Genomic DNA, 144,179 nt, shown 5'->3' on the forward strand with positions numbered 1-144,179 from the left:
TTTAACATCACCATATTAATCTCTAACAAAGATCTCAATTAAGGTTGCTGGCAGACACTTAGAAAGGAAAGCAGATGTTAGTAAGAGCAAACATTAAAACAAGCTCTTGATCTATAAAATGAGGGATTAGACAAAAATGTGATAGTTCCTAATCTATTTTTATGTCACAGACCCCTTGGGAAGCCTATGGACCCCCTCTCCAAATGTTTTTAAAGATAGAAACTAAAATGCATAAGATAAAAAGGAAGCCAAAGATGAGTGAAAATGATTTATTTATTTATTTGTTTTTACATTCAAGTTCAAAGGATTCCCTCCCCAAATCTATCATTCCAGGTTAAAAATCCTTGTAAGTTGCCCTCTATGGCCTTTCCAACTCTAAACTGTACAAATCAACCTTCAAAGTTGTTACCTTGAGAGGCTATGTATTTGTCCCATACATGTTGCCATTTAAAAAAAACACTTTCATATCTCTTGGCCCTATCTCCAAAGACCATTTGACCTCAAACAATATTACCAAGCTCAATTAACCACTTTTTATTTAGTTCATTAAGCATTTATTAAGCACCTACTGTGTCCTAGGTACACTGTACAAGGCGCTGGGGTAACAAAAGACAAAAGGGACACAAAACCCCTCCTTTCAAAGAGCTAACATTCTCCTGGGGGGAAATAGCATATACTGTACATGATAGACACAAAATATACAGAGTAAATACAAAGCAGTTTCTGGGGGAGGGGATGCTATGCAATCAAAATTGAGCCCAACTAACCTGTATGGAGTTGAAAGATCAAGTGGTGCTAAGGATTCCTTGAGATGAAAGCAAGGATGACGTTCCAGGCATAGGGAACAAAAATTAAAGTTATCTCAATTGATCCTAACAACCAACTCTGTTAAGTAGATACTTATAGGTTGGATGACTCGCCTGTCATTACATAGTATCAGCTTTAATTGGAATCCGGATCTTCCCTGACTCCAAACCCAAAGCTCTTTGTTCTGCCAAGACATTATGTGGGGTCCTCCTTTCAGTGTGCATTACTGAAAGTGAGTGAGACTATTCCTCAGGCTTTATCCTTTAATTTTTTTTTTTTTTCTTTGAGGGAGAGGAAATTTTCAAGTTATTTAAGACAGGAGGTTTTGGGTTTTTTTTTCTTTAATTGTTAAGGGAGAGAGAAGATAGAGGGAAAGCATTCAGAACTGAAAATAAAATGGAGTTTTTAAAAAGTTAAAATTAAAAGTTGCCAGATATTCAAAAGAATGGGTCCCAAGCCTTTCAAATTATTCCACATTACTTGTGGATTCCATGACCAATTCCACAACTCATGCAGAATAGTTTTCCTAGTTATTATTCCAAGAATTCTAGAAATATAATTTTTTAAATCCCCAAAACTTTAGTAATGGAATTAAGTATAGTTTCCTATGACTACTTTGGAATGACATTCATGTGTCTACAAATTCTATTGTATGCCTTTTTTTTTTTTTTAATTGGTCACTTTATTTTGGATTAGATAAATATCCATTCTCCTCAAGGTTATGCTTCTGTTATTTGAGGGTATATATCACAATGATCTCCTGGTCTCTTATCACTTCTCTTTTTACCAGCTGTAATTAATTTACTAGCAATAATTCATTGCACATAAAAGACATCTAATAAATGTTTGTGGAACCAAATTTTAGAAAAGATAGATTTCATAAACTTATAAATTGCCCTAAAAATAAAGGAGTATACCACAAGTGATCATGATGTCCCCTATAGCTGAAGGGCTTCAAGCAGATCTAAATAACCACTTGTCATGGACATTGTGGGGAATATTTCTCCTTAGATATGAGTAGTTCCCTTCCAGCTCCAAATTCTGATTTTTTTTCCCTCTCCAATTGAATTTTATAGTAAATAACAGCTATCTTCTGGGATTAAATGGATTTAAGGCTATCATTTAAGAAAAACCTTTTGACAATGATTAATGATGCTAGAATGGATAACAGAAAATGAGCTCCAAACAAAGATCATGTTTCTATCTGGTCCAAATTTGACTTTAGGTTTATTATTCAATTCTGCTTTAGGCTAAATTTTACATTAATGGGCTAATACTAATTTTCTGCATATTCTTCCTGGCATCCATCATTGTAGGTTACTCCTGTTTCTGTACAAGCAATATATTTTAATATAAGCTTTACTTTTAATGTTAATATACTCAAAAAAGGAAAAACTATTCATAAAAATCATATGTGAAGGAGCATTCATTTTGTTTAGCATGCAATACTCATGAAAACTTTTTTTCCACCCAGGCAATCACAGCCTTACTAAAAAAATCCAAGGGAGTTGTTGCAAACACATAAGGTCTGGTGACTTTACCTAAATTTAATAGGTTAATAAATATTAAAAGTGGGATTTTGATCATGTATTCAGAAGTTCAGCTCTCTGCATTATGCTGTATTATCCCCGAACTATATATCAGGAAAACTGGGATGAAATGCTTTGTACACCAACAACTTCATTTCACACTTAAAAATCTGCTGCAATTTATAATCCTCCCAATCAAGTTATCAATATTTGATGGCTGGATATTTATGCGATCTTTTTAGCTATCAAGGAAAATTTTTAACTATTATAATCCACTATATGTAAAATCTTTTAGAATCTGTTTTTCATCTCCATTTAACATCTTCATTTTCCTCCATTCCCTCTTCTGAATTAGATCAATATGTTGGTAAATTCTATTTAGTATATTTTGAGCTTAAGGTATCTAGAGGAAATTCTAGTGAAAATGTTTAGAAATCAGAAATGTGCTATTATAAAGGTCAGGGAAGAATTCTAGGGTAGAGATAGAGGGTTGGAATTATCCAAATTGGAGGTATAGAGTGAAACCATAGAAGTGAAAGAAGCTGTCATAGAAAGGTATAAAGAGATTAGGTGGAACCTTTATAAATATTCACAGTAGTATGGAGAAAAGAGTCACCAATCCAGGAGTCAGATGAGAGCCGGTAGTCAAGAGAGGAGTTGGAAAGTGAAATGGTCCACTGCAGTTCAAACAAGAGTGGAAATTGGGAAAAGGCCATTGTATTTCATGTCTGACAGCCCCAAGAGGCATAACTGGAGCAGTGGAGGTGATAATCCTATTGCCCTGGTCATCCCACATCTAAAGTGTCTTCAGGTCTGGGTGGGTGGTACTCTTAGACTTGTTCTCTTTGACACTGGAGAGCAAGACTAAGAAAGGTTGAGCAAGACATCACCTGAGAGAATATCCTAAAGAGAAATTAAAACTATGGTGGTTGAGTTTTTCTAGTGGAAGTTTCTTGGAAGTGTAGCAGGGATTTCTAGTTATGAATTGGATTTGATTTTTAGATCGTTGTGATTCTTGACACTCTCAAGATTTTACTCTGGACCTCCTACTTCCAATGACAAGCTATTTCTCTTCCTTCTTCTCCCCCAAACTATAAATATTCACAAAGATTCAAGGTTTTCTCCTTTACACAAACTTCCACAAAACCTATTTGTGGTCCAGGGTTAAAACTACTTGTTCCAAATGTCCAACAACCTATGCAAAGCATTTCTAATTTGATTCTCATTTTTTAACTCAAAACACAAGATACCTAAATCCAAATACGTGTTTTCTTTAAAAATCAGTTTCTATTCACAACTTGCCTATAATTGAAGCTTAAAAGAATAAAAATAATTTTCCTTACTTCTCCCTCTCCCACAACCAGTTACCAAGTTTGGTCCCATTTAACTTTTTTTCCATTTTAGTCATTACATCATAGATGGATTACTCCCCACTCATTTAATATGTTTTCTCCATGTTACTTTTCATCTGAGCAAGGCATTATTAAATTGATCTTACAACATGTCACATTATTGATTACTCAGAAAACAGTCATTTCTTCCCACCTACCTAATCAACTGATTAAATAAAATAAAAATTAAAACTTACACATACACAGTGCTTTTATAGTTACAAATTCTTTTAATGTAATCACATTTAATCTATAACCTTTATGAGAAAACAGATTCAGGGAGGCTAAACTTTTTGCCTAAAGTCGCAAGGCTTCTATAAGTGATTTCATTCTAGGCCCATCTCCAATGTTTTTTGGCACTACTTAAAAGCATTTACCAATCTGGGCTCACTCTTTCCATCCTATGTGTCTTTCATACTCCCCCACATCTTCATTCTCCTGCAGTAAGGCTGAGCTTTGTTCCTAGTGCTTTGAACACATTATGCTAATTCCTGCCTCTGTGATTCCATCTTTTCTGTTGACTGTCTTTTGTGAAGTACTGCTTACCCAACTTCTGTGCCTAGCTTAGGATGGCCCTAATGCCTAGACTATCACCTGCTACCTCTTCCTGCAAAGGAATTTTTACCTATGCTCTAAGGAGCCTGTCTTGAGAAATTGCCAATGGCCTTTCCCCTTTTTTGACCTAACACAAGATTTTGCTTGCTCATTTCTTAGGCCTTTGTCTAATTTCATGATAACTTTACTAATCTCCAAATGTTCTTACTGAATACTAGCAGAGCAACTGTTTTTATACACAATAGACACTTAGTAATATATATACATATATATATATATATATGTATATATATTACTATGTATTACTTTTTTTTTTTTTTTTAATTTAACCCTGACTTCATCTCCCTTCTTACCTAGGTAAATCCTATCTTTCAAGGCTTGAGCCCCATTTCTTTTATGAAGTCTTTATCCATCTAGCCTTCAGAGTTCTGTCTCCAAACTTCTATGGCATTCATAATCTCATAATCTATCTCACACAATTTCAGTTGTTAGCCACATCTCCAAAAGTAAACTGCTTGAGGACAAGAAATATTCTTATACTTTTATGCACCATGGTGGGCATATCATAGGCACTAAAATACTGATATTCTGACAACCAGAAGCATTTTATTCATATGCTAGGCAGCTACTGGTGACTAAGAAATTTTATTTCTACCATATGCAACTATCTTTATTTCAATTCCATCCTTTAATTGATTCCAGTTAGAATGAAATACATCTCAATGTAATCCTAACATTACCTTTCCTAGGTTCTAAAAATTCCTATTTGTAAAACGCTGTTTGTACTGTAATGACAGTGGTTCTGCTGAATTGATTTTTAAATAATATGGTTAGAAACAAGTAATCAATATCTCACCAGAGATTTAAGTTGGCCTGGAGGTCCTCCCCTAGGGATGCCGATCTTTAGTCTTGTTTTACGTCTCTATAGTAAGTAACCTATTGGAGACAAGGTTTAAGACAGAAGAAAACAGAGCCAGTACTAATAACTAGAGAAATACCAATTCGCTTAGCATCTTTAGCACTTCTTTTGTAATATTATTTTTACCTCTCTATAGCTCTTTTTCTCTAGATACATTTCTATATATAAGTACTTCTATTTATATAAAATCTGGTTTTTTCCATGTTGAAATCCTCCTTTGCTGATGATCCCAACAACCCACAAGAGAAACAGGAAGGACAATATGAACATCTGGATTTCAGCCTCAGAGAAGATATAGTACTTCATTTTTTATTTCCTTTGCCAATATGGCACTTTAATGCTGAAGTTATGCTCTTCTGTTATCACTCTTTTAAAAAAAACAAACCCAACAACACTGGAACAGAGAAATCAGAAACTCGAATTGTGATGCTGTTACTTACATCAACTTTCAAAGCCTAACTGTGGATAAATCCTGCCTATCTCACTTGGTTATCAAGAAGATCAAATTCATGTAAAAACCATGCTATACATTGTAAAGCACCACATATGTGTAAGTGATTTATACAAGGAAATAATGCTATCAACAGTTTATTAAATCTGTGAATTCTTCCTTCCCTCTTTTAACTCCCAAAATGGAATTAAAACAACTAGGTGTCTTTATATCTTTTTGATAGTCGCATCACTGCCATCCTTACTTAAATGACAACAAATCGTAAAGGCAGGTAGATTTTTAGTTTAATTCATTCTAAAAGTATGAAGTAGTTTTTGAACAAATGTGTAATTAGGAAAGATTAAAAAGTATGTCCAATCAGCACATATAATCACTTTAAAATAGATTTGGACCTACTCACATTTTCTGATTTTTTAAAAAACAATCTCACCTTTAATAGGATATGTTGTCATTTTTTAAATACTAGAATTCAAACTTATCATAAAGAAATGGAATGGCAAAAGCACAGAGCTGATACCTATTGAATTGATAACTAATAGAAATGAAGGCAAAATCTCTAGGTAACAACCAAGGATTTCTATTGCAGATAGCAAAGAATTAGCTCTTTTCTAAACCAGTTTCTATTATCTGCTTGAGCAAAGTTTTATAACAATGTACATCATAGGGCAAATGCCACAGTAACCATAATTACTTTGTTTCCATTACCTCTAAACATCAAAAATATCGCCAGAGACCAAACAAAGCACAAAATAAATTTCATTTCTATATTTCAGTAAAACCTACTTGAATACACTTTGAAACAAGAGTACAACAAAATATAATATACTTCAAATGTTGAATATACAAACTATTATAGTTCAATTCTGAACACTGGTACTTTCCCTCCTTTAAGTTGAACTAAAAAAAAAAAAAAGAAAGAAAGAAAGAAAGAAAAAGAAAAGAAAGAAATACAGGTTTAAAACTACCTGACAAAAATTCATGCTGAGCGTGAACTTTCTAGTGAAAGAGTAGAGCCGAGACTGAAATGTATGCACAGATGCCAAGGCTGGGTGAGTGGCACAGGCATGTGTCAGCAAAGGCCAAAGCCAGCTGCTACTATGTCCACAATTAAGAAAGCGACAGACTTAAAACTACCATACAAAATATGTTACATGTAAATTCTATAACAATACTGTGCTAGGTACAAGATTTTTAAAATTTTTCTTTTAATAAAAAAAGCTTTACACAAACAAGCCATTAGCTTATTTCAAGAAAGAAAACTGAAAATCAGTCTAAGGCTTTTGTTTTAAATCAGCTTAAGCTATATGATACAAAAATTCCACTAGGTCTCTTTTCTTCGTTATCCTCTTTCAGAAGCTTTTGGATCCATTCTTCAATTCACATTCTAAAATACCTATATTAGCAGAGTCTTCACATAGCACCAGTTAAGTGAGTACTGTGTTCACACAGTAATAATTGCTGGTATGCATAAAAAAATGCATCAAAATTTGCTATTTGTAACAATGAGACCATCCTTCCCTATTCCCCCCTCTCCTAACTTAAAAGATCACCTCTTACAGAATTCTTTTTAGTGTTCCAAGTCTTAGTGTAACTTGATAATGTAGTGAACAGCTTGGTCCCTTTTTTATTTTATATGTTGCTGTAAGAGGCAGTTTTCTGTCAGCATCTCAATGTATACAGTTCATGTCCCACTTAAACATGGGATAAAGGTAATTTATTTCCAGTAAGTCTCTGATTGCTTTCTCATATGCATTAAAAATGTTGTCAAGTCTCCCTGCATGCTCTTGATGCTGTCCCATCCCTGTCTGTGCTTCCTCTGCCTGGCAGTTGGATGCTGCCTCACTTCTCACATGTTACTGTGCCTTCTGGTCTCACTGTTAGTGGAAGAGCAATGGTGGAGGGAGCACTGACCACCACCACATGGGTTACAGCCTTACTTCCATCTGCTGGCTTTTCTTCCTGTACCAGCTGCAAAGTCTTCACTTCAGGCTCCTGCTTTACAACCACAGCATCTGATTTAACCTCTGGCCCCTTGATCACCGCACTGATGACTCGGGGGGGCGTGTGGCTGGACGCCTGCTGGGCAGGCACTGAGAGTCTCATTACAGGTGTCCCATGGGCTATGGACACCGGGGTGAGGGCTCTTACAGCCAATGGAGTCCCAACTATGTTAATACTGCCTGATCCAGTCAGGCCCGACTTTGTCTGCAGCTGACACTGTGCAAGTTGTGTGGCTGGGATGGTGATGATTTTGGCAGGCTGCATTGTGATTTTGTCTCCATTTTCGGTAGATGCTGGCATCACTGTAGGGATTGTCTGAATTACCACCTTTGGAGTGGTTGCTGTTGTAGGGCTGGTGCTGGTTATTAAAGATGAACCTGCATTGACCGATTGAACTGCCACTGTTGAAATTTTCTGTCCCAAAGAGGTCATGACAACAGGCACTTGCATCGCCACACGAACTGTCCTGTTAAATCCAAAAAGAGAGAGAGAGAGAGAGAAAACTTATTATCTTGCATGTTAAAGGAAATGCAAATAACAACTAATGCCCTCAGGGTCCATAAGTCACATGTTTTTTGGTAATTCCTGTCTGAAATACAGTTAATTCTGGTTTTTCTCTTAGTTATCTTATAAATGCTATGACTATAAAACATGAGAAACAAAGTAAGCTAAAATTATCATTAATAGTTAAACAATATAAACCAATTCGTGTTAGCTGAGAAGCATGTTAAAAGTAAAACACATTTTTATTACAATGAGAACCTCAGGACGCTTGCACACAAAACCAATGCTGCCATTTATCCCACTGTGAGGTTGGTATTCTCAAGATCCCAGAGTGCCAAGAGAGGGCAGTGTAATAACAGCTCTTACCTTGGGGCAGATGTTGCTGAAACAGAGGTGGTGGAAGAAGGAGATCTTGAAGCCTCATGCCCAGGGGATGTGATGTTCACAACTCTGGCTACAGCTTTTTCAGCTCTGGTACAGTTTAAAGGAGAGGAATTCTTTCCACGTACAGAAGCTGCTGCTTTCAGGAGATTTTCGGCAGTTAATGAAACTCTTTCCAATGATTTTTCATCAGTAGTTGCTGTTAAGTCTTCATTACAAGCATCACTTTTGTCATCATCTATGACAACTATATTTTTTGGCATCTCTTTGAATTGATATACAAGCCTCTGTCCTTCTACCTTCGCAAGAATCCCCCTTTGGTAGTAGTATCTGTAAGAATAAAGCATCAAATGATATGATTTTGTTAAATATTTTATATACATCATTTTGTGGTAATAACAAACAATATAAATATTATAGCAAATTATGTTTACATTTCATGCTCATAATAAATAGGGAATTTATCATATTAATTACACTATGAAACTAGTTATGTTCGGAAACACTCTTAAACCAAGACAGTAACTGGTTTTATTTTCGGGTCCTATCAAACTGCACAGTTTCAACCTGAACACTATGTGTCTGTAGGATTTCCCCCTCCCTCCACCTCTACATAGCATCTTGAATAGGTGTGAAAAGCCCAGGAAAATAAAAGGGGAGGAGTAAGGAGTGTGTCATTTAGCTGAGAAATGATTTCCTCACTCCTTGAGACTCCCCACCCCACAATTTTCCCCCATATCTGGAAAAATTTTAAAATGTTTCATTGTGCATTATTTAATGTATATAAATTACAAATAAAATGTTTCAGATAAGGTGTTCATGTATTACTACTATGTGGCTTTTATGTTCCCAAAATTACTTTAAAAATATGCAATTGCATACTTTTGAAGTATTCAAATAGCAAAGTTTTTATAAAAAAAAAAATGATATCCACAGTATCCAATCGTTACAATTCCTATATAATAAGGAAAAGCAGTACAGTACAACTCCCAAATGCAAAAGCAAGATGAATTTCTGCCTCCAGGGATGCTGCCATTTTCACAAGAGAAAGAAGGGTTCAGTGCCTTCTTTGCTTGTGGACTTTGTTGACTTTTGATCTAGTAGTTGGTAGGTAGGTTCCTGTCCTCCTGCCTAGGCCTCAAAGGACTGGGAGTGGAGTGGATACTGGCAGTAGCATTCATTAATTCCTGTAGAGATCAGAAACAAGGAGCTTATTGCCTTGCTTGCTCAAAAAGCTCAGGACAGAGAAGAATAAGAACAAAATCTAAAGGTCTTAGAAAGAATTTATTTGACTCCTTTTAGCCTTAGAGTGAAATTCACAAAAGAAGGTGAAAGTGTTTCAAATAATAGTAAATTCGCTACTTGGTTGCATATCAAGCAGATTTTTCATAAATGATACACATACCATTACATTCCTACTACTCTAACAAACCATCTACTCAATCCCTTTAGCAGTGAAATGCAGCTGGAAACTGTTTTAAGTGAACTCAAAGGACTATTACTAAGCTATGACAACTAACTGCTAAACACTATTTCTATTCTCCCTGCTGCCATCCCTCCCTTATCCCAATCTGGACTCCTACAAAATGATTAGACCAGTTGATACACATAAACAACAACAAAACCTCACAACTTTCAATAAAATAGACATTTCTCCAAATACTATAAAGATTCTGGACAAAATATTTTAAAATAAATTCAATTAGCAATTCAATAAGTTACTGTTCTCTGAGTTAAGCATTTTAAAATTGTAATGTGGAAAACAACAAATGAAATTGCATATAATGGTGTCCTAAACCAACAAAGGAACTTAAAATTACATTTCCCCAATAAGTTACCCTCAAACAACCCACCACCAACAGCAACCAAAAAACATCATATACAAGTATTCCACTGCTTAAAAATTTCTGGAAATGTTATACTCTCAATTCTTGGGTTCATCCAAAAAAAAAAAAAAACCACATAAAATAACGTAATGTTAACATTACTGATATTCAAAGGAGACACCTGCACAACAACTGAGCCTAAGTTAACATTTGTTTTGATATTGTTGATTTAAACTCACCAATTACTGAGATTTTCTTTATTTTAAAAAGTGTTTTTTTTATTATAGAGCTAAGGAACAAAGAGAATGCTGCTTCGCTTCATTGCTGTCCAGTAGTTCAGAGGGTATGTTTGTATGGTTTTGTTTTTTTTTACCTCAAGGCCCTTCCCATAGTTTCATAGTTCATGTCTGGCTTGTTCTTGTGCTTTCCCCATAGCTTGGATACAGCTTTGGAATCCACAAGCTTGAATATTCCCTTTTCTCTCTGCGTCCATTTAATATATCGAGGACAGGTATTTTTGTCCTGAAGGAGATCTAAAAGGAACTCCCACAAATACGTTGTGTTACCTTTAAAGACAAACATAAAAAGCAATTTAGGCATGCATACACTTAGAATAGCAAAATAGTAATTTCCACTGTGTCGAATAACTTGCAACATTATTACTTAATTTGTATACTTAAGCAACAAAAGAATAACTGTATACACTGAAGTTCAATTAAGAAATAAACATCACATTTGTTTATGTTGTCTCAAAGCCTATATTACAGACCAGCAACATAACTAGCTAAAAATCTTAAATTCTGAATTTATCCCATATCTAGAATTTCATCATTCTAGGAAACTTCTTGTGATGCAGATAAACAATATCTGCAACTTGTTGTCTGAGACTCCAAAAAGCTAAATCATCGCAGAGAGTATAAGCCAGATTCCATGGCTATCCCAATCATACCCATGTCACCACGCTGCCTCTAGGATTCAGTACTGCCCATAATCAACGACATGACACCCACCAAGACGTAGCACCTTTCAACAGTGTAACTATATCTGTACTGGCTAGCTCATATGTGGGACTCAACAAGCGGGACACAGGAGAGAAAGTCCTACAGCCGCTGGAATCAGGTGTAAGTAGGCTCACCTGCTTACTTCCAGAATGACCCAGGACACTTATTTAAACTATCAGACTATCAGGGCCTTAGTTTCCTTATTTATAGAATGAGATTGGACTGCAAGGCCAGTCTTGTACAATTCTAAATTCCATGGCCCCATGAAAGGCCAAAGTCCAAACTTATATTAACTTCTGCCAGCCTTCAATTTTGTAGAGATAAGCAATCATGTAATGAAATTACAGAAGTTCTAGATCACTAATTAAGTATTAGATAGCTACTTTACCAAAAAAAAAAAAAAAAAAAAAATTTCCTGAAAATATTTATTTCAACATTATTCTTTTTTCATAAAAATTTAAGTTCCAAATTATTTTTCCTTCCCTCCTTTTCCATCCTATCCCCACTCCCCAAGATGGCAAGAAATCTGATATAGGTTAAATACACATGCCATCCAAATATATATTTTTAATATCAACACATGGATAATAAGAGCGAAGCTTACCTCTCATTTTAAAATTTTTTATCAATTCCCTCTGGTCAGGTAACTATTCAAAAAAGGCCTTTGAAAATAGCTTCTTCTGAAAGGTCTTCCAGACAAGCAGCTACCTATCAAAAACCTGCTTCAAAGTACGACTTGAAATCTTTCAGGAAGGTAGGGTTATATAGCTCCTGAAGTTTACCATGTTGTACAAATAATTACTATAATGCTAAAATTAAAGGCAATCTAAAATTCTTTCAAGAAGCACAAGACAAATTATATTTCATAGAACTGTAAGAATTTGGAGAAGGCCAACAGCATCTAGGTTCAGTACCAATAAATATGTTGAGCCCCTGAGGAGGCCATCAGGCTGCACTGGGGAGGGATAAACAGACTCAGGTCAGGAATGGAACATGTTAAAAATCTCATGCCAATTGGCAAAGGGATCATGACCATAGGCATGTAGTGGGAGAACCAGTCTCCCCTTCAGAAAAATGTTTTTTATAACTCTATTTAAATGTCTAGTCTCAAAATTAGCAATAACAGAATCATGAGAATCCTTCCATTAAGAGTGTATAAAAGAAATTAGCTGGTTTAGGGAAGGGATTTCAAGCAGGCAGGGATGATAAGCTTTAAACTAGATGGTTAGTTTCTAAATAATTGAGAGTTCACTAAGTGAAAGAAGTTAGTTATTAGCTAAATGCCCAATTTCTCAAAATAACATTTTCTCTAATTTCCATTACTTTCAAATATTTTTCTTTTTTCTTTGCTTAGGCAATTAGGGTTAAATGACTTGCCCAAGGTCACACGGCTAGGAAGTATTGTGTTTTGAGGCCAGATTTGAATTCAGGTGCTCCTAACTTCAGGGCAAACATTGCAACTCAAATTAAAAGACACTGAATCCAACAATTACATCCAACAATTATTAAAAATAGTGATGCTGACAATTTTTAAATCATACTTTAGTTTTTGTTTTTATTGTTGTTTTTTAAACAATGATGACTCATGTAAAAGAATGCGCTAAAAGACTTCAATCAAACACATGTAAAAAGGGGGAAAGGGGCTAATTATATGGAGAAAGTGTAAGATGAAGGACAGACAACCCATGTGGACTATAGAAAATACTAAAAGCTTTACACAATGCAGTGTATTGATACAAACAAGAATCACATAAAATGAGAAACCAGAGAGGTTGCAATCTGCATCAAGAGAAATAATTACATCAATAAGATTACAAATCAACATGACGAATAAAATATACCTTGAAAATCTCTAAATCTTTCACGTGGGAAAAGTAATATTGCAATAGTCTTAATAATCAATACTTTGCCAGATTCTGTACTCTGACCTCAAAGAGACAATTCCAAGCAAGAGAAAAATCTATTGAGAATTGTTTTTGTTTATTTAAAATGTGAATAGATTATCTCTAAAGCTAAAGTATCTAGTATATATAGCTTAGTGTCAGTTTTGGTCAGCACTATCTCAGGATACCTTTTAATAGATAAATCTCCTGGAAATTTTAAATTAGCCTGAATAAAATTTTCCCACTAAGTGAAATTTTACATTCTGAGAAAAACAAGCCTTTGAAGCATGTTCTGCTACTGTCTTTAACAGTAGCTTCAAAATATAGCCTACAAATTAATAGAAAAGAAAATATAATATTCAGTACTGCCACATGCATCTATGTATAAAGTATACTTTTTCCCCAAAAAAGTACAGTCAATAAACTTTCTACACACACACACAGTTACCTTTGCCTTCTCTAGGTTTTTTCTTGATGCCTAACTCAGGTGACCCATTGGAAATAGCTGGTTGTTGGGTCTTTGGTTTACGGCCAACTGTAAAAAATAAAAATTTTAAATAAAATTATACAGTGGAAATAGGGAATATAAACAGTGGAAATATAGCTACTAGACTTCCTTGAAACAGATGTTAATTTGATGATTAATGAAATCTAGACGTTATTTAGTAAAGAGTTTTGCAAGTTTTTACATTATATTTTAAAAGCAATTTTAGATTATTACAATTTGGCAGTAATCACACTTTAGGTAATTACTGTTACAGTGAGAATTTCTTTACTAACTTCTATTTGAAAAGCAGTAGACAAGAATCCAACAATAAGTCAAAAAATACTTAATTGCAAACTTTTTTGATTGATCAGAAAACAGTCTTTACCTAACCATATCTTCTCATTTCATGTGGAGTTTTTCATAATCTAATAAAAAAAATAAAATAAACTCCATATGTAATGAAAAGACACTATCATTCTGAAATTTTCTCTTTTGACATAAAAAGCAAACCTGATTTTCTGAGCCAGTTTTTAATTACAGAGATGAATTTTCCCATTCAAAAAGCCCACAATTTAAAGTTGAAAGGGACCCTGTCCTACCTTTTGCAGATGAGGACACCAAGAGCCCCACAGTGATTTGCCCGGGGTTACAGAGGTCTGTATGGGACAGGGCTAAGATCTGAACCTGGGTCTTGACTCTAAATCTGGCGTTCTTTCCACCCTTTCCTCCTGATGTTCTTCATCTTCCACATGGTGGTAGATCCCTTTTGAAGTTAACAGTTGTATAAATGGGCTGGATTCTTTCAATTCTGCTCAGCCATTTACTCAGAAGGCCTTACTGAAAGCTCCCTGAATGTGTATATATAGCAGAGTCACCATAAGTACACTGAGGTAGTTTAAATCCTATTATAGGCAATACAGCTTTAATAAAGGATTTTTAATAATACAGTAAGGTTTGTACTCTAATAAACTCTAGAGAACTGGGATTTTTACCTTGTTACAAGGAATTATAACTCTCCCCTAAAATCCTGAAAAATAATGGAATGGGCAAAGCAGTAAGCTTCCTAATACAACAAGTGTACAAGCAAAAGCTGCACAACTTTTGTCCGGGACAATAATTCTCAAACACCAAGTATTTTATAGTTATAAAGTCCTATCTGGAGATAGGCATATTCTACCTATAGTATCAAGAGACACTCTACTTGGAATATGAAGACCTGAATTCAGATCCCAGCTTCTCTGAGTTCCAGTGTCCCCCATCTACAAAATGAGGAAGCTGGACATGGTATATTTCCAACTCTTTCCAAGGTTTTCCCAACTCTAACTTTCTATTCTCCATTCTGGTAAATTGTTAAGTAAAATTTTGTCACAATGACCTCAGAAACACATCTTTTATAATAGTGGAATAGTTACAATTATTGTACACTTGCTGTATGTTTCAACTTTGCAAATAAGAACTGTAATTTTCAATAATTTTTTTTCATCACATCAAAATCCTATCTCGAACAACATAGAGCTGCTGGAATTTATCACTGAATATGACCTACATGCATTTGAAAATACAAAAATGTCCCAAAGATAATTAAAATAGTATTAAATAATTGGAGTTATCCACTACTTATCACCACACACTTATGACAGATTATAGGAATGAAAAATCTTTCGATTAACTTCTGGTTGACATTCTCACCCCCTCTGCTTACTTAAACTTTCTGCTGACATTATTGTTATCTTTGTTCTTTGTTACTTATTTATCTTTGTTACTTACTTATTTATACTTTGTTACTTACTTATCTTTGTTACTACCTTGTAATTTGAAAGGAATTAGAATGAAGGCCTCTTTTATTCATTAAACTAATTTTCCTGAAGGGGTAGCTACTGAGAGCTGGACTCAAAGCCAAGAAGGTTTGAGGTTCAAGTCCTTCTTCTTACACATTCTGGCTGCACGACTTTTAACCAAGTCCCTTCAAACCTTCCATTTTCCAGGAAACTAGGCTCTGGAGATCTGTCATCCTACAGTGGTAGAGGGCGCTCTTCACCCAGGAGTTCAAATTGCTAATCCTGTCCTTATCCCAAAAAAAGATTTAAATATAAAAGTCAACAAACTTCTTAGTTTGTACCTGTCTTGAGAGACATTCCTATCTATCTGCAGCATAGAACAAGTGTGTGAGTAAGGTCAATAAGTCATATCCTAAGTCACAATAGGCTTGAAGTGTTCTGTCAAGGACACTTTGATTCTTGAGATCTGACAAATTCATATTTAAATACATATACTCAAACATACTGCAAAATGAAATATTTTATATTGAAAATGAAAAATTTTAGAAAAGAGAAAACAAGTCCAGGGAAGTTAACTTTTCCCAAGGTCACTTAGGGAATTATCAAAGGTGAGTTTTGAAACCAGATTCTCCAACTCCAGAGCCAGAGCCCTTTCTTCAGAATCATGCTAATCTGCTCTTCATCATTTTTGTTTCCTCAATCCATGTCTCCTCTTCAGTACCAAGAGGCATATTAGATAATGTGTTTTTTAGATTTAATTTTGTTTTTTTTTTAGAGATCACCTCTGTAATTAAACAACTCTGGTAAGTATTAACAGATGGATAACCTGGTATATTTTCAAGTGTGTGTTTTTGTGTGTATGTGTGTATATTCAAAACATAAAATGATGTTTCTTCAAATTACTTGAGAAAAGTCCATTGATTTTTTACTAATTTATAAGTAACTTATTTATATTATTCTTGCAATTAACAAGATTAACTTCTTTAATCTAGGAATTTCCAGTCTGTTAAATTCAAGCACAGGGTATACATTCCCCTAATATAAAGGCTTTCTTGGAAGCAAAAAAACAAAAACAAAAACAAAAAATTTAATTTCTGTCTCATCATATTTTTATCTAATCTTCAACCCAGATTCTCTATAAACTCCAAATATTTTCAAATGATACCAAGAATTCCAGTAATGGGGAAAGGAAAACAGGCAATATCCTATTACAATCCATGTTTATTTATAAAGATAAGTGCTACAAATCAGATGCTTATATTTTATTTGTTGTTATTAATTATGTTTATATTGAGTTTTTATATTATTTATATTTACAAAGATTCTTACTGATTCAAATACTTCAGTCTAAAAATAGTAAGAACCAATTTGAACTAGAAATCACTACTGCCTCACCATCAATCAAAATGATGCACTTTTGTAAAGAAGTGGTTTCGTTTTTATAGGTTTCAAATTCTTTTTTCTGAAGAAAAATACTAAAAATAAACTGTTAAAAAAATAACCTGCAATTTTAATAAAAATCTACCTTTCTTCTTTTTCATTGGTTCATGGATATCTGGTGAGGTTGGAACAGGAGATGTATCCATAGGTTCAGACTCCTCCGTTGACACTTCCACTACAGTCTCTGTGATAACATCTGGTCTCATAGCAGCATGGATAAACTCTGGAGTAGACACACGAGGAGGAACAAAGACTTCCACTATAAAAAAGAAAAAGTTGGAAAAGTTACATTTTTATCTCCTTCCCAATAAGTTTTCTGACATAGGCCTATTAAATTATGACTCAACTTGGCAATAATCTTAGTGAGCAGTAAGATATAAAAGACCAGACCATTTTTCATGCCCTTGGTCCATCTGTGGTTCTCACTCTAAAAACTCTGGAAGTAAAATAAGTATGGACTGGAAGGCATAATCGTGTACTACAAAAACTGCCTTTATTTAGTGTTTCTCTGACCCCCCCAAAAAATATAACATTTGATCATTGGTCATATGTAACTTTAAATTTCATACAAACTATATTTCATAGAATTCTAATATAGAACATATTTTCATGCAAAACTTAGATAACAGCAATCCTTGAAATAGCCTTTATCCTTGAAGAATCAAAACACACTCCTTTTTAACTACAAAATCTGGAACCCAAGGCCATATTTGAGAAGATGAAAAATAAAGAGCAGCATCCTTTAAAGGGAAAAGTTGTCACAAAAAATAAATCTCCACCCCAAGGCACAGCATGGTCAAAGAAAGGGACAGGCCTAGTTTCAACACTTGATGATGGAAGATTTTGATGATAAACCTATAAACTTTATGGGCAGCTAAGTGGAACACTGGACAGATGCCATGTCTGGACTCAAGAAAACTCATTATGTTGAGTCAAATATTAGCATCTGAAGCTTACTGTTGTGAGAAAACAACAACAAAAATCACTGTTAAGCATAAATGTATGAACATCTATAAATCAGTGTTTTGACCAACTAATCTGTGATTAGTGAATATAATAATCCATTTATACTTTTATCTTTTTATATTCAATTTTCTTAAAAACAGAAACTCTCATATATAATTAACAATATTCATCTCAATAACAGTTCACATACCAGGACTTGTTGCATCCCTCAAGCAGGTTGGAGACTCCATATGAAGCAAGGCTTCAGCAGCTTCAATGGTCTTATCTGTGCAGTGGACATTACTACTGTGAACTGATGCTTCAACTACAAAGAACAAAAAAAACAAAAAAAAACCTCCCTTAAAGTCATTTCAAGTACATAATTATTTTAATGTATAAAAAATACTCACTCTAGATAAAAAGTCTAAACATCAATAAAATGATTAGTATACATTAATCTTGAGTTCAAGCTTCAGAAGTTTCAAAGCAATCAGCATATCTAAGTTTCCTAAAATGGATGTTAAGGAGAAAAAAAGGAGGAGGGAGGGGAGATCTGAATTCTGAAAATCTTGAAATTTGAACTCATGTCAATTTTAAATCAGAACTAATGCTGCAGATTAACTATTCTATGAGGTGCAAAGTATTCAGATCAATGTGCCATGTCTACTAAATATAATGTCTCTTAAAGCCAAACACAACTCTAACTCTAATCCCATGCAAAATAATGAAGTTGTTCTATTTATTAGCCAATAGAAATAAACCCAAATTTCCCTATCTATGTGTGATGATGCCATTTATATACCCTTCTGGTCATGAACGACAAAATTATCTAGATTCAACACCTAATTTAGAGGCATCTTATCAACAAAAATTCCACTGAAGATGGAAAAATCAACCCTAGGATTAAAAATATTCCACCCCATTAGGTCAAATCATTGCCATACCATCTATTGCAACCTTTCCCTTCCTCCTAAGAGATCTTTCTGAACATGCCTCAGGATAGGAATTCCCTTTATTCCTGTGGAGATATCCCATTTGCTTTGTGGGAAATGGATGAATCCAAGCTTCATAATTACATTAAAATAAAACTTTTCATACACTGATGAGTCCTTAATCATAAACACAATTAACATAGTAAAAAGTTTACTACTTACTATCAGATACAGGAAATTCACCTTTTATGAACTACTATCCAATTTTTACAAAATTACATTGGGGATAGGGAATAGGTACTGAAAACATGTGCCTTTATATGTAAAAAACAATTTCTATCCAATTTTTAAGTTAAAAGAAAAACACCTTGGTCCATCTGGAATTTTAAATGCTTCTAACTAATCCTGCTACTTTCTTTTTATCAACTCCAATTTTTTGGATAACATTTTTAAATTCAGTGACCCTTATAACCACCTGTTGCACATCATCTACACTCTCACCAAGGTAGCTGTGCCTCTGCAGTTGCTCTTTCCATTTATGGAAATCTGCTCAAAGCTCAATCGTTCCAGAGAGGCAGCCAACATCTGAGTAAATCTATCTTTAGGTGACCCTGCTTACTCTATCTGAGGCTTCACTAAATTAAAGAGGATTCAATTAGTACTTCTATTAACTTTAAAAAGCCTATTCACAAACAAAATAAAATCTTTAGGCCACAGGTCACCTAAAAGAATATAATAACAGACCTATCCAATATCAATTTTAATGCTAAGGGAAAGTTAAGGGAAATTCTATATTCTAAAATCCCCCCAAAAAACTTTTATCTAAATAAAACAGCAGTAACTTTTCACCTACTCAAATCATGACATACACTCATTCTAGTAATTTTAGACTGTTTAAAAAAGAAGCAATTATAAAAACAAATTCCTTACACAATCATTTTATTAGGAGACAGGTATTTTAAAGTACCCAAAATATGTATTTTGAAGTGAGGGAAAAATTTACATGTGAATTCTGTTTTATAAAGTTAAGAAAGGGAGAGAATATTGTATAAATATGCTCCCTAAACCACAATTATATTGCCCTTGATTCTTATTTGGATTAAGGTTAACATGCAAAAACCAAAGTTCACTTAACCTCAAGTTCATTAAGACCCTGGCATACTCTTTTAAAACTAATTTTCTATTCCTCACACATAAACTCCAAAAAACTAAGCAGACAAAAGTAAAGCTAATCAAAATACTTTACTCCAAAAACTTGAGTACATATTATCCAAAGATTTTGTTCTCAAGATCAAACATTTTCCCCTAGTCAAAAAATAATGTGAATTTGGCTAGAACTTGAATATACATATACATTAGACAGGAAATGTTCAACAAAGCTTGTATATTAAAACATTCATTTTTCACTCATAATCATTAACATAACATTAACATAACGGAAATACTTCACGTTATGAAGTCAGGTTATGTTCAAAAAATTGAAATATGCAAATGACAACGCATATAAATGCAAACAACACAACTGAATGGCAGGAATATTTAGAAACTGGAAAAATGCATAGCCCCAATAATTTTTCAAATGCATGTCATTTGTTATGTACTTTCAGTACTTAAATACTTTTTGAATAAAAATTTCTGACACCCTCAAAAATATAAAATTCACTTAATTAAAATCGTTTAACTATTTATTTAAACAATCTAGGAGCCAAATGTAAATTCGGGGGGGGGGGAACTTAAAGAGTTCCTGAGTACAAACATTCAGCCAGGCATTTTGATACACAAATTGTCCCAGCTTTTTCCTGTTCCTGCATTCAGCACTTTAATAGCCACTTTGTAAGTATATTTTAGATTGCCTTCAAACCATTTGTTCCCATATCAATAAGTTTATGGCAATAATGCTGACTATGATCAAACAGAGGACACAAGGTACATGCTCAGTCTATTTAATCTCATAAAATCGGGGAGACCCCCTGCACTGCCATTTATCTATGTTTCCTACAAAGTAATCATAATGAAATGACAAATTTCAAATATGCCTTTATGGAATATTTGGAAAGAGATGTTCCTAAATATTTTAAAGTCAAAGGATAATTGTGGGAGGTCTAAATCAGCATGTGTGTAAGTAGCCAGGAAATACATTAATATGAGTGAAGGAAAAAGGAGAGATGAGAATAAAACAGTACAAAAAAGGGAAAGGTTGACATTTTCAATGGTAGGAGTAATCCAACTCATACCAATAAAAACACTAAGGACTACTTAACTACTTCAAATTCTCTCCATCCCAAGTTTAGAATCATAAATTTAGTGCTGGAAGAAAGCTCAAAAGTTCATTTGGTTTAACTTCCTTCATTTTACAACTCAGAAACCTGAAGCCCAGAAACATTAAGTAAATTAGTCTGAATCCTACAGAATGTAAGTGGAAAAGCCCAGGTCCTCTTTTATCTACAAAAACATGGCTTTTAAATTACAAGAGTCAGTTCTACTATGTATAAGGGAAGCAGAAGGATATATATGTATAAATGTGTGTAAGGAAAGGCATCAATAAAGAAAACGTAAAAACCTACCAACTAATTCAAATGGAATATCTAGATAACTGATTGATCACCAAAGAAACAAAAATGAAATATTCTAAAAATATGTAAGAATTACTTTGATATTTATCAACCATGGGTGTTTTATCCATAGCAGTAGTTCAATAAATATCATTAAGTTTGAACTTACAGTATGATCATAATGGTGTGCTATATTTTTTACAAAATACTCAAGTCAAAAATCAAATTTTATCTTTCTTTTAAAAACTTGATTTATTAGTCATTATTTTTTAGAAACATGTCTGAAAGTCTCCCGCTAAAAACCTATGATTACCATGGCATAAGAAATCTCCAGTGAGGGAAATTTCCCCTATCAACAAAGGCTGGCTCCTGTACAGAGCTAAAGATAAAGGCTAGAATTCAGGCAACTCTTTTTAGTCTCTCCTAGTTGTTGCTATTGCCAATACTCCAAAGGGCCAGATGGAACAGGGACAGAACAAGGAACAGGTTTGAGGGAGCAGAAATGGGAAAGTTTTATTAACAAAAAAAAAGTTGCTTATGTCCCTATGTATTTTCTATTGCATACCCATGTTCCATTTCTTTCTAGTCCAACAGAGTTATATGGTAGATTATTCCAAGCGCTCGCGCACGCGCGCTCTCTCTCTCTCTCTCACTCACTCAACAGCTGTCAGAAAACACCAAACTTGGTCATTCAGTCTGACAAGAGGCATACTTAAAGGAAGAGCAATAATCTAGTTTATAACAATGTTGTTGGAGCAAAACTAAAAGCTTATTTACAGGGCAATGAAAAGAGTGAAAAAAAATTTCACTAATTACTGTGCCTCTAACCAACAAAAGAATAAACATTACAAGGTCATCATTCAACAGCAATCCCTTATTTACAATAGTTTAGCCTTTAATGCCCTGAAGCAACTATCAAAATAGTAGATTGAAAAGTTAAATACTATAGTCAATCTTCAAAATCAGTTTTTGCTCAGCAAATAAAAATTGAGTAATTGTTTTCCTCTTTAATATGTTAAGCCCATTTCAAGATTATGATTACTATGTTTGAATCAGAGTAATAATTAAAATTCATTAAAATGTGGATGAATATAAAGAACAGGGTTTCAGAGAGAAATATTAGATTTGAGACCAAAGGACTCTCACTCCCAACTCCACTGCTTGCTTGCTACTTTGCACCTGCATGTTACTGAAGGACTGAAAAACCAGAGAGAGTTAGTTAGCTTTGCTTATCATTTTTTGCTCCGGACACCAGAGTGGTTTTTTTGTGCTTTTTCCTAAAGCCAATGTGATTTTATCTCAGATTTTAGATAGCTCCAGGTGAAGAACTTCCTCTACCAAGGTTTTTACTGATTATAGTTTTTGAGTTGCCTAAGGATGAGGAGTTGTTAGACCACTGATAAGTGTCAAAGATGAAACTTCAACGCTCAAAGTCCTGACTCTCTGAAGCCAGCTATCTATATCCACTTTAACAAGCTGCTACATTTAGGAATTATAGTATCCAATTTTTGAAAAAGAAACAAAATTTTTCAACAAGAAACATCTTTCCCATAAATATCCATTTGCAGCTTTCCCAATATTTGAGTTATATGTAACACAGGCTAAGTGCAATTTAAATTATTAATAAAGATAATTTAGATATTTCCTCCTCACCCTACCCCCCAAAATAACTTGCAACTTAAAAAAAGATTTTAGTCCAAGAAAGCATGATTGGCTAATCTATTCTAATCTGAGTTACACTGTTACTACTTTCTTCTTTACTTCACTAGATACAAGATTACTGAAGGGCAAATTATTAAATACATTCATGAAGTAAAATTTTAAGATCAATGTCATTTCCTCTTGTTTTACACCAACATTTTCCCAAATATTTCCTACAAATCTGTCTATTTTTTTAACCTAAATTTATTCTCTCTACTAGACCATACTGGTAACAGTCTAGGCCTGAATGTAAACCAGCTTTTACAGAGGAAAGACTTAATTAAGAGAACTAAAAGATTCTCACTTAAGCCACTTGCTAGCTATATTACCATAGACAGTCACTTAACTAGAATCTTAGGGATAAAACTACCTACAGCAGGGGATTACAGTAAGGCATATGCTTTGAAAATCTTCAAATACTAATTAATACATTTACTATAATTAAATTATTTTAAAGAGCTGTATAAGAAAGTCTAACCAGATGAATAGCCCAGTATTTTAAAGGTTCAGATTTCCATATTCTAAAGATAAATGCGCCAAATTAAGATATTTGTTTTAATAAAAAGAACACAGGTACCCTGGCATATAGTGGTAATATTCTGGTCCTCCTCCAAAAAGCTTCTTTAATCAACACCAATAGAATTCCTTCTCCATCCAAACCCCTAATACACTCTGGCAATTACTGTATTTGCCTGCACCACTTTTTAAAAATCTTGTGTAAGTCCATCACCTCCATTTTTGGACTGCTAAAAGCATCAAGGGCAGAATATGTCTGTTGGCTCTCTCTCCATAGAATAAAAGATCATTTTTAATATTTTCTCTATTTTCTAGGAAATAACAGGCACAAGACCTGTGATTTCATTGGTATGGGGAATACTAAGTGAGGAAACTGACTGCAGGCCAGAACCTTCTGTTGCTCTTTTCTCCCTCTGTTTGATAAGCAAAATTAAAACAAAGTGATTCTCAGAATCACAAGATAAATCAAGATTAAAACAAGAATGTGGAATTGTGGTCTTAAATCTGAGCTGGGCCACCATGCCTTTTCAAAATTTAATTCACTAAATTTATGTAATTAACCTTGAGCAAATTAGTAAACCTGTCTCAAGTTTCTTCTTAAAATAGGAAGCATAAAGTGATCTAACTCACTCAGATTACAAGAAGCAATCATTAAGGAAATAATTTGAAAAATCATTTCACATAATCCCTTTCTTTGTAAACTATTACAATCCTGAAAAGCAATTATAATGCTTTTACTTAATACAGTCAAATACAATAGAGCTACTTCTTTCCCCTCCTACTGAAAACGTCTTTTGTGATTTCAAACTTATTAGACCCAATGCTCAGCATTTTCCACCACCCCTTCCATTCCAAACAAAACAGATACAAGCCAAATTTGGCCACCTGTTTCATTCCCCAAAGCTTGTGAAGACAAACTTTTACTAGTTTTAGAAACTCAGTTTATGGCAACTTGTCCTTCCTACCTTCCCAATCTAGTAAGGTGCAACTTCTGCAAAAAATTAATATTGGAATTTAAAAAGTTTCACACACAAAGAGATAACATTCTCATACCTAAAATTTTAAAATATTACACTACCACCGGGAACTTAAAGTTAAAACACACACACACACACACACACACACACACACTCTACCACACTGAACATTTAAAAAAACTATGTGGCTGGCAGACAAAGAAATGAATGGTTAGCAATGTGACTTGACATTTACTAAGACCTGGGACACTTCCCCAGTAAAGCTAAAAAATGTTTTTTCTAGAACTTAATCAACAATCTTACTAAACTTCCCTCAAGGTTATATCACTGTCCATAATCAGTATTCACCTCTCCAGATGCTTAAAAACAACCTAATAGTGGTTCTTGAAAGCTTTGAAAAGTGCCATAAATCTTACTACCATGTTATTTCGGAGGATCAGATTCAATGCTTTGAGGAACCTCAGGTCACGGAGCCCACGTTCTTCCTCTTGCCAAGGAAACTGAGGCAAGGAGGAGTTGGGAGGCATGGCCAAGGTCAGCGGTCCGGCCGAGAGCAAGCCCCACAGCTCCTCCAAACCAGAACTCTCCAAGGCACCGCCAATCAGAGGTGTCCGTGCCGAATTTCGTCTGGCTAAGGCTGAAACCCACACATGGACGTGTACTTGGGGATCTACAGGAACATCAAGAACTTAGCAGTGTGCTTAAATGAAGCATTCTGTTTTATTTCCTTTGACCATTAATACCAGGAAGAAAACCTGGAGCAAGATCTCAGTTACACTAGTGTCGTGTGTACCTTTCTAATCTTCCTAATCAACTGAGATACTTAATAGGATTGGGAAGGTTGGAGATTAATGCTTCCCCAATCCTAGAGTAGCAGGTACGAACTACGGAAAGCCCACGGGCTCGGATCCCCCAGCACGAAGCCCCAGGGCCGGTGTGGGCGTTATTGGAGCTTTTCTCTCCAACTGAAGTCCGTGCCCTTCCGCTGCAGCAGCGGTGCAGCACATCCCCCACCCTTGCGGCCACTTCCGTGTTTACACTCCTCTTCCCTCCAATTCCATGCGTACATTGTCAGCTTTACTCCCGCCCAATCTCCATTGGTCCAGGGCTGGCCAGAAGACCCGCCCCCAGAAATCAACGTTCTTATTTGGAACATCCCCGAGAGGGGATTGGAACGGAAGCCTTGTCAATCTCACCGATTCTGTCCTCTCTGCTGCGCTTCCGCTATGGTGGGAGGTTTGGGGGGGAGGGGAAAGGGGGCGACACCGTGCTGAGACTTCCCCAGGGCCGAGGCTGCCTCCTGCCCGCCCGCCAACCCTGCTGGTGCCCACTCTGAGGCTACTCACGTTCAAAATAAGGCAAAGTGTGCCCTTTGAGGCGTCCCCGCCCCATTGCTCCAGACATCCCCCCACCTCCCACGGCACAAATAGCCCCCCAGTGCTCGCGAGGGGAGGGGGCTGCGTTCGGTTTTCTCCTGCCCTTCAAGTGGCAGGGTTGGGTTCAGAGTCTCGGGCCCGGACAGGGGCAGCCCGTTCGTTTGCCTCCCTCCCACCGTGACCCTGGCGGGACCGTTACTCCTGAAAGTGCACCAGGTGCGAGGGGGCGGGGAGCTGTTTTGGCGGGTACCCTCGGCCGCTTCGCTGCTTTTCCACAGGAGGCGCGGGGAGGGGGCACCAAAGGGGGGGGGCGCCGAGCCCCAGCGCCCCCTCCCCCGGGCCAGCCGCGGCCTCTCCGGCCAGACAGCGTGGCAGCGCAGCCGAGACAACAGCCGCGCTCGCCGCCTCGCTCTCTCGCCCACTTCCTGGTTCCTCAGCAACTGAGGCGAAGCGCAAACTCTCCCGCCCGGAGTGGCCAACTTGAGCGCGGCGCACGTTCTCTTGCACCGGCTGCCGGCGCCGGGCCCGGGAGGCAGCGGCGCTGCTGCCGGGGGCGGCCCCGGAGCCCCGGCTTTCGGGGCCGGGCAGGTTATTTGCCAAGGTGATCACTTCCTGATTCGTCGCCTCCATTACTTCATTCAGTGCTCCCTCTCCAGCCCGACCTCCCAGCGCCTCCCCGCTACTGCCTGCACCGACCGCCGTCGCCGCGGGAGAGCCGCCTCCCGCCCCTTTCACACGCCGCCGCTGCCTGCACCCGTGCACACTAGCACAAGTTGCCCGGTCCTTACCGGCCCGGATGAGCAGATCCAGCTGGTTGGTGGGCCCCTCATGCAGAGAAGTCGCCATGTTTATCCCGGGGCTGGAGCTGCTGCTGCTGCTTCACATTGACTTAACGCTGGGAGCAGCGGCGGCGGCGGGGGAGGAGGCGGAACCAGCAGTCAGAAGCGCACACGCACACACACTTGCACACACACATACATACACACACACAGGGATCCTTGCGCGTCCTCCCCACAGGAAGCCGCGGAACCGGCCCAGCTCCCAGGCGTCCGCCCGGCGAGAAAGCCCAGCACCTAACGGTAGGGGCTGCAGCGGCGGCTCGACTCGCAACGCGATCCTTCCGCCCTGCAGCCCAGACAGGAAGTCCCCGACATTCGCGCACGGCCGCTCCACCACCCGCAGCCGGGGGAGGAGACTTTGACACCTGAGGCTAAGGAATCTCTCCCGGGCCGGGGACAGTTACGGGGCCGCCCAGATGGGACGAGGCTCCGAGAACTGCCTCTAACTGCCCAGGTCCCGTAGGGCGGGGAGCACTCTCCCTCCAGCCTCGGCGCTTCCTGAAGCCGGGGAAGGGACGAGCCTGCTGGACCTGGTCTGGCATCACCGTGCCGCCTCCTGCAGGTGATGAAAACGGGAAGCCAGCGTGGGCATGCCCACCAAATCACCGTCCCACAACTTTGTCGGGAAGGAAAAGTGCTTCTCCTCAAAAAACTCCTCTCCGCTAGTTTAAAGAAAAAACTGTCTGGAATTTAATGTGGAGGAGACAGCGACACTGACCAATATGTCACGAATGAAACCATTCCCCAACCTGTCCGAATCTAAGGCCTTTCTAATTAATAACTGGCTCAGAAACAAATCTGTGAATGATGACGCACTTGGACTCAACATTCTCTCCTTAAGGACAAAAGGTCCCTAGAAGCAGCACTGACATAAGTTAGTATAGAACTTGATTATATATGTTGGTATGAATTAGCATATATATAAGCATACAACTCAGTGCTACTAAATGAATGTCTAAAATCGAGAAATCAAGACAATTTAAAGTGGAAAAATATTAAGTTTTCTCAAAGTTACAACCGATACTAGGCTTTGAAAATGGAACACTGGTAGCAGACATAAAAACTTTTAAAATTTACACAAGCCACAAAACACCACTAAGTACATGAAAAGGGAAAGCAGCCTGACCACACAACAGAGACCTGGCAATAATCCGTTTAATACCGTCGATATATTAAAGAAACCGGATTGTTTTTGTCTGGAGAGTTTGGCCAAATTTCAATGAGATGCACTTTTTAAACCTGACATCTCATTTTCCACATACTGCCTACAAAAATTTTGAGTTCAGCTCTTTACCCTAGTAATGTACCAATTTATAGTGATACATTTGACTTATGAAGATCTCAAATGCCTTTAGACATACAGTTCAAGTCAACACAGAATTACACTGAATTTAGCGTTTCCATCCCTTTTTCCTTTCTACACACACAGATCTAAAATGTACTTATGTATCTGAACACTGATATGTCAGAATAAACTGAATAATTATGATATACTAGTCTATTTACCAAATGTGGAACAAAAACTACACTAACACTGTTTTCATTTCTGTTTAATCAATATTAAAAAGCACTGATTAATGAAGACAGAAAGTGATAAACTGAAAGGGGTAGGAAGGGCAAATACCAACAATACTTTCTGGTTTTAGATAATTTACAACTAATATGAATCTCTAATCATGGACTGGGGTTTTCATGTAGTTTGTTTTATAGGTAAAAATAGTGACACTGGTCAATTCTACATTTGTTCTCAGGTTGTGTGAAAAAGTGTCGGTTTGAGATTGGTCCACAACATATATAATTTTACAGTCATTTGTTTCTTACTATTATATAAATGTATAGAATGCACAATGGAATCAATCAATCCCTGTATTTTAGGGCAGCTGGGAAACTGGACCTTACTCACTCCTTCATAATACTTAGCACAGATCTACATGAAATTATGCCCTTAATAAAGGTTTAAAGATAATTCACTCAGTCTTCATTTCTGTCAAGTCTGCCAGAAAGGCAGTGTGATTTGATTCCATAACTGTCCGAGAGAAATAACCAGAAAAAGGAAAGGGAGATGATCTTTTATTTGTACATTTAAAGCCTATGTAAAATTTCCACATGCTTTCTTGTGGAAATATCCTATTCAGTAACAACTGTTGGAAATTAATACTGAGAAGAGTGGTTGAAATTACCAGATTTTTATAATCTTTTTAGCTTCCAAATAATATGATTCTACATTTTAAAAGTCTTGATAATACTTAAGAGTTTCCTCAGTACTTTAATTTTTATTTTTAATTATTATATTCAGGCAAATTTCCCTTTGTGCCATTACATTTGCAGTGAAGTTTTTTACATCAAAGCTATTTTCATATCCTAGAAACAGTACCTTGTTGGTCTGTTACAATGAATCAGATTATGAAAAATACTTTCTTTCTCAAGTCTCTGACTCTGTAACTTTGTCAACTCTTCCTACTAAAGACTTGAATTTTTGCTGAGCAAAGAAGGCTCTTCAGAGATCTTGATCAAGCTCCTAACAAAATGAGTGTCCATTAATTAGGGAATAGCTGGACAAACCGGTAAATAAGTCTACTGTAATATTATTGTGCTTTAAATCAACAATACGAGGATTTCCCCAAAAAAGGGAGGATTTGTATAACTTATTCATACTAAAGAAAGATGAACGAAGAAAATATAACTACAACACCATAAAAGATAACAAGAAAAAGTATTTGAAGTTTTAAAACTGTAATGAACAATCTTTGTCATATAGAAATGCTACAGAACATTTATATATTGTTCCTCCTATGAAGAGAGAAGATTTACGGACATAAAAACTGTAGATGTGAAATGTGAAATTAAAGGGTTGCTATGTTAGTGACCTTAATATTTATTTCTGTTATTACAAAAAAGGATCTGGAGATTAAATTAAAGGGAAAAGACTTATAAAGACAAAAGACAAGTTTTTCCTTTTAAAAAAATTTGTAAGGTACTAAAGGCAAAGACTATCTCATTTTTGAAATCTTAAATATAAACAGATTCTCAATAAAGGTATGCTGTTAAATGAATGATATTCAGTATATTAAACTTGGACTATAATCCAAGAAATTTTAATTAAGTATCCAAAGGATATGACAATAAAGTAGTTTCACCTAACATATAGCCTTAACTTATGAGAATCCATTGATTTGCTTTCTTCTACTTCATAAGATTTCTCTATCCTAGTAGGAATTATCTGTGAGCCAAGTTGTTCCTGATCATGTTTCTTTTTTCTAATTTTTAGTTGGGGAAAATACTTATGTTGCCATTTTAAACAATTATATTACTGGATCAATTATTAAGTTTTTTTCTAAGTGCCCATATCTGTAAGGTTTACTAGCTTTAGCTTTGTTTGTATGTATGTATGTATGTAATCTATGCACACTAATTGCTAAAAATGATATTTAAAAGCTGTACATAAATACTAATTCAAAGACTTGGGTTATTTATTTTGTCACTGTTATTGTCCTAAAATGTTTAGGATACACCTCTCAAGGCATATCTTAAATATCTTATTGTCTCCATTAGTTTCAAGTTTTGCAATAAGGATGAGTGCTGGAGAGGCTCTACTTTTTATAATGAAAGTGTCACAACTAAATCTACTTTTAATTAAGATACAATAGGACTTAAGTCAACCCAAGTCAGTGAATTTCCAAGGAATATCATATTCTTTCACTGTACTGAATTTTTTTTATATTTCAATTTAAAAAAATATTCCAGTATGTGTATTATAAAGGTTTTTTAAACCTTAATTTGTCAAATTTAACTGTGAAAAGATCTAAGTTGACTCCTAGCTATTATTAATTTAAAAATCAAATCAATTAGAGGTTTTTAAAGTAAGTTAGAAATTTATCACTAACATTAAATATAATTACTATCAATTTATTTTTCTCAGTACTACTTTAACTTTCCAAATACATGTCAAGATAGCTTTCAACATTCATTTCTGTAAGATTTTATTCCAAATTTCTCTCCCTCCTTCAAGACAACAAGCAATCTGATATAGGTCATACATGTACAAATGTTTTAAACATTTTCATATTTGCCATATTGTATAAGAAAAATCAGGACAGAAGAGGGAAAAAAAGCCAGAAGAAAAAGCAAACAAACAATGGTAAAAATACTATCCTTGGATCCACATTCTGTCTCCACAGTTCTCTCTCTGGATGCCGATGGTATTTTCCATCCAAAGTCTACTGCACTTGTCTTGGATCAGCATATTGCTGAGAAGAGTTAAGGCTATCATAGCTGATCATCACATAATCTTGCTGTTACTGTGTATAATGTTCTCCTGATTTTGTTCATTTCACTCAGCATTAGTTCATGTCTTTCCAAGCTTTTCTGAAATCCGCCTGCTCATCATTTCTTACAGAACAATAATATTCCATTACATTCATACATCATAACTTGTTCAACCATTCAGGTTTTTAACTCAATTTCTAATTCCTTGTCATTAAAAAAAGAGCAACATGATAACTATGTAAATATATAAGAAGAATTGTGCATGTTTAACATATATTGGATTACTTGCCATTTAGGGGAGGAGGTGAGGGAGAAAGGAAGAAGAAAAAAATTTGGAATACAGAGTTTTACAAGGGTGACTTGAAAACTATGCATATATTTTGAAAATAAAAAACTTTTTAAAAATCAATAAAAAAAGAGCTGTTACAAATATTTTTCCACATGTTTACCATCAACTTTTGTTAAAGTTTTTGTGTATTCAAATTGAAAAATGCTTACTAACTCATCCTCCAAAAATTCTCCCACTTTTAACCTAAGGGAAAAACTATGTTCTTAAAAGGAGTTTCAAATGAATGCCTGGTGGTTGAAGCATATGCAAACCATATTTAGAATTAAGATAAATAATTTCAAATGTTCTATAAAGTATCCCATACTTAGAAATAAAAGAGTCTTATTCAAACTAAAAAAGGAAAACATCAGAGTTGAATTTTGTATTTGACTGATATTAAATTTTGATATTCTGGATGTCTCAAGATATCAAAAAGTTTTGTTGATATTAGTAGCTGACATAAAATTAGTGGCTGACATGATCATTAACTGATCTTTCATGGTACTTGATTCAGAAAGGATGAGAACCAATCCTCCATTACCTACTCCCCAAAGGAAAAAAATTTCAGCTATTGGCTACACTTTATGACCCAGTGATAATGGCCTCCTTACTATTTCTCAGATAAGACATTCCATCTTCTAACTCACTGGGCATTTTCAAAGGCTGTTTTCCATATATGAAATTCTCTCTCCTCAGCTCCACCTCCTGGCTTCCTTAAGTCTCAACTAAAATTCTACCTTCTACAAGAAGATCTTTCCAGTCCTCCTTAAATCTTAAGTGTCTTTCCTTAGTGTTTTCTATATACATATACAATGTATATATGTAAACTGTATATACATTATTTGTACATAAATGTTTGTATGTTGCTTCCCCATTTAGAATGAGAAAATTTTGAGGGCAGGGATTGTTTTTTGCTATTTTTTTGTATCTCCAGCACTTAGCATATTTCCAGGAAAATAACAACAAAAAACTTTTCCATCTTGCACTACTCGTTAAACCCTCTTTATTAAGAAGGATAGAGTATCACTTCCTAGAGATGAACTGTCCTTTTTTTTTTATATTTCAAGTCTGTATTACCAAAAAAAATCTTTTCTTGAAGAAAAAGCAATCATATATTTTGTCTTTAAAAGCCCTTTTTTGGGAGGAAGGGGATGAGAAGGGGAGTAGTTTAACTACTAGAGACTTACAGACTATGTTCTGACAAGCTGCAGGACTGAAAGAATAAACAAGGATAGTAAAAAATTAACAATGTAAGTGGAAAGACAACTGTTACTATGTCTTGTCTTATCCCACAAGTTATTTTAAGATTGGAATTTTGCTCTCCAATCATATGCTAGATGTTCAATACCTTTCATTGTCAACCACTTGCCTATTATCTAACAAAGAAAATCAACTGCCTAGAACTAAAGGTTCTCCAAAATCTAATACCATCCTATCTTCCTTTCCTAACCTGAAGTATAATCTCATATTACTTTCCTTCACCCACTCAATGTTCAAGCCTTTAAAAACAAATATTCTAGCTCTATAAAATAACTTTTGGCAGTTTGATTGGTATGGCCCTGAAAAAATAAATTTTAGGAGAATGTCACTTTTATTATATTAGCTTGGCTTATCCGTGATCAACTTGCTATTTTTCCAATTATTTAGATCTGATGTTATTTGTGTGCAAAGTGTTTTGTAATTGTGTTCCTATAGTTCCTAGGTTGGAGAAAGAAAAAAATTTAGGACCAAACAGCAAAAGAGAATATCATGAAATGCAAGATGGATAATAATTTTGATTACATTAAATTAAAAAGGCTTTGCACAAACAAAATCAGTGCAACCAAGATTAGAAGGGAAGCAAAAATTTGGGAAATAATTTTTACACCTAAAGTTTCTGATAATGGCCTCATTTCTAAAATATACAGGGAACTGAGTCAAACTTTTAAGAATATAGGTCATTCCCCAATTGATAAATAATCAATGGATATGAACAAACAGTTTTTGGATGAAAAAAATTAAAGCTATCTATAGTCATATGAAAAAAATGCTTTAAACTACTATTAAGAGAAATTCAAATTAAAACAACTCTGAAGTACCACCTCGCACCCGCAGACTGGCTAATATGACAGAAAAAAAATGATCAATGTTGGAGAGGATTTGGGAAAATTAGAACATTAATGCATTCTTAGGGAGTTCTGAACTAATGCAGCCATTCTGATGAACTATTTAGACCTATGCCCAAAGGAATATAAGACTGCGCATATCCTTTGACATAGCAATAACATTACCAGGTTTGTATCCCAAAGGGATCATAAAAAATGGAGAAGGACCCACATGTACAAAAATGTTTATCTCAGCTCTTTTTGTGGTAGCAAGGAACTGGAAATTGAGGGGATGCCCATCAATTGAGGAATGGCTGAAAAAGCGATGGTATTTGAATGGAATGGAATGCTACTGTTCTATAAGAAATGAAGAGCAGGCAGATTTCAGAAAAACCTGGAAAAAGTTACATGAACTGATGATGCTAAGTGAAGTGAATAAAACCAAGAAAACAATAAGATTAAGTGACGATCAACTTTGATAAATTTAACTCTTCTCAGCAATACAATGATTTAAGTCAATTCCAAAAGATTCATGATGGAAAATGCTATCCATATTCAGAGAAAGAATTATGGAGTCTGAATACAGATTGAAGCATGCTATTTTCACTTTTTTCATTGCTATTTTCTTTCTCTTGGTTTTTCCCTTTTGTTCTGATTGTTCATTTACAACATGACTAATGTGGAAATATTATTAATATTATTGTATATGTACAATGTATACCAAACTGCTTGCTGTTTGGGGAAGGAGGGGAAGGCAAGGAGGAATAGAGAAAAATTGGGAAATCAAAATCTTTTTATAAAAGTAAATGTTGAGAACTAATAAGCAATAGTTTTAAATGAGTTGGAGAAAAAAGTAGCAAACAACTTTATTATCTTTGCCCAGAAAATCCCAAAAGGAGTCAGACAAGACTGAAATAACTGACCATTACCACCACTACCCCTTGATGATATATGTCCACTACTTGGGTAATTTGGATAACTCAGGGAAGTACAGATTTTCATTCCTAATCATATCTTTTCAACCTAATTTTCACCATTTCATTTCTTAATATAGTAAATGAAAAGAATTCAAATTCAGGACATTATCATATAAAACTATTTTTACAACTACATTAAGGATAGTTTTTCTTATACATATTAAAATTTTCAGAGTGATCTTTCCTAAACTGAAAATAGCACAAATTTATGTCTGAAGAATATATCTTACCTAATGAAAGTTCTGTGGAACAAATTATATATTCCATATGCTAAATATTTAGATAGTACTTCTGAAAAGCTAGTGTTTTCTTATATTAATACATAATAATTGCACTAATGCTTTTTAAATACATTGTTTTATTTATTTAACAAATTAAAAGAAGACACATCTTGTTTTCTACTCAGGGAATATGGGAAAATAGCAAGAAGCTAATTGGATCCTATGACAAAAACCTAACCTTCATCAAATTTTGTGAAATAATGTGTTTCTATGCCTGCGTACCCCTTGATTTTTTTATAATATTGAGTCACTAAGCCTTTTGGTATTATGACCTTCATAGAGAAAGCACACTAGTTCTATTCCCTATCTAAAATAAAACAGGTTTGTTGTCGGAGAGAAAAGTGACACCAAATTTCTTTTAGTAGCTTGAAAAAAAGGAATTAACAAATTCAAAGACATATCTACTATTATATTTCAACATCTACGATTTCATGCTACTGTAGGCAGGCCTTAAAGGCCACAACTGGTATACACCAGATAGTTTTTATACATGCTGATGAATAACCTCACAATGAACCTCTCCTTATAACATTAATATTACAGTTAAATACTGACTTTAATACAGTTAAATTATTATTTAAACTTGTGGATTTATGAGGTCTATGTGCCCATACGAATGTGTGTGCACACATGTATCTTGGATTGACAATGGACATTGGACTGGGCCTAGAATAGGAAGAAAATTAGCTCTAAAAACTTCTAATTACTCATCCAGTCTTCTCCTCTTCCTCTGGCTCCACCAACTATTAAAAAGTAAAATCTCACTTAATCTCAAAAGGCATGAGGTGGTCCTCAAATTTCTTGCCATTTTCTAAGCATCCTTTCTTTTCTCAGACAATCACCATCTTCTCCCTCCCTTAGAAGTCTGGATTCTAAATCTTAAGTTCCCAGACTCTCAGAGGTGACCGGACTAGACCCAAGCCTTCACACCTTTTCACTGCATTTCTATACCGTGATGGAATGCACACCCTCCTTAATCCCTCTTTGAATATTCCTCTATAGGATATCTTCCCCTATTAGAACATAAACTCCAGACAGTCAGATAGTAAGCTGTACTTCTCTACATAGCCAAAGACCCCAAATTTCTCTCAAAACAAAGAGCCATTTTTTAAAAAAAATACCAACATTCAATCAATGCTTGTGGTCTTTTTGTCATACAACACTATTCAGTCAGAAAACATTTATTAAATGTTTATTATATGCTAGGCACTGTGCTAAGTGCCAAGAATACCAAGAAAGGAAAAAAAGACTATCCCCAATTTCAAGGAGCTCAGTTTAATGTGGAAGAGAACATGAAAATCCTCTATTGGACTGTGAGCTCCTTAAGAACAAGGTCTATCTCCAGCAAAAATAAATGCATATAAACAAGATATATATGTGTGTTATATGTATACATGTGTATGTATGTGTAGGGATGTTTGGGTGTTATATGTATTTGTAATTATATATTATATATCCATATAGATTAACATCAATGCCTTCTTTCAATTATCTCTATCACACTAAATCTCTAATTCATCACATATATATATATATATACACACACACACACACACACACACATATATACATATATATATACACACACAAGATATATATAAGGCATATATATATATATATATATATATATATATATATATATATATATATATATATATATATATATATATATATAAAAAACATGATGATGCATGAAGAGAAGAAAGGCTTCTCTTATTAGTTGGGATTTCAGCTGGCATTTGAAGGAAGCCAAAAGGCAGGTAGGGGTAAGGAGCTAGAGCAGTCCAGAAATGAGGGGACAGTCAGTGAAAATGCCTGGTATCTGAAGATAGAAGGTCTAGAATGAACAACAACAAGGAAGCTAGAATGAGGTGATGACAAAATATGTGGTGGGATCAACGAAGACTAGAAAAGGTAGATGGGAGCCAGGTTGTGAAAGGCTTGATATTAAAACAGAAGATTTGATTCTGGGGATAATAGGGAAACTTCCAGAGTTTACTGAATTAAAAAGAAAGCATGGCCATATCTGTTTTAGGAAGATGGGAGGAGATTTGGGACAGGGAGAACTAACAGGTTATTGCAATAGTCCAGAAACCCCCCCCAATTCATCAAAATCCATTGGCTATTGGGTGGAGAATCAAATATAAAATTCCCTGAAACTTAAATTTCTTTTCCCCTCCTATCTTTCCAGTGATTTTAACCCTTTCTTAACTCCAAATTCCCTGTCATCTAGAAGCAGTAGTCTCCCTTGCTATTTTTCGTTACAAGACACTCCATCTCTTGATTCTTGCCATTTCCACTAGCTATCCTCCATACCTGGAATTTTCTCCGTCTACAACTCTCTGACATTGGCGTCCTTGGCTTCCTTAAAGTTGCTTTAAAGTCCAATCTCTCTATCTGTGTGTGTGTGTGTGTGTGTGTGTGTGTTTGTCTGTCTGTCTCTGTCTCTCTAGATTTGTTTTTAAAATATTGTGGCTATCAAAGTTTAATTCATGATTTATCTGTAGGAATTCCATGTTGACAAAAAATAAATTCACCTGTTTTTCCTATATTGTTTAACATTTATAAAGCTTCTTCCATTAACAAGAGGTTATCTCTTCTTACCTCTACCCTAATCAAGCACAGAAAACTCAGATATTTTAATTGAGTCAAAAGTAAAAGTGCTTAATCAATTTGAAAGGAAAATATGGACTTTGGGAGGTGAGGGGGATATCAACTCAGTAGTGAACAATCCAGCACCAAACAACTTCTGAAAGGTAATTGAGCAGTGAAGAGGGAAGGTTGATGGTAGAAAAAGAGAGGTAAATCTCCTCATCCTTCACTAACTAGAATCAAAAGATCAGAAGATATAGAATTCCCATCTATTTGTAGCACCCCCAAAGATGCAGTGACCAGAAGCAGCACTTGCATCAGGAATTTAGACAAACACACACACACACACACACACACACACACACACACACACTCTTGAGATATACATATATATATATCTAGTCAAAGACATCCAAAGAAAAGATAGCTTCAGTATTCTACAAAACCCAACCTTGAAACCCAGAATCTGAGGACTCCACAAAATAGAAAATGACTTTCTAGGAGCTAAGAGTCAGTACATAGGTTCTCTACATTTGTGCCCCATTAACCATTGTACTACAAATTGAGTTCACTGTCCTCAGGAACCCTCTATGTGTAGATGAGATAGTATATTCCAGGCTTGGAGGAATTACCTTTGCTATATCTGCTTAGTAAATATCTTTTTTAAAAATTAAGTATCTAGGGGGCAGCTAGGTGGCACAGTGGATAGAGCACCAGCTTTGAATTCAGGAGGACCCGAGTTCAAATTTGATCTTGCTGTATGACCCTCGGCAAGTCACTTAACCCCAGCCTCAAAAAAAAAAAAAAAAAAATTAAGTATCTGGCATATAATCAGTAATAAACACACTGGAAGGAATTCATAAGTAGCACTCTAAGAAATAAGAAAGCAAGCCATGGGAAAGTCAGAGACAAGTGCTCATGAGTGGAAACTAGGCACACACACACACACACACACACACGCACACACACACACCACACCACATAGTTTCCTTTTAAAATATAGTGCTTTCAAAGTTTAACTCTTGATTTATCTTTAGGAATTTAAAGTATATAGACATACATCACACACAAATACATAGACACGTATTATATGGATGAATTGCACACATGAGTTTCTCTTAAATAATCTTGTAAGTGGAAATTAGAAAAGCATCACATCTATACATTATTCCCAACATATATACATACAAGTGTATACATAAATGTGGGGGAGGTATAATATATATGTATGTCATACTATATAGATAAGCATTCTGTGTTTAATTAAGGTAGAGAGAACATATGTACAAGCATGAATGTTCTCTATCTACTGGATATGCTGTGTAAATATAATGCTTAGCTAATTTCCTCCAGAAAAGTTTTGCTACAAATAAAAGTGTGTTTGAAATACAGTATTCGGCAGAAAATAAGAGCAGGATTTGATCACATAACCCTTTCTTTTTTTTCACAGAACAAGGCAACTTTTTTATATCCCTTATTCCACAAGGAAATAAGACAAAAGGATCTAATCAAAGTACCAAATTTTGAAATACATTTTTTTTCTGTACATGTTACACAGGTACTTTGCACATAGTATGCACTAAATATTTGTCAAATGAATACTCCCAATATAATTCATCACTAGCCTATAATCAAAGCCTTTCCCATCTATTATAACCTCTCAGTGTTTGTACCCTAACTAAAATAAAGAGCTATAAAGAATCTAAAGACAATTTCAAATCACAGTTCTGGAGTAGATCTTCAGTGGAAAACAAAGAGAGACTTGTTACATGCCAGACTAAATGTCTAATGCAAAAAATTTTTGTGACCTACTTAACCATAGTGATAAAACTACAAGTTATCAATTCTTTAAGAAATACCAAAAAATATGATGGCTGGGGAGAAGACTAGTTCCTAACAAGTATTGATTATTCGAGTAAGCTTTCTTGATTAAATATTTCAGAGATTTGTAATTTCATCAGTAGAGATTATTCTTGGTACTTCAATGACATTTACCATCACTTTAGCTTCAATAGAAATTATCTTCAGAATCTGCAAAGTCAAAAACTTCAACATTCTACTGCCAACCTGATTGTTTCTCTCTCCAGATTAGACAAAAGATAATCCATAAACAGACTTGGTACTATGTCTTTCCAGTTTGGTAGGGTTTGCTCAAATTAGAACTGATTCTAATAAATCACAGTCTTGATAAGACATTAAAGTATGTGTAGAATAATTAATTGAAGATACCAGTAAATTCCTAAAGATAATCAACGTTGAACAAGTCCCTAGGTCTTAGTTTCTTCTTAGGCTTCAGTTTTCTCATCTATAAAATGAGGGATTTGGTCTAGACCCTTGAGATCTATGATTCTATGAACTCTAATAGTAACACACTTTACATAATTATATAATCCTTTTCCTTACTGTTTCATTCACAACCAAAAAAGTGCCAATTAGTTCTGACATTGAGTGATTATCAAGGATTCTACTTAGATGGTTAAAGGAAAGATTATATGTCTCATTGTGAAGAAACAAATGATGAAGAAAATACCAAACAATTCCAAAACTTCTATGAGAGTAAGAACTCTGAAAATATTAAGTAGAATTATAAGGGAAATGTGGCTAGTATCCTTCCATCTGTCTTTAGGTAGTAAGTGTATCTTAAGTAATAGATTTTGAGTTGAAAGGGACCTCTGTCCAACCCCATCTCTTATTTATAGGGTAAGATCCAACGTAGTAATCACCAAAAGTAAGATTTGCACCCACGGCATAAGATCAACATTGCCAAACAGTAAAAATCAATAAGGAGCAAAAAAAAAAAAAAAAAAAAAGAATTAGCTTTTAAAATTGTACAGAAATGACTAATGAAAGTTAGAATAGATATACTCAATAATGTAGGTCGATGGATGAGATGGAGAGAAGAAACATAGGACTATGCTTCCTGCTTCAGGATGCAGAGCTGTCCAAGCAGCTCTGGTGCAGTGATAGGATAGGAAAGCAAAATAGTAACACTTCTGTTAGGAAAGAAAAACACAAAATAAAACATTATTCTGCCATTGTCTTTTGTTTAAGTCTTTACATAAATATTCAGAATTTATAAGTATTATATGCTGCCAAAATTGCTTATATGTTATTAAATGACTTCATCCTCCAAAGGAAATTCATATGATAAGTTATACTGACTACCACAAACAATATACTACTGTTTTCTCTCAAATGGTTTAACTCTGAAATGATAGTTTTTATTTACATAAATTAAGTCATTAATACTAAAATATTAACTTAAGCAATGAGTAAGAGTAAATATCACATACATTTTATGGAAGTCTATTTAAAATCCTAAGAGTTAAGTTTGAACCAAAAAATGTTAAGATAGTTAAGATATCCTTGCAGAGACTTGGGTTTTGTTTTTTGTTTTGTTTTTTTTAAACAAACATTTACTTAAACATAAGTTTATCAGCAACAGGCAAAGGTCAAAGTATATAGGTATGAAAAAGCTGTGCCAATTCCCTAATAAAGTCCTCCTACTAAACCTCTTGCAACAGACAGCAACATGTAATCTTAGTTTATAACTTGAGGGTTTTTGGTTTAGGTGTTTTGTTTTGTTTTGTTTTTAAATTAAGGTTCTAGATACATTTTTAAATCATTAGTTATTTCTATTACCAAAAATTAAAATTTCTGACCGCAATCAAAGGACTGAAAATTCAGCTTCCACAACTCAAAGATTCTGATTCCCTCTTTCCTTCTTCTTCTTTTTCCCCCACCCCACTTCCAATCATTCTCTATGGAAGAGTCACTATTTAAAATCTTTAACATGAGATTCAAGGATGAAAAGCTCATTCCCTTTAAGTATAGCAAAATAAGTAAAAAACTGCAGCCTTCAAGTTGACATAAAGAATGACTAAAGAGAGATTCATATAATACACTAAAGGAAAAAGTTTATATCTGGAATGTGTCAAGCTCATATCAAGAAAATTTGAATTTAAACTTCAATATATCAAGGATCCATGACTTCATCAGCATGGGTACTTTCCTCCATTGATCCAGAATGAAACTTCTCTATTACTCAGTGAATAATCTTCAAGAGATATAGTAGGAAAAATCAAGATCCTAAAGTGGAGTTTAATCAGTCTGAAATTAGCTAGGTTGATCCTCAGATTGTAGTATATAGTCCATCACTAGGTATACACAATAAAGTTTTAACATCTCTGCCTTAGATGACAGAGATCATGCTCTGTTGGCACAGCTTTTGAATATTTAGGAGCAACTCTGTATCACAATAAGGCACTGGGATATCACAATTAACAGCTTTTACAAACCCATTACAACTATCAGTCAAAAATAATTATCACTAAAGTGATAGATTGACAAACTACTACAAAAAGATGCTAGGTAATTTATCTATTATCAATTATATGAGTCCTTAATAAAGAACTGCAAGCTATCCCTTCCTTCAGGCCAGGATTCATGACTTATTTATTAGTAAATTATATAATGCTGTCCCTTAAAGGAACTATTGACCCACCTTTAACAATATACTCTTACTTCTGCCTCAAATATATTCAGAAATAATGAAGATGGATTATGCTGATTTATCTTATAAGAGCATACTTTTGCAAGCCAGCTGACTGAAGAGTGTTAAAGGGCCCCAGGTCATGTCCATGAATCAAAGCAAAGATTGACATACTGGATCCATAACCTCCAACCTCACCAGTATTATGCTCTAAGCAACTGAGTTGAAGATCATCTTTCTAGTACTGGAATTAGGGCATAGGACTAATACTGCTGTATTAATTGTTTACTTAAGAAGTTTATTTGATGCAAGGCAACATGGTACCACACTGGATAAAGTACTTTACTTAAGACTCAGACAAACCACTATGTAACTCCAAGGAAGCAGAAGAACCTCTTTCATTCTCAGTTGTCTCATCTATAAAATGGGGATAATAGAACTACCTCACAGGGTTGTTATGATAGTCAACCAAGATAATAATAAGTAAAGTGTGTTGTAACCCTTATAGTACAACATATGCTAGCTATTGTTATTATTATTATTTGACTATTAACATATCTGAATTCTTGCAATAAAAAGTCAAGTTGAAAGAAAAAAAAAACACTTCAAGAACAAAGCCCTGGCACAGAATAAGTTTAATAAGTGTTGTTGACTTGACTTTGTAAAAGGCATTGTACTAGAATAATAATCCCTATTCTCAGGAAACATATGTCCTATTTAGGAGGGATACAGCAAGTACAAAGTAAGTCAACACAAGAAACAGAGAGCAATGTAAGGTTTCTAGGAGATAGTATATTTTAGTTAAACCCTTCCTTTTATAATTGTATATATTATAATATATATATGTATATTATAATTGTATAATTATAATATGTTACATAATTAGCATTATAAAAATATAGCAAAAAATGTATCAGAAAATGCTTTACAAACTGTGGGCTTGACTACACTACATGTCAAATCAGGGCTCCAGTATAAAAATTATAATAGTGAATTATACACAAAGATCTCTTATCATAATACAGATTGCCTAGTTATAATTAGCATTATAAGAGTTCCAATATAATTTGTTGAGCAATGACAATTTTTTATGTAGTATACAAAAACATGTCAGCTGAAGTAATCATTTGTTTTATCTCAATGTCATTAAATTATCTAGTGCTTTGCTTACTGAACTCTAATAGTTAATACTAAACTATTCCATACTTTCATTCCACTTTCTCAAAATTGTATTAAATAGCAATTTCCCTACTTTATCAATGACTGAAAGACAGTAATAAACTAATAAAGCTGACATTTAAGATTTACCAAACACTTTATCCAAATTATCTTCCTTAATCCTCACAACATGCCATGAAGGCAGAGACAACAGTTACTATTATTTTCCCTCCCTAGTTCTCCAAGGGCCCTACCTCCAGCCTAACTTCCTGTTTTGTGTATTGGCAGACCCCATTAAGCTCAAGGAAGGTAAGACTGATTTTTTTTTTCCTTATCTGTATCCTTTATATAGTATATGGTACATAGTAAGTACTTAATAAATGTTTATTTAATTAAGCTAAATTATTATTTCCATTTTATAGTTTAGGCAACTGAAGTTCAGAGTGGTTACATAATACAGAACTCAAGTCAAAGTCTCTTTTAAATCAAGCAAGGTAAACAACAAACTAAGTTCACTTTTTATTCAATGGTATAAAGAAAAGAAAAGGCTATTGTGATAAATTCAAAACACTAATATAGAACTATGGATAGATGACATTTATAAAACACAAAGTCTGGAAAGTATTTCTGCATGTGTGTATGTGTATGTTTGTGTGTGGGTGTATTTATATACATACAATTTCCTTTGTCTCACAACTCTCTGAGGTAGATGCTATTATCATCCCTCATTTTACAGATAAAAGGAAACTGAGGCACAAAGCAGTTAAACATATAGTCAGACATATAGTGTCTGAAGAAAGATTTGAATTCATGTCTTCCTAACTCCAAGATTGGCATTATAATCCACTTTGCCATCTAAATGAATCAATCACATCCTTGAAAGATACTTTCCTAAGCTTCAGCACAGCATTGAGAAAGTCACTGTTTTAAGTTGTTTTAAGACCTAAATGAAATGTAACCATCAAAAACAAAGTGAACTGCATTTATTTTTAATTCTTCTGGATGTGCAAATATCACCACTATATCTTTCTTATTATTACTAATAATCACATTTCTTTTCTTTTCTTTTCTTTTTTTTTTTTTTTTGCTGAGGCAATTGGGATTAAGTGACTTGCCCAGGGTCACACAACCAGGCAGTGTTAAGTGTCTGAGGTTAGATTTGAACTCAGGCCCATCCTCTTGGCTTCAAGGCTGGTACTCTACCACTACACCATGTAGCTGCCCCAACATCACATTTCTTAAGCCACTTCCAGACCATTAGAGAAAATGTAAAGAATTATAGCTGGCAGTTATATTAATTCTCAAAAAAAAATGGGGAAAATAGCAATTAGTATTAAAAAAAAAATTCTTCTGTTCTCACATAGATTACTTTTATTCCTCTTCTTCCCAAGAAGAATCATAATTTATTGTCTTTTATTTTGATAGAAAAACAAGTATGGAATAATCAAGGATGGAGATATTAAATGACAAATGACAATTCCAAGTTAACTATATTAATTCCCATTCAAGCTGGTACAAAAGAAAGGGAAAGAACACTTTCTAGGCTATTAGATCTAGACCCCAGAATAAAGTCTTTTTTTTTTTTTTAATTTTCCATCTTATTCTGATGAAAAATTCCAGGTAGCTATAAACAGAGGGATTAAACCTAAATAAACCAATCAAAAATGAGAACTAAATCAATTATTTGGAGAAGAAACCAAAATTTGTAATTAATACACACTGATGACATCTTTATTGGGGAGGTCCAAATTAGGCTAGTCACAATAATCCTTCATTCTTCATTAAAGAATAAAAATATTATTAGTTTAGCCTCCATTAAAATGGATTATAGGATCATTCTTACAAGAGCTAGGCTTAAGTTAATCTCTGTGCTCTCTATGAGAAAATGATTTGCTAAGCAAATACCATAAAAATACTGAAAGAATTCTTAAGCTTAAGAGAACAAATGCTTCAAAAGCACTTTGGAATGGAATCATTTATATACATACAATTATTGATAAGCTAACTACAATGCATACTAGAGAAATTTCTTGAAGTATTTCTGTTATGTACTTCAAATTGATAAAACCATTTTAAAAAATATAATTTGTGTTAAACTATCCCCAACTAACAAAAGTTAATAACATTATTAGATACCACCTAACATGAAAAGAGAAAGTTGAACATTTCAAAATTCTCTTAAAGAAATAAGCATGCACTGGGAACAGACCAAAAAAGAAAAAAGAAAAAAAAAAAAAAAAAAAGAACATCTTTTAATAAAATATTTTTAGGTATATATTCACTTTACATAAAAGCTATTTCCTGGGAAAAAAAATAAGTAAATTACACTTTGATAAATCTAACTGTCCCACTGGGTAATTTCATGAGTGCTTTGTTTTCATTTCTGACCAATCTTCATTTGGCTCCTAACACTTTTATCTTTCTCTTGGTCAAAATGTCTCTGTAACCAACAATCAATATAAACAGTTAGTTACATGCAACAGTCAATTTAAAAAATCATTTTGCAACTAAAAAATCCAAATTCAGCTCTTTTTAAAATTGTAAACCCTATAACCCTATCAGTTTCTTAGCCATGCTGATTTCTAATAAGGAACATAGCTAAACTGGCATATAACATAGCATAGCAAAAACTACATTCTTAAAATATTGTAATACACTAACTTAAAAGCATATTTTTTTAACCTAAAAGACTATAAATTCCAAAATTCAATTTAAAACAGTTCACTATGAACATAATTAAGAAATGTGTTTATTAATATAAATAAATGTGCTGTATTAGAAGAGGTGGATTTTCTTCCAAATTTTATTCTGTTTTCAAATCCTTCTTTCTTAAATAATGTAAACAATTTCTGCAAAATTAAACATTGACCAAAAACTTTACTTTTTAAAAAATTTTAGGGATACTGTCAAGATTTAGATACTTTATTCAACACACAGTACATTTCACAACTAGAATTCATCATTTTCCCAAACCAGAATTTTAATCCCAATAATTCAGATTTTCCTAGATATAAATCAGTGCTACTGATAAGATATAGCATAAAAACTTTATTAAAAGATTAAGTAAATCTGTTCTCCAAGAATGTTTTATGATTGACAGATAAAAAGGACAAAATAGTTTTGCTATTCAGCCTATCTAGTTACAATTCTAATGTTTCTAAAGTCTGAAGTAAATGAACTTAATGAGCACTATCCAAACATTTCAGTTCATTAGAAGGAATTTTGCAAGTAGATTCAGTTTTGAAAGATGCTAGAGTCAAAAGGAAATAATTTCAAGTTAATAAAACAAGAAGTCTAGAAGCAGAAATAGTAGAGATGGGGAAAAAAAAGGTGAAGATATATAATAGTAAATAACTCCCATCCACAGGCAAGAAATAACCTGAGGCTTTATCTATAAAAAGAAATTAGGAATGAAGGAGAAAATTTAAGCCAAACTTTTTAAGGAGTAAAGTTTTCAGATTTTTTTTTAAAATTTAATTAATAACACTGCTGTATTACTTTTGCCTACCTTTAAAAGTTATCATCACCATCACCATCATTTAAACAAAATTAGACACAAAGCTAATTTACTTTCAAGATTTTAACTGAAAGTTAAGTTAAAGAGATCTAAATAATTTATAAACCAACATACCAGCACTGTCTTCCTTCTGGCTCACTCAAGTTTCACCTTCAGGTTATCCTGGGGTAAGGGGCTCCTTGTCAGATCCCCAATTTTTCATGAAGATCTTCTACCTCCCTGTGGCAACAATATTTTCTAATTAAAACAGTCCTTTTTGTGCCACAGGGAGGATTTCTGATGATACAAAGACATAAAGTTATACCCAAAACAGTTCACTATGAAGCCAAGTAAGTCTCAAATCTCTACAAAACAGACATTTGACTTCTTGGGAAATCCTTATATATTCAAGAGAGAGGGGGGAAAAAACGTATTCTAATAAGCAAATACTCAATTAATAAAAAGAACTGTCTCCTTGATAGATCTTTCAAAATGTAGTATTTCATTTAAGTAATCTTTAAACTCATAATGGTACAGTGGAAAGTACACAGGTTTTGAAGACAGAGTTGTGCTGTTTTTCAGTCATTTCTAACTTTTTGGGATCTCATTAAGGGTTTTCTGGTAAAGATACTATAGTGGTTTACCATTTTCTTCTCCAGCTCATTTTACATAAGAAAAAAACTAAGGCAAACACACAAGATCATACAGCTAATATCTGAAGGCAAATTTGAATTCAAGTCTTCCTGACTTCAGGTCTGGTACTCTATCCACTGTACCATCTAGCTGCCTTCTCAAGCCAAATGAGATTGTTTCAAATCCCCATCATACACTGCTTACTACTGGGCACTAATTTATTCATCTGTAAAATGAGTGAGTTGGACCAGATGACCTGTGAAGTACTTTCCAGCTTAACCTATAATCCTTTGATCGTAGTTTTAAAGATAGCTAAAATTAAAATTTTAAAAACCTCTCCTTGATAGATATCTAGAATCAATATATTTTTTAAAATGCTAATATCCTAGAAAACCACCAGTATTAATTTAATACCCTTTCTACCAAAAACTTTCAATATTTTAAAGAGAGAATTTAGCAGCAATTTTTAAAATACAAAATGTAGCATATCAAGATGATCATGAGAGAAATTTTTTAAGTCCATTTAATAGTTTATCTTACATACACACATACCTCTCCCCAAAAATAGAAGACCCAGCTTATTTCATGTTTATTTTCATTCATCATTATACTCTGATCTCTTTGTAGTATACTACATTGATTAATGGTTAAAGCATTTTAAAGAGAAAAGACTGGGAATGAAGGTCCTTTACACCAGTATTTTACCAGTATTTTCCAACTCAAACTACATTGCAGATTGGTAAAATATCTAAATCATCTACCATAGAGAACTCATAATCTGAACCTTTCCTTCCCACCCCATTTCACCTTCCCCCCTTACACACACACACACACACACACACACACACACACACACACACTCTCTCTCTCTCTCTCTCTCTCTCTCTCTCTCTCTCTCTCTCTCTCTCTCTCTCTCTCTCTCTCTCTCTCTCTCCTGTCTGTCTGTCTCTCTCTCTCTCTCTCTCTCTCTCTCTCCTGTCTCTCTCTCTCTCTCCTGTCTCTGGAAAAAGAGAGGAAGGAGGAAGAAAATATAAAAGAGGTGGGGGGAAATAGGAGGAGAACCAAGTTTGGAGTAAAATAGTTTGCATTCATCAAAAAAGCATGAAAATGAAAGCTAAAACATCTAAAGAAAAAACGTTCCTTTTTCTCTATGCTCTGCCTTGAGAGCACTTTCCTCAAGTTCACCAAACCCAAATCCGTCAAAAATCACTGCTCTACCCATGGATGTGGGAGGAACCTTTCCAAAACCTATACAACTGCCAAGGTCAAGTTCTTGTTCATCAATATAGCTAGAGTGCTGAGGGCTTCAATCACAAGTAAAATACCTATTAATACTTCTAAGTTAGAGATACAACTGGATGGTGAGGGCAAAAGAACCCTGGCCCTGGAGTCAAAAGTACTTGAGTTCAAATCCGACCTCAGACACCTAACACTTACTATCCTATGAATCTGGGCAAATCACTTAACCCCCAAGTGCCCCAGGAAAAAAATACTTCTATGGCAGAAATAACATAGGTACTTTAAGTACAATATGGTTTTGGTGTAACAGTAAATCTAGATTGCTGAATGGTTGCTTTCTTTTTTAAAATTATCAAAATAAAACATGTACATAAAACTAATATTTATATAGCTCTTCAAATATTAGTAAAAGTCCAGTTCAGTTCAATATGGCATATACTTTGTACCTGGCACTGGGCAAGTCTTCATGGAAACACAAAAAAACAAAAAATACATGGCCCCCACAAACATGAAATTTATAATGTCACTGGAAAAAAGCAGACATTTAAAACTATTGAATAATGCAAAAAATTTTTTAAAAAAGTTATAAAGTGCCTAAATGTGTAATGCCAACAGGACAAAAAGGTTCTTTCCTGGTTCTCTTTTCTCTCTCAATAATCATTTGCTTCAGTCCTCCATCCCCAAATTACATGATGGCTATTTCAAATAGCATGTCCTCGAAACATCTCAAATTCAACATGTCCAAAATCAAATGGAGCATCTTTTCCCCAAAATCCTGCTCTCCTTCAAGAATATCCCTATTTGTCAAAGGTTCCATACTCTGCTTTAAGTTTCCCAGGTCTATGATCTCAGAATTTTCTTCCTTTGTCTTACATATACAATCCATTATGGAAGCTAGCCCTCATTATTAATCTCCAGAATCTCTCTCAAATCCAATCCCTTCTCTTCATTCACAGAACTTCTAACCAAAGTCAGGCCTTCATCAGCTTTCACCTTGACACAGTTCAACAGCTTCACTGGTCTTCTTGCCTCAGGGTTCTCACATTTTAGTCCATCCTACATATTACTGCCTAAGTGATTTTCTTCAGATAAAGATTGAGCTCTGTCACACTCTTAATCAATTTTTCCAGGATCAAGTATAAATGTCTCTGTGCCACTCTGCCCCAATCTTTCCAGCCTCACTCAACATTGTTCTTTCCACAACTTGGAATCCAACCAAATTGGCCTATGTTCTTCATATCGGCACTGTTTCCTCTCCCTGTGCTTGCTTACTTACACACATACACATACACACACACACACACACACACACCCACACACACACACACAATATTCCTCCCCATCTTCAATCATCAAGAAACAATACAAGTACCACCTTCCACATTGATTCCAACTGCTAGTGCTTGCTCCCAAAACTTGCTAATTTTGAGTAAAAATTGTTGGATTTTTTTGTATTTTGTATTGGCAATACCCAGAACAATGTCGGGGATTAAGTGAATGGCTGACTATTGCTAAACTAATCATTTTCCTTGGGTTTAATTATCATCTCCACATAGATCACTGCCAGACCTATACATTTAGCCTATTCCAGCCTCATATCTATGTTTTTCTGTATTTTTATTTGTTTTGTTAAAGGTTTCCCAATTACACTATAATCTGGTTCAAGCTAAACTCAAGAGTTGCTAGCTTGTACCCCAGGAAGAGGACCACATTCTCCCAGATTTCAGGGAAACAAAATATGCTAAAGTAAGAAAAAGAAGAATCATGTCAAGATATATCTTTTGAACTAGGAGCTATACACACAGTAATAGTGATACTGTGTGATGATCAACTATGACAGACTTAGTTCTTCTCAGCAATACAGTGATCCAAGACAATGCCAACAGACTTGAGGTGGAAAATGACAGCAGCATCGAGAAAGAGAACTATGGAGACTGAATGTGGATAGAAACCATTTTTTTGACTTTTTTCTTTCTCATGGTTTTCCAACATGACTAAAATGGAAAAATGTTTAAAATGACTGTACATGTTTAACCTATACCAGACTGCTATTTGAGAGAGGAGGAAGGGAAGAGATAGAGGAAGAAAAAAATTAGGACTCAAAATCTTACAAAAATGAAATCTTTACATGTAATTGGAAAAAATAAACTACTAATAAGGGGATTTTGTATCTTCTAATCCCTCTATTTGCAACTTCATTAAGATTTTGAAGCAGCTATATGATATGGTGAATAGAAGGCTAAGCCTAGAGTCAGGAAAACTCATCTTTCTGAGACATTTACTTAGCTGTGTGACCCTGGGCAAATCACTTAACCCTGTTTGCCTCAGTTTCTTAATCTGTCAAGTGACTGAAAGAAATGGCTAACCATTCCAGTTTCTTTGTCAAGAAAACCTCAAATAGAGTCATGAGGAGTCGGACACCAGTGGAAAAAACAACTGAATATTAGATTTAAAATATTCAATAACCTAGCTAAGATCTTTAGATTTTTGTATAATCTTTAAAATAAAAAATGAAAAAAGATAATAAAATTCCTTAGCAGGTATGAATAAACCATTCTTAAAAGATTTGTAAACTAATGACAACCACATAAAAGAATACTCAATCAGTGATAGTAAAAGAAATGCAAATCAATCACTTCATAACCAACAAAATGGAAAAAGGGACAGTAGATATTAGAGGTCTTGGGAACAGACAAGCACACTAACACTCTATGAACTGGTCTAATCATTGTAGAAAACAGCTTGATAAGTGATTGAAATATCCACACCATTTAACCCAGGGAGCCCGGTGCTACGCATATACCACAAAGGAGTCAATAACAAAAAGAAAGGCTTAATATGTATCCATAAATTTATAGCAGCACTTTTTAATAATAGCAAAGAAAAGGAAACAAACATATCTATTCCTTGAGAAGATGGCTAAACAAGTTATGGTATATAAATATAAAGGATGTTACTACCACCAGAAACAATATGATAAACATAGAACATGCCAATAAATTGATGCAAAATGAACCAGGAAAGCAATATTCACAATGACACAATGTAAACAGAAAGGCCAAAAACAAAACAATTCAAATGGAATGTTGTAAAATAATAATAAAGCATTTTAAGATTTGCCCCACACTTTACAAAAAAATCTCATATGATTCAAACTACCCTATAAAGTAGCTACTATTATTATTTTATTTTTACAAAAGAAAAAAATTGGAGTCCAAGATTAAATTCTTTGCCCAATTGTTCTACAAGATTTGAACTCAGGTTCATTACTCCAAATCTAATGTTTAATCTACTCTACTACCAAGTACCAGCTTAGTTTCAAAGAAGGTACATCAATAGGCATTCTTCTCCCCTATTTACAGAGGTAGGGGTACTGTAGGTGTAGAATATCTACAAATAATGTGGATTTGGGTAATGTATTTGGTTAGTTTGCAGAACTGGGCTTTCCCTCCTCTACTTTTTTATTAAACTCTTTCATAAAAGTTATAAACTGGGAAATCTGAGCAACATAGAAACAAAAGATCATATTTAAATTAGTAATTGATATGAAAGTAGTATCCATTTCTAATCAGTTACCCTTACCCTCATTTGACCTAAAGAGCAACCCAGTATGATGGAGAGCTTTCTGACTACTGCCTAGGATATTATATTTGTCTGATGGAGACTCGTGTGTTTAAACACTGGGTCTTGATCTAAACTCACTTGTTTTCATTACATTTCTGTATACTAATTCATAACAATGCCCTCAAACTTATTATGCTACTTGACATATTAGTACAGCATCTAGAATTATCTTATCCTACCATTTTGCTGTGCTCACCATATTAAATCAAAACACAGAGAACTCCATTATTTGGAGATTATGAGATTATGTTTCAAATTGTCATGTTTAGAACAAAAGAAAAAGAAATGTGGAAGAATAGTAAAAAGTTCCTTTTCAGTTCAACTGGAAATACTAAGAACTAAATTTTTCTCAAGTCTAGAATCCTTAGCAGACTTTATACTTAAAGAAAGTTAGGAAAATGTGCTGGTCAAAACCAATAAAAACAAGGAGAGTGGGAGGGGAGCAGTGCAGGAATAAAGAATAGTAACCAAATTTAAAACAAAAGATACTTTCACTAGCTCTCTGATAGACTCAAAATCTTATCCATTCCCTAAGGGCAACACTTTTTCCTTTCAAAAAGAATAGAGTAGGGGCAGCTAGATAGTGCAGTGGATAGAGCACTGGTCCTGGAGTCAGGAGGACCTAAATTCAATCTGGCCTCAGATACTTAACAATTAACTTAGCAGTGTGATCATGAGCAAGTCACTTTACCCTAATTGCCTTGCAAAAAAAAAGAAAAAAAGAAAAAAAGCAGAGACTGACTATTGTAAAAGAAATACAATGTTAATCCCACACAGTCCTAAGGTAAATGGGGTTAGAGGGAGAGTATCACAGGGAGGAGAGAACTAATGTCAATTCAGATATTTCCCTAAACAAGAAATGCTTGCATTTAGAATAACTGTTAAATTGATAAAAATGTCTCTGACAAGTTTATATCTAAAAAATAATAAGATACCCAACTTGAGGGTAACTCTATAATAACAAGAAATATACTTGTTCTATATGAAGAGAACTGGTAAAGTAGAAAGCACCTTCTAGCTGGATTTTAAGTCAAAAGTCCTGGGTTTGCATCCCAGCTCAGATACTTACTCTGTGTGTCACCTTGAGTAAATCATGTAACCTCAATAAGCCTGTCATTTAAACTGCCAAATGAAAAGGATGGATGAGATCATCTCTAACTTCTCTACTTACACTCATATATACTCTCACTACAAATAGGCCTCCTAACCATCAAGCCTATAATCACTCACTATAAAAGAAATGTCTGGATACAGACACCTATTGCTATAGTCTCAAAAGAAAGGCAGTTATCATTTTTAAGATTTAATATTGCTGCAAAGTCTTACAGAGCCTGGAAAACACTGAAACAAAATAACCTAAAATTATAACTACTAATCACATTTTGTGATTATTCAATATTTAAATGAATAAAAATGTTCAGATCAGTAGTTTGAAAAAGTATTCCAAGAATCCTGGTGTTCTATACATGGTATTAACAGGAGTTGGGCAAGAAAATTTCTATAGAAATGTTCTATGGAGAAGAGTCTACACGTCCTCCTAATTCAGTGAGGACCTCCAATCCGACTAAGACTATATCAGATCTTTGGCTTCCCTTCTTTCCCAGTCTCATGCTAACTCTCATCCTAAATTCAAGAGGATGACATAGCCCAGAAAAGAAGACACAAAAAATTACATCACAGAAATCTACATAGAAAACCATCCACTCCACAATACACCACTCTTTCCTTACCCTTTCCTCGAGAAAGTGAGAGAGAAGAGAGAGAGAGAGAGAGAGAGAGAGAGAGAGAGAGAGAGAGAGAGAGAGAGAGAGAGATTAACTGTCTTAACAATGACCTTGTGATTTACTTTCATTTCTGCTCATGCTTTGTTGAGGAAGCTTTGGCCCTGGCTAATAATGCCCTTGTCCACTTTGGGTGGTCTATAGTCTTAACTATGGAATTAATATTCTGTCAGCATATTTCAAACCCAAAAATGTTTTTTATAGTCAAATTACTTGAAAAACACTGAATGAGAATTAAATCATTAAAGCATTTTATATTTTATATCCTGCTTCTCCTAAATGTATCATATTAACCAGGAAAATAGCTCCTGTTACCTGTCATCTAGGGGAGGGAGTAGAGGGAGAGAGGGGAAAATTTGGAAATGAAGTGAATACAAGGGATAATTTGTTTAAAAAAAAAATTACCCAAGCATATGTACTGTCAAAAAAATTTATAATCATAAAATTAATAAAAAAAATAAAAAGCTTTAATGAAAAAAAAAGAAAATAGCTCCTGTTTGAACACTTTTTATATGGCAAGTCTACATAGCATAAAAGTAGATAAACTGAATAATTTAGCATAAAAGTATTTATTTAAATAGCATAAATATAGGAACTTAAATGCTTCTATTTTTCCAAATTGTGATATACAGAATAAAACTTCCATTATTTTCTGGATGCTCAAGAAAAAATTTTGCAAATTTTTCAACTACTTGTTTTATGTGAATCTTAATCTACTAATCAAAAATATTTAACCCATTTGAAAAATCTCCTTCCCTCTTCATGACTTTGAAATTTAATATTAATGTTGTTAATATTAAGAAAATTAGGTTTAATTTTAAAATTTTAATTAACTTTAATATTGTTAATATAAAATGTAGCATTACTTTTTCAATAAAATTAATTTTTCTGTCAACTTATGTGCAAGTTTTTGGAATTTAAATTACAAATTTAGTTCAGATTGATCAAATCCTAAAATCTTACATAAAAATCAACTAGATATAAGAATGAACCTTGATAAAAAAGAATAACTTCTATTATCTCTCTCCAACCCACTTAAAAGAAACATTTGATTCTTTAAATAGAAATGAATTAAGGCCCAGATTAGATGACCTTGAACCTGATATGTGCCACTTAAACATCCTTATAAAGTTACATTCCAGTACTTGAGGGAAAGGAAAGAAAATAATAAGCTTTTATATAGTACCTATTATGCACCAGGTACTGTGCTAAGCATTTTTTTTCCACAAATATTAGAACTCATTTGCTTTTCAGCCAGAATCTAAAGATTAAATTTTTAAATAATTTTATGCCCCATATGACACACACTTCTTTATATTTCAAAAGCATTTTTTCTATTAAAACAAAAACAAATCTAAAGATATTCTTTTAAAAAATAAATAAATAAATCACCAATGAAGTGAGAATATATTCTTTTAAGCCATCTGCTTGGAAAAATGCTACATATTTTTCAGAGCTCTGGTAAAAATGAGACTGAAAATGAACTGATCTCTGGGATATGGAAAATGATTATACAAATCACTTCTTCAAATAAATTAATTTTTAAAATTATGTTACAATAATCATAACTATAGGAACAAATTAAGCTTAGCAAGGCAATTCTACTATCAATACAGCAGTCATAGCTTGTTCACAAGTGTGAATCTAAGATCAAAATACGGAGGATGATTTCAATGTCATAAATTTCATGAATATATCCAGTTTTTTAAATCAAAAATAATGCTACTGAAATTATCTTCTTTTTTATTTGACCACATTATCTTCCAAAGTAAACAGTTTTGTCCACTTCATTTAACTTCATAGGTATCTTGTTGACAGTGGAAAGGCCTTGTAGAACAGTTCCCTTTTTCCACCTCACATCTTTTCCATGCAGGTTTTATCTGGGTCCCTCGGATAAGTACTACTTTATTTCTCTGCTTATCACCATGTTTGTAATCTTAAATAATATTCATTCAAAAAATTTTAGTATATTTATTTTAAAATTCATATATTTGAACTATTCTAATCATTTTATATGCAAATAAAGGGGAATTCATCTGTCATAATACGTGTAACATTACTTATCCTGCCAAAAACAAACTGAAAAAATATCTGACTTCCCCATCATTTTCAATAAACCCCTAAAAACAAACTGGAAAATCACATATGTGCTTAAAGCTATTTAAGTATACGACTATAATCAAATCAACTAGATAACTGCCAATTAAAAGCAGCAGTTATTTCATTCACTTGTACAACAATACAAAAAAAAAATTAAGTAGAAAGCAGAAGAGCAACTTGTGCCAGGGGCATTTCTAGCCAAACTACTAAGAAAGATAAGAACAAGATGATGATTGATCACGATTATGATGATAACAAGAACAGTATCATCATAATCATTTCCCTTATGTGGTATAGTAACTCAAAACCCTCCTAAAGCTCATAGCAAGCCAATAAAAAATACTCTTTAGTGAAGGACAAGTGCTATAACCAATGCATTGCTACTATTTGTATTTTCAGATCTGCATAATTCAGTTGACAATGATTATCAGATAATTTATATTGTAGTTTATTTAGAACAAACCTGTGCAAGTTTATTGACTCAATATTGTTAATATCTCAATTCTCATTATTTACTTAGCATGTAGAAAGAATCCTCTGAAAGCCAATACTCAACCACATTCCTTTGGATAAGTAAGATTTAGAAAAATGGCTAACGTTACAACTGTCTAAAGGGTGATCATTATTACCAGAATGAAATGGGTTAAGAGTTACATACATAGGAAGTCAAGATAAAGAACCTACAGTCTTGTAAGTTCTTCTTTACCATATGATTTAATTCCCAGATTATCACAAAAATACTTATGTCAATAATTTTTAAAAAAGTATTTGTGAAGTCAAATACAAATTATTTGGTTCCCTCTATTAAGTGAGAATAATGAGTAAGCCCTACTGTTTTTCACTTATTGGTAAATAACTATGTCCTTATTAAGCCCAGACATTTTGTGGAGTATAATTAATTATAAATTTAAAAGATTCTACAAACATCTACTATATTTAACAAATATCAAAATAATGTACATAAAATTTCTACTTGTTATTTATACCATATTTTTAAAAAATCATTTTTTCAGAAGGTAACTTTTACAGAAATAGATAAAAAGCAATGATGGCTAAATGGTTCAAATAATTCAGTTTTTATGACTCCCATCAACAACTTCAAGTAAAATTCTACAGCAAAAAATAAATGGCATAAAATTTTATAGCTAGGTAAAATGATTTACCTATATGTATTTTTAGACTACTAACAATAAATTAAATAAATACCAGAGGGTTCTTTCCCCATTCATGAGGGATAGAGAACTCTGGAAAAAAAAAAATTCATTATTCCCCCCACACACACACATAAAAATGTTATAGACATTTTCTCCAAGAACTCTCCCTCTTTTTTCAAATTTTAATTGATTAATGATAAATGAGATGGCCTCTATTAGGTGCTAATGTATTGGATTTGGTGCTTTGGTGCTATTTTTTCCTTTTTGACTATAACACTAGGCTTGCTGAGTGGAATGGAAAGAACACTTGTTTGGATCCATGTCAAAAGGGTTTGAGTGCTTGCCTCTAAAGCTCCCTCTATGACCCTGGGCAAGTCCCTATGCTTCTTCGAACCCCAACTTCCTCACCTATAAAAGAAAAGGATGGATTAAATGATCTCTCAGGTCTTTTCCAGTTCTAAACCTAATATGTTCTTACTGTTGTATGTAGGGGGGGGGGGGGGGGGGAAAGAGCATCAAGAAGGAAAAACAGTAGAAGAATTGTACATGTTTAACCTATATTGGGTTACCTGCTGTCTAGGGGAGGCTATGGGGGCAAGGGAAGGAGAAAAATTTGGAACACAAGGTTTTGCAAGAGTGAATGTTGAAAACTATCTTTGCATGTATTTTGAAAATAAAAAACTATAATTAAAAAAAAAAAAGAAGGAAAAACAGGATGCATGAAAAAGTACTTAGAAAGTAAAAGCCAACAATCATTTTTCCATTTCAAGGGACAGAGTCCTAAACAAAGCAGAATTATATAAAGCCTCTTCAGTGCTTCTAGAAATAAAACTCCTTTAACACACTGTAAGATAAACCTTTCAGTTAATTCCAAATTAGAAGGGCCCAGCATCCGTAATTTACGTAAGATTAACATAACAGTAAATCCCACAAAAAGACTCTATAAAATAAATAAATATTGTTTGAAAAAATCTACCTGATTCCACAGTCTCAGTTTCAACTTCTTGCTCTTCTGCCACATCTTGGATCATGTAAGTCTCATCATCATAGACTAGAACCTGGGCTGCATAGCCCTGGTCTAATCTGGCACTTGGAACCGGCTCCACAATCACTGCTGGATATTTGGAAACTTGTTCACCTTCCTAAAAGAGCAAATTTTTTTCTAAATCAAACTTATTATCCACAAACCCTGAATGCAATCACAAATTCTTATATATTCAATCTGTACTAATATGTATACTCTAAATATTTTTTTAAATAAGCAATTAAACCACATTATGTAATTTTCATGTCTCACAAGTGGGAAGATTTATACTGACTTGACAGATTAGAAGTAAAAAACAATTCAGAAGATGAAGTCCTTAAGAATCTATATATTAACATTAGTCAGAAGTAACAATAACCACCAAAAAAAAAAAAAAAAAAACAACCACTTTGTGAGTACCTACATGGTGGGAAGTAAGAATATAAATCAGCTTTATAAAATTTTAAAGACTTTCCCAAAATCGGGGTTCGACTAGCAGCTAAATCATGGCAGGATGTGCTGGAAAAAATACTAGTTGGATTTAGAAACAGCAGAAGATCAGGCACTAAATTGATCCTGGTTCTGGACAAGTTATTTCACACCTATGGACCTCAGTTTCCATATCTATAAAATGAGGAGGCTGGTTTGGATGATGGCTAAAATCCCCTTCCAACTCTAAAACCCTCTGATCCTAGGAGGATCCCCCTAACCTCCTCCCCTCATTGCTCATGTCAGTTGCCAAAGCAATTGATAAAAACCAGTGAAGAAGAAGAGAAATGACTGGAATTGATCTTTACTCATTAGCAGCTACAAGACTGACAAAATAATAGAGCAAGAAGAGGGACTGATGATTGACCTTCCGTTTACACCCAAAGACCAGTTTAGTTGTATTCAAAAGTTATATCACTTCCACCACAAGGTGAATTTCTCAGTCACAGCAACTTTTGGAAAACCATTTATTAAATTATAATGGGGTTTTGATCTGTGTCAGTGGAAGGAGTAAACTTTAAAAAAAAAAAAAAAAAAAAAAAGACTAATCAAGAATGTAAAAATTTAAATTTTTATGCAATAAAATTGACTATTAAACTTAGTTTTTATGGAAGATAAGTTGAATTAAGGTATAACTCAAACCTAAATCTAATAATCTCAGATTCAAGGACACATTCAAAAAAATCTGCAACTAACTTGTGAGACCATCAAACCTATGGTTTGCATTGTATAATCTCTTTCTACCTTGATGATTTTGCTATGTCTTTCTCTTTTTATATTTTTCCCCTATATCCCAGAACAGGAAATAAAGACATAGAAGAAACCAAACTACCAATGATTCAAAATGCCATAAATGTAATTCTTTTAGAGAATACCAACTGAATTTTTTTCCTTATTCACTGATTACATTTAAAATCAAACTTTCCACACTCTGTACTGCTGACTGTATTAATGATTATTACTGAATTAGAAATATTTGAAGGGAAAAGAAGTAACAGAAAAATTCATTTTTATCTTTCAGTCTTATTAAGAATAACTTATGAGGCAACTTGCTGGCACCTTTCCTGGAGTCAAGAAGATCTGAGGTTCAAACTCAGCCAGCCTCAGATACATATTAGATATATGAGCCTCAATAAGTCACTTAAATCTTTGTTTGCCTCAGTTTCCTCAACTGTAAAATGAGAATAATAATAGCACCTACTTCACAGCATCATTATAAGGACCTAATAGAATAATATTGATAAAAAAGTACTTTAGCACAATGCCTGGCACACAGTAGGCACTATATAAATGCTTATTTCCCTTGTAAATTAAAATTTACATAATTACAACATTAATTCTAAATAATATACATTTATGATATCATAGTTAATGACTCTAATGTTGTAATTTTAAAATATCTTTAAAATTATCCTATGAAAGTCTAAACTAATATCTGTTTAAAATTAATTTAAGGCTTACCCCCTAATCTCAAAATCATATTTCAGTTGCTTCTCTCATTTCAATTCTCAATTCCACAAACACGATCCTACAACAAAAGTGTAATGATGCTCCATGACACCATTAAAGAGATGCCTCATAGTACAGTAAAAAGAAACTAGCATTAAAATCTTTAGACCTGGGTTCAATTCAAGTCTTAGCTTAATTCCTTATTAGCTGTGCATTAGTGGGCTGGTCACTAACCTCTCTGAAATTCAGATTCCTCAAATATAAAACAGGATTCATTAATGCCTACTAGACTGTTGTGAGAATAAAATCAAATGAAATAATGCACAGGAAAAGAATTTGGCAAACTATAAAGCACACATAAGCATAAGACATTATTATATGAGGAAATGTACATCATGTCTCATGGACAGGACATTCTACATGAAAAAAATTGTGCAACATGTTCTGATTATTTAAAATAAAAATTACTCATTAATTTCTACATAATAAAATATAAATGCAATTTAAATGGAACACAGTGAATTCCAAACCTCTTGATTTTCTATTCCATTGCTGGAAAGCTCCAAAACAGAACCCCCATTGTCAACCACTGCAGATGTCATTATGCGTTCCCTGGGGAAACTTCGAGGACTGATATTAAGATATACAAAGTTTCATGGATAGTTGTCAATGCTGTTTATCTGTGATATCAAATTTTTATTTCAATGAGAGACATGGAGTTTGGTACATCAGAAATCCACTCTTCTGAAGATGATTAACCAAGGAGTCTAAAAAAATTGGAAAAATTAAGAAATAGTTATAAACAAAATTCAAAAAAAACTTTAAAAATACTTAAAATATTTTGAAATGCTGTTTTGGTTACTTTTTTACAACTATGAAAATGTGATAAGTTTACTACATCCCCATTCAAAACACAGCCCTAATGTACATATTCATTTTTAGAAATTTGCCTTCCATAAAGGTGTTGACATAAAAAAAATTTTAAATAAAACCTTTAACCTTTTATAGGAGTTATAGTTTCCTTTACAAAATATTCAAGTGGTATATTCAATATGCTTATATATTGATAACTATCTGACAACCAACCTGGTCTGTGAATAATGTGTCTTTGGTACACCATTACTAAAAATATGTACCTACCTCATAGTGTAATGGACAATTTTTTTTTTTGTTTTCTATATCATTCATGTTATTCTCTTTAAAAGAGTCAAAATGAATTATAAAGTAGTAAGATAAAATTTGTGTGGATAGCTTATGATGTTGTCTCAGGGTTAAATAGGCATACCATAAACTATATTTTACTATAAAATGAACTTAATTAAACTGCTTCTATATTGTACTTCCATATGTGGTCATTGGAAACAATTAGAATTTAAAATGTATGTGATAGCTTCTGAATTATCAGAACACTCTCCCTCAAATATTTTAACTCTTGTTTCAAAATAAGTTCAAACAACTCAAACTTTCTTCTCATTGCATTTATAAAAACAATTGATGAGTCTTGATTTATGCAAAAGCCCAATCCTAAAAAATTTGAAGTAGGTATACTAATGCTTTAAATTTAATTTCCTATAATGAACAAGAAGTTTTCAAGGAAGAAATTCATGTTATCAAGCACATTAAAAAAAAATTTTCTAAATGGCTAGTAATTAGAAAAACCCAAATTAAAGTAACTTTAAGGTTATACCCTACCCCACTAGAATGACAAAGTTGACAAGGATAGAAAATGTTATATGCTAGAAGGGAAAAGGGGGGCAAACTGTGGAATTATGAATTAGTCCAACCATTCTGGAAATCAGTTTGGAACTATGTCCCCCAAAATTATTAAACTGTGTGATTAGAGGATATGCAGTTTAATAATTTAATAATTCAGCTATAGCACTACTAAGCCAATTATTTCCACATCTCCACCCCCAGCAGGAAACAACAACAACAACAACAACAAAAAATCAAAGAGGAAAAGGACCTATATATACCCAAAAAAAAAAAAAAAAAAAACCCACGTTGTAATTCTTTTTATGGTTGCCAAAATTTGCAAACTCAAGGGGTATCCTCCTATTGGAGAGTAGATAAACAAATTGCAATATGGATGTATGTGTGTGTATATAGTATTAATGTAATAGAATAGTATTATTCCATAAGAAATGAAAGGATGAACAGTTTCATAAGAAATTAGGAAGACCTTTATCAATTGATGCAGATAAAATAGGCAGAACCTTGGAAAACAATATTTACAATGTTAACGTACTGAAAAATGGCTCATAAAGATTTTAGATCTCTGATCAATAAAAATAATAAATCTTAAGTCCAAAATAGTAAAGATGAAATATTCTATTCAGAATAGAAAAAAAATTCAGAAAAATGATGAATTTAATAATAGAATAAAATTCAGAAAAATGATGAACTTAATAATGCAGTAAGAGACAAACTTCTCAGGGTATGGTCAATGCTAGAATTTATCTTATATGATTATGTTTTCCTGGAACACTTTCCCTAGTTAGTAGGGTTGAAAATTCAGGCCTTCTGAAAAGTAATTTGAAACTATGCCCAAAGGGCTATAAAACTGTGCATATCCCTTAATCTAGCAGTGTCACTATTGGGTCTGTTTCCCAAATAGATTATAAAAAAGGGAAAATTGCCCATATGTGCAAAAAATGTTTGTAGTAGCTCTTTTTATGGTGGCAAGGAATTGGAAATTAAGGGGATACCCATCAATTGGGCATGGCTGAATAGTGATGGCATGAGAATATAATGGATTATTATTGTTCTAAAAGAAATGAGCAGGCTGACTTTAGAAAGACCTGAAAAGATTTACATTAACTTATTCTGAGTGAAGTGAGAAAAACCAGGAGAACACTGTTCATAATAAAACCAATATTATGTAATGATCAACTATAATAGACTTAGCTCTTCTCAGCAATTCAGTGATCAAGACAACTTCAATAGATGGGATAGGATAGACCATCCACATCTAGAGAGAGAACCATGATACTGAATGAGGATCAAGACATACTATTTTCACCATTTTTTTTTGTTTGTTTTCCTCCTGGTTTTTTCCCCCTTTTTTGTTGATTTTTCTTTCATAGCATAACTGATGCAGAAATGTTTAAAATAATTGTGCATGTATAACCTATATCAGGTTACTTGTTATATCTTGGGGATGGGGGAGATAAGGGAGACCCTGGGAAAAGAACACAGAATTCAAAATCTTTTTTAAAAGTGTGAAAACTATCTTTACACATAATTGGAGAAATAAAATACTTCTGAAATTCCCAAAAAAGACTTCGTTTTGTATGTATTATTTTCATTTTTTTTTTCTTGGTGGAAGAATTGGATGGGATAGATAAATTAAAGAAAATAAAGGATGTCCTTGGAGTGGGATAGGAAGAGACACATGAGGGAAATTTGGGGGCTGGAAAAGCAAATTACATCAATAAAAATTATGTAATAAAGAATGTGATGTAAAAACAAAAGACACAAAGATGAAATATGAAAAGAAACTAAATTCCTAAGATACATATTATCACTTCTGCATTAACATTTCCTAGGAGAAGAAAAGTTGCTACACTAAAAAGCACAATTTGTAGCAAACTTTTAAAAATAACATTAGAGGCAGCTAGGTGGCTCAGTGGATAGTGTACCCCTGAGTTCAAAAATAGCATTGTATAATGCAAACATATTTTTATTAACATTCTGATAAAGAATTTCCAAAGTTGACTACTAGGGCCACTAAACTTGAAGTTCACATGAAGTGAACCAACACATAGAAATTGTTACCATTTTCTAGCATGGAGAGAAAAAGACATTTGAAAGAACACCAACTTTCACTCTACTACCTATGCTCATTTAATGCGTCCACTCTCCTACTTGATCAATAAATGGACAATGAAAAAAAAAAAGTTTTGTGTCCTATGCTAGGAAGAAATGTTAATTAAAACCTGTAATTCTATCAGACTGAAGTGCACTATTATTTGGGGGGGGAGGGAGGGCGGTGAGGCAGTTGGGGTTAAGTGACTTGCTAAGGGTCACCCAGTTAGTAAGTATTTAGATCTGAAGTTGGTTTTGAACTTAGGTCCTCCTGACTTCATAAGCAGTGCTCTATCCACTGTACTATCTAGATGCGCCCTGGTGCTAGCAATTATAATAAAGAGTACAACATCACTTTTTTCTTCTCCTTTGTTCTGGTCTCAGATGAAGAGGTAATCCTTCTGGCCAAGGCCAACCACTTAGTTTGATTATTCCTTTTGATCTTATCCATTTCCATATTCCCCATATACATAACCCCCCTACACACACCTCTAATCATCTTTTTCACTCTCATTTCCACTCTCTCCCTTACTACGGTTCCATTTCATGTTGCCTATGTGTGAATTTCCTATAGAAGACTTCTGGAAAGTCATGAATAGAAGAAAAGTACACAGGATGAAAAAAGCAGGAATGGGTAGTGAGGTGTTACCAGTAGAGGGAGTACTCACAATGATGAAATCACAAAATGACTAGGTAGAACTCAGAAAAACTTAGAAAGACTCACTGCAGAGTGAAGAAAGCTTTGACAACAAGGGAAAGGAAGAAGACAACTTCCTAAAGTTAAAACACACACCCTTTCAATTCGGATTGGGTTTGTGCTTTATTCTCAAAGAGGATCATCATGCCCTCAGGGAGATGTCATGATATGCAAGTGCCTTGGATTTCAGAGAGGGAGGGCTGGACAAGGTCACCTGCCTCCCCAGAGCCATCGGGGTTCAGAGGCCAGATAGAAATTAGAACAAGTGGAGATGGCCCTGGATAATGATTGGAATAGAACAAAAGAAGAAAGTTACATGAATTATCAATCACAATCATATCTCAAGGGACTTGAGCTTTTCTGGTAATATGATTTGTAGGAGGTATTTGTGGGAATGTGAATGGGTCACAAACAAATGTAGTTTTTCTTTTTCTTTTTTTTTTTTTTAAGGGAACCACAAAGCACAAAAAAAATAAAGTATTAAATATTTCCACCAAAGCACTCCTGAAGGCCTCCTCTGTCATGGAGGTGATACCCAGAGTTCTGGAATACCTTCATAAGCCTTCATGTGCTCCTGCTGCTATACAAGAACCAACCAGCAAAGCTGGGAGAGGCGCAGGAGATGGTTCAGGACTGTATAGATTTTTCTTAAACTAAGAGCAGCTCATAAAACATTCTTTTCAAGTTTGTGCTATATGTCAATGGAAGAAATAAACCAGAAATAAAATCATGAAGCCTTTATGAGGCACTGTCAGTATCTTCAACACAAATAGTAAGAACTCTGAGATGTCAAATGAAGATGAAATTTAAAAAGCAAAGATTGGAAGCTTTAGAAAATGAGGAATAATAAAATCCTATCTCCATGGATTCCTAAGAAAAGAAAGAAGAATCTACCTTTGATGCTAGGAGAGAATGTCAACGCAAATGAGATGAGACAGGACCCATGATTTCAAGGGGAAAATTCTGTTACTAAAAAAAACAGGGTGATACTTTCAACACTGGAGCAATGAGAGAGTATGAATTGCCCACAGACAAAAAGTCAGTATTTATCAGTGAGCAGGACTTGAATGCAAGTTTTCTTGACTCTGAGGTCAGTTCCTGATCTACCACACAAAGCTGCTGTACTTTTACACAACACACATAGTTTAACCAAGAATTTTCCTTTGTGGCTTCTTGATTCCTATTCCATAACTGTGGGCAATGAGGCTCAGAGAGGAGTGACTTGTACCAGATCCTGAATTCAGCAAGTATAAAACCAAGGACCCTAAATCATGCTTCTCTCCCAACTCCAGAGCAGTCTGATGTTGAATATAATAAGATGTGGCTCTGAGAGTTATCAGGGGGGCAGTGGAGGTATGGTATCTATGGCTTCATTCAAGTCATTAATAAATGTAGAACAGAATAATAGGACCAAGGAACAATCCCTAGAATCTTCCACTGAAGTCGTTGTTTCTTTTTTTCCTACTATATTTCCAAGTTGATAATCATTTATCTATTGATCACTTCACTTTAGGTCTGGTCATTTATTCACTCACTTCTATAAATCTACAGCTAGATGGCACAGCAGATGGGAGTACTAGGACTGGAATCAAGATCTCAAATATTTCTTTCTACAAGTCACTTAACTTTTCTGCCTCAGTTTCCTCGATTGTGAAATACCTATAACCCACACCTACTCTGAAAGATTTATGATGAAAAATTCTATCTACATGCAGAGAAAGAACTAAACGAGTCTGAAGATAGATCGAAGTATTCTCTAATTATTCTATCTCTTTATTTTTAACTTTTGTTGAAGGTTTTTTATTTTCATTAGGGTAAGAGATCTATGTCTTTTTTTCTTTTTTTTTTTACTTGTCCAAACTGTTGCTTTGCTGTACAAAAAGAATCGGACTTTGAAATAGTCTACAATTACCCTGTGAAGGAAATAAAAAATGTAGGTGGACAAAAATAGAGGGATTAGGAATTCTATGTAGTGGTTCATAGTCATCTCCCAGAGTTCTTTCACTGGATGTAGCTGGTTCAGTTCATTACTGCTCTATTGGAACTGATTTGGTTCATCTCATTGTTTAAGATGGCCACATCCATCAGAATTGATCTTCATATAGTATTGTTGTTGATCTCTTGGTTCTGCTCATTTCACTCAGCATCAGTTCATGTAAGTCTTTCCAAGCCTTTCTGAAATCATCCCATCCCGCTGGTCATTTCTTACAGAACAATAATATTCCACAATATTCATATACCACAATTTATTCAGCCATTCTCCAATCTCAGTTTCCAGTTTCTGACCACTACAAAGAGGGCTGCCACAAACATTCTTGCACATACAGGTGCCTTTCCCTTTTTTAAGATCTCTTTGGGATATAAGCCCAATAGTAACACTGCTGGGTCAAAGGATATGCACAGTTTGATAACTTTTTGAGCATAGTTCCAAATTGCTCTCCAAAATAGCTGGATGTATTCACAATTCCACCAATAATGTATCAGTGTCCCTGATTTCCCACATCCCCTCCAACATTCAGCATTATCTTTCCTTGTCATTCTAGCCAATCTGTACATGTTATTTCTTAATTATGGGTAGAGTTAAGGGAGAGAACCTAGAACTCAAAAATCTTTAAAAAAAAATGTAAAAAGAAAAAAAAAAGATGACTCCAGATTGTATATATGGCCTTAAATTTGAGGCACTAGTGAGCTACTGAAGATTTTTCAGCAGAGGAGAATGACCTGGTTAATGCCCAAGGAAAATTATTACAGCAGTATAATGAAACATAGCTAACTTTTCTCCAGCCATCATCCTAAAATAAATTTTTTTTTAAAGCATTCACCTCTACTCAAAACCTCTGAGACCTCATTGATTCTTCTCTTCTATTTCCCCAATCTAATCAGATTTATAAAATATACATTACACAAGGTTTTGGTAATTATTAATTACAACTTCTTATGCTACATAAAAATTCATTACACAACATACCTAACAATTACCTCAAAAAATAATTCCATTTCAGACAACACAAACTACTGAAAATTCCCCTGAAGTTGAACTCAACTTGCCTCCTTGAAATTTCAATCTACTGATCCTAGTTCTTGCATCAAAATGTGCCTAATCCCTTTTCCACATAAGCTTTCAAATATTTGAAAAGAGCTATAATGTTTTATGAACAAAATAATATATTTTAAAGCCAAATTTTCTAATTATACAAGCAAAAATATAAATAAAACTAAATAGTCCACCATCATATTGTCTTACCCAAGTAGAAGAAATAAAAATTGGGGTAAAGAATTATAAAGTTGAGCTAATAGCATCCAAAACTTCTCCAAATTATAAATAAAACTTAATAATCAATAATCATATCCACATTAAGAATATATGTGTTAAATTCAGATTAAAACTTATTTTCAAAGATTTATAAGTCACATGATCTATAAAAGCTTAAAAAAAACAAATATTAAAATGCAAGCATTCTAAAAGTGGTTTTGTTTAAAGTGAAGAAGTTGATTTCAAAAAGATTGTTTGGATTTTAAAAGAGTTGGGCTTTTAAACTTACTATCTTTATTCATAAATAAAATAAGACAGCTATTTTCAAATATTTGAAAGACAACCATTTTATAGTGATCACAACCAAGTTATTTTAATATATCTGAATATAGTTCTTCTGAGTAAGGAGACTTGAACCCCTTACTTATCTACATAAACAGACTTCAATTTTCTCTTGGCTAAATTTATTTTACTTTTTCCTGTCAGAAAATGCTGTATCGTTTATATATTCCTAATGTTACCTCCTATGGATTAATCAACATGTATTTATAAAATGTCTACACAAATTAAAGCTAATTTTATCAGATTGGCTAGAATGACAGGGAAAGATAATGCTGCAATGTTGGAGGGGATGTGGGAAAACTGGGACACTGATATATTGTTGGTAGAATTGTGAATACATCCAGCCATTCTGGAGAGCAATTTGGAACTATGCTCAAAAAGTTATCAAACTGTGCATACCCTTTGATCCAGTAGTATTACTATTGGGCTTATATCTCAAAGAGATTTTAAAGCAGGGAAAGGGACCTGTATGTGCAAAAATGTTTGTGGCAGCCCTCTTTGTGGTGGCCAGAAACTGGAAACTGAGATTGGAGAATGGCTGAATAAATTGTGGTATATAAATATTGTGGAATATTATTGTTCTATAAGAAATGACCAGCAGGATGATTTCAGAAAGGCCTGGAGAGACTTACATGAACTGATGCTGAGTGAAATGAGCAGACCCAGGAGATCATTACATACTTCAATAACAATACTATATGATGATCAATTCTGATGGATGTGGCCATCCTAAACAATGAGATGAACCAAATCAGTTCCAATAGAGCAGTAATGAACTGAACCAGCTACACCCAGCGAAAGAACTCTGGGATATGACTATGAACCACTACGTAGAATTCCCAATCCCTCTATTTTTGTCTGCCTGCATTTTGGATTTCCTTCACAAGCTAATTGTACACTATTTCAAAGTCCGATTCTTTTTGTACAACTAAATAACTGTATGGACAAGTATACATATATTGTATTTAACTTATTCTTTAACATATTTAACATGTATTGGTCTACCTGCCATCAGGAGGAAGGGTTGGGGGTTAAGAGGGGAAAAGTTGGAACAAAAGATTTGCAATTGTCAATGCTGAAAAATTACCCATGCATATAGCTTGTAAATAAAAAATTTTAAAGCTAATTTTAAAAGATAATGATTTTGTAAGCCAATATGTGATTTGGTACCATTAATAATAAGTATTTTTAAATTAACTTTAAAATTTTATTGTAAGGGAGAAAAGAGAAAATGGATAGAAGGGATAAATTGTCTAACTTCAAGGAACTGTTATTTTCTATTTGGGGAATCATCCTGTACTTATAAATGTATTCCTCTTCCTCCTCCAGACACCACAAGTACTTACTGGCTGGGACCCAAAGGGTACTCTCCTAGCTTACATGGATAGCCCAGAGGATTTTCTAATATAATCACAAAGTACTGAAATGGGCTCCTACTGGGATCTTTTAGAAAAGGGTACTTCTTAAGCAGGTTCCCCAAGGGCAATTGGTAGAAAAATAATCCTCCCCAAAAGCCTGGGAAATACTCTTCCCACAATTATACAGGGAAAGTGGGCTCAAGTTTAGAGCACATCTAGCAAAAATGTTACTGATAACCCCTAGCTACTGAAGTCATTTTCACACAAAGCTCCTAGTTACTGAAGTTCTTCTTTAGTAATTTCTCTCTTCATGGAATATTCATGAAGTTCTTCTTAGTTAGGTTTATGTCTCAGATGGGTTTTAAGGATTAAGACCTTTCTAAATTGTTTTTACTATGTCCTAAGCAACTTTCTCAGTTCTCAATAGACTGTGCTCTAAAGCATTGCTATTTGCCCCCAAAAGAATTAAGTTTTAAATTCACACGGTCATCCTTCTAGTATATGAGACAGTTAGAGGGGAGGGATAGTTGGAAGGGAGGGATAGTAGTAATTCCCCAAGTACCATTAGAAAGTAGGTCTTAAAACTCTAAGAAACAATCTAGCTAGAATGCTTACTTGCTTACCTATGATACCTATGAGGCTCAGAACTATTTTATTCCTTTTAACTAACAAATCCCAGTACATTTCTTTTGTGTCTTGTTATACTTTTGATTGTAGTCAATTAAAAGTATCTTGAATTTACTCACAACTAGTTTACACTTACATTGAGACAAACATGTAGAATATTGTCCTTCCTTCCCACATAAGTGTAAAATATATCCAAAAGTTAATGTAATGGGGAAAGGGAAAACCTAATACCTGATAAGGGGGAAGAAATCAGAAAATGTCTCATGTAAGAGATTGTGCTTAAGCTGAATTTAGAAGGAGGCCATGGACATGGAAATGTATTCCAGACTAGGTGAACAGTCTCTACAAAAGCAGGGCGACAGGAAATGCAATGCTCTGCATGGAAAATAAACAAAACAATTTAACTAGAATACAGGGTTTGTAAAAGGAATACCAAATAATCTGGAATAGTAGGCTAGAGTCAGAGAGGGAAGAGCTACCCTAAACTCAGAGAGCTACTGGAACTTTTTTGAGCAGGAGACAAGGTCAGACTGGGATTTAGAACTACCTCAGGGCTCACAGAGAAACAATTTGAAAAAATGTAGTACTCTCAAAACAGAGAATTCAGGAAGCTGCAATAGGTATAGGGAAGGGGTGTAGGGAAAAGGGGTAACTGAATTGTATTTAAGGCATATTAATTTTGAAGTTCCCATAGGGCATTGAGATGTTAAATAAGCCTTGGTGATAACAGACAAGCTATCAAGAGGAAAATCAACAACTACCTACATAGATTTGAAAATCATGAGATCACTAAGAGTTAAGGCTAGAAAATTGAGAAGGATCCAAGACAGTCTTGAAGTGCATCCACAAGTGTGGTATAGATGTGGATACAATAAAGGAAAATATGGAGGAGTCAGAAAGATAAGAGAAAAAACAAGAAGTATCAGAAATAGAGTACAATGATACAGAAAGATCAAGTATATAAAGAGGGAAAAGGCCATTGAATGTAGAAATAATGAGATTACAGATAAATTAGAAACTGTAGTTTCAATGTGGAAGGCTGAGATTGCAAATTACATATTCTCTCATAGCTGAAGCAAAGAATACCAACAAAAACAGCAGAGGCAATGATGAGGGACAGCTATTTCTTGGGAAAGAGATTGAGAAAGAGACTGTAGGGTCTAGTGGTTTGTTGGTGGTGGGTTTGTTTGTTTGTTTGTTTTTTTAATAGGAAAGACTTTGTAGACAGTAAGGGGCAAGTCATCAAAAAAGGAAAGACTGATAATGCATATACATACAAACAGCCAGTCTCAGTCCTTGAAACTAATTGAGAACAGTAATTCTTCCTTTTAAATGTTCACAAATGCACTAGCTTCCTAGATTACAAGGATTGACTCTTACCATTTTGTAGGGACAGCATGCAAGTAATAAAGACTGTATACCATGACGGAATATTCCTTAATGTTAGGACCTTAATGTATAATTTTATTACATGGTGAGGGCAAATTATTTCCTGAATATATCTCAAATTAAAATGGAAGCCAACAATGGTTATGTATGCACACTTTATTTTCACATAATTGTTCAAAAGGAATTTATATGGGGTGGAGGGGAAGGAAGAAGCATAGAGCCAAGATGGCAGAGTAAAGGCAGGAATTTATATAATGTATAAAGTTTTAATGTGTGGATTCTATTTCTTCAAATTTTAGTGGAAGCCCAAGAGATGAAGGAAGAAACAAACTAGTACAAGAATCAAGCTTGAGAAAGACAGAAGTTATCTGAAAGAGAAAAAAAAAAAGGAAAAAGGCACATGAAACAGCTGGGAAAAGAACAACATCCTAATCTGATATTACTTAAAGCCAGGATTTATGACTCTCTACTTAGCTTTTCTTATTTGAAGAAATAAAGGAACAATCCCTTTGCAGCAGGATATACAAGCTCTCCAGCTGTTTTTATCTTGAAGTTTTCTCTTCTTCACACAAGAGGACAGCAGGAAGCCTGATAGTTTGTGTGTAGTATTAATAAGAATCTTACCATTGAACAAAGAAAAAAAAAGTGACTGGGGCCCAAGGGTATTGGAATCATACCTAGTACACACACACCATCACCCATAACTTCAGAACACTGCTTTGGTAAGCAGGAAGAACACAATGGAGAGGGGAGACAAAGAAAGTGGGAAAGGTAAGAAAAAAAATAGAGTGGAGAATTGAGGTAAATACCATTTGTTTAATTTGGAGGGAAGGAATCCAGATCTGTAATTTTACTGGCTTAAAACTCACTGTAAAATGACAGCATTAGTAATTTAAAAAACACAACTATTTTAATGCATAAAACTTTGAATTTAGGGGAAGTTAGGTAAGAAAGTAGGTAAAGCACTAGGTCTAGAGTCAAGAAAACCTGAGTTCAAATCTAACCTCAGATACACTTTCTAGATGTTGACCTTGGGCAAATCACTTAACCCCGTTTGCCTCAGTTTCCTCATCTACAAAATGAATTGGAGAAATGGCAAACTATTCAAGTATCTTTGCTAAGAAATTCCCAAATGGATAATGAAACAACTGTGAAACAAATGAACTCTGAATTTGCCACAGTCCCTTCCCCAACTATCCTCTCTTATACATAATAGTTTTTTTCCTAGCTACTGTTTCAATCCCCTATCTTCTACATTTTTGATACTGAAAAATATAATACCCATCTGAGCTACAGTTATCTTAAAAAAAAAAATACTGGCCTCCAGATGAGAATTTCTTTTACCCCTATACACCTTGTTATAAGGATTTTTTCCTTCAAAAAAGGGAAGGGAGGATAGGGATAAAAGAGGAGCAAAAACTTTTTTTTTAATTCAAAAAAGTGAAGGAAAACCAGAAAGAAGTGCAAATAAGCAGGGTAGCTTTCAAAGTTACACGTTGACTTTATTTTAAAAGTAAGCTATATATAGATTTTTTTCAGTTATATGCACAATTTATTTACATATATATTATATACCCACAGTTATACCCATTTCATTTGGTGTTCTTAGTAGTGAAACTTAATTTCTTAAAGAAATTTTAAAAGAAAAATAATGTAAAAATATCATCCCTTTTAAGAAATGGGGCCATATGAATAAAAAAAATTATTTTCTGTAGTTTAAATTCCTTTTTAAAAAATCTTTTTTTTTTTACTGACTTCAACTTCCAAATTGTTAGTACAACTATTTTCCCTTTCTCAAATTTAGCAATCTTTTAACAAAAAAATGCAATCCCTTAAAAAGGACACTAGTTAGACTATCTCAATAATGTGTTGGGAACACAGTTCATTCTAATAAGCTTGAGCAGAAGCTTAAGGTTTTCCTTCTTAGAGAACTGAAAAAAAAAAAAAAAAGATTAGCCCCCAATAAATAAATTCATGGGGATGAGAATTAAACTTTAAAATCTGCATTTAATAAACACAAGAAAATTGCTAAAAACTGAGTTAATTAGGAAATTAATGAACAACATTAACGAACAAAAACAAATTAGCATTTGATAGTCTAAGCTATACTTTGTCAATCTAAAAAGAATGACTACTTATTCTTAAAATTTCTAAAAAGAATTCAAAATTGGTTAAAACAGCAGCATAAAAATATATCAAGTTCAGGTAAATCTCTAAGAATTTTATTTCACCTTTACAATTACAAATTAGAAATAGGAAAAAAATATATTTTAAACTGACTGAATTCTAGGAATGTACTAAAAGGAAGCTACCCAGAATGACATGGGAACACAAATAAGAGACAAGTAAGCATGTGACCTATCATAAAGGAAATGAATAGTCCACAGGAGTTAATCATGGCTTCTTGCTCTAATCCTAAGCATATATCTGATGTTATAAAAATCCTAAACATAAAAAGTCAGCAACTACCACTCCTTTTTCTCTTTCTACTCTACTCTTCTCCCATTTGTTCCCCATCTCCAAAGAAAAGAGGGAAAGGGAAACATCAAATTGGCAAAGATGACACAAAGAGAAAAAAACTCATCAGAAGGATTGTCAAAGGACAGTTAAAACAATGTATTGTTGACAAAGATGGGAATTGTCCAGGTAGTGTTGAAAGCAATTAGGTATTTCTAAGCCCTAAAAATCGATAAATTTTACATAACTCTATATCCTTTAACCCAGCATAATCACTATCAGGTAACTCCCCCAAAAAGAAAAAAAAAACGAGGAAAAGGACTTCTTTCTACAAATATCTAACAGTACTTTTTGGTGTAACAAAATATTGGGAAAGAAAACAGTTATCAATAAAATGGGGAATAGCTTAAAAAAATTGTGAATGTGATAGAATATTATTGTGTTGTAAAAAAAATAGCTAGCATGAAAAATTCAGAGAAAGCTGGGAAGATTTATATTAACAAAATGATACAGAAGTGAAGAGGGGTGACCAAAACTAGATAAATAATTTACACAATGGCCATATAATATAAAAAGAAAACTTTGAAAGACTTCACAACTTGATCAATACTGTTAAGTGAGAACATGATGGATAGTCTCATGTAAGATGAGACTTAAATTTTCAGAAATTGTACATGTGTGGATTTGTATTGCTTGACATACTTAAATATGTTTCAAGGGAGGATGAATTGGTGGGTAGCAATACATAAAAAAGGGAAAACAAAGAATGAAAAAGTAATCAATAAAAGATGTTTTTAATTCCAAAAGATGGTAAATAGAAAAGTTCAGAATGGAGCACAGTCAAATAATGCATTTTTATTATGATTTCATTCAATTTAATACATATTTTTTTTAAATGTACATAAAAAATCTACTCAAAAATAAGTCACTTGAATTGCAAAGTACTAGAAACAACTTTAAAATTCATTAGTAAATAGCTAATGTGGTATATTAAATGATGTTAGTAGTATAGGGGAAATAAAAATTAAACTTGTGGTTTCACTAGGTATGGAACTCTCCAGTTAGTAAACTCTTTAGCAGATCTTCACCTTCTCTGCAAGTCTCAACAAGTAACCTAAAGCCCTAAGAATAAGTTAACTTGCCCAAGGTCACAAACTCAATGTTATGTCAGGGGTGAGGACTTGAACCCAGGTCTTTCTCATCCATTTTGAAGGCAATTCTCTATTTGCCTAATCCTATCTATAAGAATTATACCAAATTATAATTATAAGGAACATAAAAATTTCCAAAAGACACAATTTTGTGAAACCAGATAACTAAAGCATTGGCCTACATCCTAGAACAAACAGAACAGTATGTAGAGACTAGGACCTGGGGAAGACCTGAATTCCAATCCTGCCTCAGACATTAACCATGAACACGACATAAAATTGGGATCATAATGGTACTTCCCTGGGATAGCTATTATGAAAATCAAATGAGACAATTATATAGTTCTTTGCTTTTAGAGTGTTTTTTTAAGGCTTCTTAAAATACTCTGTAAACACTAGCTAACTCTCACTATCATGAATCACAGAATTAGACAGCATGATATGGGGGAAAGATGCTACATTTAGACTCACAAAATCTGGATTCAAACCTGATTCTATTTTTCACTGATGACATCTCTCTGGGTTTTATTTGCTATAATGAAGGGAATGGTCTAAATAACCTCTAAGATCCCTTCTAGCTCTAAATCTATGATCCTATGTTACTGAGGGAGCAGCTAATAATATATTTTGAACATGTTACATGCAATTCATATTAAGAAACAAATAATTATAAATGTTTAGTTGGGTTTTGGGGGGCTAGTATGTTCTCTTTAAAAAGAAATAAATTCGTTGTTCAATTGGGGGGGGGGGGCGATATTCCCAACAATAGTAGCTGATTGTCACAATCATTATTTCCATAACCAACCTCCCAGGACTGTGGTGATAAATGCAACCCTTTGCAAATCTGAAAGATAAAATACTATTAATTGTTATTGTTACTTCTCCTTTCTAGAGAAGGATTTTAACTAATCTATCTTTGTTAAGCACTAAAATCAAATGAAAGAGAGAAGCTCAGAATCAATAAAAAGAAAACAAAAATTTATTACGATAACACTTCTATAACAGTTCAAGTCAGAGAATTTTCTTTAATTGATATAAAAATAGGATTGGAATCCTTGAGACACAAAAGAGGATTTAAATCCATTACAGAATAGATCTACTTACCTCACACTTAACTATACAGCTATTAACACAACCCAATAGACACCCTTTTCCATTCAACAAATTTTAAAACTGACACACAAAAATCCTCTCTCATCAGCCAATGACTAGATAATTTTATGAAATCTGAAAAACAAAACATATATAAGTTTTTGTGCATTTATTACATTTTATAAGAATCCTAATTTTTTCATATTATTTCTGAATCCTAAATGCTCTCATTTGAAATTCAAAAAAATAAAGGGGAAAAGTGACAAGTAATACAGATTGACATTTTAGAATCTTATAAAAACTTTGCTAAGAAACTCCCCTGCAGGTCACTATTCTCAGAAATGTCCTTTACCTCACAATAGCCTCATGTTCAACAGCCTAGTTTCCTAGGCACTGCACTGATTAACAGGCAGCAGCAATGTTATGCTTAATGTTGATAATTTTATAGTTAGCATTAGTTTAAAATCAAAAGCTATCCACCTAAATGCTTTTATTAGAATTTACTTATTAATTATCAACAAGCATTTACTAAGTGGCCATTATATGCCAGGCATTGAGTTAAGTACTAGAAGATAAAAAATGTTCTAGTTCCTGTTATCAAAAGAACTTACTACTAAGTTCTTGTCTATTAAGGGAATATGATGTTAATATAAAAAAATAAAATGCAAAAGAAATATATGGAGATTTTAGGGGAAGGCATGAACATCGAATCAAAGCCCTGATGAAGGTTAGGGCTAGGAGTTCCAAGAGATAAAAAGTTAAGTAGAAAGACTATTTTAGTCTGGAAAGCAAACAATTGTAAAGAAACAGGGGCAGGAGATAGAATATCATTTATAGAAAATAGAAAACAGATCAAATTGGTCAACGCCTAGAATGCATGAGAGTGAATATAACACATAACCATCTTGGACAAATAAGGTAAAGACAAGTTTTGAAAAGCTTTAAATGCCCATCAAAGAGGTTGTACTTTATTCTACAGACAATGAAGCTTCCTGGGAAGGAATGATAGTCAATTCTGGCTTTAAGGCTATTATTGGCATATGATCACAGAATCGCAGTGCTACAGCTAGGAAGGGACCTTCAAAAGGCAATGCCTTCATTTTAAAGATGAAGAAACTCATAAGTACAGAATACAAGTTTCTTATTTGCCCAAGGTCACACAGGTAAGGATCAATGATTTGAACCCAAGTACCATCATTCCCAGGCCAGTGATTGTTCCTTTGAACAACATTGATGGTAGAATGGGGGAGAATGAAGTTGGAAAGAGCTGCTAAGAAGCTATTACAGTCATCCAAGAGGAATGGGGAGAAGAGCTTGTACTAAGGCAGTGAAAGTGTGAGTAGAAAGAATAGAAGGGATACAAGATCAGATGCTGAAAGAATTTTTCAATAAACTGAACAAGTAACTAGAATGGGGCTGGAGGAAGAATGAAGACATTAGCATGACTCTAATGTAATAGAAAAAGTAGCAAGCAAGAGAGACTTGGGACAAAAGACAGTGAATTTCATTTATAACACACAGAGTTTATGAAGATATCTCAAGGGCAATTGTACTAAGGAGAGATTAATATTGAATATAAAGTTATGAGTTATCTGCACAGAGGTAATGATTTGATTCAGTAGAAGCTGGTGAAATGAGAAAAAGTATATGGAGAGAAGGGACTCAGGACAGAATTCTGGAGAACATATGGGATAGAACATAGGTAACAAAACCACAAAAGAAACAGAGGAGAGATATGACAGGAACAGAACCATAACAGAGCCATATCACAAAGGCCAAACAAGGATGGAAGGCAGACAACAAGGGTCTGACAAAGTGAGTGGGAAATAAGAAAGGAAAGCAAGAGCATAGACAACTTGGCAGTGAAAAGAGGATAATAGCTTGAGCAGATGATAGGATCAAAAGAAGCTTTCTTGAGGATGGGGAGAACTACCACAGGATTGTATCCAGAAGGAAAGAAGAGACTGGCACTAAGAGAGAAGGGATGATCAAAGGGGCAGGCACTTGGAAGAAACAGAAAGGGAAGAGACCAAGGACATAACTGAGGATTGGATGAACAAATTATAATTTATGTGTATAATGGAATATTGTTGCACTCCAAGAAATAACAAAATGGATGGCCAGTGATTTCATACAAACTCATATCAACTGAAGCAGAATAAAAAGAACAGAACCCAAACAATTTATGCAATCATAATCCACTTGTAAAAAGGGGGAAAAAAAAACTTAAAAAGCTTAAGAATTTTCAATGCAATGACCAAGAACAATTCCAAGACTGCTGATGAAACATGTTACCCATCTTTTGAGTGTGAAGTGATGAACTCAAATCATTTTCAAATATGGTTATATGGAGTTTTGGTTTATTTAACTAAACATATTTGATGCAAGGGCTTATTTTTTTCTTTAAACTGTGAAAGTCAGGAATGAGAGAGAGGGGTAGGCAACAGGGTTACAAAAAAATTCATTTAGGCAATTTTTAAATACACAGAAGAGACTATATGGAAAGTCAAAAGAAAATGCAGGTAAGCAATAGTGCTTTGAAGATAACATGTTGAATTTGTGGTATAGTTGGAGGGAGAATCAAGCTATGTGTGATGAACATCTAAAACTACACATACAATCTTCTTTTTCTGTTCTAACTTTAGAATTTTTTTTCTTCATAAAAGCAAAGGAGGATGGCAGAAGGAAAAAAATTTACATTCTAATAATAGTGATGTTCAATTAAATTTCCTAAATTCCCACAATAATTGGAAATAATTGACAGCTCTAAATCTTTTAGTTTTATGACAAACTCCCCATAATGACTGCTTGGAAAGAGACTGTACTAGTATAATTACCCCCACTTTATAGAGAAAGAAATTGAGGCAGATAGATTAAATAACTAGATACTCAAACCCAAGTGTCCTGGCTTCTTTATCAGCATCCACTGTACCAATACACACTGCCCCTACATGTGCAGATAAAAACCAAAATTGGGCACATTATTTTTAATTTCTTTGAAAAATGTGAAAATTTGTATAAGAACTTTTTGAAATTTGATCGAGTTCTACAAAAGATTTTATGTGTGTATTTTATTAAGAGAAACTAACTGAAGTTTACTCCAGAACCTTCATCCAAAATCCTAATATAGCAGGCATCCAACAGATATGCTATAAAATTGGTATATTCCATAATGTATAAATTTATTTGTACTTTCTTAATAATAAAGAGGTACATTTTGGATATGTGCCAGATACTATACAAAGTCTACTTTGAATACATAAAGATATGAAATGCTTAACATTTAGATTACTTACAGTGAAAGGAATAAATATTTGAGGTAGTCAAATGGAACATACCAGACTTGCATACTTATATACAAACAAGACTACAAACAATGAATCACTGAGACAGTAAGCACAGATTAGAAAATTAATTTGTTTTATAAATGGTGACAAGTATACTCAAGATTTATTTTAAACCTATTTTCATAGAACAAGCAATGACAAAAGGCAAAATATATTTTTTAAAATCAAATTTATGTATCATTAACTAATTATAACCTAAAAATTAGTGCAAGAGGCCCCATTTTGATAATTATCTAATAGAGGTTCAAAGTGTCACAGTATACATAGCATAATTTGTCTTTTTCAAAGAAAAACTTACTTTTTCCCATTTATGCACACAATGCTTATGAAACTTCTTAAATTGAATGTTTATCTCAGTAAATAAGTTCACTATAAAAAAGGGTCCAAAAAATTTTTGATTCCAATATCAGTTTCATAACTTACTCCCTAAGAGTTTTCATTTAGCACAATTTACAGGTGAAGTTCTAAAATCCAAGGCTTTACCTCATAAATGAGATAAGAATAGCAATCACTTTTCATGTCCTTTCAATTTTCCTTACTTTTCAGTGACCAAATATAAACAAATGAAAGCAAGTGCACTAGATAAATTACCAAGAGGATAATCATAAACCTAAGATGAGAATTTGTTTTTTAAAATGTGAGAATTATAATCTAACAACACAAATAAACACAAATAGCACAGTGCCTAAAGGAAATCAGATTGGCCCAGTTTAAACAAATCATGTGAAGCATTAATACACAACATACAATGAACTAAAATGATTTTTTTTCAAGTTCTAAATCTAAATCTGAATGTTATTCAATCATCCCTGTCCCAAGTTTGCTCAGTGTTCTATTTCAGAGCAGGGAAGAGAGAAAGAAATGAACAGGTTAGCTTAGGGACTTTGGGACAGAAGTACTTTAAAGTTATCCAAAATATGGATAGCAAAAAACAGTTGGAGCACTGCTTTCTCATCTTTGGAAAAACAAAGATGCATACTTTAAACTGTTAAGGAAAACTGCCCAAGTGTATAGTTCAAGATACAATTAACATGATTAGAAATGTATGAGAAAAGTGAATAGTTTACAGAGAAATTTGTGTCTATGGATGCATTTTGGATCTTTCACTTAAAAAAAAAAAAAAGCAGATATTAGAAGCAGTACTAGTAAATGTGGGTGAAAAAATACTGAAAAATGTCCAGTGTCTCAATTTTTGCAAATATTTACATGGTTGTAACAAATGATTTCCAGAATTTCTTATTTTTTAATATCATTATTATTCTGTATGTATAATTTTTTAAAACTCCAACTAAAATGAAATCCTTTGCAATATTAAAATACATCACATCTCAAACACAGCCATTTGCAGCTACTGAAATATATGAACTAATGATTAGAGAGGAAGCCAACTGGTGCAGTAGAGGACACGGGGTTAGATTCTGGAAGCCTCATCTTCATGAGTTAAAAGCTGCCATGCACCAGGTGTATGATCCTGGGCAAGTCACTTACCCCTGTTTGACTCAATTTGCTCATACAAAATATTAGCTGAAGAAAGAAATGGCAAAACAGTTCAAAATCTTTGCCAAGAAAGTACCAAATGGGGTCATGAAGAATCAGACCCAAGTGACAAGACTAAACAACTAAAGAACAGGAAATGCCAGTTACGTAATTTAGTATTAGAGTTGAAAGATCCTAGAATCACTTTTTTTTTTTAAGATAGATGAAACTTTTGAAATATCCAGTTTTCTATAAATTTTAAAAGATCTAATTTCTTTTAAAAATATGCTTGAAACTGAACTCTTCTCAGGAATACATAGATCCAAGACAATTCCATTAGACTTGGGATCTTCTGCATCCAGAGAGAGAACTATGGAGATCAAAACATAATATTTTTTTTTTACCTATTGTCTTTTTGTTTGCTTATTTTTTCTCATGATTTTTTCCTTTTGTTCTCATTTTTCTTTCACAACAGGACTGATATGGAAATGTATTCAAAATGTCTGTACATGAATTACATATCAGATTGCTTGCTATCTTGGGGACAGGAAGAAAAAAAATTAGAATTCAAAATCTTTCAAAAATGAATGTTGAAAGCTATCTTTACATGTAATTGGAAAAATAAAATGCTACTGGAAAAAATAATAAAAATTGAAGTCCTTCCCATAAAATAAAATAAAATAAAATATGCTTCAAATACAATAAACTTCATTTTAAGGAAAATGAAGCTGCTGCTCCTTGTGTACCTAGTTAAAAATCTCTCCTTTCCCAGACTCCATCTGAGCCTAGAGGCCATTCACTGGATTGAATCTGTGGTCAGACACTTTTAAATTTACATTTTCATTCACTTTAAATGCTTTCATGCTGTTTCTACCTTGTCTGTATTTCTTTAAGTTAAAATAAAATGTCAACAACCTCCCCCACCAAAAAAAATAATTTAAAAAAAGGAGGTAATAGTGGTACAAAGGAAAAAGTAAAGAACTTGGAAGATGATACAGGTTCATACTCCAGCTTTGAGATTTATTCGTAGTGGAATTTGTCAGTTTCATTATCTGTAAAGTAGTAATGATAATATACTTGTAATACCTAAACATAAAGTGCTATACAAATATAAGCTAGCATAAGTATTGCAAATATTATATACTACTGCATATTATCATTTTTAAAAAATATTTTAGTTAGGATAATTGTAAAGGGATTCATTATAGATTTCCTTTATATAGCCAACTGTTCTGTGCTTTCAGAATATAACTCAATTTAGGAAACTGATTGGTTCAGCCCTTTATAAAACCATTCTATTATGTGAACTAAGGTTTAAGTTAGAGTGAAAAATGTAAAAGCTGCTCTGAGCCATTTCATACTAAAACATATGAAGTGTATTTATGGGATTTTTTTTTTTTTATCCAAAAGTCTATTAGCAAAAGAAAAACATTTGTTTATTCCTATCTCAAATCTGTCTGGATAGGACACTTTTTAAACTAAAGTTATAATCCGATGAAGGATTTTAAATTTTGTAACAAATACTGATTAATTGTATAGAACTGCCTGCCATCTAGGGGAGGGGGTGGACAGGAGGGGAAAAGCTGGAACAGAAGTGTTTGTAAGGGTCAATGTTGAAAAATTACCCATGCATATGTTTTGTCAATAAAAAGCTATAATAATAACAATAATAATAAAAATAAAAAAAACAAATACTGATTAATATATTTTGGGTAAAAGCATAGTTTAGAAAGGAGATGTTATCAACAAGATTCTTATCTATTATTCTGATCATACTGTACTAGACAGTTAACAATTATGAGACTAGTAGTTTAAAGAAGAAATAGAAGGGGTGAAAAAGATGTTATCTTAGTCTTTGCAGATCTAAATACATTTAAAGAAAACTGCACATGGATATTACTTTTCTGACCTAAGAAATGTTATTCATGTTATCCATACTTAACTGAAAAATTAATATTTTAGAAAAAGCCCCTAAAATATCTGGGTTAAAATTTAACAAAACTTAATAATTATATTTATCTACATCTTATTTATTTAGCACAACTTCTATTGCTGGTTTTGACCTCATATGAACACAGTAATGACAAATTACTCTATTTTCCTATTTTTCTCTTCACCTACAATCAAACAAATACTGGATAGCAGTGAGGAATACTATAACTGTGCAATCGTTTCAAAGGACTTCACTGAATTGCCTAACTGGTGAAATTTTAACAAAATCTCAAGACTTAGACATCTAATACAACCCAAATTTGAGCAAGGACCTTCTCCATAACATCAGCAAGTAGTTAGCCTAACAACTTTTACTGGAATACCTCAAGTGATGGGGAACTCACTACCTCATACTTCAATTAAACAGAATATTGCTAAACATCACTAAATATTAAATAACAGGGTCAGCTATTATTGTTAAGCTTGTTTTTCTATAGAATCAAGTTTGTTTTAACTTATAAAATTTACTATTCTACTGTGAATAACATACATAGAATGAACATCAGACACTGAATAAATTTTAAATATACGAACTCAAAACCTTTATTTCAAACCAACTTACTCAAAACTGATTTTTTTTATATAAAATTTATTTCAAATACACAAGACATTCAATGTAATTTCATTTCTCTATGTAATTATACCCCTCTGATCCCTGAAAATAATAAATATTGTACAACTTACATAAATTTCTATTTTAAAAAGCAAAATTTTGAGATGGCATAAATTATTAAACATACATACACATATTTACATCTCAAATTAATAGAATTTTCTAGATATCCACTGGAGTCAGGACCTGGCCAGTTACTTAGGTATGTGATCATTAGCAAGTCTCTTACTCTTTCAGGGCCTTGGTTTCCTCATTTATAAAATGAAATAGTTTGATGAAGTGATCTCTAATTTCTTTTTCAGTTCTAAATCTTTACTGCAGGAGTAGGGAAGCATTTGAAAGACTTGTGCATCTGGTCCTTCATTCTTATCATTCATGCCTACAGTAATCCTTAAGTAGCTGAAGGAACTTGAATTCTTTTTCTAAGAAGTTGTACATGATTATTATTAGTTCTGCTCCTCAAAGTAAAGTTCCTAGAGGCTATGCTGGGCAATTAAATCATCTAGAGAACCCCCCACCGTCTTAGGACTGGGCAGAAATCTGCAGATTCCACTGCACAGAATTCTTTGGGGACAAGTTACAGATTCTTCAGCCAGGAAACAGATTTTTTTTTTTCATTTTATAGCTTCTCCATGCCCTATTAAAGCATTAGAAAACTACCACTTTGTTCTCAACACCCAGAGGAGCCCAAAGGGCCTAACATAATACCATCTCAGTGGCATGGATGAGATGACTCTCTAGCAAATAAAATAAAGAAATTTAAACAAAAAGAACATGGAGTCAAAATGGGAAAATGGGAAGCCTAGTATACAGTGAACAGAAAAAACTATCAAATAGTGACATATCTACTTAACTACTGATCAAAAGGACAGACATATCCTGCATACTCAGGATGGAAAGGTTTGGGGTCATTTCTGGCAGCCCGGTGTGGTAGAAAAAGTCCTGAACTCTTCAGGATACTAGGAATTAGAAAATCTCCAATTAACGAGTAGTTCTGACACCTAGCAGTCACGAAATAACATGCCAGTCACTCAAGCAGTCTCCCCGTAAGTAGAAACAAAGACAAAAAACAATGCTTGTATTATCCTGAAACACTTTTCATCAGAAAATGCTTTACAAACCTGCAACAAGGTATCTATTTACGATATTGTATATATCAATATATGCATTTAACAACTTTAGATTACACTGTCACCCATTTCACAGCCAGGGTAAATAATATATGAATGCAAAGAGTTCTAGCTTATTTTTGCTACTCAGAATTATTTCTAACTTCCTTAAAATGCTAGCATTTGGCTGAATTTCACCGTTAGTTGTTTCCCGTCCAAGACTCCTATTTTTATTTTAAATTAACCTATTTCCAACAAAAATGAAAGAAACATGACATATCCACGCCTGTTACTAAGACTCATCTTCGGTGATTCTAGGGACAGTGCACAAGAGTAAGGAGATAGAAAAGTAAATCAGATTAGAACTACAGAGACTGCCCAACCGGATTACAATTGAGCACCTAGAGCTTCGGAGAAAACACCGAACGTGAACAAAACGCAGTTGGCAGACAGAACAAAGTTCCCGAGAAGCCCCGCTCATGCCCGGGGGCACGGTGCCGCCAGGCTTGTACAAGTTCACAGGGCCAGAGATGCTCACTTCTGCCCGCAAACCCCAGGGGGACTCGTGGGCTCGGGACAGGAGGGGCCCGGAAAGTCTTCCCCAAGGATGGCTCCCGGAGCCGCCCCACTCCCCCGGCCCTTTTGCCTCCCAAGTTTGCAGGAAAATTCGGGGCCCCAGCGGGCGCACCAGGGAGCTCTGTCACCGGGCCCGGGCACGCTCATTTCTCTCAGATTCCGCCGCGGGTTCCTCGCGCCCCGGGCAGCGCACAACCTGCCAGCCGCCGGGGACCGCGGGGGCCTGGGCCAGGCGAAGGGCGAGAGCGGGCCGTGGGCTCCGCCAGGCTGTCCCTCCCCGCGAGCCGCGCTCCCCATGGCCCCCGCACCCCCCCTCCCGCACTCACACTCACACGCACACTCACACGCACACTCACACGCGCGCACACGCACACTCTCCCCGAGTTGGGCTCCTCCGCAACCTGACTCCCGCCCTGCCCCGGGACCAAGCCTTGGCGGCGGCGGGAGCGGGACCTTAGTCCCGCGAGCTCAGCTCTCCCCCGGCCCATCCCCCTCCTGGCCGGGCCCCCCGCCTGCCCCAGGCCCCGGCCGGCCGGTGTCAGCGCCGCCGCTCCAGCAGCGCTTCAGAGCCCAGCACACTGGAGGACGCGGGGCGGGGGGAGGGTGGAGCGTGAGCCCCCATTCTCTCCGTAGCCCCCCCCCTCCAGCTCCTCCCTCTTACCTGCGAGTCGAGTCCCTGCCGAGGGCCGCCGCGCCTTGCTCCCTCCCCGCTGGGCCGAGGGGCAGCCACCGCCGTCGCCGAGGGCCAAGAGTCCGAAGGGAGCCGGCCGGGCCTCCCCGGCAGCAGGAGCAGCTCCACAGGGAGAGGAGGAGACAAAACAGCGGCGCGCCTCCTCCCTGCTCTCTGCTCCCTCCCTCTCTCCCAACCGCTCCCCCGCCCGCCCGCTCCACAACAGCTCCCCCCCAACGGCGGCGGCGGCGGCGGCGGCGACACTGAGCCCCGGCGCACGCAGCAATGGTCCCCCAACCCGCCGCCGCCGAGTTCTCCCCGCGCCCGGCCCCCTCCCTGCAGCCCGCCCGGCTCCGCCCCCTCCGCCTCCTGCTGCCGCCACCAGGACACACGAGTCCGCCCGCGCGCGCCCCCCACACACGCAGATCCCCGGCGGGAGGGGGTGCGCCGCTTGGCGGCCACCGGCCACGGCCGCGTCCGACTCGCCGCGCGGCCCCTGCTCGGTTCTGCGTCCGACCCTCAGACCGGCAGCTGCGTGGAATCCCCGACTCTTCCCCGCCTTAAAGTTCCCGCGTCAGTCTAGGCACCCACCTCGTGCCCCCGCACGCGGAAACTTCCCACTACCCCTCCACAGCCCGAGCCGGGGCTCCCGCCAGAGCCCGCCCCGGGAACCGCGGAGCTAGGGCTCACCTGGCCACCCCCCCCGGCCCGCGGGTAGGACGGCCTCTTCTTCGGACGTCCCCAGTCACCCACACACAGACCCCAGGCCACGCTCGCACCCGGCAGCCGGGGTTGGGACTGGGTTTTGCGGGATTTGGACTGTGCACCTGCCCAGTGCGCGACGCTGCAGCCCCGGACCCCGACCCTCCCCCTCCATCCCGGCCTCCTCCGGGTCGCCACTCCCCGAATTCTCTCCCCCCCTTATTATCATCCCTTCCATCTCCTTCCATAAGAATGGATCCAGACTCGGGCAGTTTGACAGTTATGGGTGGGAGAGGGGGGGCAAAATACCCAACTCTTCCCTCACCCTCCCCGCTACCGCCCCTCCCGGAGGGGAAGGCGCGTGTTAGCCCCGCCCTCCCCGGGCCCGCCTCCTGTCGGTGACGTGCCGTGGTGACCCGCCCCCGGACGCTCCCCGAGCCCCTCCTCCTTCCTTCTCCTCCCTCCCTTCGCGTCACCTCCTCGCCCGCCCCGCTGGCTCCGCCCCATTCCCAGAAATTACAACTGATTCAACCGCCCGGCTGCGCGGCCGTTAAAGTTTGCATTCGTCTTCCGCCTCCCGCGTTGCGCCTGGCCCTGGTGCTCCAGAGTCCCTGGACGTGTCGAAGCAGGCCAGTGCGGGCAGGACACTGAGGATGGGGGAAGGGAGAAGGGAGCGGGCGCGCGCATGGCCTGCCCTCGCCCTCCATCCCCCTCCAATCATAGTGCCTCCCGCTGTTCTGCATCCGCAGAAGCTGAGCGGAGGCGACCGGGGAACGCGCGGTCACGGGGAGCGCGCGCCCGACTTGGCCCAAAGTTAAGAAAGCGCTCGGGGCCTCCGAAAGAGGATCTGAAATGGAAAGTTTTGTTCTAGTGTACTGGAGATTCCGGGAGGAAGAGGTGTAGGACTGTCGGGACGGAATGGGGTGCATGCAGCCGGTCTGGCCCAGTGGTTCTGGGATGCGCAAAGAAGCGTCCGTGTGAGGAGTAAAGGGGGGGCGGGGGGGAAATTCCAGGCTGTCAAAAATAAAAATAACGAGGACGTAAAAGCAGCCGCGGGACCCTGGACAAGTCACTTCGGCCCCGCCTGCCTCAGTAGCCTCATCTATAGAAGCAAATGGCGAGCTAAGAGCACCCACGGACTGCGGAGCCGCAGAAGGCTGCAGCATGGCCCCTTGTCCTGGCTGGGCGCAGTGGCCACACAGCGCTTTCCCCAGACGAGTGCCAGGCTGGGGCCGAGGCCGCCAGCTGGCTCCTGGGGTTGGGGGCCCCCACCCTTTCAGGGACCTTTGTAGAAAAGATTTGGGAATGCCCTGAACCCTCAGAAAAATAACCTAGCTCTATAGTCTTTCTCCCCCTTCCCCAAGTGTCTCGGGCACACACGTTTAAATCTAAAAAAAAAACTTTAGTTTGGCCCAGAACTCCCGCCACCAAAGGTTACCTTTTTGTTTTTTTAAGCCTGAGGGTTTTCCCACCCCCAACTCGGGAGCTTTCGGAATGGACCGATTACCTTAGAACTGCAGCTCCGAGGTGAAAGGACTGGGTCACCATCTCTCGGCTCCTCCGGTCCCCGCGGCCATGGCCCGCTACAGGACACTCCGGCTGAGGGACTCGGCCCCTGGGCACCTACTAACGTTAGAGTCACATTCAAAGTCAAATTTCCGGACCCCAGGTTTCCTTTAGAGTGCACTACACTACACTGACTGTACTGTTCTTGATCTCATTTAATCTTTCCAACAGCGAACAAAAACCTGCGAAGGTGAGCTGATTTGCACATGGTGCCATAAGAAATATCAAAACTGAGCAGTCTAGTTCTTTTAAATGCTCATCTTCTAGCAGTACAGGGGAAAAGAGGGAATGCGGGAGTGAGGGTTTCCTGTAGAGCATATCCTTATCAGGAATATTTTTCTTTGTGGTGGGAAGAATACAAACTTCGGCAGTGGGGCTAATTAGGCTAAAGTGACAAATATTTAAACCACATGTAAACAGATTTTGAGGAGCTAGAGAACGCAGAGAAATATAGAAAAAGAATGAAACTCCCTCTCCTATCACAAGAGGTTGCGGCCAGAGCTGGACTGGCCCCCGGGGGAAGTGTCTCCTTCCTCCTCCCCAATCCTGCACATCTGCCACTTTTTGCCTTTCACAATTGCCACTGTCATTCCGTCACTGGTAGCAGTACTAATACCAGAGCGGCAGCGCTGAGAAATTGTGGACTACATCAATCCTTCCCTCCCAATTCTCACTAAATTTTCTTAATCCCCGAGTTAAAATCATATTGGAGTCAATAACTAGACCCAATAAGTTCTCTGAGGAAAAGAAGAAAAAAATAACCCTTTATGTGAACTTTGAAAAAGCAGATCTTTTCGTGACAGCACTATTTTTTCCTTATGTTGTTGTTTAGAGATAAACCCTAAGTTCTCCAAGGTTTTACCCACAAAGCTCCAAGTATTTTTTTAGTACAGGCCTAGGGAGGAACTGTCTAATGGAAAAACTCATTCATTCTCAAAGAGATAGCCACCAGATCATAATTACTTTTTAGCCTCAGCTTTCTATAAAGGCAGAGAGAGGTAGCACTTTGAATTGCTGGAGATAACGTATATTTATGAACCTTATAGTCTTTGAATTATTAAAGTAAGAAATAAAGGCCAGAGTTCTCATGAAAAACATTGCCAACTTTTATATTCCAAAGCCCATTTGTCATTGTCAAGGTTTTTCTTAAATGCCATGAAATGGGCAAATGCTTTTTCTCCTTGTAACACACAGCAAGGGTATTTTTCAAACAAGAATGGCAATTTTGGACTGAAAATAAACCTATAAGGTCTAAAGTTCCATTTTATGTGTGTGTGTTCTCTAACCCGTAATGATGTAAAATATACTTAATAATCTTGAGGCCTGAAAATTCATTGTGTCTGTCTTCTCTTCATTTATCTAACTAACCTTTAATTTTTTTTTTTTAAAAAGGTATGTTGAAAGAGAAAAGGTGTAAGCCACAGTGGAATAGCACATACTTGATTTCTCTTTAGTCTCTTCTAGTTTCATTTTTTTATACAAAATGTATTTTTTCCTGTCACCAAAGATGCACTTCTACCATCATATTTGCTACCAGAAAACACAGCAGTATGATCATTGAGAGCCTGTCACTAACTCTAAACTCCTGTGAGCTGATTGTAAGCTCTTAAAGTAGGAATTTGCTCCTTTATTTTTTATTTCCACCTAGCATAGTTCCCTAACACGTAGTAAGCACTTAATATATGCTTGTTGAAATATCTGATAAATTGATGGTTAAAATATTGATACTGCTAACTGGAAAAAATACACTAAAATTTTTTTTATAGTTATTAACTTGGCACCAATATATGGAAGTTCACCTTTTTCCAACTCATACCACAAATATACTCTTTGTTTCTCTCTATGCACTCATAATTGTAAATATAGTACTTTAGAAACGAGTCTCTGAAAGACAATTTTAGAGCTATACCCTAAATTTTCAATCCTCTGACATAATACCTAAACTAAATGTCTGCTTACCTAAATATTTCATTCATGATTAAATAGGTCAACAAGCTGAAGATAAACTAGAAAAGATTAAAATAAGATAATTTGAGAAAGTTCAAATGTTTCCTAAGGATCAAAACTTGCTTTAAAATGCAACCAACCCAGGACAGAACTAATATATTTAATAGGAAAAAATGAAAAATCTCATCAATGTTTCTCTCAATAACTTTTGACAGATATCCATTGTCCTCAAGCTTAATCTTTCTTGACTGACCAGAGTTCCCCCCACCAAATAGCATCCCAACAGGCTTAGTTCTCCCACAATCTGGAGCAGAGGTCTCCAGTATACTGATTATTATTTATAAAGGACTTGATTTTCGGGGCTCATACATAGATTCTTATTTCCCCCAACATCTAGAAAATCACTGCCCTCCACCCCAGAAGTCTCCAACAAAAGAGATAATGTATGTAAACCTTAGGTTTTTGTAAAACTTGAAAGACAATATAAATGATAGCTATTATTATTCCAATCAACTCTCCCCACCCCACCACATCCAAGAGCTCAAAGCTTGGGGGATGGGACAATTAGCACCTCTTTAGAAAGGAGAGGCCTCTTTTAAATATGCTCCAAACTCCTCTCTTAGGTTCCATTTCAGCAGGAAACTGCTTCTCAACAGGTGATGGTGTGCTCAAAAGTCTTTAATGACTTCATTCTTGATAAATTGTTAATAAATACTTCAAATGCAGTACTATTTCATCACTGAATACTCCTCCATTGAATATTGTAACCCTTTCTCTTTAATGAGAAATCTTCATAAATTGGCAATGCCCCCTCCAAAAGCCATCATCTGGTGGTCAACATTCCCAACTTTATAAAATACAGGATGCTCATCTGAAAACATCAGAAATCTTCCATGTCTCTGAGTGAATGGTTAATGGTGACACACTACAAAGAGCCAAAAGAGGAAGAAGTTGGGAAAGATCTAAATTAAGATACTCAGTTTTCCAAACTGGACGTAAGGGGAGGTAGACAAAGACCACAGTTGTTGGATAGTTTTAATTATAATTCCCCGCTACATATTCCACTTTTTTCAGTAAAAACAAGGTTTAGATAAAGTCAACAAAAATGAAACTAAAAAGAGACTTTATCCCCAACAGATAATGAATGCAGACTAGCTATTATTTTATCTAGTGGGTTGAAACAAGGTCTAATTTAAGTCAACCCTTATTCAATCTTGAATTAAGATTTGTCACTGCAACTACTTTCATGATATGAACTGCATTGTGTTGCCACTTTGCCTGTTATATTTGAAAAGGAAGTAAGCTTGAAAAACACTCTTTAGAAACTGAAAGCAGAATGATTCTGTTTCAATTTTCAATATCATTCACTTTTTAAAGTACAATATAATAAACCCTTTTTAAAAATACTGTCAAAAATTCCAATATTTGGTTATAAAGTGTCACTTTTTTCATTTTCAACAATTAAATCTAAATTGAATTAAATTTAGATTGTCTTTTAAATGAAAATATCCTTTTATAATGAATAGATACATAATTAATTTGAAAAAAAAATTGCTGGAACTAGTATAAGCAAAAGCAAAAACAGTTTAAATAGAAATACAAAGTAAAAAGCCCAAATCCAAAATTTGTGATTCACTATTCTTGCTATTAGGATTCATAGATATTATTATTGGTGGATTTGGAAAATCCATTTTGATTGCTTTGCCAGTCAATAAGCATTTAAGTGCTTACAGTACAGGGACACAAAGAGAAAAAAGAGGTCTCTGCTTAACTCTAGTGGAAAAGATAGCTTGCAAATAATGTATAATCAAGCTATATCTAGGATATACAGAAAATAACAGAGAGTAGGCATTAGAATGAAAATAAATAAAATAAGATAAGGCCTCCTATAGAAGGTAAAATTTTCATTAAGACTTGAAGGAAGTAACCTTTGTGCTACAAAATAAGACCTTAAAAATTGATGTTACTTCTTGAAAACATATTCAGAATACATTGGCAAGAGAAAAGAACTTTCCAAAGAGAGTTAAATGCTTTAATAAAAACAAACCTTTAAAAATCACACAACATTAAAAGGATTGTTTATTTGGGGGGGGAGGAGTGGAGGTTGGGGATTTAACCTGTGGGGAGGGTGGTATAAAGAACTCCAAATGAGAAAGCTTCTTCCACGAATAAAGACCAACACTTGTCCTGTAATTCTTAATCTTGAGTTACTGCAACACCAAGATGGTGATTTGCCAAAAGAGAAAAAACAAAAATTGTCAAGAATAAAAAAAATTCAATATAATTTAATAAGGGTTTGATAGTAAGTATCTATTAACAAGCTCTCTAGGGTGAAGAAATATATCATATATACATTTTAAAATTTAATCTGAATTATTAATATTTTCACTATTAGTTTTTAAAGATGAGGTAATCAATAAAACAATAAATCAAGCCCTGATTTTAAAGATGAAATTTGCCCATTTCAGTAAATGCTTATACTGAACATTTACAATTGGTTAGTGCTAGCTCTCACAGATTCCCTATATAAAGCTATTAATTCAGTGGAAACAATGCTTGACAAGTCATCTGCAAAGCAGCTTCAAATATTCCACTACTAGACACATGATAAATAGAAATGCCTATAAGTCTATCTATAGTATCTATAGTATATCTATAAGGAAATCTTCCTATTTTTGCCTTCACGCGAAAAAAGCAGCAGATATAGACAAGGAGGATTGTTTTTCATAATGTCTAGACCAGCTTCCTGGAGAACCTCAGGGTCAGCCAGAGTCAGGATAAATCAAAATCCTTGGTCTTTAGGAGGAGAAGTGAAAGAGCTGCCACATGGCTTACCAAAGATGTATTCTGGATTCTTGCGTCCAGAGTCTCCAGCCTCTCTACTCCTTCTCCTGCCTCCAACTGACTCTGACTTCTCTCCCCCAGCCCTCCAATCCTTGCCTATGATTATCTCACTGCCAAAACATTCAGCAAGCACCAATGGTGAGGAGAGCCATCACATCACCATCTCATATAAATATAGAGAGAGAGCCACTATCTCACATTATAAGTAATTAGCTTTAAGTACTCTCTTGTCTGATTCAAGCACATCTTTTTCAGAGTTTCAGCACTCTACATCTCCCTCTTTTTTTTGTTTTAGAACACAGGTGCTCACACCCTCCCTGACTTCTCAGGGATGTGAGAACCCAAAAAAGGAGGTGATCAACCCCTCCCTGACTTCTCAGGAAAGGGGATGAAAACACCAAAGGGAAATGGGAAGTCAAGCCAGATATTGTTTGCAGGTTTCTGGGCTGAAGGGTCTTCCTCGAGACATGTATACACAAACCCATCAACCTGGGAGGTATTACACAAGCACATAGTAATAAAGCACAGGCTATTAGTGATGACTCTCCCCACATCTGGTGCAGGCTCAGTATGGTGTAACAAACATGAATTATATATGCAAGTAGTGATATAATAAACAATATGAATCAACATGGTATTGTAAAAGATTTCCAGAAGTCCTAGAAGGAGGATATGTAAATAACAATCACACATACACTTCCTTTAGCAGCCAAGAGATAGTTCAAAACCAATTTATTATCCATTACTTCACATGTCAGGGAATCCAATGATCCCTGAAAGTTTTTGAAGTCCTGAAACAGTCTAATCATTTCTCAGGGAATCCAATGATTTCTGAGGGTTTTCAAGTCCTACAACAATCTTATCATGTCTCAGGGATTCCAATGATCCCTGAGGGTTTTGAAATCCTGCATTAGTCTCATTAACAAAATTTTGATGTCCATGAGTCAATCACCATAAATGCCATGCTCTTTCAGTGGTGGGCACAATCAGCGATGGAACCACCTGATGTTTTTTGGGTCTTCTTTGTTTTGAGGATCTTCTCCATCTCTCTCTGATGGACAAGGCAAATACAGCTCGTTGGCACCCATCTGTTCTTTCTCCATCTATAGAGATACAAGCAAACCCTCTACCCCAAGCAGTTAATCTATCTGGTCCCTTCCATTCACCACTTTCTGGGTTTCTCCACATCACCTGGTGATTATCTAAAGATAGTGGAGCTGCTCGCACCCTTCTGGTGGGTTATAAAACTTGTCTGCCGACCCGTGCATCTTTATCAAAAATCAAGATTGTATAAAGAGCTAAATTTAGAAAATCTCTAGGGTGGCTCCCCCTTTCTTTTGTTTTTGCAGGAGTATCTTGATGACTTGGTTTCTCCTCTCTAACTATTGCCTGTCCTTGAGGATTAAAAGGGTATACCAGTCGTGTGTAAAAGTTTATAGTGTGCACAAAAGTGTGCAAAATGTTTAGAAGTATATGTAGGTGTAAAATGTATGGGATTGCCTGTCATCGGGGGGAGGGAGTGGAGGGAAGGGGGGGATAATTTGGAAAAATGAATACAAGGGATGATATTATAAAAAAAAATTACTCATGCATATATACTGTGGAAAAAAATTCTAACTAAATAAAAAAAAGAAGCATATATAGGTACATTATCTATTTTTATTGCTTGTGGCACACCCATAATTGCAAAAGCTTGTATAAGGAATTCAGTGACTACTCAGGCTGTCTCTTTTGCTGCTGGTATTGCAAAAGTGAATCCTGAAAAAGTGTCTACCACATGGATAAAAGACAGATGTCCAAAAGATTTATAATGGGTCACATCCATTTGCCAAATTCCACTGGGTCTCAAATCACAAAGGTTCTTCCTTGGTGGAAGTATAGGAGCATGGAAAGGAAGGCAAGCTGGACAGGCTTTTATTATGCTCCTAGCTTCTTCTCTTATCCCAAATTGCAAACATAAAGCTCAGGCAGCCTGATGATATTTAGAATGAGATTCTTGGGCTGCCTGAAATAAAAGAGTCTTGGCTAACATGGTTAGAAGGCTATCTGCCTTTGAATTACCATCAAAAATAGGACCTGGAAGTCCACTATGAGAGTAGACATGAAAGATATAACTCTTACCTGGATGCTTTCTCACTTGCTCTTGAAGTTCCTTAAAGAGCTGATATATATTGGAAGCAACAAATGTTATTTGTGATGTGGCAATTCTTTGTACCACACATAATGAATAGGTTAAATCAGATATATTTATAACTCCTGGATAATAAGAGCTAGAATGATTGCATACAATTCATTCTTCTGAGTGGATTGAAAAGAAGTTCTGACTACTCTCTTTATAGTTAAGGCACAAGAGTATAGAGCACAAATATTATGTTTGGATGCATCTGTAAAGATAGTTGGTCCTTTAAAAGGAACTTTAGAAATCTTTTCTTCAAGAATCCATCGCCAATATGCAAAAACATCATTTCAAGAGATATTCTCATTTTTAGTGCTCGTGGTACTTGCTCCTTTGCCCCATCCCTCAAAACAAAAACAAAACCAAAACAAAACTCCATCATGAAAATATTTCCAGTCAGTCAACAAACATTTATTAAATACCTACTATATGCCAGATACTGTGCTCAGTGCTGAGAATAAAAAGAAAGTAAAAGACAGTTTCTGTTCTCAAGGAGCTCACAAATGGGAGTTTTGCATATTGTCTAAGCAAACAACTATATAGAAATAAATGATAAACATGAAATAATTGTGGTTCAAGATATATGTTTTAAAAGATGAAGAGGTAGAGGATTTTATGAAGAACTTTTCAGAGATCATATTAAATGAATATATTCTTTTGATAATTGGTGACTTCAGTGCAAGCATGGGTAGGAATGGTGAAAAATATGTTGGTTTGCAGATGATATGATGGTATATTTAGAAAACCCCAGAGATTCTAATAAAAAGTTATTAGGAATAATTCACAACTCTAGCAAAGTTGCTGGATACAAAATAAATCCACATAAATCCTCAGCATTTTTATACATCACCAACAAAATGCAACAGCAAGAGATACAAAGAGAAATTCCATTCCAAATAAATGTTGAGAGTATAAAATATTTGGGAATCCATCTACTAAAGAGAAGTCAGGAATTATATGAGCAAAATTACAAAACACTTGCCACAAAAATAAAGTCAGATTTAAATAATTGGAAAGACATTTAGTGCTCATGGATAGGCCAAGTGAATATAATAAAGATGACAATACTCCCCAAACTAATCTATTTATTTAGTGCTATTCTAATCAGACTCCCAAGAAACTGTTTTAATGACCTAGAAAAAATAACAACAAATTCACATGGAAGAATAAAAGGTCGAGAATTTCAAGGGAACCAATGAAAAAAAAGTCAGATGAAAGTGGTCTAGGTGTACCTGATCTAAAACTATATTATATAGCACCAGTCACCAAAACCATTTGGTATTGGCTAAGAAATAGACCAGTCGATCAGTGGAACAGATTAGGTACAAAGGACAAAAAAGGGTACATCTATAGCAATCTAGTCTTTGACAAACCCAAAGATACCAACATTAGGGATAAAAATTCATTATTTGAAAAAAACTGTTGGGAAAACTGGAAATTAGTATGGCAGAAATTAGATATGGATCCACACTTAACACCATATACCAAGATAAGATCAAAATGGGTCCATGATTAGGCCTAAAGAATGAGACCATAAATAGATTAGAGGAACGGAGGATAGTCTACCTCTCAGACTTGTGGAGGAGGAAGGAATTTGTGACCAGAGGAGAACTAGAGGTTATTATTGATCACAAAATAGAAGATTTTGATTACATCAAACTAAAAAGTTTCTGTACAAACAATACTAATGCAAACAAGATTAGAAGGGAAGTAACAAATTGGGAAAATATTTTTACAGTTAAAGGTTCTGATAAAGGTCTCATTTCTAAAATATATAGAGAACTGACCCTAATTTATAAGAAATCAAACCATTCTCCAATTGATAAATGGTCAAAGGATATGAACAGACAATTCTCAGATGATGAAATTGAAACTATTTCCACTCATATGAAAGAGTGTTCCAAATCACTGCTGATCAGAGAAATGCAAATTGAGACAACTCTGAGATATCATTACACACCTGTCAGATTGGCTAAGATGACAGGAACAAATAATGATGAATGTTGGAGGGGATGTGGGAAAACTGGGACACTGATACATTGTTGGTGGAGTTGTGAAAGGATCCAGCCATTCTGGAGAGCAATTTGGAACTATGCCCAAAAAATTATCAAACTGTGCATACCATTTGATCCAGCAATGTTACTACTGGGCTTATATCTCAAAGAAATACTAAAGAAGGGAAAGGGACCTGTATGTGCCAAAATGTTTGTAGCAGCTCTTTTCATAGAGGCTAGAAACTGGAAGATGAATGGATGTCCATCAATTGGAGAATGGTTGGGTAAATTATGGTATATGAAGGTTATGGGATATTATTGCTTTGTAAAAAATGACCAGCAGAATGAATTCAGAAAGGATTGGAAAAACTTACATGAACTGATGCTGAGTGAAATGAGCAGAATCAGAAGATCACTGTACACTTCAACAACCATACTGTATGAAGATGTATTCTGATGGAAGAGGAAATCTTCAACATAAAGAAGATCCAACTCACTTCCAGTTGATCAATGATGGACAGAGGTAGCTACACCCAGAGAAGGAACACTGGGAAGTGAATGTAAATTGTTAGCACCACTGTCTATCTACCCAGGTTACCTATACCTTCGGAATCTAATACTTAACGTGCAACAAGAAAATTGGATTTACACACATATATTGTATCTAGATTATACTGTAACACATGTAAAATGTATGGGATTGCCTGTCATCCAGAGGAGGGAGTAGAGGGAGGGAGGGGAAAATTTGGAAAAATGAATACAAGGGATAATGTTATAAAAAAATTACTCATGCATATATACTGTCAAAAAAATTTATAATTATAAAATTTTAAAAATTAATTTAAAAAAAAAGAAAAATATGTTGGAAAATATTGTCCACAAATTAGCAAGGAGAATCTGACACCTATAAAGAATCAATACATTGAGAAAAGAATCAGAAGGCAGTAGGACATGTAGTGAAGCTGGCATGATAAAAATGAACTTGTCTCTATTTTGACAGGAATGAATCCATTAGTGATTTGGGAGTTTTTTCCTGGATCAGCTGTCTATATAGTCAGGTCACTAGCTTGTTAGAACAAAGAAAAACATCACACTTAATACAAAACCAAAAAAGAGAGCAAGGTTGCTATAAATGGGAAATAGATGTAGGAAAGAACAATACTCAATGTAATAATTTTGTACAAGAGTTTAACCAAAAGAAATTCCTAATAAGAATGAGCAGATCAAAAGATCCTACTAACAGAAAATAGATCAAGATCTCTTTTACTCACTAAGATATGGCAGCCAAAGACAGAAGATATTTAAAGTATAAATTTGTTTATAAAATTTTATTGGAAAAGATATTGGGAAAGGATGAGCAATATCAACTCATAAGTATCACCTGAGAAACAATGGAGGGAAAAGAAATTCAGCAAACACTTGACAAAGTACCCAGCCACACAAAGTAATTCTGAGTAAATGTAAAGATGAAATTGGAAAGATGACAAGCAGAAAAAAGATGAAAAAGATCTGTAAAGATTTTGCTGACAAACTCTTCTCATCATTAAAGATTGGAATTACCACAGTTGGATTCTAACATCACAATACTGGATATAATTATAAATGAAGTAGAAATATCAATAACAATTTAAAAAGATGGGAAAGTCAGCTAGAGTTTTCTAAATATATACAGATGAGACTCCTGCTGGAAGAAACACAATTCTGAGGATAATGAGAGACCCATTTTTAAGGTCTATGAATGAGAAAATACAAATGGCACTGAAAAATATTTGATTTTTGTATTTTTTTAAAAAAGGTAACAATAAGTTACAGGAGTTTAACCAATATAAATTCTTAATTTGAACAGGCAGATCAAAAAAAGCCTATCAACAGAAAAGACTTGATGTCTTTACTAACTAGAAAGATAAACTTGTTTATAAAATCTTATCAGAAAGGATATTGGGAAATGATGAACAGTATCAATTCATAAGTATGATGATTTTTTTTTTGCAACAATAACTATCACATGCTTATAAGCATACATAAATTTCATGAGAGCAATTGACATGTACATAAGGTATCCTTGGTAAGGGTATTAAAAGGAAATATGCAATCTTTTGGAAATTATACAAAACAGTATACCATGTCTATTATTATTATTATTATTATTGACTAATATATAGAAAATAACATCCCACTGTACTTGTTTGCTGTCTATAAAAAAATATAACACATCATCTTAATGACTCTCCTCTATCTCTAGTGAATTGGAAGATTTTTATATTGACTGATTCAGTTTACTCAATTGGTTGAAACTCTCTATTAACTATGAAGATTTCATGAAGAAATGTTTGTTTTAAGGGCCAGCTAGGTGGTGCAGTGTAGAGCACCAGCCCTGAAGTCAGGAGGATCTGAGCTCAAATCTGGCCTCAGAGGGAAAAAAAAAGTTTGTTGTGAAATGAATTTATTTCATCTTTATAATAGAAGAAAAATGGCAATTTACTTTGGATTTTAAAATAAAAACTATATAATATGGAATAATTGTATTGGAGGGTACACATATAGCACAAGACAAAACAATTCTATAAGCCTTAGCTAAAAATGTGACCCCTTTCGAAATATGGCTATATGGTGTACTTCACAATCACTTGTATTCAGAAATACAAAATCTACATATAGCTTTTTAAGTTGATACATGAATAACCAGCTAAAAACACCCCATTAATAAGAAAACTCTTTGTAAAATTGTGCGATGGTTTTGGGGCAGGACATAGAGCACTTTTTTATTTTTGCAAAATACCTTAACTTTCTCATAATAAAGTACTTTAAAGCATGTATGCACTAAAAAAGATAAAAGAAACATGAGCCAAGAAGCAATCTGATGGGAGAAAGGGATTACAATTAGGGAGAATAGTTGTATGCAGTTGGGACTACTGAGATACCTCCTGCAGAGGTGAAATCTGTTCCTCTCCAGCCTATGGATCCCTTGCCTCCAGGCACAGTAGACTTGACCATTTCAGCTCCTGAGAGTACTTACAAAACAGTATCCATCCACACACTGATGTGAGAAACTGGGGAATGTGTAGATAATATTCCAATCACTAATACAGGTAGACAATGTGTGATTTATCAACCAGGAGAAGCAGTAGCATCAGGTTTACTGATACAGACTCCTAATAGGCAATCTGGTGATAGTTGCCCAGATTCTGACTCCAAGCAACAAAACCCCAGAATATATTGGACAGCAGCTGTGACCGCTGACCCACCTATGCTCCCTATCTATATAAATGGCATACTATTAGAAAGATTGGTAGACACTGGTGCAGATAGTACAGTCATTAGAGGTGCCAACTGGCCCAGTCACTGGCCAAAGACTAAGGCAGACACTTACATGTCTGATGTAGGAGGATCAATAGCAATTGAAGTTAGTGCTACCCCTTTGAGATGGACATTTGAAGGTAAAACAGGAGTTTTTACTCCTTTTATAGTAGAAAAAATCCCCATCAATCTGTGGGGAAGAGACATTTTACAACAATTAGGGTTACAAATGAGGACTTCAGTTTTTTAGACAGGGCTGCTGTTGAAGGCCTGCCAACACTTTCACCTGTTCCTATCCAATGGAAAACTGATACACCAGTGTAGATAGAACAGTGGTCCTTAACAAGCGATAAAATTAAGGCCTTGTTAGATATATCACAGGAGCAATTTGACCAAGGACATGTACAACCTTCTCTAAATCCTTGGAATTCCCCTGTATTTGTTGTAAAAAAGAAATCTGGAAAATGAAGTTATATATACCTGTTTCAAGTATATTTCTCCAAAGTAAGGCAAAGGCTGAGTCTGTGCCTCCCTTGACCCCAATTTCTGGTAATTCTGGATGTAATGAATTGGCTTTTTGGTCACCTAAAGGAGATAAAAGGGTCCTTCAGGGAGGGTAGTGCATTTCAGACTTGGCTAATATTCCTAGGCTATACCATGTCCTATAGACCAGATATGTTTCTGTGAACTATTATATCCTTATTAAACAATCTGGCTATGTTAGAGCTAAGTAAACCTTGAATGAACTGTAGTTACCTCATTTTTGTCTGAGCATTGAACCTGACCCAACAGAGTTTTGATATTAAGCCTATCTCTTCTTACACCCAACATAAGAGGAAAAATATAAATTTCCCTTCTATTCATCCCTTTAAAGCTAATATATTTACAGTCATCTTAAACAATCTTCATGTTGCTGAATTTCAGGCAACTAAATCTCTAGTTCAGAAGTTAACTTTCTGGTACCATCAATACATTTGGCAGTCACACGAAGCCTATGTTCCCCTACGATTTTTGAATAATGTTTTTAAATGCATTAAGTACATAGGATTACAATAGAAAGAAATTATATTGAAATACAGTTATGCTGAGTTGCTGCTCATCAATTGGAGAATAGATGAATAAGTTATAGTATATGAATGTTATGGAATAGTATTATTCTATAAGAAACTATCAGCAGGATGATTTCAGAAAGTCCTGAAGAGATTTACATAAACTGATGTTAGGTGAAGTAAGTAGAACCAAGAGAACATTGTACACAACAAGATTATGAGATGATCAATTCTGATGGACATGGTTCTTTTCAATAATGAGATGATTCAGTCCAATTCTAATAGACTTATGATGGAGAGAACCATCTGCATCCAGAAAGAGGATTATGGGGACTGAATGTGGATCACAACATAATATTTTCACCTTTTAAAAAAGGTGTTGTTTGCTTGTTTTTGTTTTTTGTTTTTGTTTTTTTTCTCATTTTCCCTTTTTGATTTTTTTTTTTGGTACAGCATAATAAATATAGAAATAAGTTTAGAAGAGTTCATTTTTAACATATATTGGATTATTTCCTGTGGGGGAAGGAAGGAGGAAAGATTTGGAACACAAGGTTTTGTAAGGTTGAATGTTGAAAACTCTCTTTGCATATATTTTGAAAATAAAAAGTTATTTAATGAAATAAAATAAAATAAAATTGGAAGAACACTGAAAAAAAAAAAAGAAATATAGTTACAAAAAATTTTTTTGGTCACAGGTGCCAGGTTAAGATCTCTGGCCTATAGCCTGGAGAATTATTGGAAAAGAGAGCTGAGAATATGCCCATACATTTTGTTATTTGTTTTAAAAAAAAAAATGTAGTTTTAAGTATTCACTTTCAGGACAATAGGGCCCAAACGTGGACCTGCCATGATTCATATAAGATCTTGAGATAAGTAAGAGATTGGAATCAGTAGCTAGAAATAAGAAAAAACATCTATTGTTCTTTGACTATGGGGTGAGTTTCTCCTTCAACTCTTGGATTAAAAGGTGACTTGGGAGTAAAACAAACTAGAGCAGAGGTTCAGAATTAGAAAATAATATTGGATGAAAAACCATGTGGTAATTAGCAGAGAAATATATATATCTGAGACATATGCCTGAAGCTTGGAATGGCCTAGATGGAAGAGCCAATTTGATCATTAAAAGCTGAACCTGCCAAAACCATTCTGACCAACATCATTAGCCATAAGTGAAAGAAAAGATGGAGGGGGAGGAAAAGAGAAGGGAGAGGAAAGAGGGAAGGAGAAAGAATAATTATTGGAAGGAAACTCAAAAGGCATTTAGTCCAACCCCTACCCAAACAAAAATTTTACTAATACATTGTTGGTGGAATTGTGAATGGATTCAACCATTCTGGAGAGCAATTTGGAACTATGCTCAAAAAATTACCAAATTGTGCATACCCTTTGATACAGCAGTGCTATTACTGGGCTTATATCCCAAAGAGATCTTAAAGGAGGGAAAGGGACCCACATGTTCAAAAATGTTTGTGGCAGCCCTTGTGGCAAGAAACTAGAAACTGAGTTGGAAAATGGCTGAATAATTTATGGTAAGTGAATGTTATGGAATATTATTGTTCTGTAAGAAAAGACCAGCAGGATGATTTCAGAGAGGCTTGGAGAGACTTACATGAACTGATACTAAGTGAAATGAGCAGAACCTGGCGATCATTGTACTCGGCAACAACAATGTTATACAAAGATCAATTCTAATGGATGTGACTCTTTCTGACAATGAGATGATTGAGGCCAGTTTCAATGACCTCATGATGAAGAGAGCCATCTACACCCAGAGAGAGGCCTGTGAGAATTGAGTGTGGATCACAACCTAACATTCTGACTCTTTTTGTTGTTGTTCCTTTGCAGTTTGTTTTCTTATTCGTTTTCTTTCCTTTTTGATCTGATCTTTCTTGTGCAGCAAGATAATTGCAAAAATGTTTATATATATTGGATTTAACATATATTTTAACATGTATAACATATATTGGATTACTTGTCATCTAGAAGAGGGGGTTGGGGAAAGAAGGGGAAAATTTGGAACACAAGGCTATATAAGGATCAATGTTGAAAAATTATCCGTGCATGTTTTGAAAATAAAAAACTTTAACAATAAAATAAATAAATTAACAAAAGTCCTCCTTGTGAGAAATAACTTCATTGATCTTGGGAGAGGTGGTTAAAGTCTTTAATTACACAACTGCAAAGATGAGTATTCCATGGAATAGAAAGACTGGAATCAATACTTGACTTTTAAAAAAATACCAAATCGAAAGATCTTCCCTTCCTTAATGCCTCATTGGCTAAGTACCAGAGGACACAACCTAACAAGAGTGCATAATCCTCCCTTCCCACCCCTCACCCCTAGTTCAGTTCTTCTCCAGATTCCCTATTGGCTGAATACTATCTTATCTGAAAAATTTAATCTCCCCCACTGGAGTCTAAATCTCCTCTGACCACTTAATTCGGTCTGCTCTCCACACAGGTAAGTGGTTTTCCACCTCTAATTACATTTTACAACTGTGTTCCTTATTCTAAATCTCCACCCCTGATTATATTTTTCTTTTTTTATTTCCTTGTTCTACATCCTAGCTTCCATTTCTTAGGTTTCAATTTTCTAATTTAAATTTCATTTCTCAGTATTTATCTAATTTAATTTTTGTAATTCTGTGGGAACTAAACCTTATTCCAATTCTCACACACTCTACATGTTCATCTAGTGGTGATTTTGCCTTTGTTGGAAGATTTCTACTATCAGAACTATCCAACTAGCTAAAGTAGACCAATTTTTAGATCTATTAGCTCTAATTGTTAGAAGTTTTTCTTTCTATCAATACTGAATCTGTCTTTCTACCTGAACAAGAAGACTAATCTGTGGATATTCCTAGACATCCTCCAGTGCTTCCCAAAAGGGTATCTAAAGAAAAAAAAAAAAAAAATATGAAAGAAAGGGAGAAAGAAGAAATAGAGTTTAGAGTTGACCCCTAACTACTGAATCTTTTGTTGTTACAAAAAAACAAAAACAATTAAGAAAAAGCATTCAATATATTAACTAAATCTGACAATTTTTTTCTCTGAATAGATTTTCTTTGGGTTGGAGGAGGAAATAGTAACTGACTGAGGCATCAGTTTTATGTGTGTGTGTGTGTGTACATGTGTATATGTTAAACAAAATGTTGAGACATAATTTGGTCAGCTAAAATCTTTGTAGCAAAATATCTAGATTTGAGCTAACATCAATCAATAAGTATTTCTAAAATGCTTACTTTCCTGTTTTCTTTCTCTTGTTTCCTTTTAAAAGATAGAAAAGATAGTCTCTGCCCTTAGGAAACTTATATTTTATCAAGGAAGACAAGGTGCACATCCATAAGTATATTCAAAGGAAATACAAAATATTTCAGAAGGGAAAGTGTGAACTTTCTCCAGAAAACAGTGTTTGAATTGAGTATTGAAGGAGAAGTACATTCCAGACTTGAGCCATAGAGAGAGGAAGCCTAATACAAGGCATAAAGAAGGATATGGAATGCTATGTGTAAAGAAAAAGAACAACAAAAGACCCACTTTGGTTAGACCATAAGCTATGGAAAGGGGGATAATTTATAAGAGGGCTGATAAAATGTAAAGTGTCTAGGATGCAAGAGAGTTTTTTAAAAAATAGGAGTTTATATTTTATCATAAAGGCAGTAATAAGGAGACCCTGGAATTGATTGAATAAGGGAGTAAATGGTTAAGATCTTAAAAAAAAAAAATTCCTTCAGCAGCAATATGGAGGATGAATTGAAGTGGGGAGGTACTTGAGTCTAGGGAGCCCAGCTAGTGGCTATCTCAGGAGTCAGAGAGCCTGAAGAATCAATGAAAGGTATAGTTAAAGAACAGGTTTCCTGCTCCAATTGAGGAATCTAAGAGGTGTCAACCCCTCAAACTCTTGAGGTTACCTAAAAGTATAAAAATTACCATCTTCAGGTTATTGTTAAATCACATCTATTCAAGTAAATAAACACAAAGAAGATGAGGTAGTTCGGGGCCCACAGTCAAGGCTCAGACTCACCTAGACACCTTCCTTATTCGAGAAGTCACTATGACTGCAAGGGTTGAAGGGAGTAGGGTAGGGAGAGGAGGAGAAGGAAGGGAGATAGAGAGACAGAAACAGAGACAGACATAGAGAGAAAAGACAGAAATAGAGACAGCCAAACACAGACACATAAAGATAAAGACAGAGAGAGGCAGAAACAGATAAATAGACAGAATCACACAGAATCACAGAGAGATGGAAAAAGACAGAGACAGAGAGAAACAAAGACAGAGATTCACAGAGTCCCCATAGTTAGCACACAGGAATCAGTTGCCTTCAAGCCTAGTTAATTCTTTTAAGATATACAAAGTAGGGGCAGCTAAGTAAGTGGTGCAGTGAATAGAGCACCAGTCCTTAAGTCAGAAGGATCTGAGTTCAAAGTTGATCTCACACACTTAACATTTTCTAGCTGTGTGTAATCCTGGGCAAGTCACTTCATCCTAATTGCCTCAGCAATAAATAAATAAATTTTTTAAAAAAAGATCTACTGAGCAAGTACTTCTTGTGTCCAATCCTTTTTAATGATCTGTCATGGGGTAGAGAAAAAGAAATAAGGTTATGCACATCCTTTAGTATGGAGCCCAAATTGCTGGAATTAAAGTCTTATTATATCTCTATATATTGACATATAGGCAGCTGTGGATGGAAGTCTGTATGCAGAGTCAGAGAGACCTGAATTCAAATTTTAACTCAAACAGGGACCTTACTCCCAGGTGACTCTGCCTGATTCTGGGCAAATCATTCAATCTCTATCTGTCTCAATTTTCTCATCGGAAAAAGGAGAAAAAATAGCACCCATCTCCTAGGGTGGTTGTGAAAATAATATTTGTAAAATGTTTTGCAAGTCTTAAAGCACTAGATAGATCCTAGCTTTTATCTTTAATTTTTGGTGTGTTATGTGTATGAGTATATGAACACACATAAATAATTGCACTGTCTGGTTGGTACAAAAGTAAAGAGCCTCTCCAAATGAAGATAGATTCATTTTCTCCCCATAAAGAATGATTTACTTCATTTTCCTGATCTAATAGTCTAGTAGTACTTTCAAAAAAAAAAAAAAAAAAAAAAGGAGATGAAATTACTGTAGGGTCTGATAAAGTTACAAACAAATGATTCCAGGTGTTTACCCTTTACATACTAGGTTGAAACCCCAGAGCTCCTGGACTGTAGTTTCTTTCTTTTTCTTCTCTTTTTTTTAACATTTAAAAAATTAATTTTATAATTATAGCTTTTTTTTGAAGTACATATGCATGGGTAATTTTTTACTACATTATCCCTTGCACTCACTTCTGTTTCGATTTTTCCCTTCCTTCCCTCCATCCCCTCCCCTAGACAGCAGCCAGTCCCATACATGTTAAATGTGTTATAGTATATCCTAGATGCAATATATGTGTGTAGAACCTAATTTCTTGTTGCACCAGAAGAATTGGATTCAGAAGATAAAAATAACCTGGGAAGAAAAAGAAAAATGCAAACAGTTTACACTCATTTCCCAGTGTTCCTTCTCTGGGTGTAGCTGATTCTGGCCATCAATTGGAACTGAATTAGATCTTCTCTTTGTTGAAGATTTCCACTTCCATCAGAATACATCCTCATACTGCATTGTTGTTGAAGTGTATAATGATCTCCTGGTTCTGCTCATTTCACTCAGCATCAGTTCATGTAAGTCTCTCCAGGCTTCTCTGTATTCATCTTGCTGGTCATTTCTTACAGAACAATAATATTCCATAACCTTCACATACCACAATTTACCCAACCATTCTCCAACTGATGGACATCCATTCATTTCCCAGTTTCTAGCCACTACAAAAAGAGCTGCCACAAATATTTTGGCACATACAGGTCCCTTTCCCTTCTTTAGTATTTCCTTGGCATATGAGCCCAGTAGTAGCACTGATGGATCAAAGGGGATGCACAGTTTGATAACTTTTTGGGCATAGTTCCAAATTGCTCTCCAGAATGGCTGGATTCTTTCACAACTCCACAACAATGTATCAGTGTCCCAATTTCCCCACATCCTCTCCAACATTCATCATTATTTTTTCCTGTCATCTTAGCCAACTGGATAGTAGTTTCAAGATAATAACATCATCAACAACAACAGTAACAGCTAACATTCATATTACACTTTAAAGTTTGCAAAACACTTTGCAAATATCTCATTTGATCCTCTCAACAACTCTGGAAGGTAGGTTCTATTGTTATCCCTATTTTACAGATGAGGAAACTAAGACAGAATTTAAGTATTTATCCAAGATCACATAACTAGTATCTGAGGCTGGTTAAGATCTTTGTCAGTTTTAAAAGGATTTTTTAGGAACATAGAACCTCAACTAACTTTTATGTATCATGCTCTCTGGAAACTGGGCAGAGAGATTTACTTATCCAAAGAGAAACATTTAAACAGCATGAACACATTTGGAGAGATGTCCCAAAAGGTCATCTGAAAATCTAATATACATCCTAGAGGAAAAAAACTTAAATCTTTCTCCTTTTTGTGAACTGAGTCCTCAAGAAAAAGTATAGCAAAGTGAATTACCCTAGGCTGAGGAGAGTTATGGGACAATGTGTAAACCAACTGAAAGATTAGGAAATTATGAATGTGTTCTGAATTCTTTCTCCAAGAAAAGAGCAGGAACTCTGATAAACTTTTAAATCCATCAGAACTTGTGGAGTTAGTCAAAGTAAAAAGGTCATTTCGGAAGTCCTTTAAAATACATATATATATATATATATATATATATATACATGTGGGTCAAATTGTGCACTGAAAAAACCAGAATCAGAAATTTAGGAACCAATTTGGGTTTATTGAATTCACAAGCAAGGTAACCCTCCTTCTAACCCCCCCCCCACACACTGGCAGCAATTCCCTGAAGGAACAAAAAAAAAATAAAAGCTTGTATAGATTTATTTAGCTTTATATAGGTTTCAATTTCTTCAGGAGCTGAATTGGGAATAGAGTACCTCTGGATTGAAAAGGGTGGAAAGGATTGGAAAGGAAATATTTCAAGGGACTTGCAGAGTAGATAGAGGATGTGGGATCCTTAGATTAGATAGGACCTGTGGCTTTAGCTAGTAACTGGAAAGATTCTTCAGATTAGATCTTTTTTATAACCCTGCTTTAATAGATAGGATTCTCCTTGCTGTTTCTGAAGCAGGATGGGAGCTGCAATGCAAACTTGCTTAGAGGCAATACCGAGGAACTACGGACAAAATGGAATTGCTTTAGTTTTCTTGGCTACCCACAGTACCTAAAACATATCTAGGACATTTATTTTTACAGTTGTTAACCTTGAGAAACAAGGTGTAAACTTGCTGATTGCTCTCTCTAGCATTCTTGTTTACACTGTGCTAGTCTCATTACCTTTATTCTTTTTTTCCTATTAAAGCGTTTCATTTTCAAAACATATGCATAGATAAATTTCATCATTCACTCTTGCAAAACCTTATGTTCCAATTTTTTCTCTCCTTTTCTTCCTTTAGACAAGTAATCCAATATTATGTTAACCATGTACAACTATTCTATGTATAGTTCCACAGTTATCAAACTACAAAAGAAAAAATCAGATCAAAAAGGAAAAAAAAATGAAAAAGAAAACAAAATTCAAGCAAAGAACAACAAAAAAAGTAAAAATACTATGTTGTGATCTTTACTCAGTCCCCATAGTCCTCTCTCTGGGTGTAGATGCTCGCTCTCTGCATCACAAGCCATTAGAACTGTCATTGTCTCTATTCATTGAAATAGAGATCTAGGGTGATCTAGGATTGTCCTCCTTTTCTATTTCCAATCTGGAGGGTTGTTAACATTCTGCTGAACAAACAGGTAACAAACAGCTTTGCAATAACTAACAGTTGTCTTATGTTCTGAGGCATGTTTATATTGTAAATAGTCAGAAAGTCATCCTTTCATCTATCAGATATTTGTTCAGCAACTAGTATATCAAGTGACTATACCAGGATCTGGAGAGAAACAAATTAAAGTCACTTTCAGGAAAAAAATCAAGAAATAAGAACTTCAACACTGAAAGAGAATTTATCTAGAATATTCTTAGGGAAAAAAAAAAAAGGAGATTTTAAAAATAATTAGAGCTAGAGCACCAGCCTTGAAAGTCAGGAGGATCTGAATTCATGGGACACAAAACTTCCTATTGTGTGATCCTGGGCAAATCACTCAGCCCCCCCCCCAAAAAAAAGGAGAATTATTGCTACTCTCAATACAATATACTGTGAATCATTAACAAGATAAAAGAATAATAATATTATTGCCCATAACATTATATTTTTAGATATCTTTGGCCTTTTTTTTTTTTTTTTTTAAAGCCCTGATGGCTTTTTCACCCCACAGGAAAAACTTTCTAAATATAATCTTAATTAGTCATTTGACTGACTGAAGATAATTAATATTAGAAGACAGTTTTCCATATTTTTTCTGTGGAAAACAATGCTTTCCATATAAGCTTCCTGCAGCATGAAGAGCTGAGTTCTTCTCTTCACATTCTTAGAAAAATTAAGGGCAAGAGCAAGTTCACCAGAAAGGGAAACAATCAATCTAGATCTAGTTTCTTTGAATTATTCTTTGAATTAGAGTATTGAAATGCTATTGCTCTCAAACTTTGCTTTTAAATACTATCCCAGAAGATTATATTCTCACTATCCTTCTTCCCTTGGACTGGTCCCTCCAAAATGTGTGCAAGAAATTTTCAAAATTCTACTTAATTTGCACGATACATAAAAATAAGAGTTAGTTGAGGTTCTATGTTGTTTCTAAGAAAGCCTTTTATAACTAACAAAGATCTTAACCAGCCTCAGATACTAGTTGTGTGATCTTAGACAAATTACTTAAATTCTACTATGCAATATTATTGTTCTGTAAGAAATGACCAACAGGATGATTTCAGAAAGGCCTGGAGAGACTTACAAGAACTGATGCTGAGTGAAATGAGCAGGACCAGGAGATCATTATATACTTTAACAACAATACTATATGATGATCAATTCTGATGGACGTGGCCCTCTCCAACAATGAGATGAACCAAATCAGTTCCAAATAGAGCAATAATGAACTGAACCAGCTACACCCAGTGAAAGAACTCTGGGAAATGAGTATGAACAATTACATAGAATTCCCAATCCCTCTATTTTTGTCCGCCTGCATGTCTAATTTCCTTCACAGGCTAATTGTACACTATGTCAAGGTTCGATTCTTTTTGCACAGCAAAACAAGTGTTTGGTCATGTATACATATATTGTATTTAACTTATAGTTTAACATATTTAACATGTATTGGTCAACCTGCCATCTGGGGGGGGAGGGGAAGGAGAGGAAAAATTGGAACAAAAGGTTTGGCAATTATCAATGCTGTAAAATTACCCATGCATATATCTGGTAAATAAAAACTATAATTAATAAAAAAAAATTTTAATTACTTAAATTCTGTCTTAGTTTCCTTATTTGTAAAATAGGGACAGTAATACTACTTCTCTTCCAGAGTTGTTGAAAGGATCAAATGAAATATCTGCAAAATGTTTTGTAAACTTTAAAGTGCAATATACATGGTAGTTATTATTGTTGTTGTTGATGATGTTATTATCTTGAAATTACTTGTTCCGGAGCTCTGGGGTTTCAACCTAGTATGTAAAGGCTAAACACCTGGAATCACTTGTTCATAACTTTTCAGATCCCACAGCAATTTCAGAAAAGGACTACTAGACTATTTAGATCAGGAGAATGAAGTCAATTACTTAATATTTTGCAAAGTTATGCTATTCTTGTAGACAAGACAAAGAGGTATAAGATAAGACAAAAGTACAGGGAGCTTGCCAAATGTAGAATAGTCATTAATCATTTGATAACAGCTTAGAAAGCCTCTCTAGCAGAATGTCCCAGAAAGTGTCCTTTGTCCTGTGACATTTAACATTTTTATCAATGACTTGGTTAAACTATTACATATGATACAAAGAAGCATATGAGACAAAAGTAACTCTCTCAAAAGATCTAACAGGCTGGAATATTAGATACAATTGAATAAGATGCAATTTAATAGGTTCAAAAAAATCATCTTCAAAGGTGCAAGCAGGGAAAGACATAAGTAGGAATTCATCTGAAAATAATGGATTTAATGGACTGAAAGATCATGAATTAACAGTGTGACATGGTAGCCAAAAGGATTTATGCAATCTTAGACTACATTAAGATAGGCAGATTAGAAAGCATTAGGGAAATTCTGGTTTAACATATACAGAGTATTGTATTCAGTCCTGGATACTACATTGTAGGCAAAAAATTAATGAGCCTGAGAGCATCCAGAAAAGGAAGATCAAGAAAGTGATCTGTTATATAAGGGTAGGTTGAAGGAAACAATGTTTAGTCTACAGAAGAGAAGGCTTAGAGAAGACATGATATCTCTTCTCACATATATGAGGGAAAAGCGTTCATGTTTAGAGACATTTGTTAAGTTCATAATAAAAAAAAATTTTGAAAGATGTAAAAAGAAAGAAATATTAGGCTTAAGTATAGGTTCTACTACCAAATGAATGTTACACAAATATGGATTATTATTATTTACTAGATATATAATCTTGGACAAATGTTTAGACATCTCTGCCTCTGTTTCTTTTTTTTCCCAATCAAAAAGTATGATTAACTTTATTTTTTTAAACAAAGTTTAAAATAAACAATTTAAAAATGCACATTTATACAACATATGTACAAATAAATGGTGTTTTCCTCATGCAATGCACTGAAACATTTTAAGGGGAAAAAATAACTTAGTGCAGTTCAGAAGAAGAAAAGATTCACAGGTGCTTAACTGCTGAGTTAAGATTTTTTTTTTTTTAGAAAGTTTTCTTTATACACCAAATTCTTGAGTATCCTGCTTTGAGTTTGAGTTCTCACATTATTTTTCCAGCAATCATTTTCTAGAACTACTATGTATATATAAATATATCTTCTGCTTTAGCCATTTCTACTTAAAATGATATCCCACATTGTCTTTCTTTTCGTAATGTATTTTTGAGAGGAATCCTAAATTTTCTGAACATAAATGACTTTAGTCTCCATATCTTTTTAAAAACATACCTTATAAGGGATATTTTCTTTGATATTTCATAAAGCTATTTTTATATAAAAATTTTGCATACTGAAATCATTGTGGTACTATATAAAGACTTTATATAAAGTAACCTGTATATTAAACAAAGCTCTGATTAAGATGTACACAGCTATCTTCTAAATCTAGAGTTTAGAAAAGCTAAGCTTTTTCTTGTTTTATTTTCTTTGGTTTTACCTAAAGATTATATTGATTTTCCTGAAATTCACAAAAGTTCATGTATTTGGAGAATGTTATGTCTGCCTCTGTTTCTATAGTTATTAAATGACAAGAACATTTGTACTACTACCTTACCTCAGTTTATTATGAGGATAAGATGAGGTATTAAAAACAAAAGCAAACATTTGAAGAGCTATCTACCTACTTAGTCCAAGAGGCTAAAAGCAGAAGTAATAGTTATACATTATAAAGGCAATAAACCTGAGAGGAAGAGTGACACACAAAAAAACCAACAAGAACAACAACAACAACAAAAAAAACGGACCTGGAGAAAGGAAGGGTCACTTCTGAATTCTCTCTTAGATGATATTAGCATTGTGATCCTGGCCAAGGCATTTAATCTTTTCTGATTTGTTTTCTTCCTCTTCTATAAAATTGGGATTACAATAAGGTCTACCTCATAAGATATAAAGATTAAATGGTATATAATATATACAAGGAATTTTACAGATTTTAAAGAAGTAGATATTAGTAATTATTATTTTTATTTTTATTTGGGTTTTTTAGGAGCGAGACAACCAGGGTTAAGTGACTTGGCCAGGGTCACACAACTAGTAATTTTTTTTTTTTTTTGCTGAGGCAGTTGGGGTTAAGTGACTTGCCCAGGGTCACACAGCTAGGAAGTCTTAAGTGTCTGAGGTCAAATTTGAATTCAGGTCCTCCTGACTTCAAGGCTGGTGCTCTATCCACTGGACCACCTAGCTGCCCCAACTAGTAAATTTTTGAGGTTGGATTTGAACTCAGGTTGTCCTGACTCCAGGGCAGATACTCTATGCACTGTGACACCTAGCTGCTTCATTTATTATTATTATTGAAGTTTCATGTAGCATTTTAACTGTAATCTTTTTCATTGGAAGAGTTGACCTCAATGGAACAATCCTTCTGAGTCTAATACTCTGTGAGTATGTGATTCTGCAAGTCCCCATTGCCAAGGAAATGCTGATAAATATTAACAACTGGATCTCCAGGAATAACTGTGCTTTTAATGTATTAAAAGTTAAATCTACATTATTAAAATTTTTTCCTATCACTTTCCTTTTTTATTATTCTTTTTAAAATTTTTCAACAGCATTTTATTTACTCAAATATATGTAAAGGTAGTTTTCAACATTCATTTTTGTAAGACTTTGTTTATTCCTTTCTTAAGACCTGCCAATCCACAAAATAACATTTTGAAGATGTGAATGCTATACTGAAAATATAGCAATAGGCTCTAGAGTTGATTCAAATTGGCTATAGAACAATTTTCCCTCCTCCTCTCTATTCCTTTTAACAGTACCATAATTCTTTCAAGCATTCAGGTTTGACCTTTTGGAAGCTTTTTTGATCCTTTTGTCCCAGTTTATATAGCCCTTTTAAAGACCCTTCCAATTCCAAGGATTCAGTATTTCCTAAGTAGTACAGCCTGAAAATGGAAGATCAAAATTACTTAATTCATCGTACATCCCATACTAATTCAGACTTTTCTTTTTATATTTAGAAAATGAACACACAACAGGAACATTTTAAGTACTTGTTTCCTTTGTTTACATTTAATAGTTTTACAATCCAAGCAGTCAGGAAACTTCCTGCAAAAGTAGCCCAATCTTAGTAAAATTTCTAAACTCCCTAAAACAGATGTTTTGTACTGAAACCCAACTACTTTTTAACATGAGAACAAAACATTTGATTATGTATTTTTGACATAATTTTGGTTGTCATTTTAATCAAGGGAAACTCTCACACAAGTGTCAAATGTAGCTGGCCCTAGCCAAACTGCCAAAAATGGAGGAATCAGATTAAAATGTAATTGGGAAATATTTAACAAGATAAATAAAAATGCAATCAAACATAGATAATGTTAATATGGGATTTTGTCAATTTGTGCTTGCAGGGGTCCTCAGGTAAAGTTTCTTTTTGAGTTTGAAACTGTTGCTTTAAACACACCAAGCAAATGTATTCCAGACTTTCATTGAAGATTTCTAGGAAAGAGGAATGAAATCTTTTATCTCTTTTTCTTTTTGGATCAGTTTCCTCATCTGTCAAAATGAGAAGGTTGGATTATATAACTTCTGAGGTCCCACCCCTCTCTAAATCTACAATATTATATGATTTTTCAAGGGAACTCATTTTACTTGTGGATAGATAGTTCTAATTGTTAAGAAGTTCTTCCTTACAGCAACATAAATTCTAATCCTGTCTCTGACATTAACTAGCTGTGTCCCAAGAAGCACCTACCTTCTCAATTTTAGGCTTTACCCCATCTATAAAATCAAGATAAAATCTGTAACTAGTTAATTAATCTCACAGGGTTTTTGTGAAGCCCAAAATATGCTAAGTCTTTGTAAACCTTAAAGAATTGCCTAGATGGTATGTATTATTAAATCTATGGAATTTGTTTCTTAGGTTAGGAATTATGAAGTGGATTTGGAAAATGTGAAAAAAAAAGGGTGGGGCTTTTCTTTTGTGGTGGCAAACAATTGGAAAATGAGTGCATGCCCATTAATGGGGGAGTGGCTGAATAAATTGTGGTATATGAATGTAATGGAATACTATTGTTCTTTAATAATGATGAACAGGTTAATTTCAGAAAAGCCTGGAAAAACTTAACATGTGTTGATGCTGAGGGAAGGGAGCAGAACCAAGAAAACATCACATATAGCAACAAGATTGTATGATGAACAACTATGATAGACTTACTTCTTAGAAATTCAGTGATTCAAAGCAATTCCAAAAAACTTTAGATGGAAAATGCCATCTGCTGTATCTGGAGAGAGAACTGTGAAGATTGAATGTAAATTGAAGCACATACTATTTTCACCTTTTTTTCTTTTGTTTTGTTTTGTTTTTTTCTTTCTCACAGTTTTTCCCTTTTGTTCTGATTTTTCTTCCCCAACATGATTCATGTGGAAATATGTTTAAAATGAATGGGTATGTATAACCTAAAAGTTTTAATTTAATTTAAATTTTAAAAAAAGAAAAATAAGGGCTTCTGTTTTATTAGCTTGGGAATGATACTGTTGGGAAGTAAATGGATTTTAAATTATCTTATTTCCCTGGAATTCAACTTCTTCATCTGTAAAATTAGGATTCAATGATCTTGAAAATCTAACATCACTGATTCTATGCAGTTTCTTCATTCATGAGATGAAGAAGTTGAATCGGATGCTTTCCAGTTCTAATTCTATATTGTGTTAAGATTCTATTTTATCTTCTAAATGTTCCTTTTTCTTCTAATTGTGCCCTTGTGCCTTCTTTCCTGTTAATTTGCCATTTTAAGTATTTTTTCTATTCTAATAAAGTCCATATTTGTTTGAGTGTGTGTGTGTGTGTGTGTGTGTGTGTGTGTGTGTTTAGTAATAGAAAGACTGATTCCCATCTTTTAAAACTCTTGGTGAAGTGGAAAGTTTAACTTTTGAAAAAAAATCTTTGATTTGATTTATTATGCAGTCACTGATAGAGATATTGGGTTATCTTCTTTTCTTCAAGCTCAGGAGGACACACGCAGATATTCCTTCCGGTATTCTCCTTTTCAGCCAGATTTCCCCGGGATCCTCAGCTCTTAAGTGGGTTTCTAAAACCACCCAGCTTCTGCTCCTCAGTCCCTCCCATACAAGGAACAGGGTCCTTTTTTCTCTCCCTAAGGATCCTGATTCAGCCCCTTCGAAACTCTGCCCATTGAGAAATACCAGACTCTCTCCCTCAGGGTGCACATACCTTTTTCAATGTCAGAACTTTCCCAGATTAAGAAAAAATTTGGCCATTATTCTGAGGATTCCATTAGATATATTGAGGGTTTTAGGTCCATCTCCCTCTAACTTGGAGAGATGCTAACATCATTATCTTCTCTTGTTGCACCATAGAGGAGAAAAAGAGAATTGGGGATCCAGCCCAGAAGTTTGGGGATGATATAGCTGAGTCCTCTTCTTCCTCTGATAGATACCCTCCAGGGGCTATTGCTGTCTCACTCTCAGACCCTGGATGGGTCAGGAAGGAAGCAGAGATAGACAAGAGAGATGATCTGCCTCTTTGAAGGCAAAAAGAGGAGAATTAAGAAGCAGGTTAATTATAAAAAAAACTTAAGGAAGTTATCCAAGGAGCTGAGGAAAATCCTGCCCTCTTTCAGAGGTATTTTGTAGAGGCTCTAAAGAAACATACTAACTTGGACTCCACTTCTCCAGAGGGGACCATTGAACTCAGCATGCCTTTTATGTCAGTCTGTCCCAGAGGAAACTGTGGAAGTTAGCCATGGGTTCTCAAACTCCCCAGACACAGTTGTTGGAAATAGCTTTTGGAGTTTTCAAAAATAGGGACCAAACTGAGGCAGAGGAGAACGCTTGGAAGGCTAAGGCAAGAATTAAAGGAGGCTCAGATTTTAGCTGCTGCTATATCCAAAAATCCTGTGGGTTTATGCTACAAATGCCACGGCCAGAACCACTGGTTTCTAGACTGACTTTGGAGGAAACCTCCAGACATGAGACCTAAGTGCCAACAGGAGGGGCACTGGAAGAGAGACTGCTCACAGTGGAGTTGAGCCACTTCTTCCCAATGCCCTCTTCTCTGGTCTTCTCAGGACTAGGAATGATGGTGCCTGGGGTTTGGCCAGATTCCCCCTCATTTCATCATGATGGCTGAACCCAGGGTAATTTTGGCAGATAAATCCAATGAATTTCTCTTTGACTTTGTGAGAGCCTCATTTTCTGTCCTGCCCTTGTACTCCAGCTCCACCTGCCCCTCCCCTCTGAAGGTGATGGCAATTGAAGGGAACTGTTTTGAGACCTTCTCTCTGCCTGGTCAGTTTGATGCCTGTTATTCAAGTACTCTTTTCTTATTATCTCTTCCTGTCCTGTTCCCCTAGCTGGGGATATGACAATAATGGAACTGGGGGGCCCAACTTTCTCTTCTCAGACCCTCAAGTGTATTTGTTTCAGTACCTGTCCAAAAACATGGTTTCTTAAGTAAAGATTTAAAACTGGAGCTGCTTAATGGCAGCCTCATTATCTGCAGCCCAACCTGAGAGGTTTCTCTGGCTGCTGCTATAAAAATTCTTAACTTTCTAGGCTCCTGAGGCTACAAAATATCCTTGTCTAAGACCCATGTTAACTGTCAGTCTCGTTAGTATTTGAGCCATGAATTAGCTCCCACCTCCAGTTCTCTCACAGAGGAGAGGAAGCTAGTGATCTTGTCATTCCCTGAAGCTGCCTCAAAGAAACAGCTTCATACTTAACTGGGCATGGCTGGATTTTGTTCAATCTGGATACCTAACTTTGGGATTATTGCCAAGCCCCTCTATGATTCTATTCAAGGCTGAGACACACTTTCCTTTCCCTGGGGCCCTGATCAGGCCAAGGCTTTTAAGACCCTGAAAGCTAAACTGACTTTTGCCCCAGAGTTAGCCCTGCCTAGTTAAGAAAAGCCATTTACTCTGTATGTTGATGAAAGGCAGGGCCGGGCCCTGAGGCTCAGTCCCTGGGATCCAATCTCAGACCTGTTGTTTTTTTCATAAAAAAACTTGACTCAATGACATTCAGTGTCATCCAGACTAACCCCCCACCAGGTGCAGAGCATTTGGAAGCCAAAGATCATCAGTGGCTTGCTAGTGGGAGGTTTGCCAGATATCGGGCTCTCCTGTTAGACACCCCTGACTTGACGCTTTGAGTGTGCCATACTCTCAACCCTGCCATCCAGTTCCCTAAGAGCGCTCAGTTGGGTGACATTACTCACAATTATGAGGATGCTTTAGATTCTGTCTACCCTGACTTGAGGAACATTTCTCTTGATAACCCAGATGGTAAATGGATTACTAATAGGTCTAATTTTCTTGAAAATGGGGAAAGTAGGGTTACTCTGTAGTGATCCTTTATAGCACTTTGAAGGCTAAGCCAGCCTCCCCAGGACCTCTGTTCAGAGGGCAGAACTCATTGCCCTCACCAGAGCTTTAGAAGTGGAGAAAGAAATAAGCTTCCCTGGTGTCTATGATGGCACCTTTGATCCTCCAACTTCCCAACTTCTACACTCCTTCACATAGCTCTCAAGAACAGGCCTTTGCTAAAGAAATAGGATATACCCTTTCTCCTTCTGGGTGGTTTCAAACACTTTCAGGCCAATATCGCAGAGACAAACCAGTGGGAACTTCTTTTTGGTTTACACCAAGCTACCTACTTGGGAAAGAATACCCTCCAATCCCTTGGGAAACTTATTTTCACTGCTCAAACAATTAGACAGATCTGCCTCATCCTAGTTTTCTTTTTGTTGGTGATGTTATCCTTCACTTTCCCTAAGATAATCCCCCCCCCCCCCCCTATTCTAGTGAGCTTTCTATCTTTCAGACTCCAGGCCATGAACTTCCCAACCTGAATTCCACTGGCTACCTAATCCTAAAATTCAACACCCCCCACATGCTGCTGCCACCATCAAGTTTCCCCTCCTTGGGGGATGTGGGAAAACTGGGACACTGATACATTGTTGGTGGAGTTGTGAAAGAATCCAGCCATTCTGGAGAGCAATTTGGAACTATGCCCCAAAAGTTATCAAACTGTGCATACCCTTTGACCCAGCATTGCTGTTATTGGGATTATATCCCAAAGAAATACTAAAGAGGGGAAAGGGACCTGTATGTGCCAAAATGTTTGTGGCAGCTCTTTTTGTTGTAGCTAGAAACTGGAAGTTGAATGGATGTCCATCAATTGGAGAATGGTTGGGTAAATTATGGTATATGAAGGTTATGGAATATTATTGCTCTGTAAGAAATGACCAGCAGGAGGAATACAGAGAGGCTTGGAGAGACTTACATCAACTGATGCTGAGTGAAATGAATAGAACCAGAAGATCACTGTACACTTCAATGCTGTATGAAGAGGTATTCTGATGGAAGTGGATATCTTCAACATAAAGAAGATCCAACTCACTTCCAGTTGATCAATGATGGACAGAAACAACTACACCCAGAGAAGGAACACTGGGAAGCGAATGTAAATTGTTAGCACTACTGTCTATCTACCCAGGTTACTTATACCTTCGGAATCTAATACTTAATGTGCAACAAGAAAATGGTATTTACACACATATATTGTATCTGGGTTATATTGTAACATATGTAAAATGTATGGGATTGCCTGTCATGGGGGGAAGGAGTGGAGGGACGGGGGGGGGGGGAATAATTTGGAAAAATGAATACAAGGGATAATATTATTTAAAAAATTACTCATGCATATATACTGTGGAAAAAGAAAATTCTAAATAAAAATTTAAAAAAAGAAAGAAAGAAAGAAAAAAAAAAGTTTCCCCTCCTCATCTGGACTCAGCTAAGCAGCTTTACACCCCTTGCAGTCTGAAGCAGTTCCAGAAGATAACCTCCATCCCTTTGCCCCCCAAAATTTGGGTTTTGATTGCTTGAGGGGGAATGATGAGGTATGAAACCCTAAAGCTGCCTGTCCTTGGGAGTGGCACAAACAATGTTGGCCAATAGTAGTAATTTCATACTAATTCTGTTAGTCAGTAAGCTGTAGAACTCAATGATGGGAACTACCCCATCCCTACCACGCCACAATTGTATCTCAAACCATAATGTTAGCATATCAACCTAATCTTTGTTTCTCTTTCTTACAAAATTATCTCCTTATCCATCCTACAAAATTATCTGTCTTTGCTAGATTCCCCTGGAATCAGTTCATGTAGAGTCCCAGCTAGCTTCCTAGAGGGCTTCAGAGTCAGCCAGAGTCAGGACAAATTAAAGTTCTTGGTCTTTAGGAGGAGAAGTGAAGGAGGCAGGCGAGCTGCCACAAAGCTTACCAAAGATCTCTCCTGGATTCTGGAGTCAGGAGTCTCTAGTCTTTCTCCTCCTCATCCAGTCACCAAGTGCCTCTGACTCTCTCCCTCCACCCCCCAATCCTTGCCTATTATTATCTCACTACCAAACATTCATCAAGCCACCAATAGTGAGGAGAGCCATTATCTAAATGTATGCTAATAGAGCCATTGTCTCACATCAAATAGGTAGCCTTAAGTGCTCTCTTGTCTGATTCAGAGTTTCACCCATCTACAAGTTCCCTGTTAAGCAATGTAATTTCTTCTTGCTTCTGCTTCTGCCAAAAATTTCTTTGGAACTTTAGCCTGCGGTCAAGTAATACAATAAAACTTTGCCCCTTAACTTGGATACCAAGTGTGCAGATACTTTCACCAAATCCACACCACCAATTGGGGGACATAATCTTGTTGGGGTATCTTTCTCCTCAACAAGCTCTTGGAAAACTTTCTGCTTTTTTCTGAGAGCGTCCTGCTTATCATGAAAAGAATTTTTTAAAAGTTTCATAAGTTTTTCTGCAACAAGGAAGTTGAATTACAACATAAAATGTAGAGGTGGGAGAGGGCAGGGGAACAGAACCCTCAATGGAAGTAGGAAATGATCAACAAGGCAAAAATCTGATAGCCAGTAATTTATCTTCACTGCAGGAAGAGCTTCCTGCTTGAGATAGGAGAGGGGGCCAATTGTAAGCACAGGGCGGGAGTAGTGAAGTACACTGAAGGGATGTGAAAATTATCTCCCACCCTTGATCCAGTCCACAGTCCCATGGCCAGCAGCTTCTCTTTGGTCCTTAGATCTCATAGTCTCTCTGGAGCAGACACTGAAGAGGAAACAAGAACATGTATATGTTCATCTTTCACAAGGAGATTATCCATTCCTTTTCTCTGTGTATGTCTTCCTAGAATTCTTCATGCACTAACACTAGTCACTTACTATATGTATAGCCTCTGGAGTTTCCACCCTCTCTTCCCCAGATATCTTTTGCTATGCATCCTGTCATTGTTGTACCTCAGAAAGTGGGCCACAGCCAGAGATGTGCTGGAGCCAGATAAACCTGGATTGTGAGAGCTAATTGTCAAATATTCAATGTGAGCATTTACACATCAGAAATTGGAAAATGCTGCAAATCTGTACTTGGTTTATTGTTTTGTTGATTGTTTAGACTTAAGAAAGGGATGGAGAAAATGGTAATAATATAGAATAAATTTAAAAGTGCTTTGTGCATGCATTAGTTTTTCTATAGAGCCAATTGTTAAACATTTCCCAACATATATTTTATATCTACAAAAGTATTTACTCATAAAGCAAAACAAGCATAATAATGCAACTTCCACCCAAAAACTGTTCTGCTATCAATGTATACAATGTCTGTGCTGCAGTACTTAATAACTTCAGTGTGTGTGAGACAGTGACCCTTATCCAAATTAAAATCAAAGACTCTCAAGGTAAAAAAGGCAAAAAGGGATTTATTATGATCTCTCCAGAAAGGGCAACTCCCAACACACAAGGTGTCAGTAGAGAAGTGCAAAGCACAAACTGCAAAACACAGACTAAATTGATCAGAAGTCCCTCCTTCAACCTGTTATCCCATTGACTGGCGAAGTCCAGACTTATACTCTAAACATGGAAGTCTATTCCAGAAGCAAAAGAATATTATTTTAATTTCCCTAGAAAACTGCTATTCAAGCAGATATTCTTGCATGAAAGAATTTTGTTATCATTACCTTTTTTTTTGCCCCCCTGAGGCTGGGGTTAAGTGACTTGCCCAGGGTCACACAGCTAGGAAGTGTTAAGTGTCTGAGAGCAGTTTTGAACTCAGGTCCTCCTGAATTCAGGGCTGGTGCTCTCTCCACTGCGCCACCTAGCTGCCTATCATTACTTTTAAAAGAAGTACTTAAATCTAATTAAGAGATGGGGGAAATGGGAGAGGAAATGTTCATCCAAGACAACGGAACACCTGCAGCATTTTAGCTGTAACTCAGTTTGTTAGTGCAGTCTTAGGTCACAATTTGGGGATAGCTCAAAGCCACATTCCTATGGGAGATCTTCACTCACTTTATCCCATACAAGTGGGGCACATGCTTAAGGTACCAAGGCAGTGAGTCATACATGCAGAGATCACATATGCCCAAGGAAATTTACAACTTTGGAGCTACAATCTTTTTGCTTAGAGTCAGTCTTTGTGAGGACTTTGTGAGCATATCACTTCACTGCTGTGCTGGGCAGATGGCTATACTGCTCATCAGCAAGGCTGTTCTAAAGTTGGGTTACTCTACTGCTGAGCTGCTGCCTGATCAGGATGATTCATTGCTGAAGGGCCATTTGTAGGCCCTTTGTTGGTTTGATCTCTTCATTTCTGAGGATGGTTTCTTTTGTTTCAGAAAGGGTTAAATCCTTAGCCTGCTATGGGTAGATTCTCCAGTTCTATTCCCTTAGCATATGATACTGCAAAGAAGTTTAGTCTCTCTTCTCCCAATCTAGGAGATGTTTTTATAGACTAACCTTCCTTTGGGTTATTGCAGTGAGACACTTCACTCTTGATTAACCAGTATACTCACCAAATTTTTACCTATGCAGCCTAGGCCATTACCAGGAAATGTACACTTATCCAATAATCATAAAATAATTCTGGGAGGATTCCCAGTTATTAACTAAATTCTCTTAGTGGTTATATGCAAATGAACAAATGGGAAACAAAGCCTTGTTTAAGTGCATTGTCCCCTTGAGTTACTTTCATAGTGTTTGGGGTTTTTTATTTCCTTTTGTATGCAAATTTGATATTTCTTTGTCTTTACTTGTTACAACCATCAGAATTGCCAAGGACTAAAAGGGGGCATACTCAAAGTAAAGTGTTTTATAACTGAAGAGCAAAGATAAAACTGGTAAGAGAAGCCTTAGTGACTGCAAAAGATAATTAGTATTGGGATTTGCTTTATGTCTATGAACTCTACATCTTGGAGGACTTTTTTAACTCCAAAGAATATCATAAAGGGACTTGAAATATATATATTTTTAATACATGACAACTATTCCATTGAATTCACTATAATGTATTTTTAATTTCACTATAATGTATATTTAATAAGCTTTTTATTTTCAAAACATATATGTAGATAATTTTCTGCATTCACCCTTGCAAAACTTTGTGTTCCAAATTTTTCCCCTCTCCCCTAGACCTCAAGTAATCCAATATATGTTAAACATGTGCAATTCTTCTATACCTATTTCCACAATTATCATGCTACACAAGAAAAGTCAGTTCAAGAAGGAAAAAAAATGAGAAAGAAAACAAATTGCAAGCAAAGAACAACAAAAAGAGTGAAAATACTGTGCTGTGATCCACACTTAGTCCCTGCAATCCTCTCTCTGGCTATAGATGCTCTCTTCATTACAAGACCATTGGAACTGGCCTGAATCACTTTGTTGTTGAAAAGAGCCAGTCTCCCATTCTGGAGAATGATTTGGAACTATGCTCAAAGAGTTGTCAAACTGTTCATACCCTTTGATCCAGCAGCATTACTACTGGGCTTATATCCTAAAGAGATTTTAAAGAAGGGAAAGGGACCTGTATGTGCAAGAATGTTTGTGGCAGCCCTCTTTGTAGTCGCCAGAAACTGGAAACTAGGTGGATGTCCACCAATTGGAGATTGGCAGAATAAATTGTGGTATATGAATGTTATGCAATATTATTGTTCTGTAAGAAATGACCAACAGGATGAGTTCAGAAAGGCCTGGAGACACTTACATGAACTGATGCTGAGTGAAATGAGCAGGATCAGGAGATCATTATATACTTCAACAACAATACTGTATGATGATCAATTCTGATGGATGTGGTCCTCTTCAACAATGAGATGAACCAAATCAGTTCTAATAGAACAGTAATGAACTGAACCAGCTCCACCCAGCCAAAGAACTCTGGGAGATGACTATGAACCACTATATAGAATTCCCAATACCTCTATTTTTGTCCCCCTGCATGTCTGATTTCCTTCACAGGTTAATTGTACACTGTTTCAAAGTCCAATTCTCTTTGTACAGCAAAATAACTGTTTGGACACGTATACATATATTGTAGTTAATTTATACTTTAACATATTTAACATGTATTAGTCAACCTGCCATCTGGGGGAGGGGGGAGGGGAAGGAGGGGGAAAATTGGAACAAAAGGCTTGGCAATTGTCAGTGTTGTAAAATTACCCATGCATATATCTTGTAAATAAAAAGCTATAAAGAAAAAAAAAAAAAAGAGCCAGCCTCATCAGAATTGATCATCACATAATCTTGTTGTTGCCATGTACAATGCTCTCCTGATTCTGCTCACTTCAGGTAGCATCAATTCATGTAAGTCTTTCCAGGCCTTTCTGAAATCATCCTGCTGATTGTTTCTTATAGAACAATGATATTCCATAACATTCATATACCATAACTTATTCAGCCATTCTCCAACCGATGGGGCATCCACTCAGTTTCCAGTTTCTAATCACCACAAAGAGGGCTGCCACAAACATTTTTGCACATACAGGTTCTTTTTCCTTCTTTATGATTTCTTTGGGATACGAGCCAAGTAGAAACATTGCTGGATCAAAGGGTATGCACAGTTTGATAACCTTTTGTGTATAGTTCCAAATTGCTCTCTAGAATGGTTGGTTGAATCAGTTCACAACTCTACCAACAATGTATTAGTGACCCATTTTTCTCACATCCCTCCAACATTCATCATTATCTTTTCTTGTTATCTTTTCAGTCTGAGAGGTATATCAGAGTTGTCTTAATTTTCATTTCTCTGATCATTGGTGATTTAGAGTACCTTTTCATATTACTAGAAATGGTTTTAATTTCTTCACCTGAAAATTGTCTGTTCATATCCTTTGACCATTTATCAATTGGAGAATGGCTTAATGAATTCACTATAATTTTATTTTATTTTATTTTATTTTTTTATTATATATATATATATATTTTATAATATTATCCCTTGTATTCATTTTTCCAAATTACCCCCCCTCCCTCTATTCCCTCCCCCCGACGACAGGCAATACCATACATTTTACATGTGTTACAATATAGTCTAGGTACAATACATGTGTGTGAATATCATTTTCTTGTTGCACAATAAACATTAGAATCCGAAGGTCCATGCAACCTGGGCAGACAGATATTAGTGCTAACAATTTTCATTCCCCTCCCAGTGTTTCTTCTCTGGGTGCAGCTACCCCTGTCCATCATTGATCAACTGGAAGTGAGTTGGATCTTCTTTATGTTGAAGATTTCCACTTCCATCAGAATACATCCTCATACAGTATTGTTGTTGAAGTGCACAGTGATCTTCTGGTTCTGCTCATTTCACTCAGCAACAGTTGATTTAAGTCTCTCCAGGCCTCTCTATATTCCTCCTGCTGGTCATTTCTTACCGAGCAATAATATTCCATAACCTTCATATACCACAATTTACCCAACCATTCTCCAACTGATGGACATCCATTCATCTTCCAGTTTCTAGCTACAACAAAAAGAGCTGCCACAAACATTTTGGCACATATATGTCTCTTTCCGCTCTTTAGTATTTCTTTGGGATATAATCCCAGTAGTAGCGCTGCTGGGTCAAAGGGTATGCACAGTTTGATAACTTTTTGGGCATAATTCCAGATTGCTCTCCAGAATGGCTGGATTCTTTCACAACTCCACCAGCAATGTATTAGTGTCCCAATTTCCCCACATCCCCTCCAACATTCATCGTTATTTGTTCCTGTCATCTTAGCCAATCTGACAGGTGTGTAATGATATCTCAGAGTGGTCTTAATTTGCATTTCTCTGATCAGTAGTGATTTGGAACACTCTTTCATATGAGTGGATATAGTTTCAATTTCTTCCTCTGAGAATTGTCTGTTCATATCCTTTGACCATTTATCAATTGGAGAATGGTTTGGTTTCTTATAAATTATGGTCAGTTCTCTATATATTTTGGAAATGAGACCTTTGTCAGAACCTTTGTTTTTAAAAATATTTTCCCAATTTGTTACTTACCTTCTAATCTTGTTTGCATTAGTATTATTTGTACAGAAACTTTTTAGTTTGATGTAATCAAAATCTTCTATTTTGTGATCAATAATGATCTCTAGTTCTCCTCTGGTCATAAATTCCTTCCTCCTCCACAAGTCTGAGAGGTAGATTATCCTCTGTTCCTCTAATCTATTTATTATCTCCCTCTTTATGCCTAAATCATGGACCCATTTTGATCTTATCTTGGTATATGGTGTTAAGTGTGGATCCATATCTAATTTCTGCCATACTAATTTCCAGTTTTCCCAACAGTTTTTTCCGAATAATGGAATTCACTATAATTTTAAAAAGAAAAAGAAGAAAGAAGGGGAAAAAAGGTTTATTGGTAAAATTAAAAGTACAACTGAATGATTTTCATTATGCCTATATAACAGTTTCATTAGATATTTCTTGATATTTGGAGATCAATTTAATTAAAGAAGCATTTATTAAGAACCTATTAGGTGTCAAACGCTTTAATGGGCACATATATAGAAAGAAGACTGGGGAGGAGGAGGGTTTGGGGAATAAGGGAAGATTAAATTACAAAATCAAAAATGTTCCTGCCCTAGGGAATCTTCATGAACATTAAGAGAACAGCCAGGACTGTCTGGTAGTACAGGCAGCTGCTATGGAAAGATGACAAAGTCTGAGAATAATACTTCCCACATCTAATCCTAAAAATGGCACAGAAATGTCATCAAGATATCTATGACACATAGATACAAGTCTCTGAAAGTAGTTGATCCCATATTTCTAAGAAACATGTGTTTTGACATGAAACCCAAGAAGAAAGCCCTGAAAAAAATGCAAGTCCAACTATCTGTGTGAGCAGAAGCCATCAAGGCCCAAGCTCCCGAGGCTCAACTTAACCAAATTCACAGGCTACATCTGAGATACTTGCCCCAAGACCATTGCCAAATGTTGCCAGACTCCAAAGTTGGTACTAACAGCCCAGGTGCCAAGATGACTATGCCCAACTCTAAAGTTGCCATAGCCACTGGCCATCATGTTACCAAGCTTACTGACCCTAATTAAACTATCTGAGCCTGCTGATTTAAAATTTGCCAAGCCCACTTACTTAAAGAATGCTAAGTCTATCGATCCCAAGATCACTGAGTCCAACTCTAGGGTCACCAGATCTGGCCCCCAAGTCATCAAGTCTGATACCAAAGTCTCCAAGGGAACAAAAAGTCTAATCCCAAAGCCACCAGCTCTGCTCCCAAGGGCACCAAGTCTACAGCTAAAGTCACCAAGTCTGAAGTCAAGGTTGCCAAAATTAAGGTCATAAAGCTCACTTCTACTGTATGTATCAAAGCCTGCTGAGCTCATGAACCTTAAGTCTACTGAATTTCCTAACATTAAGGCATTCAACCCAAAGATAATATTGCTAAGACTTCCTAGCTTAGCAAACCAGTTAGCAGGCAACATGGAGATGTTTCAAGTAGAAGTATTTACATAAACCTTATACCACAGCTTTTTTTCTTAGCCTTGTCATGATCATTTACTATTTTGAACAAATAAAGGAAATAGTGAGTCACAAGGGAGGGGAGTCTGTGGAAAGGGGAGAAGAAAGAGAATATCTAGGGCAAAGAGCTTGATTGGGAAATTCTACATCTCCCTTATTGTTAGCAGTTTATAAATAAGCATTTGAAAAGGCTTTTTGAACTTCATGAACTTATTACTAATTCTAGAAATGGTTAGTGGAGGGTTTTTTGTTTAATTTTTTTTTTTTTTTTTTAACAAAGGGTGACACTTTTACTCAGTTCAAATTTGAAGATATTGTTTTTAACAATTTTAATCAGAAAGTGAAACTACATTCAAAAGCTTAACATTAACCTATTAAGTACCCACAAAAACAAAGAAACATACAAAACAAAGGGCAGAATTTTACTTTCAATTTCTAAACAAACAACAAAAGAAAGAAGAACATGTTTTTGTTCTGTGCTCCCTTCCAGGTAAATATACCAACTTCAGCCCAATTTTTCTTCTTTCTTTATTTAAGAAAAACAAAAACAAAACAAAAAATCATTAGAAATCAGTGTATCTCCAATTCTGGTTCTACTGATTTCATTCTGTATTACCTTTATGGATCTTTTCTTATTTCCTTGGATGTTTCATATTTATCTTTTTCTTAAAGTACTATAATATTTGATTATATCAAGATACCATTATTTTTTCTGCCAGTCACCAATTATTTTCACTTTTCATTATTGTATTCATTTTTATCATAAAGATTTTAAGTAATTAGGCTGCATTATTCTTTAATGATTAGAGTACTAATAATAGAACCACTGAATAAAAAGATTTCAGACTTTTTTTCATATTATCACATTGTTCTCCAAAATGTTTTAATCAGTCTAAAGTCCTTAGTCTATGGCTTAAAAAAAGTTTTATTGATGCTTTAAAGAACAAACAACAGTATATTATTGTGACTGCTTAGTTAGTGCTTGCTCTTTTTTATTGCCTACCTCACTCCTCAGTGAAGATGGAGACATGAGCCACCAATAATTTATTGAAAGCAAAATCAGCCACCAAATTGATCTAAATGATGCTGGTTTTTAATTTTTTTTTTTTTTTTTTTTTACTGTGAACTAGTTTTTAAAAATACAGTATTTTGAGAATTATATTCCAAATATTTAGTTTCTTTTGTCATCCTATGTATTTCATTTTAAACATTTAAAAATTTTATTCTGATAGTCACAGACTACACGAAACTGTCTAAAGAAGTCGGTGAAGCATGGTGCTAGAACCAGCTCATCCCCATTCATAGATTTTTAAATTTTCATTGCATTTGCAACTCAGAAATTGGCAAATGTTACAAATCAAATCTTGATTTATTTTTTTGTTGATTGTCTAGACTTAAAAAAGAGATGTAGAAAATGTATATAATGAAGCTTAAACTTAAAAATGTGTCATGGATCCATTCTCTCCTCCTCATTCCCTTCCTCCCCTCTCCAAGTGCTGGTAGTTAGATGTTTACTAGAGTACACCTGAGTCCATGACACACAAAAAAGTTAAGAACTTAGTGTACATTATTCTCCTGGTTCTACTCACTTCACATGTTCTCTGAGTTTTTCATCTTCCATGATTAAGAATAATTGAAGGATGTTAAATATTTATCCAAATAGCAGAAAACTAGGTAATCTAGTTAAAAAAAAAAAAAAAAAAAAAAAAAAAGGAAAACTGCAATAGTAATTAAAGAATTGTGAAAAGAAAACTCTGGCATAGGCACTTTATAAAGAAATACAGCAAAAGGTGTCTAATCCTCTACTTGTTCAGCAGTGTCCAAGTCTTTTGTATTTATTTATTTATTTTTATTATAGCTTTTTATTTACAAGACATATGCATAGGTAATTTTTCAGCATTGACAATTGGAAAACCTTTTGTTCCACCTTTTCCCCTCTTACCCCCTACCCCTTTCCCCTGATGGCAGATAGACCAATACATGTTAAATATGTTCAAGTATAAGTTAAATACAATATATGTATACTTGTTCATACAGTTATTTTACTGTACAAAAAGAATCGGATTTTGAAACAGTATACAATTAGCCTGTGAAAGAAATCCGAAATGCAGGCAGACAAAATTAGAGGGATTGGGATTCTATATAGTGGTAAAAAGTTATCTTCCAGAGTTCTTTCCCTGGGTGTAGCTGGATCAGTTCATTACTGCTCTATTAGAACTGATTTGGTTCATCTCATTATTGAAGAGGGCCTCATCCATCAGTGTCCAAATCTTTCTGACCTGGTTTGGGTTTTATTGACAAACATATCAAAATGGTTTGCCATTTCCTTTTCTAGCTCATTCAGCAGATGAGGAAACTCAGATAAACAAGGGTAAGTGACTTGCCTAGGATCATACAGTTAATAAGAGTTTGAGGTAATATTTGAATTCAGGTTTTCCTGACTTCAGGCCTGACATTCTATCCACTGCATCATCCAGTTGTCCTTTCTATCACTAATGAATTGTAAGTTATTTACCCTAGAAAAGATTATCAAAACAAGAGGTATTGCTATAATTGCTAAAAGTCTAAGGACTTATAACAAAACCTAATGGAAACTGGATCTTTTTTTTTTTTAATGTTGATTATATGACAACAAATAATAATAATAATAAATAAACCCCATAACCAACTGACAGGTTTAATTTATGTTCTTAATGCCTAACAGAAAATATTTACATAAAAAAGACTTTTAAAAATAACAAAAATTTGATGTCAAATAATGAGTAATTGATAAAGACTTTGAATTTACTTAAAAACATAAATAGGGATTAAACCTAGGATGTGTTTGCTAATAAATGTTTAATAACAAGCACACACTTGTAAGTTTAATCTTCGTTATTAACATTTTCTGTTATTTTCTTAAGTCTAGACAATAAATCAAGTTCTTAATTTGTATCATTTTATTTAACAATTGTATCTTCCAGAGCCTTTAGGACACCCCCTCACTGAAACCCCTCTTTTGAAGAACATGAATATTGAAGAGACACATTTTGCAGTTAGCTTCCCATGTTATATAATCACATACGTAGTGAGAGAGGATAAAATGCATTCACAAGGGATTATATACTATGTTTCTCTAGACATATAATTTTCTCAAGACCAAATAATACTCTGAAACAATTTGGGTAAATTTTATTATATTAACTGACTTAAAATTGTAATGTCAAGCTTAAACTATACTTGACCTCCTGCAAGTTCTTTCAAAACACAAAGTATAATAAAAGGCTTAAATGGGAGGTTTGATTTTGTCACAAAATGAATGGGAAATATTTTGTTTTAAAATAAAGCAACAGCTAAGCTTTGGAAAAATAGCTTTTGAGGAGTCCATTTGGTCTATAGTGGAAAAAGTGACGACACTGAAGATGCAGGACCTAGAATCAAACCTTGTTTCTGTTGCTTGTTACTTCTATGATTTCAGGCAAATGCCTTTCCTTTCTTGTTTCCTTTTTTTTTTTTTCCTTGTATAAAATGAGGGAGTTAGATTAAATGACTTCTAAGTTCTTCTCCAACTTCTAAATTTTTTTCATGTAGTATCCAACAAAACATAGTTTGGGAATGTAATGCTGGAGAAACTGAGGCAAGATCGAGATTAGAGAGTTTTTAATATTTTATTTGAGTTTCTGAGAGGGAGAGATTTTCTGGGGGGTAGATCAGAATCCATTATTCCCCCCAGGGCTGAATTGGACTTTCATCTCAAAGAATTCAGCATCCAATGTGAGATTCCAATGATTTTTATATGACTCTAGACATCAGGGGAAACAAAGGAAAGGGGTGAGTCCGAATACTGGTGTGAGGGGAATTTCCCAGGAAAAGACCATCAGTTTGGTTCTGACCAGATGGGGGTAGGACCATAAATTCTGATACATTGGGAATGAAGTGGGGTAGTCACTAGAGACAGAAAGTCTGGAAAAAAAGATATATAAACATATCTGTAAGTAACTTATCTGCAATTTATGGCTCCATGAAATGTTAATGGTCAAGGCTCCCTGCCCTAATTATCTCAATCCTAATGGTTAGGAAGGGGGGTTGCAACCAGGGGAATTGAGGCAGAACAATTCAAGGAACTGAGGCAGGACAATTTAGGGAAATTGAGGCAGAACAATAAAAGGAAACTGCAGCACAACAGTAATACATCGAAAATAATAGTTGTAATTATAGAATATTAAAGTAAAAGGGATGAGAGATATAGACATAAAAGCATAATGCTTAGTTTAGTATTAGAAGAATTTATGTCATAGTTATGGGTAGAGCTGGAAAGGACCTCAGAAATCATAGTCCAACACTCTTGTTTTCCACAGATGAAGAAATTGAGGTCCAGAGAAATGAAATGGTTTGCCCAAGATACAACAGTTACACATTATATCTTGCTTTTGGCGGTTATTCTCTCCCACCTACCTACAATTAAAAAATAAAACAAAAGAACTGGTTATGTTCATGTATGGGATAAACTGAGTGAAGACTCTCATAAGGATGTGGCTTCCACCTATGCCCTAATTGTGACTTGAGACTTTGCAATAGAAAGTTGAGGTATAGCTAAAAGCTGCAAGTATTAGATTACCTTGAATGAACATTCCCCTCCTGTTTCCCACCACTTCTTAATTAGCAAGTACTTCTTTTAAAGGCAATTTATTCTTTTTGTTTCTGGGATAGATTTCCATCGTTAGAGTATAAGCCTAGACTCCCCTGGAAAATGGAAGAAAAGGTCAAGGAGAGGGAGGGCTTCTGTTCTATTGAATCTTGTGCTTTGCATTCCTTTAATTGACACCTTGTAGGTTAGGAGTTTCCCTTTCTTGTAAAATCGTTAATAACCTCCCTTTTTGCTTTTCTTACTCTGACAGTCTCTGTTTTTGTGGTCACTACTGTCCCACACAGCCCATAAAATGTTTCATTCTACACCCAGAAACTATTACCTACCTCAATTTTACAGGAACACAGGTTTCATTATCAGGTCTCTGGAACTGTGACTGGTCATTGAATTGATTAATCACAACCAATTACAATCTTAAGTCTTTCACCATTGTGTTTGTTTTTCAATGTTGTTGATATTGTATAAATTGCTCTCTTGGTTCTGCTCCCTGCATTCTGTTTCACTTCAAAGAAATCATCACAGGCTTCACTTAAATCATCTCATTTCATTATTTCTTATTAAACAACTGTATTATATACCCTAAATTGTTCAGCCATCTTTCTCAATAGCTAAAGATCCCCTTAATTTCCAGTTCTTTGTCACTGCAAAAGAGCTTTTATTATTTTTGTACATATGAGTCGCAGTAAGATTATCACATTGTTATATTACATTTTTACGTGGTTTGAGGGAATCTGTCCCCCCACTTGCTAATCCCCCAAATAGATTAATCTTAAAAATTAAAAATCTTAATTAATCTTAAACATTTACTTACTTGCAAAAAATGTTCTTTTCCCAAAAATGTCATGTCCTTGAGAGCAGGGATTGTGACTTCATTTTCATAGAGCTGGAAAGGACCTCAGAAATCATAGTCCAACTCATTTTCCACAGATGAAGAAATTAAGGTCCAGAGAAATAAAATGGTTTGCCCAAGATACAACAGGTAGTAAATGTCAGAATTAAGATTTGAACCCAGGGTCCCTGACTTCAAAGCCATCTTTTTATAGAGGAATGCCTAGTGCTTATTAACAATTGTTTGTTGAATAAATGAATCGATCTAGTTTCCAAGTTAAATTAAAGGATTGTTCTACTATAAGGAAATGGAGGCCCAGAAAGGTCAAAAAATTTAGCTAACTTTACTGTGTGCAGAGCAAGGGTAATTATCCAAGACTTGCAAATCTAGGCCATTTCCATTGTTACTATGTAGTGCAGTTGCCTCCTCTCTTAAAAAATGAAGAGGCAAAAAACCAAAATGAACTCTGACCAGTTCAGGACCAGGCTCTGGAGTATCCTAAGCAAATCCTCTGCAAGAAATCAAAGAGCTATTGGATTCTCAGAAACAAATTTACATCCTCTAAGAAAAGCCTAAGCAGACTTGCAACTCCTGCCTGCTTCTCTGCATCTACCACACAAATATAGCAGTTTAATTTTACTCACACTTGATCAATATCCTGTATAAGGCTTAATATTATGGTCTATGCTCTTCTAAATCTCCCAAATTCATTTGAAATTAATGAATTCCTAGACTTTCATCCACTTCAAAAGTATCAGATCATCACGGAAAGGAAACCATTTAAAAAAAAAAATCTTAAGAACAACAAAGCACAGGACACAGTGGGCTATTCACAGAATTTTATTTAAAATCAAATCATAATAACTGTTATCTAAAATTCCTGTAAGTGCTTGACAAGCATTTGCTGGAATTATTCCATTTCCTGGAGTAGTGGCTAGAGTTCTGAGACCCACCCCTCATTATGGAGAAAGAAGGGGGAGTATCCCTGGAGCTATCTAGGGAATATCTAGCTCCAGACTCCAGATAACTTCCAGGACTATCTAGTAAGTAATCTCTCTAGTATCTGGGAGGCTATCTTAGGTTACTCTATTCTCTCTGATTGCTGCATGGCTGAAAAGCTCTGCCATTGCCTCTCTACATTCTTCTGTTTTTACCCTGAGGTTTCCCTTAGTTACTGGGGTAAGGGAGATTAGAGAGGATATTCTTTAGATACACAGCCCCCTTCCTGTTTCACCACCACTCCTACTTCCAATGTCCACTCAAATTTGATTTTATAGGCTTAGTACCAAGGTGTGACTTCAATTTACAAAAGCCTCAGCCAGCTACATCATCCTTCTCAAGTAAATGAGATACTCCTTATCTGTCCCTTATCTAGAAATCCATTTCTAAGAATTAGGAGGGTTTTCCTCTTCAGAGAAGAAGAATGAAATGCCAGAGGTCTAAGAATGTTTTCAGTCTACCAGTACAGCCTGAGACACAATCTAAGAGGAAACTGATCCCTTCAGCAAAGATGCTGGTTTTTGTAAGCAAGAAGGGATGTTGCTCATCAGCTTTGTCAAATTCAAGAGTGAACTTGGCAGAGCAAATGCTTTGCAGAAAGTATTTTAGGTTTAAGCTCATCTTTCATAGGGACCAAAGTGGTAAGGGAGAGTAAAAATCTCAGGTGTTGAGGAGAAATTTTTTATACATCTCTTCCTGCTGTATCTTCTCAGTAAATATTTCTTGGTGAAAGCTAATTGATATAAATTGGTTCAGTGACGCTGGGGTCTTTTTATTGGAAAAAACAAACTCAAATAGAAGCTCGAGCTGAAAACATTGGAGGAGAATTTTCTAGAACTCTGGAAACCAGAGAGGGAGGATACAATCAGCAGCACTCTGGGAACTGCTAGCATATGCATTGGGAAAGATTAAAGTTTCACTACATAAGTGTAGGATTTATAAGAAATTCCCTCTCTAATACCATACAGTTTTCACTGTGGTTTTTGGTATAATAACAAATTCTCCGTTATTCTTTATATTAAGCCAAAGTATAGATAATCACACTGGGAAGATCTGACAATAATTTATACTTAGTTTTAGAATGTGCACTGATATTTATATTTAAATAAGAATGTGCTTAATGGTCTGGAAATTTGTCGCTTCAAACAAAATACTCAAATATAAGCTATAACCCAAGACAGAAAAGTGAATTTCCCATTTCTTACTCCATGCTCTAAATGAAGGGCAGCATGTTTATGCTGAGCACCACACCGATGCCAGGAACCTACCGAAAAAAGACATTCTGCTTGGTAGTAGTGATGGGGGTGAGCCCTGAAACTGTGTCCCCTTTAATCTATAAAAGAAGGGTGATTGGGGTCTTAACCTTTCCCCTGGGAAAAGCATACCTTCCCAGACAATGCCGTCCCCAAGTTGGGGGAAAGCATTTTATTCAGTTGGAAATCTTGGCCTGATATTGAGTGACTGGAAACTCCTAGATAAGTGATCTCTTTTCAATTGGAGATCTAAGCCCAGAGCACTGACAACATTGAAACCCCAAGCTTCAGAAGGCTAATAAAAGACAATTCTGAACTCCAAATATTTGCAGAAGTCCAAAACAGGATTATGCTTGCCAAGGAAGCTCTCTTCTTGGCAAAGCTGCCTGCCAAGACTCTTGCCCACTGTGAAGATAATTCTCTTCTCAGTGTTAACCCTTGTCACTTCTCTTACAGGACCCACTAAGAAGTCTGTCTTCTTAGCAAAGTTGGCTTCTCAGTGCCAACAATAAATCTCTTGCCACAAACCCATTCGGGTTTGTGAATTTTTTTGTGTTGGACCTGTCTGGACCAGAAGGGATTCCCCACCCCAGTTCTCTACCACTAGCCTCATCATTTGAACCTCATCATAGTACATAGAAAGCTCAGTGCTTGGAATTAGGAGAGACCTGAATTCAAATCCTTCCTGTGATGCTTACTAGCTATGTGACTCTGGGGAAGTTATGTAACTTCTCCAATTGTCTGTCTTTACTTCTACAATGAGATCTTGAAAACCTGTAGTTGTTGATCAAATGAAATAATATCCACAAAGGTGCTTTTCATCCTAGTTAGGCTAGTGACTTTCATTTCCCTCTTGGCTCTGACAGCTTTCTGAGTTTCTGAATGTCAACACCACATATCGGAAACCTTCTCCAATCCCTACTTTTTTTTTAAGTTATGAAGAAATTTATTTTCTAAAAGAATAGCTTTTTAATCTTTCCAAATACATGCAAAGATAGTTTTCAATATTCTTTTACAAAATCATGTGTTTCAACTTTTTCTCTTTCTCCTAGACAACAAGCAATCCAATATAGATTAAACATGTGCATTCTTCTAAACATATTTCTATATTTGTCGTGCTGCTCAAGAGAAATCATATCAAACAGGGGAAAAACATGAGGAAAAAAAACAAACAACAACAATGACAAAAAGGTGAAAATGCTATGTTTTGATCCACCTTCAGGCTCCATTGTTCTCTCTCTGGATGGGATAGCTCTATCACAAGTCTATCCACTCCTTCTTTTTCACTTCCATTTTGATTTTATGTGTTTCCCTTCTCCATTAGATTGTAAGCTTCTTGAGGGCAGAATCTGTCTCTTTTTTACTTGTATTTGAATTTCCATTACTTAAGACAATACCTGTTAAATTTGGAATACTTGATAAATATTTGTGGCCTAAACTTAAGATCCAATGTGAATTGTTATTATTATTACAATATTTGTTTTTCATATTGTGTCTAGATTAGAATTTGATAATAGTTCTGCTTCCAGTTTAACCTTCATAGCCATCATGTGGGAAACAACTCCTATAAAGAAACCAGTTATTTCTAAAATATATAAAGAATTCTCAAATTTATAAGAATTCAAGCTATTCTCCAACTCATAAAAGGTCAAAGGATGTGGACAATTTTCAGATGAAGAAATAAAAACTATTTCTAGTCATATGAAAAAATTCTCTAAATCACTATTGATCAAAGACATACAAATTAAGACAACTCTGAGGTCCTACTACACACCTCTCAGATCCCTAAGATTACAGGAAACGATAATGATGAATGTTGGAGGAAATATGGGAAAACTGGGACACTAATACATTGTTGGTAGAATTGTGAACTGATTCAACCATTCTGAAGAGCAATTTGGAACTATGCCCAAAGGGCTATAAATCTGTGCATATCCTTTGACCCAGAAGTTTTACTACTAAGTGTGTATCCCAAGGAAATCATAAAGGAGGGAAAGGGACCCACATGTGCAAAAATGTTTGTGGCAGCCCTCTTTGTAGTGGCAAGAAACTGGAAACTAAATGGATGCCCATCAATTGGAGAATGGCTGAATAAATTGTGGTATATGAATATTATGGAATATTATTGTTCTGTAAGAAATGACCAACAGGGTGATTTCAGAGAGGCCTGGAGAGACTGACATGAATGGATGCTAAGTGAAGTGAGTAAAACCAGGAGATCATTCTGATGGACATGGCTCTTTTCAACAAGGAGGTGATTTAGGCCAATTCCAATGTTCTTATGATGAAGAGAGCCATCTACACCCAGAGAGAGGACGGGACTGATTGTGGATCACAATATAGTATTTTCACTCTTTTTGCTGTTTACTTGCATTTTGTTTTCTTTCTCTTTTCCTTTTTGATTTGATTTTTCTTGTGCACCATGATAATTGTGAAAATATAAATAGAAGAATTAAATGTTATTTATGGTTATAAATAGGTTAAATATTGGATTACTTGCCATCTTGGAGAAGGGAGGGAGAAAAAAATTGGAACAAAAGGTTTTGCAAGGATGAATGTTGAAAATTATCTATGCATATGTTTTGAAAATAAAAAGCTTTAAAGAGAGAGAAGAAGGCAGGCATTCTTATCTTCCACATATGGGGCAGGCAAGCCAGTCTAGATAAAATAGCCAGGTACCTGAGGGAGAGATAACGGGCAGATGTGCTGGGGAAGTCAATCCCTTCCCCCTCCACCGCCTCAGCCATCATTTTTCCTCTGCCTTCAATGGAGACAGTCCAAGACTCTGAACTCAATAGCTCAGGGAATATAAATGCTTTCTGCCCAGTGCCCTCAGCCATCATCATCTTAAAGAAGCAGATCCAGTACATATGCAGCCTGATAAAAGTTCCTGTAGATGCTGTGACCACAGCTCCTGAGGACCCAGAAGGAGGAGCAGTGTCCTTGGTCCTTTCAATTGATTCAACACCAGAAATGGGTATAATTTTATCAATGAGAATGGCATTATAGAAGAGGTGTTACCGTTTGCTTTAGGCTGCATTCTAATGGCCTTCAGACTTTTCCATGTGGTTTTCAACTGAAACCTTCCATATGGGTTGTCTCCTTCATTAGAATGTGAGCTCCTTGAGAACAGACTGGTGGACTTTTCTATTTGTATCCTCAGCATTAACACAGTGCTTTGTACAGAGTAAGTGCTTAATTAATTCTTCATTCATAATTAAAATTTTAGTTTAATTTTTCTTCTTAATAAAATGTAGACTTCACATAGAAGACTAACTTTTAATTACTGAGTAGTATCATCGTATTATTTTTATTCCCTATTTTGTTTGAGACCTTTGCCAAGGTCTCTCACTGCATCCACGATCATTGCCAGTTATTCTGATCTATATTTTGCCACTGAACCCAGATAGCTGTGGAGGGTAAAGTGAGGCTACACTTTACACAATCCACCCTCACTTAAATCCAATTTACTTGCAAGTTAAGACATCACCTTTCTGATATCTGTCACTGGTCTTCTTCGAGAACAAAGAACAAACAATAAGAATATGAAAGCAAGGGTTGCCAGGCCCATTTCCATTGAGGGTGTATTAATTAATTCAAGATTGAAGATTGGAATAGAGATGGGATATATATGTATGTGTGTATGTATATATGTTTATCATAAGCCCTAAATCTTTTTTTTTTCGTAAACTTTTTTTTATTATAACTTTTTATTGACAGAACATATGCATGGGTAATTTTTTTTACAACATTATCCCTTATACTCACCTCTGTTTTGACTTTTCTCTTCCCTCCTTCCACCCCTTCCCCTAGATGGCAGGCAGTCATGTTATATATGTTAACATGTTACATATATTATAGCATATCCTAGATACAATATATGTGTGCAGAACTGAACAGTTCTCTTGTTGCACAGGGAGAATTGGATCCTAAATCTTGATAGGAGGCATTTTTAGTACAGAACCACCCAAATATCTAATAACCTTTAAAATAAGAAGCAAATTCTGTTTCTTTTAGCACTCTTCTTTTTCCTCTTCCCTAGTACAGTTAACAAGCACTGGCATTTTGTTGTGGTTGTTCTTGAAGAGACCAAAATGACATTACTATGTTATAGTCCAGTTGGTGTGTCTGATTGTGGCTGACCAGACCAACACAAGCTTGGAGCGCTGTTCACAAGTCCAACACAAACAGTCCCTATGAACATCCTGGGCAGATTCTCTAACTTTGAACATCTCGAGTTTCTTCTGAGCTAATTCAATTTTGCTTTGTTCCTAGAGCACTTTCTCTGATGAGGGCACACCATGCTGGATACTCCTGTGCCTGTCTCCCATGTCATACAATCAAAGAACTCAATCATGTATTTTTTTTTCCTAATGATCATCATTTACAACCTCTAAAAACCTGAATTTAACATATATTTCATTTTTTTAAGTATTTGAAGAACAATGTGATTCATTGAGAATTTTCAGTTTATTAGAGAGATTTCCTAACAGTTTTAAATTACATTTCCTCACTATTATTTATGGTCATCTTCAATATTAATATTTCATTGGAATGGTACTATTTTGATAATACTGATATTTTATTAGTGATTGTATACCCATAGTTCCTTCAGATCCAGCAGGGTGCGCCAGACATCAACAAATCAATATCTTGTCTAATGTGTATTAAAAAAAATATCCTTCACAGAGTCCTACTCACCGGTCTCATTGGAGTATGAGGTTGCCCATGGGGTTGTGAAGTTAGGCTCCAGAGCTGAAACTCTAGCTGCTTCTACCATGTTGAAGAGACTTTATAAGTATCCCAGTAACAGATTTCAACTGCTCTCTAAAGATCTGCTTAACTAAGTACAGGGAAACTCATCATTGCTCAGTTAGCTGGTTGGTGATTAATTCTGACCATCTTACTCCCCTGTTCAACAAGTTCAGAGACTCCTCATTGCCTCTAAGATAAACCACACACTCCTCTGTTCAGCTTTTAAAAATCCGTTTCTAATTATCTACAACCTCTCTCACAAACTCATTGTATGTTTTTTTCTCCTATCTCACACCCTCATCTAGCAAAACTGACCTTTGTTCTTCACACATGCCTTTGAATTGGCTAGTTTGGGTACCTGGAATGCATTTCCTCCTCATGGAGTCCCTCTCTTCTTTCAAGAACCGTGTCAAGCACCAGGAAGCCTTAGAGGATTCTCTCAAATGCTAGTACCCTCCCTCCAAATTACCATGTGGTCAACAATTTTGTATTTATTCTCCTTGTTCTTTGTCTCACTGAAATGTCCAATCTCTCCACCTCTCAGTTCTTTCCCAGTTCAACAAAACTCAACTGGCTAAATTCATTCTTTTCCCCACCTTGATCTTACCTGATGAAGCAGTGAAACTCTACACTGTCCTTTTCTCTTAAGTCCCTTGCATCCCATATTATCTCTAATCTTGCCCTGGTAAGCCATAGCCTTTGATCACTCTGATCTTCATTTCTAACCACCTAATATTGAATGAAGCTAGAGAAGAGGGGGGAAAAAGCCAATTGGATCCACTACAAGTTTATAAATCCTAACCTCAAACTGGGTGCTCATTAGAGTAAGGCAATCTTTTTAAACCTCCCTACCCAACTCACTGTCATCACAGAGGGTTTTCTAAACCTTTTCTTCCCTCTTTAAACATCCTATGGCTCCTCTCCCCTGTTGAGAACCTTGCCTCATGTTTCATTTGAGAAAAAAAAAATGACGATACTCATTGAGAGCTGCCTTTTGTCTGCTCCTCCCTATTTCAAATCACTCAGATGCCTTTTGCCACTATCCCCTCCTTCATCTTCTTATCATTCCACCCCATTTTCTTCAACAGATTGACCCTAAAAATACAATTTCTCATCAGTCTTTAATTTCCTTCTGCCTACTGGCTACTTCCCTACTGTTAATAAACAAGCCCATGTCTCCTCCATTCTTAAAATGGGCTATTTGGTCCATTCATTCACAGTAGCTGTTGTCCTAGATAGGTCCTCCTCTTTGTGACTAAACTACAATCTACAAGGGTATCTACAATCAGTATCTCCTTTTTTCTCACTCTGTAATTAACTCTCTGGGATCTGGCTTCTGACTTCATTGCTTAGCTGAAACTGCTCTCTCCAAAATTATCAATAATTGTTAAACCCTATGGCCTTTTCTCACCCAACCTTCTTGATCACTGCAGTCTTTGACATTGCCAATCACCCTGTCTTTTCTTCAATACACTTTTCTCTGAATTTGTGTGTTTTTTTTCTCTTGATTATCTTCCCCCCTGCCCAATTCTTCCTCAGTATCCTTTGCTGGGATCTTCATGCAGATCACACTTTCTAATGGTAAGTGCCTCTGTCCTGAACACACTTCTCTTTTCTTTCTATAATATTTAATTTGGTGATCTCATCAGCTCCCATAGATTCAGTTATCATTTCTATGTAGATGATTCTCAAATCTATTTATCTAGCCCTAACCTTTCACCCTATCTTCAGTGTTTCATCCCTGACTGCTTGTTGGACATCTAGAACTGGACTTTAATTAAGAGGGTATTATTATCCTCTTAATTACTCAGGCCTAGGTTTCCCTACTTAGATATCATCTTCAATTCCTCACTGTCCCTCACCTTAACCCATCATATCCAATCCAGCAGATTTGCAAATGGCCCCCGTCTGTCCTTTGGCATTGCCATTGCCCTGATCCAAGCCCTCATTCCCTTGTGTCTGGACTATTACAATACCTAGATAATTTGTTTCCCTGTCTCATCACTTTAGTTCATTCTCTATTCACATCAAAATGATCTTCCAAAAGTATAGAACTCTCTCCCCTACTCAATAGCTCCAAGAAAAAAAAAAAATCCTGTTTGGATTGAAAGTCATTGCTAACCTGGAACCTTCTTACATTTTCAGTATCTTAGTCCCTCCATGTACTCTGCAATCCAGTGACACTGACCTCTTTGTTGTACCTCAAACAAGACCCTCTATCTCCCAACTCCATTTTTTTTTTACTAGTTGCCTTCTCTCTCTTTCTGACTACCCCCTAGCTTCCCTCAGGTCCCAGCCAAAATCCCATCTCCTACTCACAGGGGTTCTCAAGCTACAGCCCGGGGGCCAGATGCAGCCCACTGAGGACGTTTATGTGGCCGCCAGGTTATGGGCTGAGGGGCAGAGACAGAGTGTGAGGTTTTGTTTTTACTATAGTCCGGTCCTCCCACAGTCTGAGGGACGGTGAACTGGCCCCTATTTAAAAAGTTTGAGGACCACTGTTAATCTCAAGGAAATCTTGTTGATCCTCCACTATACTGGTGCCCTGTCTCTAAAGTTATCTTCAATGTACCCTTTATATATCATTTTTGTATATGTTTTGTACATGTTTGTTTGACACCCCCATCCCCACCCCTATTAGGCTGTGAGCACATAGAGAGGAAAGACTGGCTTTTTCTTCTCTCTCTCTCTCTCTCTCTCTCTCTTCTCTCTCTCTTTTCTCTCTCTCTCTCTCTTCTCTCTCTCTCTCTCTCTCTCTCTCTCTCTCTCTTCTCTCTCTCTCTCTCTTCTCTCTCTCTCTCTTCTCTCTCTCCTCTCTCTCTGTCTCTGTCTCTCTCTCTCTCTCTCTCTCTCTCTCTCTCTCTCTCTCTCTGTATGTGTCTGTCTCTCTCTGTCTCTCTGTCTCCTCTCTCTCCCTCTCTCTCTCTCTCTCTCTCTCTCTCTCTCTCTCTCTCTCTCTCTCTCTCTCTCTCTCTCTGTCTCTGTCTCTCTCTGTCTCTCTCTGTCTCTCTCTGTCTCTCTCTCTCTCTGTCTCTCTGTCTCTCTCTGTCTCTCTCTCTCTCTCTCTCTTCTCTCTGTCTCTGCCTCTCTCTCCCTCTCTCTCTCTCTCTCTCTCTCTCTCTCTCTCTCTCTCTCTCTCTCTCTCTCTCTCTCTGTATCCCCAAAGCTTAGCAGTTTAGAAGATTATCACATGTTTAACCTATATTACATTACTTGCTATCTAGAGGAGGGGGGAAGTGAGGAGGTAGGGAGAAAATTTTGGAACATGAGGTTTTGTAAGGTTAAATGCTGAAAACTATCTTTACAATTGTTTTGAAATATAATAAGCTGACAAAACCTGCTGGGAAAATTGGAAACTAGTATGGCAAAAACTAGGCAATTACCCCACACTTAACTGTATACCAAGACAAGGTCAAAATGGGTTCATGATCTGGACATAAAGAACGAGATTATAAATAAATTAGAAGAACATAGGATAGTTTACCCCTCAGACCCATGGAGGAGGAAGGAATATGTGACCAAAGAAGAACTAAAAGTCATTATTGATCGCAAAATA

The 144,179-nt window shown here is 35.5% G+C and overlaps 1 protein-coding gene across 3 annotated transcripts; it reads right to left on the reverse strand.

The window, feature by feature from the left end:
• Positions 1-1,464: 1,464 nt before the first annotated feature.
• On the reverse strand, positions 1,465-86,093 carry ELF2 (E74 like ETS transcription factor 2). Of its 3 annotated transcripts, XM_074273714.1 has the most exons (10): positions 85,906-86,093; positions 60,489-60,725; positions 59,971-60,037; positions 57,973-58,138; positions 18,110-18,223; positions 17,039-17,212; positions 13,697-13,783; positions 10,738-10,930; positions 8,524-8,868; positions 1,465-8,119 (listed from the first exon to the last, which is right to left on the reverse strand). In XM_074273714.1, exons 4-10 carry the CDS (start codon positions 58,025-58,027, stop codon positions 7,492-7,494), a joined length of 1,596 nt encoding a protein of 531 aa, XP_074129815.1. In that variant the 5' UTR covers positions 58,028-58,138; positions 59,971-60,037; positions 60,489-60,725; positions 85,906-86,093; the 3' UTR covers positions 1,465-7,491. The 3 variants fall into 3 exon arrangements, with proteins under 3 accessions (XP_074129815.1, XP_074129813.1, XP_074129814.1); XM_074273712.1 differs by lacking the exon at positions 59,971-60,037; XM_074273713.1 differs by lacking the exons at positions 57,973-58,138; positions 59,971-60,037; positions 60,489-60,725; positions 85,906-86,093 and adding an exon at positions 26,741-27,099.
• Between the last annotated feature and the right edge of the window lie 58,086 nt (positions 86,094-144,179).

Source organism: Sminthopsis crassicaudata, chromosome 6, assembly GCF_048593235.1.
Source record: "Sminthopsis crassicaudata isolate SCR6 chromosome 6, ASM4859323v1, whole genome shotgun sequence".
NCBI lineage: Eukaryota > Metazoa > Chordata > Mammalia > Dasyuromorphia > Dasyuridae > Sminthopsis > Sminthopsis crassicaudata.

Coding starts and splice junctions, on each gene's coding strand:
- ELF2 (XM_074273712.1), bottom strand. CDS start 60,560: ATGACATCTGCAGTGGTTGACAATGGGGGTTCTGTTTTGGAGCTTTCC. Junction 10,931..13,696: donor AAAACCTAGAGAAGGCAAAG/GTAACTGTGTGT, acceptor TTGTCTTTAAAG/GTAACACAACGTATTTGTGG. Junction 8,869..10,737: donor ACTATGGGAAGGGCCTTGAG/GTAAAAAAAAAC, acceptor TTATTCTTACAG/ATACTACTACCAAAGGGGGA.